Here is a 144,179-nt window from a genome sequence, read left to right as displayed (position 1 = left end):
TAAATCTATGACAGGAGAGTACTGCAAATAATTCCTATTCTGGACACCTCCAATGGAAGCATCAGAAAAAAAGGCCCCCAAACTAGGTATGGGGACCTGCATGGGTTCTAATACCCTCTGCTCCCAGTAAGTTTGGGGGAATCATTTTATATCTCTTCACCACAATGTTGAATTTGAAAAAGGCTGCTGGTTGAACAGGGTAACAGCTAAGATCTTTTCCTAGCTCCAATGAGCTGTTAACTACCTACTTTTAACCAAGGGTGTTTTCCTGAAAGTTCACGCTCTCCTAGAAGGCAAACCCAGTAACTCTCTAATGGGTTTTTTAAGAGATCAAAATTAATGGGTTAATTTATATTTTTCTGTCCAGAAACATTTTTTGCACTCCAACTAGAAGCCAGGTACCATCTTAGGTAATGGAAACACACCGTTGCCAATCCTGGCCCCCAAGGAGCTCACAGCCTGGTGGAGGAAGCAGCCAATGCAAGTCCCTAATTGAATTACGCAAGGTTTACCATGAGACCGCCAAAAAGGGAACAGATTCTAAAACAGGCTTGGATAATTAAGAAGAGCATCTCCTACAAAGTATCAAGTGAGCTGGAACTTGGTTGATTTTGTAGTTTTTGCCAAGATGAAAAGGGCATTCCAAGCAGAGGAGAGAACTTTCCAAAGGCAGGGAGGCAAGAAAGAATAGGCTGGATTCCGAAGACAGCAAGAACATATGTATGGCTGGAGTGTAAGCCTGCCAAGGCTAGTGCAGTGGGAAAAGACTCCCGATAAACAGGAAAAGGCTAGACCGGGAAGGAGTTTATATAGATCTTACCAGGAATTTTGGAGTTCATTCTGAAGGACAAAGAGTCATGGAAGGTTTTAAGTAAATGAATTCTCGAGTCAGGTTTGAGTTCCATCGCACGTACTTGACAAAAACAGGAGGGGTGGACAGGTGAGTAGGACTGGAAAAGGGGAGATGGGTTAAGTGAGTCAAGACGATGTGAGAAAGCCAAAAATCACAGAAAGGAAGGCAAGACCAGTAGCAGGTCTTGTTGGGGGTCGGGGTGGGGGAAGTTCAAGGAAACAGAGTCAGATGTGTGGTTGGAGGTTCTTGAGTTTGACATGGACACGCAGGGTGAGAAGTCCACCAAGCAGCTGAGAAAAGAGATTTGGGTTTCAGGGTATGGCATGATGCAGAGATGTAGGAATTGTTGGCACACCTCTGGAAAGAAGTTAAAAGTGAAAACTTTCTAATACTACTAACAAAAATACAACAAAACAAGTAAGAAAATAATGGTAGGGAAGGGACAAATAATGTCTACAGTTTTCCTTAGACTTATTTCTTATATCTTCACAGATAAACATTTCTTCTTTATAGCCAATTCCAACATTATATAATAACAGGTAAGAAAAGTATAGGTTCTAGAATTTTTAAATATATATACATATGCATGCAAATGTGTGTTTTGCATTTGTGTGTGTGTGTCCTTCCTCATTCTGGGAAAAGATGGTACATCAGCTTCAAGCCAGGTGAGTTGCCCAAGAATAGCTAGGAAAAAGTTATATTCGCTTCTTTATATTTTAGTTTGTTGTCCAATGTATGCAAGACTTTCCCCTCCATCATTGAAAGAATGTGTTTGGCCCTGAGGACTTGGTATCAGGCAGACAACATATTTCTTACTTTAGAAGTGGCACTGTTAGAATAAAGAGCCTGAGAACCGGAACTGTTGCCAGAAATAGCCGGGTCAATTCACCCACTTCCAAGAAGGTCACCCCTTCAGAACAGGGTGCAGGCAGACTGAAGCAGAGTCTTGGCATTGCCACTGCTGCATCAGTCGGTTGCAAAACTTATGGCTCTTAGTTCCCTTGATTGAGAGCACTGGTGTTGACCGGGTATTTCCTGTTCCTCTTATACGGTTTTTCCAGCTGTGTCAAAATAATCACTGTTATCAGGTGACCCTCCCTAAGAAGTCAGTCTCCCTTCTGTTTTAACAGCTACCTGTTGAGAATCTTATTTTTAATGAACAATTATAACCCAAGAGCTGTCATCTGTCAGGTTTTAAATGTTTGTTAAAAATAGGAGTCCCAGACGTGTAGTCATTAGACAACAGAAAACCATAAACAATAGGAAAAGCCAGTGACAGCAAGAGATGTTAATTATCTGAATTCATTACTACACCTCAGTTGGGGAAGAGAGGGCCACAGTCAGAGGCAAATCATAAGGAAAGGGAGAGTTATGGCCCTTAACAGAAGCAGTTCTCCTGGCCCACAAGAAACTACATCCCTGTCACAAGAAACTACAACCCTGTGTACATCCTGTTCATATTAATAACTATAGCTATGCATTGGGGGAGAGGGGTCTGTCTTAGAGTAGGAATTGGAAAAATAAGGTAATAGCTCAGGAACAATGCATAACTTGGGAAAATGCTTTGAAATGATAGCTAATTTTTTTTTTAGTGTTTCTTATTTTACTTAGCACTACACTAAATGCTCTTATGGATTACATCGCTCAATCTGAGAGAACACTGTGAGACAAGTCCTGTATCAGCACATTTTCCTGATGAAGAAACTGAGGCTTGGTGGGGCGAATGACCTGCTTAAGATTCCAGAGCTGGGAAGTGGCTATCAGAGCTCTGGGGACCCAAGCACTTTTCTCCAGAGCCCACCTTCTCTTCCTCACATGACTGTTCTACCTAGGACACCAAAATGCCCTTTTATGGATACTGAAATGGGCACTCCGCCTCCCCAGGCCCCTCCCACTGGGCTCTCTGATTCACGCCATGATTTGTCTGGTGGGTGGCAGCTTGGGTTTCAGGGAAGAGAGCGACTCTCCAAACCCCAGCTTGAGTTGGGGAGCCAAGGTTGGGGTTTATTCCATGGCCTCCTTCTCCCTAACTCCACATGGTACCACGATGTCCTGGGTAATCGCAGGTACTCAAGACGTCCAAAGGTGCAAGATCCAAGGACACATCTGCATTTGTGGATTAAAGATCACGTTTTTTAATATTAGTAGCTTCTTTTGTTTCACCCCCATTTCCTTTTTCAGGCCATGACTTTTTTCTGTTCTCGTGAATGATGGAATATGTGCTTTTCTTTCTGAGCGTACCCTACCGAACTCACGTTCATGGTCTTACCCCCTGCAGTATTTTCCCACCATTTCCCCTGATTTATGAAAATTCAAACTTCCACATCCACAGAATCCTAGGATGGAGTAGACTATTGAATTCAATTGAGGAGAAGACCTTTAAATAGCAGTCCCTAGTACATTACATTACACATCATTAACAACCACTGCGGGGGCAGGGCGGGTTATGGAGGGCAGTAAAGTCCTGGCTAATTGACAATCACTTAGAAATTAATACAAAGCATCTCGGAAATGCAAATTGTTAAATGTTTACTGAAGCCTATCTATATGCCTGGGCTGAATACTAACAACCAAAACCTTTCCAAAGAACTTACCTTCTGATTGCACTCAGAAGAATAATTAGAGGAAAATGTGATGAGTCATCAAGTGTTAAAGTGTGCAGAAGGTGATTCAATTGATCAAAGTCTATTGTATAATCACATTTCAGATACACATCTACAATATAAAACGATCTACCATTTTCTTGGTTAAAACTCAAACAAAAGTCCACAATTTTCTATTGGAAGCTATGACATCAGGCTAAAGACATCAGTCAGCATTTTCTTCCTGGCATTTAGGTTTTCCTCTTATTTGAACCTCATTTTAATATCCTTGAATTATTCAATAAGAAATGCAGTCACTATAGCCACAACAGGGCTTTTTGTTGCAAATCAAAATTATTTTCTCATTACCTACTTGCCCCTTAGATGTAATTTTGAAAATGTATTCTCTAGGACAATACTTTTCTTACAATTTTACTTTTGGAATCCAAATAACGATGACCCCCTCCCCCTCCATCCCCTGAAATTCATCTGCTGGGAACCCTGATGCCACAGAAAGGATTCTCAAGCTCTGCTAGAGAAAATACTTGATAAACTTTACAGCCAACATCAGACTTTGAAGAAGAGAAGACAAGCACGGCTGGGAGAGGACCATACACAGAGGCCTTCTAAATTCCTTTTTCAGTTTGTAGTGCTGCAGATAAATTTTTCCATGAAGCAGTCCAACCCCTGTTGCTGCAAGACCTGTTTTTTTTTTTTTTTTTAAATAAGTCGGTAAACTAACTGGAACTTCTGTCAAGTCTGGTCACTCTGTATAAATGGGTGCAAATATAACTTGACATGTTAATTTCTTTCTAGAAAACAATTTATGTTCATAGAATCGTGGGATCCCAGAGTTGAAAGGACCTTAACAGTCATCCAGTCTAAACACCAATCTCATGCTGGAATTGTTCACCTCTAAAGTCTGTTTTCCAGAGCAGCTGAGCTGAAGTCCCAGAGTCAGACGTTTTTCACGTCCCTGTCCCATAAGGGCAGTGGAATATGAACATCGTCTCACTGGTGATTATTTCCCTGGGTGGTGTGGATAGATTCTAAGGAATAGGCTTAAAATGGATTGCTAATAGGTTGAACTAGAAATCGATTTTTTTGCTCACCCCTATGGCTAAGGTATTCCTCTGTATTTCTATTTTTCTTTTCTCTATAGTAATGTCTAAAATTCTGAAAATTCCAGCATATTTGCCGTTTTTTTATAAATCTCCCCTAAATATATGCAGGTTTGAAAAATCCTTCTACCAGTCACCCATGAAACAGGATGAGGAGTTTCCAAACTGAAGGCCTAGAAAACCGACCAGAACAGAATAAATACATGACCTGGCAGAGGTACAACAGGATGAAAAGCCAATGGCAGTAGCTGAGAGAGTGTCCTAGCGGACACATGCTCAGAAAACAAGGGCAGCTAAATCAAGTGGACTGTGGGGAGTAGGAGACCAGAGTGCCTGATAACCGTTTGGTATAGGGTCTTGCCAGACAGGAAGCTCTCACCTGCCCAGTGACCAAGAGAATTAAGAGAGTCCTGGCTTCAGCTATAGACAGGAGCAGGAGAAAGAAATCTGATGTTAGAATAAAGGCCTGATTAGCAAGTTCAACTGAATAAAGATAAATTGGCTAAATGGGGTAGAATCTTACTTATAATTACCTTGATGTGTTTCGCCTATATTCCCAAACCTTATATGGTAGTGCAGTAAAAAAATTTTTTTACTACGAACTGTTATGTTGATTATGCCAACAAACACATGGGTAGGGGATTCCAGGAAGGAGAAAGGAGTACAAGAGCAATGAAAGGGAAAACTGGGTCCATGGAGGTGCAAACAACAGAAAGTGCTGATACTGACAGCAGCCCTGGAGGGTTCTTTTTGGGGGAGTCAGACTCATTCTCATCCAAGAATGAAACAGAAGGACCTTATACAAAGGGTCAGATTTGATTTTTCTATCATTGGAGTTTATGTTTGCTTCCCTCCCCAAAACAGTTGCTTCATTTATGGTTGGCAAATCCATAATAGAGTTTGACTGAACTCAACTGGGCTTTTTCCATTGCCTTAAAATTTAACGTTTTATTAAACAAGAGGATAAAGAAAATGGAAAAGTAAAGATAATTGGCAACAGATATCTATTTGGCACTAGCTACTAGAATTTATTAATATTAACACTGGGCCGTGTTTCAAGAGCTTTTAAAAAAAATAAATAAATAAAATAAAGTTGAAGCCCCTTGATTTTCAGCCCAGCACCATTTCCCCCTCTCCCTCCCCAGAGGCAACTTCTATCATGAATTTAATACGCATCTTTTCCCAAGATATTGTGCCTATACCATGCATAGATACATCATAGAATATTGTCTTGTTACTTTTTAAATGTTATAGGCATTATATTATTGGTATTAATCTACAACCTGCTATTTCCAGCCAATCTGTTTTGAGATCCAGCATTCTACATCTTACAGAGTCCCAGTGACCCCTAGTTTAGAGAACTATTTTTTTTAAAAAAAGAAAAGAAAAAAGAATGATTCCCATATGCAAATGTTCCTATTAGATAATGAAAGATTAAAGTGATGATTATTATGGACAAAAGACATTAAAAGCACTTAATTGACCTTCAAGTGTATCATGAGGGTCTCTGATCTATCAAATTAAAAAGCACAACATTTTGAAAAATTACTAGTGCTAATCAAACTAGATACTTTTTAAATTTCATGGAGCTATTTTATTCAAATGAAAGTGCTTTGAAGATGAAAAGTGCATGTTTTTCCTCCCAGAATTAAATCATTTCATCCCTTGTTCCACAAATTTTATTAAAATGGGAAAAAGTAAATACGTTCTTCCCTTTTTATGAAGTTTCAGTTTACTTATGTTAGGGCTTGCTTCCATTTTCTATCCTTATTTCTTGTCACAGTTTGTAATTTCCCTACACTGATAGATATTCTTTATCTACCCCTTAAATTATGCAGGGTAGTGGTCTGGAGGGAGGGCTCATGAACCTTATTTTTCTTGTGGTTTTCTCTCATTATTTCATTGCAAGGCAATATTTTTTAAAAGACTTCATGCTAGCGAATGGCAATTGACATACAGAGCATAACAACTTTTTGGAGTCTGAAGGTCTGTGATGTAAATACCCAAGTTTGTTTTTAAAAGGTTTTCATAATCCATTGTATAAATACTTACATAATTTCCAAAACATGTTCTTTGAAGCCACAATCCTTCCAGCATTATTATCTGTTAGTAACTAGTAAATGTGGGATCTGCAAGCTTGAATTCCAGTGTGTCACTTTATCATTTTCAAATTTCATGGGAGTTGGAACTCAGAGGACAGACTTACCCCTTCTTGCTTCAAGAAAACATCTCCAGCGTGTCATCCACTTTGGAGGGAAGAAGACTCCTGAGTTTTGATAAACTTGACCTCTGTGGAATTATACCAGAGGGAACTGAAATAGAATAAATATTTGTAGGCATTTAAACTCATCCTTCTAGGTAACATTCTGCAATTCCTTCTATGATCCACTTTTTATTTTGCCCACAAACTTCTGACCAAGGCCATGGGGGTTTCAGTGGAAGTCAGCAAAGACAACACCCTGCCTGTTGGAAATCCAAAGGGTTATGTCCTGTGTATAAGAGGTTTCACGTGGGCTTAATCTACCCTGGCTTGGGGTAGAGCCTCTTAGAGAGGGAGAGGTCTGATCACAGTTTCAGTTGAATTTTGCTGATCTTTGGCTTTCTGGGGAAAACACCTTGCTGGGCTATAGAGCACAGGCCTACAAGACTTGTAGTTGCCCAGCCATGAGACCAAAGAAAGAACCCACAGAAAGTGACAGAGATCAATCATTTATTGGACAGGGGATCTTACACAAAGCGTCCTGGAGCGACACCCCACCATGCGCAGCAGACAACGGGCAGGACAATGGCAGCAGTCTTTACTACAGTGAGGGGGTGGGGGGAGAAGGAGGCTCCCATTTATAGGGGAATTGATGTCAGGTGGGCTCATCAGTTACCGGGACTAATTAAGCCCTATAATTAAGAGCATTGGATAGTCATGTGAGTGAAGCAGGGACTGGTCGAGCAGGGGACGGACAGAGAGCAAGAGAACAGCCATCTTGAGTGGCCTGACCATACACACCTGAACACAACCTTGTGGGTGTTTCCAGCCTCAGATGCCCACCTGTGGCTGAAACCAAAGAACAAGGATAGCCAGAGACCCTTTGGACCAAGCCCTCTGCTAGGCCTTGACTGGACCTTTTACCTGGTGCTCTATAAGTTTCACCCAAGAAGAATCCTTTTGGATTTTTTGCTTCAACAACCTAGGTCACTGGTTTGTATCTTCTAGACTTTCCAGTACGACAGAAGTCTTGACCTTTGTGGACTTTCATTTTTTACTGTATTGAAATTATTTTTTAGTACATTATCTTTTATTATAACTTCTCTTATTGCAGTTTGTTTTACTGATATTTTCTTTGCATTTTCATCTTTAACAAAATAAATGGAGAACAGTAAGGATAAGGGGAAGAGTTTCCAACATGGGGGGGCCAGACGCCAATTACCCCCAGTGAGCTCTGCCTCACTCAGCCCTTCCCTGCCTGTCAGTACATCTCTCATTTCAGCTCCAGATGGTCCCCTTGACCTTGAAGACAGCTTTCTGGGAGAACTTTTTAGTCTTACACCTAAAATCATTATTCTTGGCAGCTCAGTGTGGGTACAGGCGAAAATATTCTCTCTGGGGAACTGTAACCCCAGCCCTAAAGCTGGCTTAGCGGGGCTGGAAACACACACTCTTATCTCAAGATGAGTACATTTACCAATTAAAATTCTTGATTTCTCATCTGCATAACTTTCTCTCACCGAGGTGATTAAGAGGAATGCTAGATATTCTCCTTCTGTCCCTCTAGATCCACTTTGCACTGCATCTCCCAGCCAAATCTGGCCTTTTATAAAACCCCAATGTAAGCAAAAGTATATCCTTAAACTGGAAAAGAATCAGGCCGTCCATTGCTTTGATACCATCATCATCATCATCATCATCATCGTCATCGTGAAACACTTATTAGACACTTGCTCAGGACCCCCTCTAACAACATGTGAATACAGGACATGTATATATTTGCACAGAATGGAAAAATAAATAGGTTTAAGGAAAATGATACGGGAAGTGTCTGCTCAACCATGCAGGCAATAAATACTGCAGGAGTTCAGGAAAGGGAGAGAAGATACAGCCTATGATATTTTAAAAAATGATCTCGGGCTTCCCTGGAGGCGCAGTGGTTGAGAATCTGCCTGCCAATGCAGGGGACACGGGTTCGAGCCCTGGTCTGGGAGGATCCCACATGCCGTGGAGCGACTGGGCCCGTGAGCCACAATTGCTGAGCCTGCGCGTCTGGAGCCTGTGCTCCGCAACAAGAGAGGCCGCGATAGTGAGAGGCCCGCGCACCGCGATGAAGAGTGGCCCCTGCTTGCCACAACTAGAGAAAGCCCTCGCACAGAAACGAAGACCCAACACAGCCATAAATAAATAAATTTTTAAAAAAAATACATTCTATCATGAAGACTGTGATGTGAATTCTATTAAAAAAAAAAAAAAAGTAACCAAAGTGCATCTTAGTATCTGCTTTCCGGAGTACACTGGTAAGATACTTCAAAAAAAAAAAAAATGATCTCAGTAAAGAGGTGGGACTTGGGAAATACAGTATTGAGATTATGAGAGAGAAGGGCATTCTTTCTTCCAAGGAGAAATGTGTGAACAGAGACATAAAACAAAAACAGAAAGGAGCCAGACCTGCCTGAGGCCAGTTAATGGGCCAGAGCTTGGTACGGTAGGTTTGTTTTACCTGTAGGACAGGGACTGCCTCTTTCCTATGTGTGCCACGTACTGTCCAGGCCATTTGGTGTACCTGGGGAATGTTACAGCACAATGTCTGGGCCTTTGCTATGGAAACAACATTTTGCTGTTTGTGTTCTACTTAGTTTACTAAGAATAGTATGAGTTTTCAGCTTAGAAAAGATTGAGAACTGTATTTGTTTTAGCTTACTTAATTCTCTTAACCCTGGCACATTTTTTCATGCTTTAAAATTAATACATAGAGTAGAATGTATGAATTACATGGAGGAAATTGATAGTCCTCCATGTAATTTTTAGTAGATAGTCCTGCGAGTTTTGACAAACACATGCAGCCAGGTAACCACAACAACAATCAAGATATCAAAGAGTTCCATCACCCAAAAAAATTTCCCTGGGTCCTTTGTAGGCAACCCTCTCGCTCACCTCCAGCTTCTGGTGACCACAATCTATTTTCTGTCCCTACAATTTTGCCTTTCCCAGGATGTCTATAAATGGAATCACACATTCTGTTGCTTCTTTCATTTAACATAATGTATTTGTGATTCACCCATGTTGTTGTATATATCAGTAGTTCGTTATTTTTGTTGCTGAGTAGTATTCCGCTGTATAGATGTTCCAGAGTGTTTATCCATACAGAAGTTGAAGGACATTCAAGTTGTTTGGCAATTACAAATAAAGCTGCTATCAACATTTACATACAGGTTTTTGTGTGAATGTAAGTTTTCACTTTACTTGCATAAATACTTCAGAGTGGGACCTCTGGCTCACATAATAAGTATATGTTTAGGTTTTTTTGTTGTCATTAAGCAAAGCCTCATAGGAACATTGAGTGTGTAGGTAAAAAAATCTGAAAAGTACAGGTTCACAAACTTATTTTCCCTTAACCTTTTCACATATATTTTTATATAATTTAAAATTGTTTGGTGGGGACGGGGGGCAGAAATAGCTAAAGAGCTCTTTTGCTCTCACCAGTAAAGTTACACAATAAGTGATAACAAAAGCTCAGCATTTACTTCTCAATGTTTCTCTTTAGTTCTTCTCTAGTTTTTTTTTTTTTTTAGTTTTATTAGTTTTTAGTATATTTAGTTTTATAAGAAATGGTCAGGGGCTTCCCTGGTGTCGCAGCGGTTGAGAATCTGCCTGCCAATGCAGGAGACACAGGTTCGAGCCCTGGTCTGGGAGGATCCCACATGCCGCGGAGCAACTAGGCCCGTGAGCCACAACTACTGAGCCTGCGTGTCTGGAGCCTATGCTCCGCAACAAGAGAGGCCGCGATAGTGAGAGGCCCGCGCACCGCGATGAAGAGTGGCCCCCGCTTGCCGCAACTAGAGAAAGCCCTCGCACAGAAACGAAGACCCAACACAGCCAAAAATAAATAAATAAATAAATAAATTTTTTAAAAAAAGAAACCGTCAAACTGTTTTCCAAAGTGGTTGCACTATTTTGCATTCCCACCGGCTGTGTATAAGACTTCCAGTTTTCCTGCACCCTTGCCAGCACTTGGTATTGTCTTTTTTTTTAAACACAGCCATTCTGATAGGTGTGGGGTGATACCTCACTGTAGCTTTAGTTTGCATTTCCCTAATGACTAATGATGCTGAGCAACAACACACTGGAAAGGTTTTAGTTCTACCACAGCTATAAGTAACCACACCACTAGGCAGTGGTTCTCAACTGGGGGCAATTTTGTCACCCAGGGGACATTTGGCAACGTCTGGAGACGTTTTCAGTTGTCCCAACGGGGGAGTGCTAGTAGCATTTACTGGGTAGAGGCCAGGGATGCTGCTAAACATCCTTCAATGCACAAGACAGTACCCACAACAAAGAGTCACCCATCCCCAAATGTCAATGGTGCCAAGGTGGAGAAACTCTGCACTAGCGTGTTGTCCAAACATGGGCCACCCTGAAGATTAGGGGAGCTCTTCATGCTATATTACATTTACACTAATAAAAATGGACTTAGGAAACAATTTCCAGTAGATCTTAAACCCTTTTTCTTCAGTCTGCCCTAGGGTTCATAACTTCATGCTCTCAGCTTGATACTTCCCATGATAAGTTCTCTCTCAAGTTTAGACGCACACTCTTGCTAACTTACGTATTTGGCCTTCTTCTGACCTAAACAAATGTCAAATCATTGAGGTTTTCCTTTGCGTCTGAGTTCCTTTTCATGGTGAGACTCTGTATTATCAAACTCTAACTCAGAGTAAGTTATGTTTGCATCATAAATCCTTGAAAATTGTTACAATTTATTGCCAAAAGGCAAGCCACTTACTCTCTCTGCATCTCAGTTCCTCTGCTGTGAAATAAGAGAATCAGAGGGGCAGCTGACTGCCAAGGCCTCTTTAAAGCTCTCCTGTGCTTTGATTCCTATCGAGACTGTTGGGTGCTCCTGCCATTCAGCAGCACAATGAAATCATTCATGTACCATTTCTTGGCACCAAAGGTGTACATATCTATTTAGGAACCCTTGCCTCCAGTCACCCCCTAAAATTTTTTAAAATAATTAACAGGTAAACAAGACTATATGATCTGCCTAGCAAGAGTTTAACTTCCTTTGACGACTCGTTATAGATTCCAGTCATTTTTAGATTTGGGTTTTTATTTCAGGTCAGCAGTAGAGCCATTTCCAGTCCATGTTTGTGTGCCCTGAAGTTTATCTCAGAATGGGTGTAGGAAGAACAGGGAGGTGAGAATTCCCTGGCGGTCCAGTGGTTAGGACTGAGCGCTCTTGCTGCCTGGGCCCTGGGTTCGATCCCTGGTCAGGGAACGAAGATCGTGCAAGCCGCACAAGGTGCACAGAGCAGCCAAAAAAAATTTTTTAAATAAAAGAAAAAAAAGAAAGAGCAGGGAGGCAGAAAGGCAAGAGATCACCTACCTTCTGTAGCCAAATACTGCTCTGAAATTTTTATCTCATTTTCTTCCCACTAATGCAGAGCAATAACTTCATTCAACAAGTACATATGTGTGTCTACTCTGTTCTCAGCACTGTGCCAGAGACTTAGGTAGACACCAAAGAAGATCAAGATGTGGCACATTTCCTTCCAGAATGTACCTTGACACAGGGAAGGACTAGACCATCACCCTCAAGTCATTAGCCAGCCATACAAAGCCAGGACTGTGAACTACTTGGGGGTTTGTGCCCCTAGAACTGACATCTGCATGTAATAGGCCCTAAGGAAACATTTTACTGATGAAGTAATAGAGCATCAAGCAGTGCTTCTCACATTATCTGCGGTAGAGGACCTTTTTCAAAATTTCCAATCCATTGGTGGCCAATGCATTGGTAGAACACAATAAAAGTGTGCGTAGATGTCATAGCAATGCCAAATTGTTGTATACATTTCTAGAAGCACTATCCTAATTTCTGTGGTTATCTCATTGTAGAGTAGTAAAATAACAAACACAAAACGAAAACACCCACAGATCAGCACTGGTCCATGGACCACACTTCGTCAATAAGAGAAAAATAAAAAAGAGGCTACTTTGTGCCTAAAGTGATAAGGGTGCATGAACCCACAATTCACTCTGATTTCACCCACCAAGTCTGGGGCTTGATGCAAGTAAGAAATTGAAACAATCAGAAAGACCTCAAACCCCACCCGGACTTGACTTTGTTTCCCAAACCCTCCTTCTCCCAAATCTGTTTTCCGTTCAAGCATTGGATGGGGGAAGAAACCAAGAAGGAAAAGGAAGAAAGGCAGATGTGAGACTGGGTTGGCTCATCCAGAGTGATTGACAGAGGGTGTTCCCAGCGACCCTCCCAGGCTCTCCTCTTCAGCTCATTAGGTCACCTTGGGCTTCCCACACCTCCCTGGTGAGTCCCTGGGCGGCACCCATCACATAACATCATGGTCAGGCCCCGCTCTGAAGACATTCCAGCCACTGACCTACAACCTAATGGTTCTCTCATTAGTGTTTCTAGCTCACTGAAGCGCCCAGTCACGGCAATCAAAGACTCTTCTCCTCCCCTTCCATCCCACCCACGCCCCCTGCTAGCCACAGGTCACTGTAAGGTGGCCGTGACTTTCCTTCCCTCTCAGTCTGTCCAACTGCAAGCCAGCGACCCTGAGAGGAGTCTCCGTCTCCAGGGAGCAGCCCCAGGCATTCAGCTCCCTGTGGAAAGCATTTTATTTTAAGAACCAGAGCAAAGTGTCATGACCATAACTCTTCAATAACTCAGGATGAAACTTCACCCCCAAACAAAGTGCCTGCTGGAAAAAGGACAGGGAGAAGAATTCAGTATTCTTAGCTTGATGGCCAGCCAGGTTTGGATTAGACCATCTCTGCTGAACTGCTGAGAAAAAATGACATGCTAAAATTCCTCTGTCTGCCTCAATACTTTTGTGGATGGTGCTGAATATTTTGCAGGATGTGGTAACAGAGAAACACTCTGCTAAGTGAGCCATTGTTGAAACCGTGCTCTTGAAAGAATAGGAAAAAGAGATACTCGCAGAATTTTCAGGTCTCTGATGCCGTGTTTAGGGTCATCGTACCAGCACTGCATTTTTTTTAATTACTCAGGATGACAGGAAATTAATTTGACCCAGAAACCAAGTTGTCAGGTCGTATAGAGGAACCAAACTTCGTGCTTCCTGGCACTTTGACATAAAACTGAGTAAACAATATTAAAGTTGAATGATATTATTTTGAGAAACAGTGACTGGAATTGCCTCTCAGCTGTTCTTTCCACCTCAGTCTCTTCCACCTTCAATCTCCCCTGCATATTACATTAATCTTCCTAAAATACTCCTCTCACATCCCTCCTTTAGTCATGAATCTACAATGGCAGCCAGTAATGTATCTCAGAGTCACTACCTTGTACAGCAGAAGGAATCTCAGCCATTTCATCTGGACTCCTTATTTGCAAAGTGATGAAGTGAGGGTCCAGAAAAGGTGACTGACTCATGGTTGCTCAGCTAGTAATTGACAGAAATAAGAAGCTAGAGCTCCAAATCCAAGGCATGGTTGTATTTTTTCTTTTTCTTTTTTTTTTTTTTTTTTTTGCCTTAATTCCTCTGATAAACTTTCAAAGCACAACTCGACCCCACATTCCAAGAGAACATCATTTCTTGGCCCCGAGTCCCCAGCTCCACCTCACCACTGTGCACAGCCCTTCCCCTTTGTTTCTGCCAGACCTTCAGCCAGAAGGTCCCATCCCTCCTTCCCTGTACTCATTCCACCAAATTTCTCCATGACACCCAGCCCAAGGACCCTACTGCTCCTTTCCTGGTTCCTCTCCTACTCATTGGCTATACATCGTGTTTGAGCATTCAGTCACATACTGTCTTGTTCATTCAGTGTTTCTTGGGTTTCTTCTTCATTAGCATCATAGAGTCATAGGAAATTAGAGGTGGAAGGTATCTAGAAGTCATCCAGTTTGATCCCGACCTGTACCCCATTGCTGTCTCGCTCTCCCAAACCACTGCCAAGAGGGGGAAAATTAATACCTGACCTAACCTGCCCATTCCTAGTTAGATAGCCCTATTTTTCAGAAAGTCCTTCCTTTTGCCAAGACAAAAATCTCCCTCCCACCAATCTCCACCAAAATTGACCTTCTAGCTGTTCCCCGGGATGACCCAAAATAAATTGAATCCCTCTGCCATATAGCTTCTTTTCAGATATTTAAAGACAATTTTTGTGCATCTTCCCTTTCCTTGGCCCCTTCCCTTCCCCAGGAGTCTCACTTCCAGTCCAAACAATGTATTCATCCTATTCTCCCCGTGACATGGCTCTGACCATGCTGTTCACAGTGCTCTTAAATTATGATTAAAAAATACTTGAAAAAAAAATACTTGAACACAACACCAAAAAACCCAACATTAGAAAATAGTCTGCTAATGGCCCAATCACCTCTCTTGTTCTAAAGCTACACCTCTGCCATTGTGTCCTGCAACCTCACTAGCTTTCTGAATGCTGTATCACACTGTGGACCCACGATGAGCTTATTAAAAACAAGATTTATCATCAGGGCACATCTTCCCTCTCTAGTCCAAGTGCAGTTAGATTTTCAGATCTTTGCAAAACGTTGCATTTATTCTCCTTAAAATCATTCCTTTCTTCTTTCATTGAGTAAGTCATTATTGAATTCCTTGGCACCTGTGAGAAACAAAAAAGAATCAGACATTGGTCCTTCATCAAAAAGTGCTTATAGTAGGTAAGATTATACACCCACAAATAATTTATTCTAAGGTAGACATGAATGTGCTTTTTCATGAATTTCAGTTATGGAATTTCAGTTATGGAACCATGGAAGTTCAGAGAAGAAGAAATCGCTCCCATCCAGGGAGAAAGAAGAGAGAAGACATGGTGGAGAAGAGGAATGGTTTGAATACATTGCAGTGATAGGAAAGAAGTTCCCTGTGATGGGAATGGGATCGACCCAGATACAGAGGCAAGAGATCAAAGACTCAAAACAAGCTCAGAAGTGAAGAGTAGAAATCATGAGTTTCACTGGCACCTGATTCCAGACCAGTCTCATAGGATGCTTCCTTGCTTTCCTCCATTTGATACTTGCACATCCCTTCCTCCACAGTAAGGACTCCGGATCCCCCAATATTGGCACATTTACTCATTTGCTCAATTCTATGACACTTGTTGCCACACCCATGTCACTTCACAAAACAAACCTACTGAAAAGAGTTCAAGATCTATTGGCAGGTTTTGTTCCTCCCAGACTGAGGGTACACAGTCACTATGTTCAAAATCACCCGGATTTGTTCTCCCCTCTCCCACGCCTATTCAGCACGGTTGTGTTATTCCTTTGCAATACAGTGGGGCTCATTTGTTTCTATTTGCATTCAGTTTGGGTTTTTTTCCTCTTACCTTTCTTGATTCGACTTTATTTTTCTAATATGTAGAACACTCGTGTGCTTGACCAGAAACTTTACTTTTCTTTGGTAGCTTACTACACCTAGCAAACTGGATCATTCAAAATGGGCAGTTGTTTATTGATTGACTCATTACTGAATAAGTAAAAAGTTGGAAACTGTGTGTAATGATCAGAGATACCCATTATTAAGGAGGTTTTCAGCTGAACATCCAAAGGTCCTATAAGCTCAAGTCTTTGATGTCCAATCATAGCGAAGTCTGATGTGCCCAAAGTCTCAAGCTAACCAAGGACATAAACCCAGATGGCAGCCCTAGGATGCCCCAAAGGAAAGTACTCCATCTGGGATGCCATTCAATGGTAACTTGGGCAAAACCTGTCCTGGGGTTTGTCCCTGATGTCGTAGTGGCTATTGAAAGATTTTTAGAAGTAGCACCTGCACAGTAAACTTCCTCAAGTGACTGCTGCTTCTTCCGCTGTGGGCAAGGCTACAGGAAAGAAGAAAAGGTTAACCTTCCTCAGAGGTTAAGACAGATCTGTGCATGCATTGCATTTCTTTGGGTGCAAATAGGGCAACCATATTTGAGAAACCTGAATTGCAGCTGGGTTGGCCTCTCCATAGAGAAGAGATAAGAAAGATATGATTCATTAAATAAATCACTCTGAGAAAAAGGGCTCTAGTTAACATAGAGTCTGCTTGTTTCATTTTTCAATTATACTTATAAATCATTATAAACATAATCATTAACAAATTATTTACATAATTGGTCATGCAAACACGGGGCCAAAAGACAAACTACTTGTCTGGGAGTACCAAAGACTCTACTTTGCAATTGCAAAGCCATGTTTTTCCTCATGAAATTCAGTTGCAGTGCCATGCATTAAGCATGATTTTCCTCCTTTCCTCTCCTTGGGAAGGGAGGAAAGCACTGCAAGTTCGTTGGTGGCATCTAGGCATGTGCTCTGCGCAATGCCTCATACCAGCACTGCCTGCTGGGTTCCCAAGGAGGGACTCAGCCCAGTAGCCTGGGGGATCCTGTGACATGAACCCTTTACCCAGGCTTCTCCCCAAAGCCCTCAGACCATCTTATTGAAGGGGAGAATGCAGGTAGGGAACAGGTAAACTTCTCTCCTTTGATTGTTGAAAACACATTTCTGACCTCCTAATACAATTAGAGGAAAAACAGAACTCATCAACATCATCTATTTTTACCTAAACCTAGTGATATAAGACAAGATCTCCAATCTAGAGATAACTGGAGTCACCAGGAGATGAGAGGTCCAACTCTCACTATTCCATATTATTTTTCATTCTCTCATTCTGTACCCCCTTAAATAAAAGCCGTAGGAGGATTCATTTATTGATCATATAGTATGTGTAGAGCAAGGTACTAGGTGCAAACGTAAGGAGACATTTGACAGGTGTATCAGTTAAATACTAACACATAACAAACGACCCACAATTTAGAGGCTTAAAACAACAACCGTTCTATTTATTCTGTGGGTCAGCAGTTTGGGCTGGTCTTAGCTAGTGGTTCTTATGCTGGTCTTGCCTAGAGTCCCTTGTGCAGTTGAAGTCGTCTATCTGGCAGCTCACCTGGGGCTGGGTGGTCTAATATGGCCTCACACACATGTCTGGAGGTTGGTGTTGGCTGTCAACTGGGTCACGTGTCTCTAACAGGCAGGCAAAATTCTGATAAGGCAAACCTCAGTACAAACTTTTCAAGCATCCCATACCATGTTTGCAGATATCCCATTGGCCAAAGCAAGTCATTTGGGCAAAGCCAGAGTCACTGTGGGAGGAGTATCCCAAGGGTGTGGAGGTGGAATTCACTAAGGACAACTGCCATGATAATCTACCACACTCGGTCTTGTAAGGACATGGGCTGTACGCGTTGACATCAAAACCACAGTCAAGGCTTCTTGGGCTTCTCAAGGCTCCAGGCTAGCTCCTACTTCCTGGTTAATGTACCATTCATGTCAGGCTTTGGTGGACTCAGGAACCTACATGACTTAGAGACCTCGTCTCCTAGGCTTTGAGCCTGCCACCACTTCCATCCTGGCCAGCAATTCCTTTTTGTTTTATTTTGTTTTGTCTTAACTAGCTTAAATATATAGTAAAATAAAATATGTACCCGGTAAAATAACTAAATAGTACATAAGAATAAAAATGAAAAGTAGGAGTCCTTCGACCCTATCTCCATAATCTATTCTTCTCGATTGTTCTTCTGAAGGCATTCCAGCACTGTCTGACTCCCAAGTCCATTTCATTTCCCACTCATGACTTCAAAGCCACAGGAATTTTCTGGGTCTGCCAAAGTGGGCAGGAATTGAGTGGGTTTTCCAGCCTCCGCAGAGGATCTGCAATCTCCTGGTCAATTTCTCCCAATTGGCTGTTAGGTTCACCTTTGTTAACTTCAGAGCTGTTGAGCTAGGGGTCACCTCCACTACCCTGGAGCTTCTTCTCCAGGGGCTGGTGACAAACCTTGGGTGCTGGTACAGCACTGAGAGATGCTTCTGTGCCCAGATGAGAGCAGGCATGAGTTACTTGGTGGGAAACCCTGAGCAGCAGCCTGGAGCGTGTTTTAAGCTGTTACATGGGGCGTGTCACGGAGTCCAGCTCTCTGTGGGTACATCTTCACCTCACATTCCAATTACGAATTGATTTTACCCATCAAATAAAGCAGTTAACCCCTTCCACTGGCATAGCGTACGCACACTCTAAAGAGCTAAACGTTGCACCTTATAGCAGGCAGACACGGGACAGAGCACCGAGATCACACACGGGCGAGAGGCAGCAAGCACAGGCAGGCAGACTCAGCACCAGCCTTGGTGAGAAGACTGCACTTAAAAAACAGAAAAAAATTGTGAACAAAAGCATCGGCAAAACGAGACTCATAATGACCACCCTGGTTGTCAGACCAGCATGGGACCTGCAGAAGAGGAGTAACAGTGCCTGCCAGGCAGAAGAGGAAGCCAGACCAGAGAAAAATAAGCACTGTTTTCTCAGCCACCCTAATCCCAGGTTTTCTACCAAACCCCCCACACCCAGGGAATTAATACACTAATCATCTACGTCAGAAGAGCAGGTTACATATGTCCATGAAATGCTTACGTACAATATAAATTATTCTTCAGTTAATTGCAGTAAACTGCAATTCTCATTTAATAACAGTGGTTTCTAGTTATTCTTATCAGATCTTTTTTATTGTCTACCTAAAGCTCCAGATTAGAGAAATCTTGGAGGTTAGAGGAGAATGTGTGGGCTGTGCAGACACTGTCTAAATATTGCCGTCAAGAGGCTGGTGGCCAGAGTGGGCAGGGCCCAGACAAGTCTCGCTCTTCACTGGATCTTGCTTTTATAAGGCTTACCTCTGCCTGTTCTCGGGATGCGTCGCACTTTCTCGTAAGATCTGTGTTCGCTCTAAGATCTCCATCCTCTCTGGTCCCCTCTTCTCAGAGTGTCCTTCCCCCCCTTTTGCTTCCATTCCACCTTCTTCTCTTTCCCAATCATTTTTTGAAATAATATTTTTTTTTTTTTTTTTAAAGGATTTTCTTATTTATTTATTTATTTATTTATTTTTGGCTGTGTTGGGTCTTCGGTTCGTGCGAGGGCTTTCTCCAGTTGCGGCAAGCGGGGGCCACTCCTCATCGCGGTGCGGGGACCGCTCTTCATCGCGGTGCGCGGGCCTTTCTCTATCGCGGCCCCTCCCGTCGCGGGGCACAGGCTCCAGACGCGCAGGCTCAGCAATTGTGGCTCACGGGCCCAGCCGCTCCGTGGCATGTGGGATCTTCCCAGACCAGGGCTCGAACCCGTGTCCCCTGCATTAGCAGGCAGACTCTCAACCACTGCGCCACCAGGGAAGCCCTGAAATAATATTTATTGCTCTTAAACTTGCCCCATAATCTCTTTTTTATTTTTCCTCTGGGTTCTGGGAGACTTTCCTAACCTTATATTCTCCTGCCCTGGTTTACATTTCTATGGTACCCAGTGCCTCCACTGGGGTTTGTAATATGGCAAAATCACAGTTTTCATCTCCAGGCTGCCTCTTCTGCTCTCAGATATCTCCTCCTCGAATTTGCTTTGAATGTTTTCCCAGCAGCCATGTCCTCTTGGATCTTACTGAGAACACAAATTAGCTTTTCTTTTTTTTTTGCACTGAGTTGATTTCATAGTTTATTTTGCATATTTGCTTGATTCCTGGGATGGGTTCCCTTCTTTAGAAGTGCGGAGTCCCACTGTGTTTCATGCATTCTGTCTGAGTTGAGCCTTCCAGAGAGAGAGGAGGGCTGGGAGCTGAGGTGCAATCATTCAAAACGATGGGGTCACCTGTTTGAATTCTTTACGCAAGTAAAGAGATTGAGTCTAGTTTCACTTTGCTAGGTCAAAGGTCCAGCAGCTTCGTCAGAGAGCATGGAGGGGGCTGGGAGAAAAGAAGGAAGAAAGGCAGCTCCATCAGTCCTTGGGCAGTGGGTTTCACCTACATGCCAGAGACCCCTGCTCGTGTTCACAGCGACATACACGCTCTGCCTGATGCAGCTGAGCTCTGAGCCAGCAGCACCGCGTTCCCTGACTCTGCCTGAGACCGCTGTTCATTCCAAGAGCTGGAGCTGGACATGACTGCTCCCCAAAGATTCTAAAGGGCCGGCTGAAGCTTGGTGTTTCTCTCCCTCCCTTCCCTGCCCCCGCTGTCCCACACACACTCTCCAGCCCTCACCCTCAAATTTGGCAGATATTGGTGAGGGTCTAAGCCTCTTCCACTTCCCAGGTAAGTAGTCCCTTTACATGTGTATTTAATAAGATAGTAGAATCGTATTTACCAGAATTCCTCTTAAGGAGAGTGTGGTATTTGGAAGAAATAACTTGACCAGCTGTTTGGTAGAGGGGATGAGACTCCAAAGGCATAGTTTTACTACTAAAGATGATTGCTGAATTGCAGACCATGAGACAGGGAGAGGAATTTGTTTTGCTCCTGAGAAGCAACAGAGAGAGAGAGAGAGAAAGAGAGAGGAAGAGACAGGAAAAGGAGAAAGGGAAGTCATAGAGATGGCAGAAACCCATGCACTGCGCGAGGCCACCAGCCCCATGACCTTCACACCTTCAGTTAAGGTAGAGTTTCTCAATGTCACCATTATTGACATCGGGGGCTTGAGAATTCTTTGTCATGGGGGCTTTCCTATGCACTGCAGCATCCCTGGCCTCTACCCAGTAGATGCCACTAGCACACCTCCTCCAGAGGTGACAGCCAGAGATGTCTCTGGACACTACCAAATGTCACCCGGGGGGGGGGCAAAATTGCCCCCAGTGGAGAACAACTGAGTTAAGACAACTAAAGTCATGAAGTGCCTGGGCTGAGTGAATTCTTAGTGGAAAGTGTTGAAGGGTTTGAGTTCCTGGCCAGGCTGATAGAGGGCCAAGCAGGGGCTGCATGAGGTACAGAGGGGCCAGAGGCAGAAGGGATCATGAGAATATAAGCCCCAGGAATTCACAGATATGGTGGGTCGGGCTTTGAAGTTTTACGAGCTGTGGTCTCTGGGGGCAGGGAGTTTGTCTGATGTCTGCATTACGGAGTCAGTCCCAGATTAGATCACACCTTCCTTGAATCAGGTCGGGTCTAAGCTGTAGATGACAGAAATCCCTCCCTGTTCCTGTCACATGTCAGCCAGTCACCCTTAGTTTCCAGCTCTAAGACAGGCTGTTCCCCTTTCTTTAGTGGGAATCTGGGAGCCAGATAGAGGTCATCCCACCCAGAAGCGTCCTGTTAACCGAGTCTCCGCTCCAGTTTTAAGTCTCCTGCATCACGCAGAAACACCAGTGGGCAAGTTTATCTTGACACAAATGATGAATGTCTCTCACAGGAAGACATGTATCTATGACAGGTACATCCTAAAACCTCAGGACAGTTTTTTTCAAGCTCAAGTGGAGCAATATTTTTGGTGACTTCCTTCAGGATAGATATGTCCTGAAAACTGGTGTGGCCAATTGCTTGCTTTTTTTTTTTTTTAATTTTTTGTCTAGGCTGATCGACACTTCACCATTTCCCATGAGCCCCTGCTTCCTTCTTCCATGTGAGCGCTTGGACTAGTTTATTCTGTATGGTGCCCACCGGCTTTTCTTCAGCAAACACCAAGATCCTTAGAAGTTTCCAAAATGCTTTCCTTCTCTCTACCAGATTTCTATTCTCTACCAGATTCCTAAACACGGAATGGTGGTTTACCTGTTAATCCAAATCAAATCAGCAAACACATGTTGAGGAGTTGGAATAGAATGATCTCATGGAAACATGGAAACCATGACACTACCATTTATTGAGCAATTATTATTTGCCCTCTGATACTTTAGGGAATTAATCTAACAGCAAAATCCCATTTCAAAGATTAAGAAACTGAGGTTCTACTGCATAGCACAGGAAACTCTGCTCAGTACTCTGTAATAACCTAAATGGGAGAAGAATTTGAAAAAGAATAGATACATGTATATGTATAACTTATCACTCTGCTGTACACCTGAAATTAACACAACATTGTTAATCAACTATACTCCAATATAAAATAAAAAATTTTTTAATTAAAATTAAGAAATTAAAATTAAAAAAATTTTTTTTAATTTAAAAAAAGAAACTGAGGTTCACAGAGGTTAAGTAACTTGCCTGTTGTCACAGTACTAGCAACTCAACAAGCTGACTGCAAACCCTTTCTCTTTACAATATTGTAAAATGACATAAAAGAGACTAATCAGATATAATTTTGTGGGTTTTGGCCACAGTTAGCATAAATTTATGGAAGGAGAGTTTGCTTTTTTAAAAATGGGGTTATTTCTACTATACTTGATGAGTTAAAAATTTTCCAAAGGGATTACCTTGTGCTTCCTTTCCATAGCAAATATAATATTTAATGTGATAATATTGAAAAGCTATTTCATAAATAACATAGCTAATTAGTAATGTCCAGCTACTTAAAGTTATAAATCAAAGTGTTAACCTATTAACTAAAATATATTATAGCTTTCTATCTTGACAAATAGGACTTAATAAAACAAATAAAATATACATGTGAAGTTACATTATTAATATGACTAAAAATATTAAAATTTAAAAAATAAAATAATTAAGTTAAAAAACGGGACTGTTATTTTCAAAATTCAAGTTTTCAGACAGATTCCTAAAGGTGGAATTTAGGGTCAAAGGTAATACACATATTCTCGAGGCTCATGGTACCTATTGCCTAAGTTCCTTATTTTAAAATCTTTGCTATTTCGATCGGTGAAAATATGCTATCTTTTAATTTTATTGGGCATTCTTTCTTTATCTCTAAGATTCAACATTCTTTCATGTTTATTGGGTGTCTGCACTTCTGTTCATATCCTTTGGTGCAGTCTTTTTCTTAATATTTTGTAAGGTTTGCTTGTAAAATAAGGATATTAACCCTTTATCACAGTGTTAAAATATTTTTGCCAGTTTGTCATTTGTGTTTTTGGGTGCGTATCGTTTCTTTAGACACTTAAGAACTTCTTTTATTTTGTTGGAAAATCTCATTCTTTTTCATAATAATTAATTGTATTGATGTGGCCCTTAGAAAGTGCTCAATTTTGATATTTTCCTCTGATTTTAAAAGGCTTCAAGTTTGACTTTTATGCTAATCCACTGTAATGTATTTTAATCTATCAGATGAGGCTGTAGTTTTCATCTTTTACAAATAACTAAATTTCCCATCATTTTTTGAATAATCCAAATCTTTCTCCGTTGGTTCCTTTATGATCTACTAAGTATTTAAATGTTTGGGGTCTCTCTTAGGTTGACTGTTCTGTTCTGTCTAGCCACTTATCAATTCTTACACCCAGAGCATAGTGTTTCAAAGTAGCTTTCAGATCTCCTTTAATATTTAAGGCTCCTCCTCTCCTCATTATGCTTTCCCAAAACTTTCTTAACTCTGTTGGTATCTTTATTTTTCCAAACAAAGTTTAATCACCATGTCATTATTTTTTTAATATATTTATTTATTTATTTATTTTTGTCTGCGTTGGGTCTTCGTTGCTGCGTGAGAGCTTTCTCTAGTTTCAGTGAGCGGGGGTTACTCTTGGTTGTGGTGCGTTGGCTTCTCATTGTGGTGGCTTTTCTTGTTGTGGAGCATGGGCTCTAGGCACGCGGGCTTCAGTAGTTGTGGCACAGGGGCTCAGTAGTTGTGGCTCGCGGGCTTAGTTGCTCCGTGGCATGTGGGATCTTCCCGGACCAGGGCTCGAACCCGTGTCCCCTGCATTGGCAGGAGGATTCTTAACCACTGCGCCACCAGGGAAGCCCACCGTGTCATTTTTTTAAAGAGCAGCAACATATTGTTGTTTCCATGGAGGTTGGCTGGGTTAGTTACGGGCAGCTCTCGCAGCCTTGCTCTGTCTTTGCCGAGAACCCCTTCCCCACCCGCCACCCCACCTCGTCACCTGGGTAACTCTGGCCACTGGTTTAACTGCCCAGTTGTTCATCTGTCTGTCTCACGTCACCCTCCCCCTGTCTCCACCCCCACTAAACTGTGAGCCGCTTAGGAGCAGAGGCAGAATCTTGCTCTCTTCCTCTGCCCAGCAGTCCAGCTTCCGGCAAAAGGTGTTAAATAAAAGGAAAGCTCGAAATAAGAGCCAGGTAGAGGTGAATGTGTGAGGTAAGCTTCAGCCTCGATCTTGAGGAGGCCTCAGGATGCTCAGCTGGGTCTTCCTGATCTTAGAACCCCCTCCAGGCCCCTTCCTGATCTCCAGTCTCTTCAAAAGACTTCTCTGAAATCTATGCCTCACTACAACTTTCTGCAGAACTGCTGTCACACAGCCCACGTCGGAGGGATATTATGAGATGATTTCTGCTCAGGACCCAAGTCAGAGACTTACGGAGCTGAATTTTAATGTTGGCAGCACAAAGTGTGAATAAACATTACCATGCTTTATTGCTCTAAATCTGTTGCTAAATTCCTTGCTTCTCTACGAGTCAGAAGCCCAATAAACAACTTCTGCAATGTTCCAATAACTACTTTGACTGTTGTTTCGGATATTCGAAATGATTCATAGAGTCTTCCTGCTGATTCCAACCACAGAAGTACTTTCTGTCTAAAGCATTAAACCTGAAAATCCATAACTCTCAGGGTCATCGGAACAGTTGGGAAAACAAGAGGTGCTGAAAGTGATACCTGGAGCTGAAAGTGGCCACCACAAGACTTTGAAAGCAGCATCTTTCTACTTGATGAACGGGAACACAGGTGAGGGTTGTATACCTGTTTTCATCCTTATGTAGCTTCCAATTTCAAAGATGTAGGGAAGGTCTTGCTTTGGAAATGGAATGACTGTCTCATTGGGAACAATTTGGGCTAGAAATAGAAGGGGAGCCATATTCCTCTCTAATTACATCCTCAACCAAAGATACTTCATTTGTCCTGGGTAAACAATCATCACCCCTTCTAAATCTGCACTCACACCCTGTGTCAGAAAATAAGTGGAAGGATAGTCCCTGATATGTATGTAGGCGTGTTAAGTTTTCAAATCTGTACTAAGATTTTATGAACAGGAAACTCCATGCTCTGGCCCTATATATAGGCAGAGGAGCAGGGTACTGCCTGAGTGGTAGGATTGAGAACGCTGCTTACAGTTATCGCCCAAGCCCACACGCCCCCACCCAACTGTCACAGAGCCTGAAATGTCTACCGTTAGAGTTGCTACTTTTGGTTGAGGCAGAGGGCTTCAAGAAAACCCTTGTTCAAATATAAATATACCAGGAATTGTTCCACAGCACTCAGCTACAAGGAGCATCTCATTTCTTATTTTTCTATTGCAAATAGAACAGGGTAGGATGGCTTATAAAGAATAGGAATAGGGAATTGGAAATAGTGACTTAACAGCAGCGAAACCTTGCAGATACCTCCTTCACCAAGTGACGAGGGCCGACCTGATCAGTGATGTCATGTGGGTGTCATGCACGTACCCTCTGATGTGACGTGATGTGATGAGAAGGGCAAGTCCCCAGGTCCCATAGCTCCAGTCTAATATGAGAAAAATATCTGACAAACCCAATCTGGGAGACATTCTGCAGGATAACTGGCCAGCCCTCCTTAAGACTGTCAAGGTCATGAAAAACAGGAGAAGACTGAGAAACTGTCACAGATCAGAGGAGGCTGAGGAGACATGGTGATTAAATACAACATGGTACCCTGGATTAGACCCTAGAACAGAAAGAGGACATTAGTGGAAAAACTAGTTACATCAAAATAAAGTTGGGGTTTAGTTAATATAGTGTACCAATGATGGTTTCTGAGTTTTGACAACGTACCATGGAAAAGTAACTTGTTCCCAATGTCTACCCCTCACTGAATTTGCCTCCGTTTGGGGCAAATTGAGGGAGCAGTAGACATGAACTCTCTGTACTGTCTCTGTAACATTTCTGTAAATTTAAATTTTTCCAAAATAGGGTTTCTTAAGGGTCAGGGAGAAGTCCAGTATCCATTTTATTCTTTGGGGCTCCCACCTCCAGTCTTGGGCTGTAAGGAACCCTGGGAACTTAGTAGGGCCATAGTAGGGCCCCTCTAAGCGTGGGGTCAGTGCTCAGCTGGTTCACCTTACATCCCCTTACGGATGCAGTCCAAGGCCACCTGTTCGGTGCTGTGGATCCATCGGATGCCAGCCTCACTAGCTCCGTGAGCCCAGGCCAGCCTGGTCCAGGTGCTGGCAGACAGTTAATGGTGAGTGCTCCCCTCCTCACCTGCCAGGCTGGGTACAGGGGACACTTGCCTTGGCTGTTAGAGCCTCAGGGATCAGTACCTGATCCTTCACTGGCCTGCAGGTAACCAGCCCTTGTCCAAGGTGTCCCCTTTCACAAGGTATTGCCTGCAAGCTAAGGTGGGTCTTCACCATTTCAGAACCTCACTCCTTGCATCTGGCCAGCCTTGGGGCTCCACCCCTTGCACCCTCCCCTTCAACCCACAGAGCCCTTGTCCTTCCAGTGGGTTAAGTCCTATCTCCTGCAGGAACCTAGACTGTTGAAAACACAGGCATCTAAAGCTCGCCTGAGACAGGAGAAGTCCAGACACCCAGGACACAGAACCTGGCTCCTCTTTTGGAAGAAGGAAAAAATACCTCTCATTCTTTCCTGATGAGCTTACAGCTAAGAAAAAAAATAGGCATAGTTAATTCTCAAGCTGGTTATTTCACCACGTTAAATGTTCAACATATGGCCTCGTACCACCAACCTGTAGAGGGTGACACATGACCCAGTCATGGGAAGAAGTAGCACCAGGCCCTGTACCACCCTCCACCCCCCAGAGGGAGACGGAGAAGAACAAAAGGATGGAAGAGTCCTTTCCATAAATGGTCAGCCAGGAGCATTTGTGGAGAGTGTCAACAGGAGTAGCCACTAGAGGGTAGTATGGGGGTCCTTTACTATCTGGTGGGCCTCCAAGGTGACCACTCTGCATAAAAAATAAATCTGGCTGTCCCTGCAGGAAAAGAGCCTTGCAGTGTATGTGAGAATTTTCTTTCCTGATATGAGTCTAGATTACACTGCCCCTTGAGGCTTCATACTTGTCCCTCCTTCAGACATGCATGAGCCTGCTCTAACAGACCAAGTACTCAAAGAATCAGGAGTGCCTACCATGCCCACAGCAGAACAAGGGGACCCAGCCTAGAGGGCTCAGTTACCAAGGGGTCTGGACCACCTCTTCAAACATCACTGACCATCAAGCTGAAGACCCCAGTGTCACTCCAGACAGAACGACTCCAACCTGAGCAAAAGCATTGGGGGTACAGCAAGGGGGAGGCATAATTCCAGAGCATGAGCCCCCTTCCATTGGCTCAGGTTGGGTTTCCCAAAAGAGGTAGGGGGAGAGCCTCATAAAGATCATTGGAGAGGGAGGACCAGGAGGACCTTGGTTAGGATTCGGGGGTGTGCTGGGATGGTGGCCACTACAGCCAGTTTATAGAGGACCCAGAGTTTGTTCAATGTGAGACGTGGTCCAGGACAAGCTGTAGTCTCTTGCTCCAAGCAAAGGCAGTGGAGTGTCACTTAGGACAGCCTCAGAATTGATGTCAGGGATTGTGGCTGATTATACAGCCTCCAAGCTTTATTCTCCACCCTCCTGGGTTCTAGGACAGCATCTAATACACTTAAATAAATGCTTTTTCTGCTTCAAGGGGCCAGACTTGGTCTCTGTTATTTGCCATTAAAACCTGGGTTGACACATGTTAACGCCTCTTATCCCAAATTAACGTAGATAAATGTCACGTGGAGATGATTCCCTTGAACCTGGAAACAGTAAATTAAATGGACATAATGGACTCTTTCAGCAAACAAGACTAAAAATGCATTTTTGTTTCCTCCTCCCATAACACATATTAAATAACCCCATCTCACATTACTTCTGCACCTCAGAGACTCAAAAACCGCTAGGAAGCACAGGAGGACCTGTGAGTTAATTATAATAGCCTTTGCAGGGTTCAGCTTGTGGTTTTCCTCTTACAATGAAATGTGAAGCATGGGGGAGGTGAGCTCTGCCATGTGTTGCTGCTAGTGTTTTTTTTACCAAGGATCTAAGGCTGTTTGATATTTTTGGCTTTGTCATTCCCATTTCCAGTCCCGTTTTGGAAATAAAGCAATACTGAAGTCCAAAGGAGTTTCAGAACTACAAAATGGTCTGTTGGCCCAAGGTAAAAAGTTAAATTCCTGAGGTCCCTCTTCTTCCCGTTTTTTCGAGGTTGCTTTTGTCATGTAGCAAGTGGACTTTCCAATACTCTTTAGTCCCTTCCTCCTTAGTACTTACTGCAGGCTCGTTTCTGCCTCCGTTTATCGCAGAATCTATTTCGGGGCTGTGGACTTCTTATCTCTTCTTGGGACTCCTCCTGGACAGTGACACTTCAGACTCAGAACTGGGCACCAGAAAGAAATCAAGGTGTCACCACTTTGCCCTTGGATTCCCAAGGACAGTGTGGCTAAATTTCCCATCTCGCCCACACCCTGTCATGTGACTAGAACCCAACAGAGAAGGAGTTCCCATAGCTGACATCAGAGCTTGGATTTTATGCTCCTCATTCAGCTTTGAAGTTCCAAAATTTGAGAGAGAGATCGAGGGTGCATGATGATGTCGTTTTACCCTCTGTGAACTTGGGGCACACTTCAGCACAGCTTGGGACTCCCTAACAGTTAAAAATACCAGTGCTACGTACTTTACTCAAGGACAAGTGCAAACTCTTCTGGCCTCTGTACACTCCTCCGTGTGTGTGTGTGTGTGTGTGTGTGTGTGTGTGTGTGTGTGTAACTGACCCTTGTTTTTCATAGAACCCAGCTTTGCCTCACTATATCAGATATTCAGTCTCTAAGAGTGACAGAATCTGAATTTTTCCACCCTGAATTTAACCTTTGTGGTTCCAGCCCCCAACCCAGGGTGACCTCCAAGTTCTTCTGAATCTCCAGATCCTGAGTAGCCTCCTGTGACTGAGGAAGGAAGAGTCAGGGGAAGTTGTTGAAGGCAAGAGATATTTTCTGTGAAGCTCCCCATAAGCTGCACAGGAAGACAAATTAGAAGTCTTCTCCTGCTTAATGAAGTTTCCTACAAAATTCATCCAGCCAGCTCGCCATTCTGCATCATCTGTAGATAATGGATTACACTGACCCAGTGCCCAGCAGAGTAGGTCTGAAATCAATGGTGATGAATAAGTAAATGAAAACATCATTTGCATTTAAGCTCAAATAGCTAAGAAAGCGTGATACTTAGTAGCACCTTTGCAAATTCATCTTTTCATGGCAAACTTGGCCTCCAAACCTTGGGTGTATACTGAGGATGCAACTTCCACATTGGCCCCTAAGACACATTGTCCTCAGCTGCCCATCCCACCCCTATCTCATTTGAGCCTAAACATAAGAAAGGATAGGAAGTTTTATTCCAGTTTTCCCAGTGAGGAAACTGGGGCTGTGTTATGGGCTGAACTGCATCCCCCCAAACTCATGTGTGGAAGCCTTACCCCCCAGGTCCTCAGAATGTGACTCTGTTGCAGATAGTGTCATTAAAGAGGTAATTAGGCTAAAATGGGGTCATTAGGGTGGCCCTAATCCAACGTGATTGGTGTCCTTACAAGGAAAGGATATTAGGACACAGAGAGGACATCGGAACATCATCTGTGGGAGCACAGAGCGACGACCAAGGGAGAACACAGCAAGGAAGCAGCCCTCTGCAAGCCAAGGAGAGAGGCCTCCGGAAAAAAGCAAAACAAAACAAAACAAAAGCCCTACCAACACCTTGATCTCTGACTTCTAGCCTCCAGAACTGTGAGAAAATCAATGTCTGTTGTTTAAGCCACCCAGTCTGTGGTCTTTTGCTATGGTGGCCCTGCCTAACAGCCTAGCACAGGCTCAAAGACATTGACACCCTGTAAGAAATAGAGTGAACTTTAGTCCACATGCCCCAATTTGAAACTTCTTTATCAAATAAAACAATTGACTTAGGGGAAAACCGCCTGCTTTGTGGCTGTTAACTTGTAATGGATCTCTGATTTACTTATTGCTTCCTCACTGTTTAATTGCCTGAGGGCTTATACACACACAAACACAAATTCCAACGTTCCTTTCATTTCAGGTGACTTCTAGTTCAATTAGTCTTTAGAGCAAAATGTTCATTTGATCCTAGGCAGGGCAGCACTGGAAAATAATTCAGGGTCCACACCCCCTGTTCCCCCAAAGGAATGCTAAAACAGCCCTTCTTATCTGCCCGTATTTGTCTAATATTCACATTTCTTATTTAAGCAACACGCAGAGAATGACAAAGATCCTGAGAAAAATTAGACTTCTTCAGGTAGACATAATTCCAATTAAAACAGCCCTTGGATCCTGACTTGTCTCCTTTGGGGAAACCTGAAGTGCACTCCTCCCCTGCTCAGGCCAAAAGTGACCAGGCCCTGCGAAGGGGTCAACGTTTTACTTCTAAGTCTAGGCTTTCCCTGCCAGTTTACTGTCTGGGAGGTGGCGGCAGAGCTCATTTGCATTCCGAGGCCGAACTGAAACTTGGGGGCGTGAGCAATGATTTGCATTATGAGCCCATTTCCCCTTTTCCTCTCTGCTTCCCCAGGGACGCTCACCAAGTCCCAAGTGGGCCTGACGCCTGGGGTCTGCCTTCTTGAAGCAGAGAGAAGGCCCCTCAGTCCCAAAGACACCTCTGGAACAGGTGGCCCAGGAGCCAAGCTGTATTCTGCGCTGAGCACACCCCTGCTGAAAGGGCTAGAAATGCCTTCGTTACCACTGGGGTGGGAGGGAGGCTGGAGGAGGGACACAGCTGACTTTCCCAGCAGGCAGAGATCAGGCACTGACCTGGTTAAAATAGTAACTGCTGAAAGTGACAGCGACATAAGCCATGCGTGCAGCAGTCACAATCGGGGTTCTCCAGCCACGCTCTGGCTGAAGACCAACCTGGGTGATTTTGTACCCTGCCCAGCTCCAGCACCAAAACCTAAGTGTTTTGGGAATTTGCATTCCTGTCCACTAATGTAAGGACTGTACTTTAACTGGATTCCTTAAAAATATGCCTCTGTGTCTTCATTATCATCATCTTTGCAGTTTTCAGGATGCCCATTAGATTCTTATCAATATATGCACAACTGGCAAAGATTCCAATCATGCCAATAAAGAACAATCTCAAAATCTCTGATCTTCATGCGGAGTGGGGAAGTTGTCATCCCACCCAGACTGTGACATGGGGGGTGATACGGGTGCTTGGGAGATGTGTGAATCTTAGACATGCTAAGCTCTAAGTTATGCAGCTCTTCCCTCTCTTCCAGTGGCCTTTGAAGTAAAGGCAAATTTAAGCCTGCTGATCCCCAAGCATCATAAAATGAGGTGTAAGGACCCCGGGGCAGTGGCTGATTGCCCATCTAAACAGCCACCCCAGAGGATGCACTACTGGTGCATTCCCAATGCAGCACAAGTCCTTTATTAAAGATTTTATTAAGGAAAACCATATTTTTTCACTCCCCACTAAAGCAAGTTTGCAAATTTCTAGATACACCTCAGTTTTACTATCAAAGCTCCAGCAACATACCCAGCTACTAAAGCAAATATTATCCTACATTAAAAGGAAACGGCTCCCTGAGAAAAATTCCCTACATGTCAAGCCAGGGTTAAACCGTGTAGAATGAGAAAGACAGAAATGAGTGAGGTTTTCCTTTCTAGAGAGAAAACCACTTAGAGGAGACAAGGTTCCCGGCAGGGAAGCCTGATCAGTGTCTCCGTGGGCTGCGAGGGGCCCTGGGCCAAAGGAGGAGATGAGGCAGGGCTCTACACCCAGGGAGGCGGGGGACGGCAGGGGCGCAGATGGAGGTGAGGTTGTGGCTCTAGAAGGAAAAGAAGGGCAGAGCCGTGGTTCAAGCCGTGGGAAATCCTCAAGTGATGATTTGGGAAGTGAAAGGGGACTCACAGCCGCGGGTCGAGTAAAGTGGCTGGAAGCTCCTACGGGGAGCTGCTCCCAGCTCGCTCTCCACTCCCAGGGCACCTTTCAAAGCCCTGCCTGGACACCTGGACAAAGAGATGAGACGGGGCTCAGAAAGGCGGTTCGGCTCCTCGTCTGCCTTCGCTCTCCAAAGCCTTCCTGACCACCTCCGCGCCGCCCCCCACCGTGGGCAGGCGGGCCGCTCGCAGGCTTCCTTTGATTCACAGATGGCTGCGTTTCCAACAACCCTATAGGAAGCAGGAGGAGCTGAACCTCCAGCCCGGGCTTGCGTGGGCCTAGGGTTCCTTCAAAGAAGGAAATGATTGTGTTGAATTAATTTGGAAGCCCCGAATTTCACGTGCCCTTAATTTGAAAGCTGGATTTTCTCTCCCACTTTCTTCCTAACCTGAGAAACAGATCCTTTGCTGGAAAGCTCCAGCCCCAGAGGGAGCATATGGCCACTGTCACTTGCAGAAGGGAGGGCTGGATGGACAGAAAAATGGTCTGGCAACATCTCAGTTGACACCAGAGGCTAGTAGCTCATCAGTAAGAGAGCACTGCCTATGCCGGAGATGGAGGCCCTGAACAGATCCCAGACACACTGAGGCTTTAACTGACAGTGCCTTAGGGCACTGGTAGGAGAGAGGGGGCTGCACCAGAGGACACACTCTCAGCTGCCTGCTCTGAACCCAGCTTCCTGTCACCTCGATAAGGTGTCTTTTCAGACTGTAAGGTCCTCATCCTTTTTATATGAATTGCATGCCCTGCTGTCATCTCAGCCAGCCCTGTTCCAATCCTCAGTCACATCTGTCATGTGGAAATAGAAGAGGAGGACTTGATTCTTAAACCAAGGGCCTCAGTTAGCTACCTTTAGTTTTTCTCCAGAAATTGGAACAATTAATAGGATGGTTATAAATGATAGGAGAAAGTTTTGTTATTTTTAGCAATCTATATTGAATGTAATAAAATTCAGAGTCATAAAGCAGAGCCTGCTGGATTTCTTCTTCATGTGGTGGTGATATGACATTAAAGCAGCTCTTTTTCCAGGAGGGCATTTCCTCTCTGCTTACAATGCTGCTTGATCAATCCCATCCTGAACCCTCTCCAGATAGGATATAGCTGAACCAGAGCTCAGAAATAAAAATAGTGCTTTCTAGCTCAGACTCAGAACCTTACCTTGAAAGAAAGAAAGAAAGAAGGAAAGAAAGAAAGAAAGAAGGGAGGGAAGAAAGAAAGAAAGAAAAAAAAAGAAAAGTAAGACCCATTGATTAAGTCACTCAAGTTTAATACAAATTAGCCTCCCAAACTTTGGAGTGTTAGAAACTATGCTCAATATCCAAAAAGAATGATTTCTGAGATTAAGAAGTTAAAGATTTAGATAGCAGTAGTGTTGTTGGCCCCTCCTGGGAGTGGGCAGTTTGAGAAGTGGATCCGCCAGCCGGAAACAAGATGGTTCGGCAGAGCATTGGGCTCATTCTAACAAACATCTGCAAAGTGCTGCAGGAATGTTGCCTTTCTTCCAAATGTCCAGCTCTAGGAGACCTGAAAGTTCTTCAAAGGTTGGAAAGCTTTTGATATTTTCTGTTTAGGGGTTCGGGCAACAGTAGAATCACACACTAGGTTATGCTAGTACCAGCCATCCAGGGTCACAGACTTCTCTGGGGGCTGAGTATATGCAAAGACAGGGACTAAAAGCCCAAGTTACAGGAAAGATCTCTCAGAATCCTGCAGACTGGGCTCCCGCCAGGTGATGAGAAAGAAAGGGAGATGCATGCTTCCTAGTGTGTGACGATTGGCTGGTTTCATAACTTTCCTCTGCCACCTAGTGGCAGTTAGAGCCTACACGTAAGTCCCACAGAACCTTCTAGGAGTTCCTATGTCAGGGAGGATTATCTACAAGACTTTTATGAATTAACTTTATGTTTTACACAAACGCTTTTCAAAACATCCCTCCTGAGGCTCACCAGAGAGATCAATGAAAACTGGCTTCGGGTCTATGCTGGTGTGTGGGGTGATGACCACTTTACCAGGGACACTTTGCCTAAGAACTTGTAGCAGGTAACAGCTTTTTCCTTCATAACAATGTGATCCACAGCACAAAAACTACCCACACACACACATACACACACACACACACACACACACACACAATCCTTGCTCTCTTTATCACTAGACACAAGGAGTACCACCATAACTCCCTGACTGGCCTCTACTGTATGTACTGCTTTGGGGATTCTTTTATAAGGATAAGGCCAGTCTTTAATGACTTCATGCCAATTTGCATGACCACAGTCTTTTGCCTGGTATCTATGACCTTGCACTGTTCTTCCTTGCCTGGAAGAGCCATGTTCAGTGCTGGTGTTCTGAACTCTCTACCACGACAACAGTTTGTTTTTATTCAGTGCTCACACTGCATGAAAGAGTAGATGGTATAGGCTTGTTATCTCATTTGAATCTCAAGACAATACTACGAGCAAGGTACCTACTCTCACCATCATTGTACCTACGAAGAAACTGAAGCACAAAAAGGTTTGATCAAGTGACCAGACCCAGGTGGTCAGATTCCAAAATGTATACTCTTTAGCTATTTTGCCACAGCTTCCTTCAAGTTCATATCATATCCCCACTGTTGGACTTTTTGATGGTATGAAACTTACCGAATTTTTCAAGCTGATCAAATTGCTTGATTAATAGTCCAAGCTCATCACTACGCACAAATACAAGGTCTCTCAGCATAAAAAACCTCAGCCTTATTCCAGGAGGTGGGTGTCATATTGGTGTTGCATGTCACATTACGTCGAGGACTTCTTAGCACAGAAGCAGAGGCCTGGAAGTGAATTACACATGTGAAAGATTTGTAGCATATTTCAGACTAGCAAATCTCAGTGAATATTTCCCAGAACCATTCCAAAGGAAGAACTTATAGATGGCGTGAAGGAGTGAAATGAGCCCAGATCCAAAGTCAGGCACCTGAGCCCCTCGTATGCAGTCACATGAATTGGGAAACTAATTTTATTAATCGCTAAAAATCATTCTTTCAACAAAGCTAAAAAGTAAAATAAACATTGAAATTTAAAATCTTAAGCAAAATGTGACAGCATAAAAAAATACTCCAATTTACACATTTTCAGGCAAACATAACATGGTCTTTTAGTGCTTCGACATGAATAAAATCATTCAGTTTTGTGCCTTTCAATTTTTAAAGCCACTGGAGGTTTTTTTTTTTTTTTTTTTAATTAATTTTATTTATTTATTTATGGCTGTGTTGGGTCTTCGTTTCTGTGCGAGGGCTTCCCCTAGCTGCAGCAAGCGGGGGCCACTCCTCATCGCGTGCGCGGGCCTCTCACCCTCGCGGCCTCCCCTGCTGTGGAGCACAGGCTCCAGACGCGCAGGCTCAGTAACTATGGCTCACAGGCCCAGCCGCTCCGCGGCACGTGAGATCTTCCCAGACCAGGGCCCGAACCCGCGTCCCCCGCATTGGCAGGCAGACTCCCAACCACTGCGCCACCAGGGAAGCCCCCACCACTGGAGGTTTTAAGGCCGAGTGTTGCTAACTCTGTCAGATGTTCTTGTCACCTCAGCGTGCTCCTAAATCATTTAAAACTAGTTTTCATTCAGAGAAAGGACATTCTGCTGAGGCTAGAGTAATGAGAATGGTCAAAATTCATAATATTAAAGGGGGCATACTCCACAAAAACTTATGCTCATGTCATTTGAGGTTGCTTAAAGTTTTTTTTTTTCAATTTTCCTTTTTAATAATGATGCATAAGATAGTAATTGATTGCACCCATATGATTAATTCTATAGATCTCTACTTGAATATTTCTATCTTCTCCACATCTTTTACAACAGACGTTTGATTCATGTCGATTAATTAGATCAGAATAAGAAATGTCAATAAGCCAGTGACTGGCAAACTAACTGTACTTGGCCTTGAAATCTTGGGTCTATCTGGGCCATATCTTTATTTTACAATAAGTGATGGAATTTTACATGTTGTAATCCTTTCCCATCCAATAAACGTTGAAGCTCAAAGAGCTTTTACCTTGGCTGTTGGCAAATCAATCAACCAAAGTAGTTAATGCAAAAAATTTTTAATATATTGTTGGATTGTTAGCAAAATGTCTGCCAAAGGAGCTTTTCAGTACAGAAAACAAATATTTTTAAAATATAAAAATATATTTGTAAATAGAAGATATGTTTTAAAATATAATTTGAAGCGGTCCTAATACAATATTGTTTTCCATTACACATTAAAATGCAATGACAGGGGGCTTCCCTGGTGGCGCAGTGGTTGAGAATCTGCCTGCTAATGCAGGGGACACGGGTTCGAGCCCTGGTCTGGGAAGATCCCACATGCCACGGAGCAGCTGGGCCCGTGAGCCACAATTGCTGAGCCTGCGCGTCTGGAGCCTGTGCCCCGCGACGGGAGGGGCCGCGATAGAGAAAGGCCCGCGCACCGCGATGAAGAGCGGTCCCCGCACCGCGATGAAGAGTGGCCCCCGCTTGCCGCAACTGGAGAAAGCCCTCGCACGAACCGAAGACCCAGCACAGCCAAAAAAAATAAAAAATAAATAAATAAATAAATAAATAAGAAAAAAAATCCTTTAAAAAATAAAAAAAATAAAAAAAAAAAAATGCAATGACAGGGACTTCCCTGGTGGCACAGTGGAGAAGACTCCGTGCTCCCAAAGCAGGGGGCCCAGGTTCGATACCTGGTCAGGGAACCAAATCCCACATGCATGCCACAACTAAGAGTTCGCATGCCACAACTAAGGAGCCGGTGAGCCACAAATAAAGAGCCCGCCTGCTGCAACTAAGACCCTGTGCAACCAAATAAATAAATATTAAAAAAAAATGTAGTTAAAAAAAAATGCAATGACAAAGCTCTGTTTCCTTTCAACTAAAATGTGTCCAGATACCAAAGGGCAGTCCACTGCCTGGACAGCGATTTGTCTCTGTTGAAGTCAATGTCTTCTCCCATATCCTGCTACAGAAAAAACCGGCAAAAAGCAAGAATCTTTCCTAGAGACTCTACCATTTCTCTAGCAAGAAATACATGCCATTTTTGTGTACTGTAATAATCCAGGAATGGCATATTCTTTTTCAATGACCTGCAGAGCAAATTGTACCTTGGGCTGAACAAATGAATCTGAATTACCCAGGGAAAATGTGACCGGTACAGAGATCTATTGTGATATTGCTTATATGCCTGTGTTAATTTTTCCTTGGCATTGTATAATTTGGTCTTGCAACTGCTTAGGTAAATAGTAGTTAAGAGAACACTGAATAATTTAGAATTCATTCACTTATTTGATAAGTGGTGATTGTGCATTCTCTAGGTGCTGGACTATGCTAGAGCTGAGGGTTCTGGTGACTAGGAATTTGGTGTCCTTGCTGAGAGCCAAAGCTCTGCAATCAGCTGGACTGGGTGCAGATTCTGACCCAGCTACTTACTAGCCGGGTGACCTCAAGCATGCTGCTTAAACTTACTTAGCTTATTCATCTCTAAAATTGATATTTTTGCAAGAATCAAACGAGTTAACAAAACAGTACCTGGTTTAGAGTAGGCATCTGCCATTTTCATTAATACAGCAATGGATTAGCACAGGCAGAGAGGAGGCATTCCAGAAAAGTTAGGTGTGAAGTCGCTCCCAGTCCTTGTCAGGGAGGCATTTGTTTGCTAGTTTTATCAGATTTATTGATTTTATTAAAATTTACCTGCTCAAGGCCACAATCAATACCACTGAAACTCTGATCTCTTACAATAGTCCATGTGCCCTGGTGTGATGCATCCATTGAATCGACCATTGTTTGCTCTGCCTGATATAATAGGTGTCTTCTCAAAATGCCATGAAGGACCACCACTTCCCTGGTGGTCCAGTGGTTAAGACTCCATGCTGCCAATGCAGGGGGCCCAGGTTCGATCCCTGGTCAGGGAACTAGATCCCGCATGCCACAACTAAAGAGCCCGCATGCTGCAACGAAGATCCCACATGTCGCCGCAACTAAGACCCGGCGCAGCCAAATAAATAAATGAATGAATAAATATTCAAATCCTCTCCCACAAAGACAAAGCAGAACAATTAAAGCTCTTGTGTTCCCAAAATTCTAAAAAAAAAAAAAAAAAAAAAAGCCATGAAATGCTCCTTGTCCTATCTTACCCCCACTCCTTGCAGTGTCTTTGAGACACAGCAATTGCTCACCGCCATAATCTCTCAAAACAGTTCTCCAATTAACTTGCTTGCTTCCTGGAATTACCTGAATTCTCATCATTGGCTCTCATGGTTTTGAGAAAACTATGAGGCCAAATGATGCTCAGAGAGATTGCCAGAAGAGTTTGGATGTGCTAACCAGGCCCTGGCGAGTCTCTTACTGCTCTGTAGGTCCCTGGAGCACAGGCTGGAGCCAATTTGTTGTCATCTTGTTTGCTGGTTTATTTATATTCTGTCCTCGTTTTTCCTCATCCCCACTTCCAACTATGTGCCACTTAAATTGTAGAAAAGCACTGAGTATTTACAGCTCACAGTTTCTTGGTACCGCCATTAGCAACTGAAAGCAGCTCAAGGAAGCACTCCACTTGACATAGGATGACAACTAGTTTGCCAACTAAATTTAAAAGAAAAAAGCTCCTCTCTTCGGGGCAAAATATTTTGAAATAATTTCTCAAACTATTTTGAAGTTACCCTTAATCTGAAGTTACTTGCTTTTTGCTAATATTTTAATCTTTACTAAAATGTTTACTGCTGGTATTCTCAGCACCTAAAACAGCACTGGACATGTGCTTTGTAAATTTTGCTGAGTGAGTTGAAGTACAATGGGCATGATTATCAATATAAGATTGTTCGGAAAATTATATGATGGGTCTCGTGATATGAAGAGGATTCAGTGAACTATATCCAGAGTAGAATTTATTCATTTAATAAATATACATGGTACTTAGTATTTGCCAGGCACTATTATAAGTGATTTATACACAGTAACTAATTTAGCTAATATTTCCTCTCTATAGGGCTGAATAATCAGATCCTAGAAATAAAGTCTGAACAAAAAGAGGTGCATAGATTTCTATGGATATTTTACAAGAAATGTGTAACATTTTTTCATAGTAATAACACCTTATTACTCATTCTAAAAGGCCCATGTTATATGCTTTATAAAATAAACCCCTTTCATCCTCACAACAAATGTATGTTGTAAGTGTTCTTACAGGTATAAAAACTGAGGCTCAGAGAGAGCAGATATAGATAGATATAGGTCCAAAACCCAAAGTCACAATGTTAAGAATTTGAACCCAGCTCTGAATTCAAAATGTTTCCATATTTGGAAATCATCTTGTTCCCTTATTTACTTTCTGCCCTCTTTCTTCCTCACTCCTACTCCCAAGTAGTTTGTAAGCTCTACGCATCGGCAGACAAAACCTGCTCTTTCATTGTAGTACCCCTGTGTCTAGATCGGGCCAGGCATTTATGCGCACTGGAGAAATATTTCTTTGATGGGTGAATAAATGGACTCCAGAGTCCTTGCAGAGGTGCTACACTGCCTTCTGAATACCACCAGTTTCCACTAAAGTAATTTATAACGATTTCCAGACTTATTTTTCCAACTGAAATGTTTATTAGCTAAAGCATATATAGTGTGTTAGGTACCTCCTCCAGACTTTTAGGAACCAGGTGTGCTGAAAGAACATGGGCTTTGAGAAGCCATGCAAAAGGCCAATGGGTACATGAAAAGGTGCTCAACATCACTGATCATCAAGGAAATGCAAATCAAAACCACAATGAGCTATCAACCCACACTTGTTAGAATGGCTTTTATTAAAAGGACAAAAGGGACTTCCCTGGTGGTCCAGTGGTAACGAATCCACTTTACAATGCAGGAGACTGGGTTCGATCCCTGGTCAGGGAACTAAGATCCCATGCTGTGGGGCAACTAAGCCCTCGCGCCGCAACTACTGAGCTCACATGCCTCAATAGAGAGCCTGTGTGCAGCAAACTACAGAGCCCATGTGCTCTGGAGCCCGCGAGCCACAACTAGAGAGAGAAAACCCACACACCACAACTAGAGAGAAGCCCTTGCACCACAACAAAGAGCCCGCACGCCGCAACAAAAAGATCCCGCATGACTCAACGAAGATCCTGGGTGCCACAACAAGACCCGATGCAGCCAAAAATAAAAAATAAAATAAAATAATAAATAAATCTTTTTAAAAATTTAAAAAAAATAAAAGGACAAAAGATAAGTATTAGCAAGGATGTGGATGAAAGGGAACACCTGTGCACTGTTGGTGGGAATGTAAGTTGGTGCAGATACTATGGAAAACAGTATGGAGGTTCCTCAAAAAATTAAAAATAGACCTACCATAGAATCCAGCAATCCCATTTCCGAGTATATATCCAAAGGAAATGAAATCGGCATCCCATGTTCATTGCAGCATTATTCACAAAGCCAAGATATGGAAATAACCCAAATATCCATCAACAGAAGAATGGATAAAGAAAATGTAGTATATATATTCAACGGGATATTATTCAGCCTTAAAAAAGAAGGAAATCCTTTTCAGAAGGTCATACAACGTATTTCACTCTCACTTTCAGTAGCAGTCTGGGTCCGGTCAGGACACAGAAACAATACAGTACGCTAAACAAAAGCTTAATACAAAGAATTACTGTGATAAAAGAGTTATTATAAGATATAAGGAAATTCTATATGATACCTTTGGCTGAGGAAGAGAACCCAAGGAAGCACAAACTTGGAAGGGGTTCAGACCGCGCTGGAGAAGGTGTGGTTCAGCCCATTGGGTAGCAGAGGTGTTAGCTGGTTTGGCCAGGATGGAGCTGGTCTGGAGCTGCTTGGCAAACAATAGGTAGGAGTGCCAGAAGGGGAGCAGGTGGTCAGCAAACAGTGGTGCGGACGTGCACGGGCTATTTTGTGTGTGACTCTCTGGACCACATGTAACTTTGTGTAGCCGTGCAGGGGCTTTGGTTTCCATATCGAGAAGGCCATGCAAAGGTTATCATAAAGTGCTGCAAAGTTGCAGAGGGATGCCTGGGGCAGGCTCCACTGGATGTCCTCTCATGCACAAGGCTGACACCCAGCCCCTGCCAGCAACTTCCAGAAACTTCTTCCTCCTGTAATTGCTCTCTGCCGAGGAAGGTTAACACCATGCTTACTTTAAAGGAGAGATGGTTAAAGGAATTCTCTTGTTGATCACGGGGCAGATATTTCGGAGTGTATTTGGACCTGAGAGGCAATAAGTCAATAACCCACACAACTTCCATCTTCAGAGCTTCCTTAACTCATTTGGTTCCAAGGACCTGTAGAACCATAAGGTATTGGTATTAACTGATTTGGGCACTATCAGGGTCATCAGTGCCTCTGGAGCAAAGAAAAGCCTGATGAGGTGTGACCTCAGGCAGATCACTTCCTCCCATGAGCCTTTTCCCTCATCTTATAATGAGTGACTGAAGTGAATCATTGGTTTTCAAATACCAGGCTCCACTGAAGGAAGAAAACAAATAGAGCGTTTTGCAGAACTAAACTCATGCAGTTGAAAAGTGGAATCTTTCAGCCTTTTTTGAAAAGTGTTAAAACATCCTGTCTTTCATGAAATTATGGTGATAAATTGCAGTTCTTTTTGATTCTCACTTAGCAAAATAAAAGTCTGCAAGCTCAGAATTTTGTTTTTGAAATTTTACTAGCCTGTAGGACCTGAAAGTCTGGTCACTCGGGCCTGGATGCTCTCTCTCAAGCCTTCCTTCATCTCTCAGACCTGCGGTTCCACAGAGCCCTGCGGTCTTTGCTTCTCATCATCCAACCCTAAAACAGGCAGAAGAAAATCTAGAAAAGGTGCTTGCTTCAGCAGCACGTGTTGTAAATTTGCATCCATCACAGAGATTCACATGGCCCCTGCACAGTGATGACTCACCAATAAGTGAAGCATTTCATATTTTTAAGATATTTTGTAAACCCCAGGGTAACCACCAAGACATTTTTTAAAAAAGGGTTAACTCTTAAGCCAGTACTGGAGATATAATTGAATCATACAAACGAATTAATCCAAAAGCAGGCAGAAATTCTAGAAAAGGATGGACAATTTATTTTACATGTGTATCTTGCTTAGCGTAATGACTGAGTCTTAGTGGCAGCAAACAGAGCTTGAGTTCTATCAAAACACACATTGAGTCAGGAGCAGTGCTTGAGTTATCTATATTGCTTTGAAAGCACCACAGAACCTAAACGAAATATTGACAATGGAGCTTTCTTAAACTAAGAGAATGAGTGCCAACCACGTGGCAGGGGTAGCACGTGGTTAGATGCCAGCTAACCGTCTGCCTTCCTATCTTCAACAGCCCACCAGTGCTTGTGTGTTAGCTAGGGGGTGGCTGGAATCGGAACCCGGGTTAGACCTCCTGACCTCCAGGGGCTACAGGAGGCAAGTCATGTGAACACCTCCCTTTGGCTGGTATTAGTAAAATTCTAAGCCCCACAGTGCTTTTTTTCACTTTCCTTCCTCCTTCCTACAAAAGGGTGAAACACCCACAGTATGTTCACAGTAGAACCAGGCCCTCGGGACAAAGTCTATGTGACAATGTCAAACAAGTATTAATTTTAAAGCTCCAGCCGTCTAAACACTCCCCCTGCTGACACCTCAGTGGCTGTGCACAAGAGGATGGGGTTGGCTCGAAAATGAGTAACTTGCATTCTTCTCGTTACTTATTTTCATCATGCGGCCGCCGAACCCGCCATCCCACCTTCAGAAATGGCATCAGGCTGCAGGTGTCTGTAGGTTGCACAAAGGTCTGAAGCAAGAATTGAATTACAGATCTTCTCAGGGAATGCTGCTCAAATGAACATTGGCAATATATCACCTTCTCCTACCTCTTTCCAAACTCAATCTTTTGCAAAAGAAAATTGAACAATAGGATCTTTCCAGATAGTAACTATGTGTGTGTGTGTGTGTATAATCTCCACCCCTCCCCCCTCCGTTTCTCTTACTATGCACTCCTATGGTACCAGCATGTGATATGATTCTTAGAATACAATTTTAAAAGTCAACTATAGCAAAAAAGAGTACATACTCATTGAAAAATATTTTGGAAACAAGAATTTAAAGTGAAATATGAAAGTATATCAATCACTCCTCAGGGGAAGCCACTGTTGAGTCTATGTATCCAATCAGAACTTCTCCTTTACATATACACATAGTTGTATATATAACAGTATTTTTTCACTTTGTTGTAAAGGTTATTCTATTAAAGCAACAATTTTTATAATCCACATATATATGCATCCTTCAACAATTTGAATAATAGTTTTTTTTAAAAAAACAGGAATTACCCCTTTATTTTTAAAGACTTAGCTTATACGTCCACATCTCAGAGCTCTGCAGTTTACAAAGTTCTTCCGCATTCAGTATCCTATTTAGTCCTCAGAAAAATGTTTTATCATCCCCATTTTACAGGTGAGAAAACTGAAGCTCAAAGTGGTAAAGTGACGTGTTTAAGGTTTCACAATCAGTGGCGGGGCAGGGTTGTCCAAGTCCATGTCCAGATCATTTTACAGCCCTCAGCGTTCTCTGGTTCCTTAGATGGAGATGGGGCAGGGAAGGGAGGCTCTGTTACAGTCACCAGCAGGGCAGCATGAAAAGGTATACCCGTAGGTAATTCAGAAGCTTAAGGAACACCTATTCATTGCCCAGACTGTCAAGAAAATTATAATATCATCTATCAACTGTGAGTCCCCTGCAAATCTTTACTGAGTTTAAAAGGGAACAAAATGACTGATTTTATTTCTGTTCTTCTCTGATTGCAGTTAGAGGAAGAGCTTAGTCAAAAGACAATCAGAAAGAGGAAGAAAAGAGGGGCACCAGGTCTCCAACTAAGAGTTTGCTAAATCACACAAACTTGCACATCCATCTTCTTTAATAGATTATTGGTCTTTTGTTTAAACCATATTAGTGCAAAGAAAAAGAATCTAAATATGCCTTCAACCCACTCACTGAAGTATCAGTACTTTTGACTTTTGGGAGGCAGCAGAGGATACTGAAAGGCACCCCAAAACCGGGTTCAAATTCCAGCTCAACAAATCCCTAGCAAGAAGATCCTCAGAACTACTGTGCACCTGTTTCCTACTTCATACGGTTGTCAGAGCCTCCCTCAAAACAGTTAATTAGTATTTGTTCCCTGCCCCTGCCTTGATATGTTTGTCCTTTAACTGTGTTCCTTATCATTTCAAAGGGAAAACAAACGTTCTCAAAATGCAAAAGCAATACAGTACATTGTATTTGATTTATTTCTGACCAGAGAGACTAGGTTCTAAATGCTACTGTGTTAAGTAAATACAGCATTGGGTAAACTCCTAAAACACATTAGAGCACCTCACAGGACAAACCATGTTCATTTATGTAGCTACTTTTCTTATACTGACAAGTGTCCAGAACCAATCAGAGGGCCTTTTAACTTCATTGGGGGATGGATCATGTAGCCAGCTGTATCAGACCATGAGCTCCATGGCCCTCAGGCCATCACTGCAGACCTCACCTTCACTTGAATTTGGTCCTTATCCCAACTCTACCCATCCCCCCAAACCTGGTAAGGTCTCTGCTTCTCATCTCCACAGCCTGCAATACAATATGACACCTATTTACCTGTTAATGAGCATTTAAGACAGAGGTTAATCTAGAAAAACATTTCAGTATACTCTGTTTCCTAGGATTGACTGGCGTTTTTTCTTTTTTTGGAAGCTTTAATAGACGTCAACTTTAAATTACATAATACATGAATAAATTCTTTTAAAAACTGAAACAGTCCTTTAACCCTGCACCCCTACTCCATGCCCCCAACACACAATCACACAAAGTTAATTTCCACTAGGACTTCAGTGTTTAACTCTCGGGAACCCCCTCGTTCAACAAAAAAAATACATACACATACGTTAAGCTGGTACATGTCTAGTTCGACTTATAATTACAAAAAGGTAGAGGGTAAGATCAGGAATCACCATGGAACATCCTCTCTAAACAGCCACGTTACGTGGGTCTTGCCTCCTGCAGTACATCATCCACAGCACAGGCAAGCCCGTCTGTGACATGGAGCACTTCCACCAGCGAAACAGTAATTTGACAAGGAACTGAACGTGACAAGGAATGTCGCTGCACTTTCTCTTTTCCCTTTAATCTCTTCCTCACTTGGCTGACTGGGTAAATAAAAGCCCATCCAAGCAGGATGCTGAAGGCATCGATGAAGGCTGGAAACTCAGAGACAGCCGAACCAGCTCTGCACAGGTAGAGTTCTGGTTATTGTTTTGGGTGTGTATAAGTTGTGTGTTGGGGGAGGCAGCGGGTGTGGGCAAAGACAAAAGGAAAGGTCCTCTTCCGCTTTATCCCAAAGCTGTTACTGAAATGGAGCGACGTCATGCCTGCAGGTAGAGTGCGATCTTTAAAAACCATCAGCAACATTTGTGCTTCAGAGTATGCACTTTGCAAACAGGTTACTCAGATAGACTGCTTAAACTTCAGAACACCTTTGTGAGACTGTGATGTTGGATCACGCAATTTCTCAGAAGGCACCTGGGGCTTGAGCATGTGGAGCACCGTTCTGCCATGAAGTTATGCTTCCAAGCCTCTGCTTTAACTTTTTTTGAAAGTTGGTGCCTTGGAGCTTGGAAGGCATTTAACCACATTAAAAAAAAGGTAATAAATGTTACAGGCAAGCACACAAAGCCTTTTTACTCATAAATTTTGATAAGACTTAGTCAGTCACTGTTTCAAAATACGATTTCTATAAGAAAGTGGGTTCTGAATTTCAATTAGGAAAGCCAGGAACAGACTCTTCTTGGCCTGCAAGTCCCAGCAGGGTCTCCCTCCAACCCCTCCAGGCTTGCCCCAAATTAACCCAAAAACAAAACACAAAATCCAGGAAGAAGCCAGTTGAGAGCCCAAAGCAACAGCCTCCGTTAGCATGGACTCCTAGGGACCTGTTTTTTGGGGGAGATGGGATCTATGGGGGCTCTGGTGGGAATAGAGCTGAAAGTGTTTCATGTGGGCGGGCAGACTAGATCAAGGGCATCAGAGGCAGTGGGCATTTGGGGGTATCTTCCCTGGTCAGACTTCATAAAGAAGAAACTGCCAAAGAAACAATAGCTACTGTGGCAGGTTTAACTGCTATTTCTTGGGACAAGTGAAGCATAAGGATGCTGGAAACACATACACACAATTTCCTGCCCTTGGGCCTTTAATTAGTTATTCAAAGCAAAAACTACACAGTGAAATGGATGACGTGGAAAGCCATTCTAGTATTTAATATAGTTCCCAAGTAAATGTAACTAGAAGTTGACTATCAACAAGCTAAGTTTTATTTCAGTGAATCCTAAACTTTCAATAGAACTCTTTTTGCACTGGGTTAAATGGTAGAGATTTTCCTCTCAGGTCTAACATCCTATCCTTTTTTTTGAAGTACAATTAGGGGGCAGACTGTCAAGTCTGACTGGCAAGAAGCATGGCCTTTGGACAATTTAAAGGCTGAAAATTCCTCAGAAATAGAAAACTACTTAAGTGGATGCTTCTTTTAAAAAATAAGAATCAAGTCTCAAATGTAACTTAGGAATTAATGGTGCATCTCTGCAGGGGCAGGGACATCAAGTCTGGTCACACTGTTCTCAGAATCATTAAAACAGCATTAGCACTGGTCAGCCGGAGGCATCCTCCCAAGTTGCTGGTCCTGAAGAAGTGCGCGTTCATTCTACACTCATTGATTGAAGCAGACTTTATTAAGAAAAAACAGACTTGGATTTAAGTTTGTTGGAACGGTCTTTTACGACTGCGGGTCACACTGAAGTTAAGAACCGTAAGCCAATACTCTTCCAATAACTCACCCTCTTCTTTTATATATTCCTTTCTCTTGCAAACAAATCTACAAGCCGCCGAATGCAGACTATTAAGGATGTCAGGAAAGCTTCCTCTATTCTATTAATTTTACCTTTATTCCAAGGATCCTGATTTCAGGGGATTCTTTCCAATAGTAAACTCTTTAAGGAATGTTGCATAATCTGTGTACTTGAACTGTTAAGAGAAATGGAAAACAACACATTGTGATGTGAAATATCCATCATACACGTTACCTTCATGAAATTAATGCCATTTCAATATCTTTTTATTGAATGTATTAGATCTTTATTGTTAAAGCTGGATAATTTGGGCAAGTAAGTTCCATAATTTTGTGGAAAATCTGAATTTATTACTGGCTTGTCAAGTTCAATGAGAAATTTTCACATAGGCATGTATAAAAGGCCTTTTATAAAAGGCCAAATTTTGCTATCAATAATTTAAACAGAAATTTAAAATACAACGTGGCATTCAATTTGCTTACTATTGTTCACTGACTTTTAATGGTAATCAGTAAAGACAAAAATGGAAAGCAAAAATTCTTAATCTGGTTTAAAAAAGAAAATTCAAGCAATCTGAATCAGGTTTTGCCAAGTCTGGAGAATCAGTCTGTTAGCAAGTGGTGTGCGTAAATAAATAATCAAAGATGCCAGTAAAATATAACTTGGTAAATAGGCATTACCTATTTAATAAGTACAATATATACATAAAATTCTCTTGAAAAGATTCATTTTATACAGAAACATATTTACAAAATGAACAGTATAATCAAACTAAAGATTATCTGTACAATGCACACATATATATATATGAACTTTGGAAGGTAAACAAGTTTCATCATAGTCAAAATGGACAGCCATATGCATTTTAAAAAAGAATTTCATTCCAGAAGAAAAATACATCTTTAATATACAATTATATTTTTCATTTATTTTCCTGAAAATTCTTTGTTTGGATTCTCTTTTGATTATCTTCTCTTGTTCAGCCTTGAAAATTTTCAGGTTTCTAGTGCCACCAACTGGTGTTAAAAATTAACAATCTAGTGTCAAAAAAGAATTGTTTTGTTTTAAAAAGGTTACTGGAAGATAGACCACTGGACTCAGCATCCATAAGGCAAATTAATGATATGGAATAACATGATTGATAAAAATATTTTCACCATGGTAGCATATGTAACATTTACAATATTAATGGTTTCTAGTGCTTTTTTCCTTCTACTGGTAAATCTTGGCCTAAAATTATATGTAAAAGTCTTTAGAGTATACTGTAAAACAAAGTTTGGAAATATGCATGACAATGTGATTAGATTCATCTTTATGAGCATCAAGGAGACATTAATAATTTACTAAAATGGCAAAAATCAAATACCATTTTATAGTCTTTGGATTTTTTTTTCCTTCTTCTTAAAGAATAATTAAACATCAAGCTGTGAAAAAAAGTTAGGAATGTGCAGAATCACCACGAAAACAGCAATCTGCTCTCAGTGTACCTCAGCAAGGATTCATTTCCCAAAGCTTCACGCCAGAGTGAGACTTCTGGGTCACCTACTTGCACAAGTGAATTAACCCTCTTCCAACAGGGGCTGGTTGTGAGCTGTAGAGGCTTAAAGAGCTGTTCCTACTGCCTCCCAGCTGTTTTCACTAGACCATAAGCTCCGTAAAGACAGGAATTGCCCTGTCTGGTCTATCAGTATAATGATGATACCCTGTATGGTGCCTGGCAATAAGAGGTTTCTAATAACTGTGTTTATTACATGAATAAATAACATGTTGGTAGCCTGACAAAATTTAATTTCAAGATAATCTGCTTTAAATGGTTATGGATAGAAAGTTTAAAAAAAAAAAAAAAACCACTAAAGTTTAAACTCATTCTTCTGCCCAAACCCACCATTTTCAATTCTTTAAACTTATCAGGCTAACGTTTGAAGTGGTATGGGAAAAAGGGAGTCACAGCAAGTATTCACTTTAAAATTAAAACCTAGTGAAGTGTATACATATATATACACACACACAAAAAAAATCACTTCCTGCTCAAAGAAACCAAAATAGTGCTAACAAAAACAGCATTTGATGTGTTCAATTAATAAAACAAAATTTCTTCTAGATCTCAAGTTTATCCAGACTATTTTCCTTTTCTAGACACCCCATTCTTCTCTCCATATATTCAGTACAGTAAGGGTAGAAGGCCCTCTAAATGCTTACATCAGAATCTGTTTGTGAATCAGTTTAGAGAGAGGGAGCTGATAAATGCACATTTTTGTACACACTTTGCTCAGTCCTGATCCATATACAAAAGGATATAGTAGAAACTAAAGAGCAAAAGGAAAATAAAGCATTTTCTTCAAGTTTTCCACAGTTCCATACATTTATGGGTGCGAAAAGTAATAATAAGTCAAAATATGGTTTATAATTACATTCTTCTAAAATTGTTTAACCATTAAACTTCTCTAAATGAATGCTGGCACAAATGTTAATATTGGAATGTTTCATTTTCATATGTAATATATGTATGCAAAAAAAGTATATATATTTTTAAGGTGTATAGACATAGAATACTATAGTTCTGACCACTATTTGGTCTCCATTAATAAATTTGTGTCTTGGGAGGAAAAAAACAAATATTGTAGTGTATGAATCTATATCACATAAGAAGCTGTAAAAATTTAGTTATGTTGACTACTCTAAATAGTCTTTGGGAGTATCAATAGTATTGTCAAAAACAACTAGGAAAATAATTCAGATGTGATTGCACTTACCCTCATTTCTTTATTTTGATAAATTATCACTGGTAAAAAGAACAAGATACATTATGGTAAGGCTAAAACTTTTATAGCTATTTTAAATATAAAATGTTTCTGGACTTGTATTTCCATTCTGAAGTGAAAAGATTTTGTTTTTGGATGACAACATATAACTCAATATACAGAAAAAATGCTGCATTGAATTATCTAATCCTTAGTAACTGATCTTTTAAAGCAATGTTGATTTTAAAAAAAAGTTAAAACACATTAAAGGGAAATTGCCACCATAAGCCCCGCCCAACTTTTAAAGCCACACAATTCTTTAAAGGCTTTTAATCCATCACCGCAAAGCTTACTTCTCTTAAGGGGAGAAAGAAGGTTGCGAAAATCCAAAACGAAAATGAGGCTTGCTGCAACATCTGTGTATGTGCCAAGGTATCTACTACAGAAATTATCTGAATATAATGAAATGTGAAAAACCACACACAGAAATTAAAATAAGTGAGAAATTACAAGAGGTGAGAAAAAAATTCAATGACAGAAATACTGATACTATGACTGTCAACATTTAAGTGTACATCATAAATATTGTAAAAATCCAACAGGATACATAAATTTGGTTCTAAAACTCCTTTGGTTACGGAGATGTAATTATTTTGTATTTTAAATAAATATACCAAACACATCATATCTGGGGACTGTAAGATCACCTCACTATAATATATAATTATACCAACAGTAAAGAATGGTGCACAGATAAAATGGTTAACAGTGCCATATGCTGGATTCTCTTGGGAACTGGTTCTTTATAAATATCTTAAATTTATCTTTATACTTGATGTCAGTAAAACTAAAGTATTTCAGTTTCAAAGAATTCATTATTCATCTCTCTGTTCTAATGAGACTAATCCATTTCACATTTTAAAAAATAACTGAAGTCCACAGGAATTCTCTAAATGAGCAGGTTATTTAAAATCATATTTTATGTAACTGGAGATTTAAAAAACTCAACTATTAACTCAATTCGAATCTGAAAAAAATGTACCTAGCACAAATAAGGAAACCTGACAGGGGCATACAATGCCTGATCATTGCTAGTTACCAAAAGCTAGCTTTCCTATTAGCTTCCATTAAAATCAAATGGTTTAAGAACTCACTGGCATCCCTAACACACAAGCAAATGTTATATTAGAATGTCAAAACAAGTTTTTATCACTTCTTTAGTTTTCTTCATGTTGGAGAAATAGCATATTACTGAATGATTAACACCTGTCCTTTCATGCATAATTTTAAAAAGTGAAATCATTTTTGACATTATATATTTTAAAGGGAAGAAATATGGAGAAGGGGTTTTCAAAAGCCCTTGTCATAATGTTCAGCACTTCATATGACTATCAGCAAATTAAATAAGTTGTTCTGATTCAATGACAGGCTGTCACCACACAAAAACAAGTTTCATCAAAGCTTACATTCTTACAGTATACACAGCAATGCATTTGTATTGTAAAAAGGTACTTTTTTATACAGATGAAGCAAAACAAATTTTTTACTGGCTGACACACAAAGCAGGGAAAAGTTTCCAACAATACTGGGCAATGGCACCTGCTCCTTGTGTAGCTTTTGTCTGTTTACTGAGGAAGAACTTTGTGTTAGGTTTTCTTCGTCCTCTGTTCTAGCTCATGCTGGTGTTTAATAAGACGTTCTATTTCTGTTCCAAGTGTTTGCAGATTTTCCTTTAACAATTGGAAAAAGAGGGGAAAAAAAACAGAACTACTAAGTATAATAAGTAAAAAGATTCAGTTTGAACTATTTTTGCCTAAATTCTGAACTGAAACGGTGACAGTCTTAAATGCCATGTGAGATAAACTAGGCACACGGCTGTTTTCAGTAAAGTAATCCTGTACACTTCAGAGTCAGACACTCTTTTTACTGACGCTATAGCAAATTTTAGTGCCTAAAAATATTACCAGATTAAAAAAATTATTTTTTAAATCCATTACTAACCATCAAGGCCCAAACAGCACAGATAGAATAACTGGGTCAGATAATAGCTGCAAAAAATAAAATAAAGCTGGAATACATTAGAAAATAAATGCCTCAATCTTAAAGTCTCAGTAATCAATTATAACTAATTGTAATATATGTCAAAGGCCACCCATTGCAAAGTAAATGACTCAGTAAATGATTCATCTTAGCATCTATCCAACAGCTAAACTGATTTTCTTGCTGTTTCTTTCTTTCCTGCTAATTTTAAAAATTGTACTTTTCAAAAAGAGAAAAACACAAAATTTTATCTATGGAAAAAATGGCTACCCCGCATTACAGAAATAGTCCATCCATGTGTTGGATCGAACTATGAAAGAGGCACCATTTTTGCCATGTTTATTGGTTGGTAAGTGAATGAGAAATACAAATACCTTCAAAGTAATATTTTTCAATAACGTATCCTCCAAAACAGCCTGTAGTTTTCGGTTGATCTCCAAAGAGAGTTCCAATGTTAATCCACTATCAGCTGGATGGGATGTGTACAAAGATGCCATGATGCCACCCCGTCTACTTAAATGGACTTTGTTAAAATCAGATGCCTCTGAAGAAAGTGTGCCTGATTCTTCTCGTAAAATGTAACTCTGAATTATTCTGCAAAATAAAACGACACTATCAGTTATGGCCTTGCAGAATTACAAACACTGTAACTTGCAAGAGTCGACTAATCATAAGCTTAAAGATGATTAGCATAAAGTAATTATCTATTAGTTAATAACAGAACTATATTAGAAAATAAAGGGGTTTTCCTTATTCAGATGGTTTCTTAATCCCATTTTTGTTCTAACATGGTATTTAGATTAAAGATACATAAACATTGCTTTTCTATTTTTTCCTTATTACTTTAAATCAAAATATGTGAGCAATTTATTGTTCCAGTTTCAGTTAATATTTTCTATTTTCCTGTCATTAAACTTAAAACTGTGTCTTACTCTTTTTCGTTTAAAAGTCATGGGCAAATTTTTCTCTAAGTCTAAAATTATTTCAAAATAAAAATTTTTAAGTCATGGGTAAAGACCCACAATATTACTTAAATGAATATGGTATCTGTGAGAGGAATTTGGCCCAGCACAGGCTCTGGAGTCAGTCAGAGCTGGGTTTGGATTTCCAACTCTTGGTCTGTCACTTACAGGATGAGTGGTGAGTCTGGAACATTTAGTAATTTGACCTGAGCCCCAGTTAATTAACCTGTCAAATTAGACACAGTGGTCCCCAACCTTTTTGGCACCAGGGACCAGTTTCGTGCCAGACAATTCTTCCACGGCCTGGGGTGGGGTGGGGTGGGCTGGTTCAGGCAGTAATGCGAGTGATGGGGAGCTTGCATTACCGGGTGTTGGGGACCCCTGAACTAGAGGACTCATTCTCTCCCTGGGTAGTTTTAAGAAATCAATGAGATATTAAGTCACAGGCACAGTGCCTTATATTTATATTTCTCTACTATATTTAGTAGATGCCCAATAATATCTCACTATGTCCTGCCCAACAGGAATGATAATCCACAACCCCATTATCTCTTAAAACCACCGTCTTGAAAATAAAAAGCTAAGTAGAGCACTGTTTTTAAGTCCAAAGGTATTTTAGTATCTTAAAAAATCAGTGTCTACTGAACTCTGTATCACCTTAAAGGAAAGACCTGTGTTTTCTTTCATGTCTGTAGTCCCAAAACCTAGAACATAAATAAGTGATCAACAAAAGATTGGGAACTGAATGACTTTAGTTTTAAGAACTATTTTTGGAAAGAAAGGCTCTTGATATGATTAATTTTGAACACAATAACTTTACCATGTGAATAATGGTATTTTGAACACAGATTACAGTACCATAATAATACATACTTTGTTTTTTTCCTAATTTCTTCCACCAATTGTTTGATGTGATCCTCCATAAATTCTATCTTTTCATTTTTCCGAGCATGTGCCTTTTGCAGCCTTACTATCCTCTCAATCAGCATGGCCTTGTCTACTTCTGGAAAGTTATCCACAGCTACTGACGACCCAGTATTTTCTGGAGATCGATCTTCTGCACTGCTTCGAGCATTGAGGGACCCTGAAGACAAACAAAATCCACTTATTGTACTTAGTCTGGAGTCAACTCTAATCTCATATATTATTTCTTCTATTATCATTTTCATATATTCAATTTAACAGAGTTGGATACAGAACACAAGTCATACCTGACCTGAGTTCTTGTTTCTGAATACATTGATGATAGAAAAAAGGATCTAGGGCTTCCCTGGTGGCGCAGTGGTTAAGAATCTGCCTGCCAACGCAGGGGACATGGGTTCAAGCCCTGGTCCGGGAAGATCCCACATGCCGCAGAGCAACTAAGCCTGTGCGCCAAAACTACTGAAGCCCGCGCGCCTAGAGCCTGTGCTCTGCAACAAGAGAAGCCACCACAATGAGAAGCCAGTGCACCGCAACAATGAGCAGCCCCTACTCACCGCAACTAGAGAAAGTCTGTGCGCAAAAATGAAGACCCAACGCAGCCATAAATAAGGAAGGGAGGAAGGGAGGGAGGAGAGGGAGGAAGGGAGGAAGGAAGGAAAGGAAGAAGGGTCTAGTATGTCTCTCAGGAATAGAATGAGTAAGTGCAATAGAGAAACGAGAAACTCCAGAAAAGTCAGAAAAACAAGTCTGAAGTGACACCAAAATTAAACGGAGACAGACACAGATAAAGACAGAAGACAGAATATAGCCAGTGGGTTAAGCTCTGGAGCCAGTCTGCCTAGGTTCAAATCTTACTTCTCCACTTTCTAGCTGTGTGACTTTGGACAAGTTAACTCTCTGTATCAAGGTCACTTCATCTCAAAATGTGAATCATAATATGATTTGCCTCATAGGACTGTTATCCTCATTTAAATTAGTTAACATGTCTGAAGTGCATGAACAGCATATATAGTATGCACTAAGTAAATGTTAGCTATTATTTTTACCAATATCATTTGAGAAGAATTTCTAATCCTTTTTAACCTACAAAGACACATTTTTTTCCCAACCCTACTGTGCAGATTTAAGACAAGTAATATATCTTATCCAAGGTCATGCACAAATAAATGGTAGAGCTGGGATCTAAATACCCATGTGTAACCTCAAACCCATGTTCTTTCTACTACACAATTTTCCCACTATTGTAACAGTTGATGATGTTTTTTCCCCTAATGTGCAACTCCTGGGAGGCAGTGTAATGTAGTGGCGTGCCGACTCAAGAGCCTGAGAGTTCTGTTACTGTGGATTTTGGAAAAGTCATGCAAACACTATGAATCTTAAGTTTCCCCATCTGTAAAATGGGAATACAACACTTATTTCACATGGCTGTTCTGTGAGTAAATGATATGTTTAAAACATTTAGCACAGTTCCTGGCATTCCAAAAATGGTAAATATGCTGATATTTTGCCAATTATCATTTTCACAGTGCTATCAATCATAATTTTATAGACTTAAGTTTTGCTTTAGACTATAGGTATATTTACCATGAGAAAAGCAGAAAGATTTAAAAATACACACACACACACACACACACACACATATATATATATAAAATCTGATATATATTGATGACCATTTCATTAGCTCTCAGGTGTTAAAAGTAATATAAAATTAAAAGAAAAAGAAAGAGCATACTATACCAAATCTCTCTATAGATGGATACAAATCTGAATTTTAAAATGGAAGAGTAAACTGTTGCACAGAATAAAGAAGCAGGAAAGGAAAAGGAGGTAGGGAGACAGATGGTATAGAACCCCATGACAAACTTGAAACCCTGTCTAATGATTAAACTTAAACATTTAACTGGAAATATTTTTTACAACATAATTATGTACAACTACTACTTTTTATAATTCAAAATTAAAGAAAAGCATATCGATACTTTTTAAAACAAAAAATCCTATTTCTTTTCCTTTTTTTTTTGGCTGTGCTGCGGCTTGTGGGATCTTAGTTCCCTGACCAGGGATTGAACCCGCACCCTCAGTAGTGAAAGCACAGAGCCCTAACCACTGGACCACCAGGGAATTCCCGAAAAATGCTATTTCTTTTTATAATCAATCACTAAAAAACAACTGTAAAACCATTAGTTTTTCACCTGATGAACTAGAACGACTTCCCATGCTGCTGACTTCTTTATCATAGCTTCCATTCTCAACCTGATCTAACTTTCTTCGTGCTGCAGGAAAAAGAAATGGATTACTTGTGACAATTGTCATGACCATTGGCCCCCACTATCTCTGATTTTAATCGCTAAAATCACTTAGGCCAAAATGGCGTAAACAACAAGAGAAATTTCTTGAATATGTACTTTCGAAAGGAGGGCTGTAGGGTCATTCATATAAAATGACATCTAGAAATGTACAGGTCATATACAAAACATATGGAAACAACATTATGATAACAACTGATACTGGCATCACTTAGGTACACAGAACCTAACTTTTGGAGTCCTGAAAGATTTCGAAGAGCTCTACAGTACCAAAAATTTCCCCCAAATTTCCCTTCAATCACATCTATGAAAACAAACTAAATTCTTACGGCAAATATCTGAATATATTTATATTAAGTAAATGCCAAGTCTCTTTTACCATATTACTATATTTCACCCTATTTTAATACAAATACAGCAGTGGGGAATAGTAGAGAATAGGATGTCAGAATACATTTCTTATTCATCTTTGTATCCAATCACATAGCACAGACTCCCAATTTGTATGAATTTTTAAATGTAAGAAATCTGGGTTCCAGTTCTAGATGTTAATTGTTGTGTTCAGGTAATTTATAACCTTTCTGGATCTGTTTCCCCTAAGATTAAGGGTGAGGGTTCAATGATTTCTAAGTGAGAGGTCTACAAGGTGGGGGCAGGTACCCTAGATGCTGCACAAAACAACTCACAGACACGGGTAGGGAGAAAATATCAGAACTCTATTTATACTTATATTTAATCTAATCTTTTTAAATTTGTATTTTTCATGTTTTTCTAATGTGCATAAACTAGAGTAATACATGTTTAAAATTTACAAATAACTAGTTACAAATTGGAGAACAAATACTTAAATACTTTTTTATTGACAGCAGTATGTGATCAACAAAGTCTAGACACTACTGCCCTGGTAAGGTACTTTCCCAATTATTACATTTCATGGTTCTGTGAATAAATGTCTTTTAACATAGAACATGCTACAAACTATTCATGGAACTACAAGAAGGTCAGCCATGTGGTTTATTAACATTAATACATTAAAAAGAACATACAGCTCTAATCAATGTGGGAGAAACTGAAGTAAAATATATTTTTTCTGTAAATCCTTAACAATGAGAAGAAACAAAAACATTCAAGGTCTAAGTGTAGAAGAATTTTATACCTTGCTGAAGTTGTTTGGTAAGATCCTTGACACTAGAGGCATGTTTACGTCTTTGAGTTACTAACTCATCTTTTAATTCTTCAACCTGGGTACTCAATGCTTTAACTTCGGTTTGTCTACAAGTGAGTTCAGCTTGCAGAGTCTGGACTTCCTCTTTTCGCAGTTCTTCTTCTTTTAACAATCTACTTTCCTAAATATTAAATACGATAAAAAATACCAACTTTAATATGTTTCAATTACTGCTCACAGTTTAAAACCTTAAAAATACAAGGTCTTTCACAGTAAATTCTTCTGTCATCACTCCTTATCAGGTTTTGTTTACTGAGCTCCTCAATTTCTTTATACAGTAACGCAGGGGGATATATTAATGCATCTGCCATTCTATACATGTAAAACAACATGTGATACAGGTCTCTGTATTTTTTTTTTTCAGGTCTCTATGTCTGGACTAAAGTCTCAAATAATTTTTATGAGTAACCTGAAGATACTCTCACTACTTGGAAATATTAAACCATTTTTAAGCTACAAAAATATAGAAATTTAAAGCCCTTTTAAGAAATATATAGTAAATCCAGTTAGGAATGACAAAAACCCTGGTTTTCTTACTTTCAGAAGTGAAGTATTTCTTCCTAACCATGTTAGGGAAACATTTTTATTATAAACTGCATAAGTTGAAAGGAAAAACTGACATTTCTCATAGCATTTGAAATTATCAGAAAGTCAGTGCCAAAAAAAAAGAGTTTAATCAACTACCATTAAGTTTATGCTTTTAGGGAAATTTAATTTGTGCTTCTTGCTATGTTGCTTTAAAAGTTAAATGTACACTTATACTTACCAAATTAATATTTGTCTGTTTCATGTGTTCACATTGGCTTTGTAACTGACTTTCACTACAGGAAAGTTTATCAAACTGTGACTGCAAAGAATTGGATTCAGATTGAAGTTGTGCATTCTTACTAGTGAGCTTTTCTGTAAACAGTAGTAGCTCAGATTCTCTTTTCCTACTGCCTTCGATGTCTTTTTGTAGGTCATTAATCAAAGAATTAAGACTCTCCACTTCTTCCTTCAAATTTTCAATTTCTTGTTTACCTCTAAAAAACAAAGTTTATATTTAAGAAAAAAATTAAACTATTAAAAGACATTAATGGTTTGAGAATTTTCATTGAATGAAATGCTTTATGAAGGTACTTTTATTCATTCATCCAAATATTTATTTGGATTACTATGCATGCCTAATATATGCTAGGAACTAAGAGCTGGGAATATACATAAGCAAGACTGACATGGCCCCTGCTTTCAAAGAGCTTTTAGGCAAGTAGTGTGAAAAACCATTTTTGATGATGAAAGCACAGAGTGGGTCACCTAAGCTAGTGTAAGTGATGAGTAAACTAATATTTAAAGGGTTAGCAAACTTTTCCTATAAAAGGCCCACACAGTAAACAATGTAGGCTTCTGGAGCATATGGCCTTTGTTGCAACTGTTTAACTCTGCCACTGTAGTGTGAAAGCAGCCACACATAATACATAAAGGAATGAGAGTGGCTATGTTCCCAAAAAAAAGTTTATTGACAAACAGAGGCAGTGAGCTGGATTTGGCTTCTGGGCCATAGTTAGCTAATTCCTGGGCTAAAGGAAAAGTAACAGTGAGTAGGAAAACAAAATATGTTCCAGGTAGAGGAAAGAGTATGTGCAAAGCTGGGAAGGGAACAAGAGAATGACTTCTTGTTGGTACTAACAAACAGATGTTCAATACTGATGAGGATAAGGACAGTACTATATCCTAGCACTTAACACAGGGCTCGGCACCTAGGAGACAATTAATTAACATTTGTTAACCAACTATTGCTGAAATACAGAATAAAGAAGGAGAAGGCACAGAGGGAGAAGCAAGGTTACTAATGATCTTCCAAGCCATGTTAAGCCATCTGAACTCACTAGGCAATCCTTGAGGCAATGGGAAATCATTGAGAGGTTTGAGATTTCCTTTTTAAAAAAGATTATGCTAACCACAGTGTAGGAAACAGACTAAAAGGGAAGTAAGCAAAAAAACAAAACAAAACGGTTTGGAAGCCGTGGCAGTTTGCCAGATGAGAGCTGATAAATGGCTTGGACAATGGTAGTAGCAGTGGGGATGTAAACAGTAAATGGACTTGAAAGATATGAAAGAGTTGGCAGCAAAAATATTTTGTGACTGGTTACATGTGTGAGGGAAAGGAAAGAAGAGCCAAGGGTAACCCCCAGGTTCCTGGGTTGGAAAATCATGTGGATGTCACACTCATCATTCATCTCAGGAACATCAGAGAAGCATATTTGTGGACAAGATATATGAATCAGTATCGGACATATTATAAGTTTGAGGTGTCTTTGATACTTGTGTATCTGGAGCTCAGCAAAAAGGGCTGACGATAATTAACTTGAAGGTCCTGCAGCACACTACTGGAAGAGTTAGGATCACCCAGGGTTATAATAAAATAAGAACAAAAAACAGCTTTATGACATAAAGAGAAGGCTGCCAAGGAGACAGAAAAGATTGGCCAGAAAGTGGGGAGGAACACCAGGAAAGCACAAGGAAATGAAGCCAAAAGAACGGAGCATGTCAAGAAAGGTAATGGGCTTAGTGTGTCCATACTGAAAATTCAAGCAAGGCTTAACCTGGGAAGTATCTACTATATTTAAGGATGCATTAGCAGTTTGTAATGGAATGCTGGGGAATAAGAATAAATGGAGAGGAACAGAAGAACAAAGCATGTGAAGAAATGGAGAACGAGCATAGATGATTCTATAAAGACATTTCTGGTTGTGAAGAAAGGGAGAAAGGAGATCATAGGAGTTTTGATGTCTTTAAGATATAATATTTAAACATAGAAAGAAGAAAAGTCAGTAAAAAGAGGGAGGTAAGAGATAAAGGATAAAGAAGGAATAATAAGGAAAGTCCCTGAGAAGGCAGAAGAGCATGGGATCCACAGTAGGAGTAGAGACCACAATTTGATTCAGAAAGAATAGGAACATTTCTTCCATAATAAGAGAAGGGAAAGAAAAATGACTGCAGATGCAGGCAAGTTCATAGGACTGATAGCAAGAGGTTGAGAGAAGTGTCACCTGACAGCTCCCTTTTCTTCTGTGAAGTAAGAGGTAATCGCCTGACAAGAGTAAAGAGCAGGGTGAGAGGGAAGATCAGAAGTGTGAAGAAAGCAGTAAGGTTTGGAATAATGCTAAGAAGATGGGGAGAAGGCTCTGACTAAGGACATACGGTAGGACTGGAGGTGCATTAGCATTCCCAGTTGAGGTTGCTAACCATGAATTTATAGCAGCACCAATCTGGATGACGTTGAGATTTCTTCAGCAACACTCAGCAGCCTGGGTGTTGGTAGGGTATGAAAAAGAAGGTATTTGGATCCAGCCTGAATCCAGGCTCTCTCAGGTAATGTCGTAAGTAGAATTTAGCTAAATGGTTTTATAAGAAGCCAAGGAATAGGACTTCCCTGGTGGTGCAGTGGTTAAGAATCCGCCTGCCAATGCAGGGGACACAGGTTCGAGCCCTGCTCTGGGAAGATCCCATATGCCGCGGAGCAACTAAGCCTGTGCGCCACAACTACTGAGCCTGAACTCTAGAGCCCAGGAGCCACAACCACTGAGTCCATGCGCCACAACTACTGAAGTCCGCATGCCTAGAGCCCGTGCTCTGCAACAAGAGAAGCCACCACAATGAGAAGCACGCGCACCGCAACAAAGAGTAGCTCCTGCTCACCGCAACTAGAGAAAGCCCATGCGTAGCAACAAAGACCCAAAGCAGCCCCCCCAAAAATAAATAAATTTATTAAAAAAAAAGAAAAGAAGCCAAGGAATAATGTTACCTCCTGACCTTGAGCTACATACATGCAAAGATATAGACACAGATACATATCTACCTTTTAGAAGAAAAACTACTGTGTATAAGTAATAGAATTTGAAAGCTAAGGAACGGATAAAAAACTACAATCCATTCTGTCTTATAAATAACTACTGCCAATGTTTAGGGAATACAAACTTTGAGTTTTAGAAGCCGTGATGGGAACTCCAAAGATAACCCAAAATAAGTTCAAATGAAGACAGGAATTAAAAATTTTTTATCTAGTAAAATATAAAATTATTCTTATTTAGTGCACCAATTGCATTTAAAAACAGAAATGAGATAGAATCAAAAAGCCGGTTGATTAGCATAAACAGAAGTTGCTCATTTTATACCTTTGATGCTGCTCCTGTATCTGATCTGCAATTTTCACTTTGTCCAATAAATTCTGAATTTCAGCTTTTTGGCGATTAATAATTTCTTTATATTTTGATAATTCATCTTCTGTTCTCAATCGTTCATCTTCTAGACATTTTACCTATCAAATAATCATAATCTAGTTAAACTACAAACAATATTTTCTTGTTCTTTATTAGCTATTTCAGACAGTGGTTATATATTAATAATCTAAGCTAAATTCTGAAGCAATAATAATTAACATGAAGAAAATATAATAGGAAGTTAACAGTCTTGGGTTTCAGTTTCAGATTTCTCATGATTTAGTCATGGGAGTTTTAGCATGCCACTTCATTTTTGCTGAATCTCCACTTTCTCATCTGAAAAGAGGATGTACCTTCCCTATCTACCTCAAAGTACTGGCATGAAGAACAAATAGAAAGGTACATGAAAGACACTTTAAAAATTATTAAGTGATCGCAAATTCAAGGTGGTTACCTAAAAGCCTATTTCTAAATAAATGAAAGATATATAATGATAACATACTTCACACTTAATTAAAAGGGAAAATATTATTACAATGAGAACCATAACATTGGAAAATATTTAAGAGGTTGTTAGAAATTAAAACTGTATACAAGGGACTTCCTTGGTGGTCCAGTGGTTAAGAATCCGCCTTCCAATGCAGGGGATGTGGGTTCGATCCCTGGTCGGGGAACTAAGATCCCCCATGCCGCAGGGCACCTAAGCCCCTGCACCACAACTACTTAGCCTGCGTGCTCTAGAGCTCATGTGCCACAACTAAGAGAGCCCGCGTGCTGCAACTACTGAGCCCACATGCCACAAGTAGAGAGAAGCCTTCGTGCCGCAACGAAGAGCCCACGTGCCACAACAGAAGATCCTGCATGATGCAACGAAGATCCTGTGTGCTGCAACTAAGACCCAACGCAGTCAAATAAATAAATAAATAAATAAATAAGCAAACATTAAAAAAAAAAACTGTATACAAGACTATTAAATATACCTAGGAGAAACGTAAAGGCTTTCTATTATTTTCTTTCTTCTTTTCTTTTTTCATTAATTAATTAATCAATTAATTAATTTTTGGCTGCATTGGGTCTTCATTGCTGCGTGCAGGCTTTCTCTACTTTCTCTAGTTGCAGCAAGCGGGGCTACTCTTCGTTGCGGTGCGCGGGCTTCTCATTGTGGTGGCTTCTCTTTGTTGCGGAGCACAGGCTCTAGGCACGCAGGCTCAGTAGTTGTGGCACTCAGGCTCAGTAGTTGTGGCTCACGGGCTCTAGAGCACAGGCTCAGCAGCTGTGGCGCACGGGCTTAGTTGCTCTGCGGCATGTGGGATCTTCCCAGTCCAGGGCTCGAATCTGTGTCCCCTGCATTGGCAGGCGGATTCTTAACCACTGCGCCACCAGGGCAGTCCCTATTATTTTCTGACACAGCTCTAAAGCCCATGTAACAGAGGACCAAGGATAACTTACAGATAAAGCAAATGTGCTGTGAAACAGGAACGTTTGGCAAACACTTTAAAGGGACTGAAATGGAAGACACTTTTATTTCTCTAAGAGTCAATTTTGTTGCTAGGGAATTGACATGCTACTCTTTGATTCTGGAATATTTCTATATAAATATCCTTTCCCCAAGATTAAAAAATCAGAATGAGTACAAAATTAAAGATATTTACCCTTCCTCTGGAGTCATGACTAAAGACTGAATTACCTTTGTTCTCAGTGTTCGTAGCTCATCCATGCCCTCCTTAAATGTCCTCTTCAGATCTTCTAGTTCCTTTATTTTGGCATGATGCATCTTTAAAAAAGTTTAAAAGAAACCACAAATCATTATATGCTAAACCAGATCTAAAATTTATTACTTGCTCCTTCCAGAAGGCCTTAAAAGTAGCTGGCAATAAGTACTTGTTGTTTCTCTCCTCTATATTATACCATCCAAGGTATACAAAGAACAAAGCTACTCACTTCTAGCTGGTCAGATTTTTCTTGCATTTGTTTTTCAAGTTCTCCCTTTGTGACTCTAAGCTTGGCATCAAGTTCATTTGATTTAATTTCTTCTGATTCCTAATGGGAAAGAAATGACAAAAGTATGACAATTTTTAAAGTTTTATGTTTTGAAATGTGAAGAAGGCTTTTGCAATTAAGTTTCCTCATCGTGACATACATAGCTCATGTATGTAAAATTGACGACTGTATTCAAAGATTTTAAATATGTCAATTTTGCACCAACTAGAAGAGCATACTTAACATATATAACACCATAGAGTGGGCTTTTTTTTTAAGTTATACCTTTTCTTGTACTCTTCATTCTTCTAACGTTTTCTAGTGTTTTTATTTGGTTAAAAACTTCTCTAGTAAGATCTCGATTTAAGCTGCAAGTACTTTAACATAGGAAATAGCCCGTATTTAATTTAGCTGCCCTACCAAATCTATTCCACACTTCGAATATTGTAGATACAAAAATTTATGAAACAAGAGTACTGATATCTGGCATAATTTGTTACTAATCTATTCAAAAATTTAAGCATACCTGATATGTTTTTATCATATCCTGACAATTTTTCCGAATTTGATCTGCTTCTTCCTTTGCTTGAGTTAATTTTGTTGTTGTTTCTTTGAGTTTATCTTTGGTTTCCTGCATTGACAAAAAGACAATGTGAGATGACAGAAAATATATATTGGTCTCTGTCCCCAGTTCCTGGCACAGAGCTCCTAAAACCCTTGTAATTTTTTAAGTGATAAAAACATTAGGAGCATCTCTTGTTCTAATACTGGTCTTTAACCTCTGTTCCTGTCACAGAGCTCCTGAAATCCTCATAATTTCCCAAGTGATAGGAGTGTCTTTTGTTCTAATGAGGTGACTCTGACTGGACTCCTGGATGGCTTCTGGATGACAGCTGGTCCCCAGAAAGACCAAGCCATGGTTAGAAGCTTGGAATTTTCAACCCTGTCCCCCATTCCCTTGAGAAGGCAGAAGGGTAAAAATGGAGTTAATGATCAATCTCAAGCCTATGTGATGAAGCCTCTGCAAAAAAACAAAAGTATGAGGCTTGGGGAGCTTCCAGATGGTGCACACATCCAATATCGGGAAGGTGACACACCCTAACTCCAGAGGGACAGAAGCTCCTGCACTTGTGACCTTCCCAGACCTCACCTTATGTATCTCTTTATCTGACTGTTCATCTGACCCTTTTTAATGTCCTTTAATAAACTGGTAAAGGTATGTAACTGTACTCATTCCCCAAGTTCTGTGTGGTACTGTAGCAAATTTTTGAACCCAAGGCGGGGGGGTTGTTAGAACCTCCAATCTATAGCCAGTTGATCAGACACACAGGTGATAACCTGGGCTTGGGACTGGTGCCTGAAGTGGGAGGTGGGGGAAGTCTTGTAGAATTGAGCCTTTAACCTGTGGGATCTGACACTATCTCCGGATCGATAGTGTCAAAACTGAGTTAAGTTGTAGGCCACTCAGCTGGTATCACAGAGAATTGCTTGTTGTGGGGAAAAGCCTTCACACATTGGTAACCAGAAGTGACAGAAGTGAAGTGTTCTGTGTAAAAGTAAAACAGACACAAAGGGAAGAAACCCACAGTAGGGAGAACTGGATTTTTCCCTACACTGAAGGAAAACTGGGTTTCTCCTTTACAGACAGCAACAAGGTTGGCATAGTGATGTGATGAATGGTGAGAATAATGACCAGACAGTAGAGAAAGTTCTTGTCTTAGCACTGCCACTGGAGTCAGATACTATTCTAGTAATAACATTTTATGCTTCTGACAAAAAACTAAATGTGGCCTGAACAGTTAATTGATAGTCATTAAATAAAGTTAAATTTGATAGAGTTTTCATCAAATCACTAGAAGTTACTAACCTGAAAAGACAAAAAAGAGCAAAGTGTTTAAGCAGTTCTTTGTAGACCCACATAAAAGACAATTCTTTGGTTTATGGCCAAGGTATCTATTCAAAACTTTTTTACAGATTCATGCTGCAATTTGGTTTCTGTTCCCAACTACTCTCCTAAAATAACAATTCTGAAGGTCTGCAGGGACTACTTTCTCATCAAATCCAATTGCTTTTTCTCATTTCTTATTCTTGACTTACCTGTTCCAGTTCTGATCACTCCTGACTCTCTGAATAGCCTTCCTATGTTTACAAGACAACATACTCCTGTTTTTGCCCACTTCATCATTGCCTTCGCTGTCTCCTTGACTAGCCAGACTTCCTGTGGTGACTGTCCAAGTACAGCCCTAACCTGTAGCTCCAACGTTCTCCTTCAGAGTACCCATCCAGTCCCATAATTTGGGCTATCATGTGGATTTCAAATGAGAGTTTAGGTATCATCTCCTCCTAGTAGCTTCCCTTCAGAAAGGGGCAGAAGCTGCTATTCTGCCTTCCCATAGATAGAATCCAGGGAATTCCTAGATTGTAACACCTGATACATTGTCCAGCAGCTTACATGCTTCCCCCATTGAGGATACAGCTTCTGGATAACACCTAGCTCAGCAGTTGCCACATATTAATTGTTCACGTAATAAATGTTGAATTAACGAAGGAATACCTAACATAAACCTTGTGTCTAGTTAGGCTGGTTTTCCCAAACACCAAATATTCATCTCCCTTTTCTCTCTTATCTTGTTGTTCCTCCACTTGGAATGCCTTTCCTGTCATCTCTTAATGTAAACTGCATCTATCCTTCACACATCGCTTCTTATACGTCATTTTGTTTTTGGATAAACCTACCACACACTTAAGTGCCTACTTACATACTTTCAGTTGCAGGTCTTTTAAAAATAATTTGACTTACATTAAAACTGTGTTATTTTTAAAATATAAACATTTGAAGGCTTTTTCAAACATTGTTTTTTTTTCAAATATTGTTTTTTAAAATATGAGAATATTAGCTCAACAAGAAGGAGGAAAGAGAGAGAGAGAACAGAACTTTATCTGTTTTCTCCCCCACTTCTATATCATCAATAACTAAAACAGAGCCTGATACATAGTAGGTACTCACTTCATTTATTCAAAACATAGCAATTAAGAGATTCCTGTGTCAAATACAATTTTAAATGGTTTGTAGCCCTGTGTGAGCCCTAAGGATTGTTACCCCTACTCCTTCTGGCAGTTCTTTCTCTGCCCATATAGTTTCCTAACACTCATTTGCTGATCAGCGATTAGGTCAGAAACCTACCATTCTCTAACCTATCTTTGACCACTGTCAACACAGACACCTCTCCCTACAGTTTTCTCTGATATTATAATGTACAAATATCCAAAGGTTAACAGTTCTACCAACTTAGGATTATTTAAAGAGATGCCAATGATAATTTAAACAATATCATTAAACCTATTTTTGAAAATGTGGTAACTGTTATAAATAACATGGCTTTGTTTAAATAATATTTCAAAGTTTTTTTTTTTTACTTCACATTCTGTCATCTTCAGATTTTTATTACTGCTTATACCAGTTCAGTTAGTGCTTAAAATTATGGCATCAGGTACCAGCCTTTATCACCACTTTTTATTATATTGTTTAATAATATGATATTCATTATACACAATACCAACAGAATTATATTCATAATAAACAGATAAGGAAACTTTTCTTTATTATGTTTATATTTAAATAAAAATTCATATTTCTTGATTATAAGAATTGTATCACTAATAATTTTTTAAGAATTTCCAGAGTTTACTTTCAATTTTGATAACCTACATATTCTCCTCTTCCCCCTGAACCTGACAATGTTTAATATAAAATACAGCACACTAAAAATGCTTAAAGAACAAAGTCATTGGGGGGTTAAAAACAATGAATGATAAAACAACATTCTATCCAATTTAATATGTAAATCATGCAAGGAAATATCTTTTCACTATCACCAAATATTCAGGCCCAAGCTATCCTACAGGAGTCACTAAGCTTTATGCCTCATTCATAACTATTACTGCACGTGCTCTTAAAACTGATTCTAATAATTTTTCCACTGTATTACAGTACTCACCTTGTGTGAATCCATTTCTGCTTTTAATTTGTTTTGTGCCCATTTTACTTTAATGATGTGAGAGTTGATATCTTCCTTTAATTTGTCTATTTCTCTGACGAGTCTAGTAGTTTCACCTTCCTAAAATAATATCACTAGGTCATATTTTTCATTTAAACAACCAACCAATCATTTGTGTATCTTTTATATCTCAAGCTAATCAATGCAATAACACTATAATTCAGGGCTAGCACATTATGGCCTATAAACTGACTTAAAGTTCAAATCATAAGAGGACAGTAAAAGCCTAAAACCAATTAATAGACATAAGATGATTAACATTTATATTTTAACCAACTAGTACGCTGTGAGTATAAGCATACCTTTCTGATTCTTCTCAACTGGCTGACTTTAAGATGAAATATGAATTAAATTGGTTTTGCCAGAATTCTTGAGAACAATGACAACATTCCTGAACTAAAAGTTAATTAATAAAAAATAACATTGATTACCAAGAAATGATAACCTACTGGACACAAGACCACGCCATGAGGATGCTAGTTAATAGCAAGGACTCTGAATAGCACAGTAATTAAATCTCCTTGGACAGCATGTAAGAACATGTTTTTCTACAAGTAAAATGTAAATTCTATTCTATGATGTGTAAGTGTTACATTAAGATTCTGGTCAAAGTATACTTCTGGCTCAAAAACTACTCACATTTTGACACACCATCTATATCTTTTACTAAAATAAAATCTTCCTTTGAAGCACAAAGTCATTTCTTCAACATGCAGATTTTAAAAGAAAGCTTTTAAAAAGATCTGTCTAATAAACAACGTGTCAGTTTCTCATCTTTTCATAGGAAAAACTTTCTGCAGCTAAGTAACAAGATATTGGAATTATTAAAGCATTCACATTCTTTGAAGGTAAACTAAGAAAAACAACTTTATGTTTAACAGTGGTTTAACCATGTTAAGTTATGATTATCTGATTAAATAAGGAAAAGCAAAGAGAATAAGCTTCAAATAAGATACAATATCAAAAGTTATACCTTTGTTTCATACAGCTGGTGCAACCGTCCTTTCTCCTGAGAAAGTTGCTTAATTTTGTTAGTGTTTTTCTCATATTCTTTGTTTGCATCTCTAAGTTTTTTTTCAAGTATCTCTTTTTCCTTTCGAAGGTCTAAAGATTCCTTCTCACCTCTTACATACTTCATTACCATTGCTTCTTTTTCCTGGCGTGCCTCCTCACATTTCTTGTTGGCCTTTGAAAAAAATATCTAGCATTAATAAAACATATTTTTCAAATAAAAATTAATTAAAACAAATAACATTTTCCTATAATATCACCAATGTATTTTTTGGTCTTTTACACAAGATTTTCAGGACCTGTGTCATGAAATTTTAAAAAAGAGAAATGATACAATGAACAAATTAATATCACTAATATTTGCTTCTTCCCTTTCCTAGTCCTCTTCCTTTAGCTAATATGGTTGCTGTTTTCTGTTTACTCCTTCAGATCACTTTTCCACTCTTTCCCAGCCCACCCTGTGCTCTGGGAAAGTGACCATCAGGGACCATATCAACAAGTTTCTTTGCCCTCATACTTCCAGTTGGGTTTGGCCAACAGGAGGCACTAAGCAGAAGATTAGGAGGGTAGGCAGAGAATGAGATCTGGCTCCTCCAGAATCACACACTGTTCCTGTCAGATGACCTCTCTATGCAACTACCTTCTCTGGGTTGTACTACCTGCACCGTTTCCTTATTCCTTTAGCCCAAAGAGTGATAATGGCTCCTCCAGCAGCCCCAAGATCCTGCATTTTCCCAGGCTGGACTCCCTAAATCTCACCCATACCTTTGTAAAGAGTCCTTTTATGAAATTCTCCCCAAATCACCAGCTTCTGTTTTCTGTCAGGATCCTGACTCTATGGCTGACAATTTCTAAAATCTATAATCTTAGCTCCCTCACAAAAAAGTAAGTAATATGCTAATTAGTGATCGCTGAGTTCCTCTGTATGAAAAGTATTTGGCATTTTAATAAGAAATACCTAATTGGATTAGGTGTGACATCTATCTATACACTAACTTAAAATTCTCTGTAACTATAAGCTGGTACTCCATACTGTGAAATTTCATACAATGAAAACTTCTACAGATAGCCCTTCATTTAAGTAAATTCATAGTTTGCAAATATGATGAAGCACATACTTATTTTACAGAAGACGGATCCTTAAACTTTAAGGATCTTCAATGGCATCTAGTGGTAAACTCCAACTAATACTATAACTGAATTGAAGTAGGTTTAGCATTAGGATAATGTGGGAAAACCTCCTATGCTCTGATGAAAAGTGACTGACAAAAAATGTTTCATGAAGTTCTGCTACAGCTGATAAGCACATCTAGTAACCACTCAAAATACTATACATATAAGCACTTTGAAAAATCATCCAATTGGGATTTTTCCCCCTATTGAAATAGCCTACTAATTTTCAAGAGAAATTAAAGAAAACACTGGAATAGGGATGGCAGAGATCCCTGAGGATTTGATGACATGCTTGTGGACAAATGATTGACAAAACCGTGATGGAACTGGCTGACAGAATTAGCTAGATTTTTAGATAATTGAATAACTGTACTTAGAAAAAGTCAACTAATGGTAATGTCAACTTTAAAAGAAGTCCAGTTCCATGATAACTTAATGCTTAGATAATGGATTAGCTTTTGGGAACACAATGAAGAATAAGCCATCGTAAGTCCTGGAAGAGCTCACTACCTAGTAAGAACAACACATAAAGATTATAAAACAAATAATTTCTAGTGGATGAATGTACAAAGTTCTTTGAAAATACAAAAATACTAACAGTCCCTGGGAAGGGTTGGCATGAAGGGTGAAAGATGCTATTTGTACTTGAACTAGGTGCTATACTTGAGCTAGACATTGAAGGATTCAGTAAAGGGATCAGTCAAGGAAAGGAATTCAAGGTAGAGTGGTTATCATGCACAAATGCCTAAAAGTATAAAATAGCATGATACATTTAGAGGACATTAAATTATTCTGTAGTGCTTAAACTTGGTGTGTTGATTGCAGTGGAGAGGAAGTAGTTACAAAACAGAAAAGAAGGTAGAGATCAGATCTTGAAAGGAAGAAGGACTTCTCTTGTCATGCTAATGATTTGAGATTTTATCCTAAAGGCAAGGAGAAGCCAAAGAAGGATTTAATAAAAGGTGTTTTAAATTTTATTAAATTAAATTATGTTTTAAAAAGATACCTGGTAGCAACATGGAAACTTCATTGAAGTTAAGAGATAAGAAGCAGAAAAAAGATAATTATAATATATGAGATAACATATTATAAGGTTCTTAACTACAGCAGGGAATGTGCACCAGAATGTCCTGTTACTCAGAGTCATCCCTGAAACAGCTGCAAAAGAACAACCTGGGGTGGGACTTCCCTGGTGATCCAGTGGAAAAGAATCTGCCTTCCACTGCAGGTGACACAGGTTCAATCCCTGGTCGGGGAACTAAGATCCCACATGCTGCAGGACAACTAAGCCCGTGCGCCACAACTACTGAGCCCGCGTGCCGCAAACTTCACAGCCCACGCGCCGTGGAGCCCTCGCACCACTAGAGGAGCCCGCGCACCGCAATGAAGAGCCCACGTGTCGCAACTAAAACACGACACAGCCAAAAATAAATAAATAAATTAAATTTTAAATAAATAAATAAATAAAACAAATGGATTTATTTAAAAAAAAAAAAAAAAGAATAACCTGGGGTGCTAAAAGTTCACATTTTCTATATCCCACCCCAGATAATGGCAGCACCTACTTCATAGATTGTTGGGAGTATTAAATGAGATAATTAAGTGACTACTCTTTAAGCTTCTATTGAAAGTCCATTATGGCACAGATAGAGGAAGAGGAGTCAGTAAAAGTCTTCAGATATGACTAGTTTAAGATGTTTATCATTGACTTGGATGAAGATATGAGTAACATAATTGATAGGATTCAATAGTCAGCTAAAATTAAGATAAACTGTAGAAGTAGTTCTGCTTCTCCAAGTATGGCAGATGAACCCTCCCCATTCAAAACACCAAAACTTTTAGATGAAATACAACAAATGTTTTTTTAATGCACAGTTGAGCTGACAAGAAAGTATGGGAAATTTCAGGGCCAAAAAATCTAAGAAGCAGCAGGAATCCAGAATGCTTCGTTAGGGCTGAATACTTACCAATACAAGGTCATGTGGGGCTGAGGGAGACATGCTATAAAGTCCCTAAGAATTTATAACTAACTCTACCCTCCTGTAAATTTGAGGTTCAGATACATTCTACATATCTGTTCTGAGAAATGGAGAAACCTCAAACTGGAAAATTAAACTGGGGAGTGTACACATGTGTGTGCAGGAACATGTGCACACTCATGCTAGGAAGCTATTTCTAAATAAAACTCACCAGGTTTGGTGACTCTAGGTGAAGGGTAAACAAGTGTTCATTTTACTATTCTTTTACCTTTTCTAAAGGCTTAAAAATTCTCAAATCAAAAAGTTGAGAGGAAAAGTTAGGGGAGAAAAGGAATGAAGCCAATCTAGAAACAACTGAATGGAACAATCTCCAAAATCTACATAATAATACCCACCTCTTAGGGTTATCCTGAATATTAAATAAGTGAATACTTGTAAACCATTTTCAGCTACTATTATTAACCTCACCTACACTCATCATTAGAGAGGAAACAGATACAGAGTAGTGAGCGTAGTATGTTGCCATTTGTTTAAAAACAGGGGGGAGGATGGGAGGAAGAAAGGAAATATATACATGCTTGTCCATGCAACACGTATTCTGAGAAGGATATACAGGAAACTGGCATCAATGGTTGCGTCTGGGAAGGGCGTGGAGTGGGAGAAAAAGTTTGGAAGAAGACATGTTTTACTGTTTGAATTGTTATTGTGCACATTTTACTATCATTTTGTTTTTATTTTAAAATATAATTCCAAAGAATATATATAAGTATATTTTTATTTATTTATTTATTTATTTATTTATTTATTTATTTATGGCTGCGTTTGGTCTTTGTTGTTGCGTGCGGACTTTAGACGCGGCGAGCAGGGGCTACTCTTCGTTGCGGTGTGCAGGCTTCTCATTGCAGTGGCTTCTCTTGTTGCGGAGCACAGGCTCTAGGTGCGCAGGCTTCAATAGTTGTGGCACATGGGCTAAGAGTTGTGGCTCATGGGCTCTAGAGCGCAGGCTCAGTAGTTGTGGAGCATGGGCTTAGTTGCTCCGTGGCATGTGGGATCTTCCCGGACCAGGGCTCGAAGCCATGTCCCCTGCATTGGCAGGTGGATTCTTAACCACTGCGCCACCAGGGAAGTCCCCAAGAATACACACACACACACACACACATTTTTTCTCTTATGAATTTATTTATTTTTGGCTGCGTTGGGTCTTCGTTGCTGTGTGCGAGCTTTTCTCTAGTTGCGGAGAGAGGGGGCTACTCTTTGTTGCGGTACTTGGGTTTCTCATTGTGGTGGCTTCTCTTGTTGCAGAGCACGGGCTCTAGGTGCACAGGCTTCAGTAGTTGTGGCTCGGAGGCTCTAGAGCGCAGGCTCTGTAGTTGTGGTGCATGGGCTTATTTGCTCTGCAGCATGTGGGATCTTCCCTGCCCAGGGATTGAACCCGTGTCCCCTGTGTTGGCAGGCGGATTCTTAACCATTGCGCCACCAGGCAAGTCCCCAAGAATATATATATTTTTAAAGCTCACTAGGTTATTCTAATGAAGCTATGTTTGGGTCCACTATAACCAACAACTTCCTAATGTCTTATCTTCTACATTTTTCTTTAATTAGTATAAAAGGTTTGAGAACTGATAGTGTAAGTTTTAAATATATAACATTTCTAATGCTCAGGGTCAGCATATTGTAAAGAATCACAGGAATAAAGGTTGAAGTTTTTTGTAGTTAGCATGCATTTATGTATTGCTTTAGCGTTTTTTAAATCCTAATCCTAATACACACTAATGTCCAAAATTGTCTAAAAGGGTTACTTAATAAACAAAAAATCATCAGAAAGTTAATAGTAATAATGACTTGAAAAATACCTGTTCCATCCGATGGGCCATCTCTTTGTGTAACTGCTGAACTGCATTTTTAGTTGCAGTGTCTTGAGCTAGTACTTTATCTTTGGAAGCTTGAACTTCTTTATTAAGTTCCTCTATTCTTGATTCTAACTGTAAAGAAAATTATTTCCAGATTATTTTTATAGTTATAACAAACAGACCACCAATATTTCAAATAAATATAAACAATGTAAACAAGCATAAAGATGGCAATGAATATACTTCAGCCATAGAAATCAAAAGTAAATGTTAGCAATGTTCTGATATATCAATAGAATTAAGTCAGGATAAATCTGAAGCAGATTCTGATAAGATGGATGATAAGCTCTAGAGTAATTACCAATGAAATAACTCAGAAAATATCATGAAAAAAATTTTAATGTTACATATTTACTTAATGCAAAATAAAGCAGTAAATGAGGCACAGGGAAACAAAACAGAAACATACAGAAAGACATATAGAAAATATAGACATATAGAAAATTTTTAAATGGTAGACAAAAATCCAACTGTCAACAGTCACGTTAAATGAGAGTAAATAATCATATCAAAAGGCAGAGATCTTCAGACTGGAATAGAAAACAAGATCCAGACTGGAATAAAAAACAAAATGTTGTTTACAAAGGTACTTTAGGGAATTCCCTGGCAGTCCAGTGGTTAGGACTCTGTGCTTTCACTGCCGAGGGCGCAGGTTCAGTCCCTGGTTGGAGAACTAAGATCCCACAAGCCACGCGGCACAGCCAAAAAAAAAAAAAAAAAAAAAAGGTACTTTAGATTCATCTCATAATGATAAAAGGGTCAATCCAGCAGAAAGGTATGACAATTATAAATATACATGCACCTAATAATATAGCACCAAAATACATGAATCAATAACTGACAGAAATGAAGAAGGAAGTGGACAATTCAATAATAATAGTTGGAGACTTCAATACCTAACTTTTAGTAATGAAAAGCACTAGAAAGAAGATTAACAAGGAAATAGGAGACTTGAACACAACTATGTAACAACTAAATCTAACACATCTATACAACATTCCATTCAGCAACAGCAGAATACACCTTCTCCTCAAGTGCATATGAAATATTCTTCAGGACAGAACCGATGCTAGGTCTTAAAACAAATCTCAATAAATTTAAAACACTGAAATCGTACAAAGTATCTTCCTTCGACAACCATAATGGAATGAAATTAGAACTCAGTAACACAGAGAGAAACTTGACAATTCATAAATATGTAAAAATTAAACATCTAAATAACCAAGGGAGGAATCAAAGAGAAATTAGAAAATAAGGTGACAAAAATAAAGATACAACATATTTATGGGATGCATCTAAAGCAGTGTTTAGAGGGAAATTTGTAGTTATAAACATCAATATTGAAAAACAAGAAAGGTCTCAAATCAAAACTAAACTTTCATCTTAAGACACTGGGGAAAAAAAAAAGAGCAAACTAAATCTAAAGCCGGTAAGAAAAAGGAAACGATGAACATTAGAGAGGAAAGTAATGAAATAGAGAATAGGAAAATGGAGAAAAATCAACAAAACAAAAAATGCTTCTTTGAAACGATCAACAAAACTGACAAACCTTTAGCTAGACTGATCCCAAGAATCAAAATGAAAGAGGGACATACTGACCTTACAGAAATAAAAAGAATTATGAATAAATATTATGAACAATTTAACTTAGATTAAATGCACAATTCCTAGAAAGACACAAACTACCAAAACTGGCTCAAGAAGAAATAGAAAATCTATATAGACCTACACAGGCATATCTCAAGAGATATCGCAGGTTCAGTCCAGACCACTGTAATAAAGCAAGTATCGCAATAAAGCAAGTCACACAAACTTTTTGGTTTCCCAGTGCATATTAAAGTTATGTATACACTATATTGTAGTCTATTAAGTGTGCAATAGCATTATGTCTAAAAAAAACTGTACATACCTTAATTAAAAAATACTTTATTGCTAAAAAATGCTAATCACCATCTGACAACACAGGTTGCCACAAATCTTCAATTTGTAAAAACCACAATATCTTATGAAGTGCAATAAAGTGAAGTGCAATTTAAAAAAAGGCATGCCTGTAATAAGAGATTAAATTAGTAACAAAAAAAATTTAAAACTACCCACAAAGAAAAATTCAGGTCCAGGTGACTACATAGGTATAGTCTACCAAACATTTAAATAATTAATACTAATTCTTCACAAATTGTCCCCCCCAAAAAGAAGGAACACTTCCCAGCTCAATCTATGAGGTGAGTACTACGCTGCACCAAAACCAAACAAAGACATCACAAGAAAAGAAAGCTACAAGAGCAATAGCTCTTATGAATATAGGCAGAAAAATTCTCAACAAAATACTAGCAAAACAATTCTGCAATATATAAGAAGCATTATACTCCATGACCAAAAGGGATTTATCACAGTAAAGCTAGGTTGGTTTAATATCCAAAAATCAATTAATGTAATACACCATATCAACAGAACAAAAAACACATATATCATCTCAACAGATATAGAAAAAGCATTTGGTAAAATTCAACACTCTTTCATGATAAAAATACTCAACAAACTAGGAATAAAAAGGAACTTCTTCAACCTGATAGCATGTATGAAAAGCCGACAGCTAACACCGTACTTAGTGGTGAAAGACAATGCTTCAGAAATAAGAGAAGGATATCCACTCCTGCCACTTCTACTCAACATTGTATTGGAGGGTCCAGCCAGGGCAATCAGGCAGGAGATGAAATAAAAAGCACTCAGATGAGAAAGGAAGAAGTAAAACTCTCTACATGCAAGATGACATGATTTTATATATGGAAAATCCTAAGAAATTCGCCAAAAAATTTTAGAACTAATAAACAAGTGCAGCCAAGTTACAGAATATAACAAAATTGTTGTGACTTCCATGGTGGTGCAGTGGTTAAGAATCCACCTGTCAATGCAGGGGACATGGGTTCAAGCTCTGGTCCGGGAAGATCCCACATGCCGCGGAACAACTAAGCCCATGCGCCACAACTTCTGAGCCTGTGCTCTAGAGCCCACGACCCACAACTACTGAAGCCTGCGCACCTAGAGCCCATGCTCCACAACAAGAGAAGCCACCGCAATGAGAAGCCCGCGCACCACAACGAAGAGTAGCCCCTGCTTGCCACAACTAGAGAAAGCCCATGTGCAGCAACGAAGAGTCAATGCAGCAAAAAAAAAAAAAAAAGGTTTCTATACACTTGTAATTAACAATCTGAAAATGAATTAAGGAAACAACTCCATTTACAATAGCATCAAAAAGAATAAACTACCTAGGAATAATTTTAATGAAGGCTGCAAAACTTACTCCGAAAACTACAGAACACTTTAGAAAGAAATTAAAGATCTAAATAAATGGGAGGATATCCCTTGTTTGTGAATTGAAAAACATACTACTGTTAAGATGGCAATATTCTCCGAATGAAGTCTACAGATTCAATGCAATCCCTAACAAACCCAGTTGGCTTCACTGTAGAATGACAAGTTGATAGTAAGATTCATATGGAAATACAAGAAACTGAGAATAGACTACCTTGGAAAAGAAGAACAAAATTTGAGAACTCACACTTCCCAATGTCAAAACTTACTGCAAAACAACAGAAATCAAGATAGTGTGGTATTAGCATAATGAAAGACAAATAGATCAATGAAACAGAACTGAGAGTCTAGAAATAAGTTGATGTATCAATTGGTTTTCAACAGGGATGCTAAGACCATTCAATAGAGGAAGAATAGTCTTTTTAATAAATGGTTCTGGGACAAATGGATAGCCATATACAAAAGAATGAAGTTGTATATCATACAACATAAAAAAAAATTAATTCAAAAAGAATCAAGATCTAAATATAAAAGCCTAATTATAAAACTCTTAGAGGAAAACATAGCAGTAAATCTTCATGATTGTGGATTTGGCAATGAAGTCTTACATACGACACCAACTGCACAAGCAATAAAAGAAAAAATAGGTAAAATTGGACATCATCAAAATTTAAAACTTTTGTCCTTCTAAGTACACTATCAAGAAAGTGAAGACAAATCCACAGAATGGGAGGAAATATTTGCAAATCATATATCTGATAAAGGTTTATAATCCAGAATATAAAAAGAACTATCACTACTCAACAATAAAAAAGTTTAAAAATGGGTAGAGAAAATACTTCCCTAGAAGTATCTATTTAAGATATACAAATGGCCAAGAAGCACAGGAAAAGATGTGTAATTTCACTGGTGATTAAGGAAATGCATATCAAAATCACGAGATACCATTTCACAACCATTAGGATGGCTATAATAAAGAAGTCCAATAATAACAAGCATTGGCAAGGATGTGAAGAAATTGAAACCCTCATACACTGCTGGTAGGAATATAAAATGGTGCAGCCACTTTGGAAAACAGTCTGCCAGCTCCTCAGTAAGTTAAACATAGAGTTATCATTTGACCCAACAATTCCACTCCTAGGTAGACACCCAAAAGAAAAGAAAGCATATGTCCACACAAAAACTTCTATATCGCAGCATTATTAATAATAGCCAGAAAGTGTAAACAACCCAAATATCCATCAGATGATGAAAGGATAAATAAAATGTTGTATACCTACACAACAGAATATCACTTGGCCATTAATTTAAGTACTGATACAAGCTACAATTTGATTGAAACCTTGAAAACATTACACTAAGTGAAAGAAGCCAGATATTATATGATTCCATTTATATGAAGGAAAAGGACACATATTATAGGATTCCATTTATATGAAATGTTCAGAATTGGCAAATATAGAGAGAGACAGAAAGTAGATTAGTTGTTCCCTAGGGCTGGGGGGAGATAGCTGCAAGGGGTTGGAGGGAAATGAGGAGTGACTACTAATGGGTTCAGAGTTTTTTGTATGATATAATATTCTAAAATTGTGGCAAACCCTGCACAACTAAAAACCACTGAACTGTATACTGAAATGAGTGAATTATATGGTATGTGAATTATATCTCAATAAAGCTGTTATAAAAAATCCTAAATATTAGTTTACATATAGTACATGTGTACTAATTTTCCTTATGACAAAATTATTTAGAGCAACACTGTCTAATAGAAATATAAGCCACAATTTTTTAGTAGCCACATTTTAAAAAGCCAAAAGAAACAGGTGAAATAAATGTTTTATTAAACCCTATAAATATCATTTCAACATGTAATCAACATGAAAAACTGAGCCATTTTATCTTTTTTTGTACTAAGTCTTCGAAATTAAGTGTGTATTTCACACTTACATCACCTCTTAATTTGGACTAGCCACCTTTTAGTGCTCAATAGCACTATGGCTAGTGGCTGCCATATTAACTGGTGCAGATTCAGAGATAAGATTAGGAAAGAAAACTCTGCTACACTGGCTAGCAAAAGAATGGTGAATCGAATTTTCTCTTGTAAAAAGGTACAACCACTAACAAGCTCGTGAAAAGAACAGCTCTGGTTCACCTCCATCTATTTAGCCTGAAGTTTCTGGTCATCAGCAGTGACCTGCCTAGCAAAATACAGATTCAGCCTACTATTAAGGCACCCTCACACTTTAAAATTCTAAGTTTGGTCTGCATGCAGTAGCCCTTTCCACACAAAAATCAGGATTAAATATGTAAAATTTTACAAATATGGTCACCTTCCAACTATGTAAAGGTTCATTAAGTATACCAAGGCATAGATAAGTGAAACTTGGTTTTTTATTATATTACTACCAGCTGTTTACTTTTATTTTCATTATATAGCTTTCTGTGAAAGATGAGGCAAAAAGAAAGACTTTTAAGGCTACAATGTTTCTAATCCTTCCCACAGAAGAAAGAGCAGCTCAGAAAGATAAAGAGCAGCTGAACTTTACTACCAGTCTTCAATATGAACTTTGTCAATCCAAGCATCACAGTACATTTTAAAAAAAAGAAAAAAAAAAAAAAGAAAAAAAAAGAAACAAAGAAAGAAAAGGAAAGGCTGGGGAAGCTAGCTCACCAGATAAAATCTGAAGAGAACCAGTCTTCAGTACAGTATAGTTCACAAAATACTGAGAATGGAAACATATTAAACTATAAGCTTGAAAACATTCTAATGCCAGATATAAACTTTTAGGTATATACTGCTTCTTCTGAAACAATCTATTTGACTGCCAAACAAACAGTCTTTCCCGCTCAGATTTCTATTATATATAGAATACAGTCACACATATCACATAGAAATATTAATTTATATAAAACAAAAAGATCAGACTATGATTCCCAGTTCATAAAAGAGAATGCTTCACATACCAAGCAATCTTCTGCATTTAAAGTATGATTTAACTTACAGAACTTCAATTTACACACAAATATTCAGGAACGTATTTATTTTATATATTGAAGAACAGACTTTAAAGATTTTTGTCTTTTTACCTGTTTAATTGTGTTCATATGCTGCTTCTCTGTTTCTGTTCTTTTTTTTAGTTCTTCTCTTAAATTGTCTTTTTCTGAACAAATGTCTAAGATAAGTTCCTGATGCTTCTTATTTTCTTTAATTAACCTAAATATAAAAAGGGCAGTATCAGTAAAACATAATTAAAAATGACAATGTGTAATATAATCTGTTTGCAGACTGGGGTGTACATACCTATGAGTAAGAAATGAAAATTCCCAAGTAATCCTTTTGTAATGATATATTATACTTTACAAAACATTCTCTGGCCAGTCAGGCTATTAACTTTTTCCTAGAAATTTGTATATTTCAAATTAAGAGAAATATAATCAGATAAAGAAAACCACACTCTTTTAAGTTTATGTCTACAGGCATATGAATTACGTAGTTCATCCCTTCAGCACTGGAATCCCTTCAGGTCAGTCAGTGGCAACCAGGGGCAACTTTTCCCCTCCAGGCATCTGTCTGGAGAAATTGTTTGGTAGCCGCTCCAGCGGTGAGGGTTGCTACTGGCTTCTTGTGCATAGAGGCAGGGATGCTGCTAAACACCCTACAATGCACAGGACAGCCCCGGCACCAACAAAAAATGATCTGCCCCCATGTGTCAATAGTGCTGTGGTTAAGAAATCTTGCTTTAGGTTTTTAGACTATTTTAATGATATTCTTATAGTTACAAAAGTAGTCAATGTAAAATAATAAAGTTTAAGCAGAAATTTCATTTTGAGTTCCCTAGAAAAATATAAATAAAACCTTAAAAATTACCCGTAAAAGTACTCAGAACTATGAAGTAACATACCTAAGAGGGTTAACAGCTAATATTTTAGGATTACTAGCAACAGCTATTATTTGACATTTATTGCACAATTACTATTTACTAAGTTTAGCTTTAAATGCATTACTTAACACTCAGGTCTATAAATTAATAAGTCTACAAAATTATTATTATTATGCTTTATGAATTTGAAAACAAACCAAAACTGAAGCCTAGAACTTATTCCAGGTTATATAGCTAGTAAGTGGTTGAACTGAGATTTGGACCCAGGTCTAATTCCTTGCCATCTTCTCCTTTGAAGATGCCTCATTTACTCAACAAATGCTCACTGGGTACCTACTATGTACCTATATTAGTCTATATGTTGGGGGTACATCAGCAAACTGTCCCTGCCCTCATGATGCTTACATTCTAACAGAGAAATTAAACAATAAATAGATATATAATGAAATACCAAGTTGTGCTTAAGGTCTATTAAGAAAACTAAAGGAGGGCAAGAGGACAGAGAGAGTGACTTGAGCTGTGATTGTACATAAGGTAATCAGGATAGACCTCTCTGAGGACAGGAATGCAGTGAGGAGGAAAGTCATGAAAATGCTTGGGAAAAGAGAAAAATGTGTAGCATGCAAGTTTCTTCAAGCCTTTTATGGTATAGGGGTTTAACTTTGATTATGTACATGATTAAGGTGTACACTCAATTTGTTGCAAAAAACAACCTGAAACACAAGAATCCTGACTATACCTCAAAAGTAAACAATTTAGGGAGGGAGAAGTGAAGAACAGCAAGCCCTGAAATTGTTATTCTTACATGCCAAATGCACATCCTATACACAAATAACTGTTCTTAATTAAGAATTCTCGTTGGGACCTTGGACAATAATATTGGTGTTAGAAAACAGAGGAATGGATGTATAAACAAAGCCATTTGGAAATAGATGCATTCATGAAAATTTAAGCCAAAGGAACTGAAAGGTAGTTTTCTTTACAGAAAATTAAATGAAGGCAAAAGAAAAAAAATGAGTTGTTTTAGAGCTAACCTTAATCACAAAGCATTTTATTTGAAATTTAAAATATTACATGTATAACAAAAAATTAACTTAGATTTAAAATAATATCTGACATTTTTATAATGCTTTAATGTCCTCAAAACAATCCCATCAGGTAAGTACTGTCCCCCTCATAAAGATGAAAAACTCTGTCTTGGAGAGGTTGATTTAACTAAGGAAACAGAGCTTGCAAGTGGCAGTGGGAATCTTCCAACTCTGGGCTTCTGACCAGAACTGTGCTTATCCCAGTCTACCATGTGGCCACTGTTCTGACATGATGGAGCAAAAAAAGAGGAATTAATTTTCTACTGTATTCCTAATGTTTTTAGATAAATTTAATAACATGTATCTTGTTCATTTCAGATAACCACATTAAAAAATCCACTGAAGCCAGACTAATTGGGTTCAGATTTTAACTTTGCCATTTAGTAGCATGTGACCTGAAGCAAGTTACTTAACCTCTCTGTGCTTCAAGTACCTCATCTGTAAAATGGGAATAATAATAGTTCATACCACATAGGGTTGTTGTGAGGACTCCGTGAGTTAATACATGTAAAGTGCCAGGCACATAATTAACAGCATTTAAGTGTTCCTGCTATTATTATTAAATCTGTAACATCTTACAATTTACAAGAGAAGCTTGAAAGTGGTTAAGACTCCAAATCTAAGGAAAGTAGAAAGAGGCATCAAGGACGATCTCAAAGGGAAGGTCTAAGAGATAAGTACAGATAGCAGGAAAATGAGGAAGTTACCCAAAAAGCAAGAATGGCAGAAACACTGATGGTTCAAGTATAAAATCACAGTTTTTTCAATAACAGCAGCATTCCAGTAAAGTTATGAGCAGGAGTAGCTGACATTGGTTTTTGGATAGTATTAAGAAAGGCATTGGATTCACAAGAGATATTTGTACACTCATGTTAACAGCAGCATTATTCATACCAGCCAAAAGGTAGAAGCAACCCAAATGTCCACTGATGGATGAACAGATAAACAAAATGTGGTATGTATACATACAATGGAATATTATTCAACCCTAAAAAGGAAGGAAGCTCTGACACAGGCTACCATATGGATGAACCTTGAGGACATCTGCTAAGTGAAATAAGCCAGTCACAAAATGGCAAATAGTATCAAAAGCAGTTAAACTCTTAGAAACAAAGTAGAATGGTGGTTACCAGGGGCTGGGGCAGGGGGAAACAGGGAGTTGTTGTTTAATAGGTATAGAATTTCGGATTTGTAAGATGAAAAAGCTATGGAGATAGGTTGTACAACAATGTGAATATACTTAACACTACCAAACTGCACATATTTTAAAAAGGTTAAGATGGTAAATTTTATGTTATGTGTATTTTATCACAATTGAAAAATAAAAAAACAGAAAAAAGAAGGGCTCTGGATGCTGAGATTAAAATTCATTGGGTAAACCAATGAAGGGTGAGCTGGCATGGGGAAGACTGATCTACTGGAAGACTGATCTGGAAGAGTAAATACTAGAAGCAAGGAGATCATTAAAAGCCAATTGCATATCAAACAATATTTGGATTATGGTATATTTTCCTTTGTCATCCTCCTCTAGTGTGTAGATTTCCTCCTCCCCTTTCTCTATACACACCCCCATTCCAAAAATTTTTTTAAAAAGAGAATCCGTCTGTATTTTAGTGAAGGCTAGCAAGTTTTATTTTCCTTTATTAAAGGTTATAGGAGTACCTAAACATATGCATCACTTACATATATAAATTTAAAACAAAAGGTGATATAATATTATTAGGAAAAGATAAAATGAAATTAAACTGTTGTTAAAATAGAAATTAACTCCACAAATCCAAGAGAAGTCTAAAAATAACTATGTTCTTATTTACTGAATGACACTAAACCAATTCTTCTGTTCTCCTAATTTTAATTTTTTAAACCAATGAATTTACAGTGGGAATTTTAAGAAAATTTTTTGAATTTTATAACTTGTCATTCCTTTTGAATTTATCTTAGTTCTGACATTATGCTTTACATTCTTTCAAAACTGAAAAATTTGAAAGAATATAAATTTATTTGTCTTTACAAATCTTTCTAGAGCTTTAATAAACTTATACTTTAATAAAACATTTATTCTTTTAAACTTATACACTAAGACATATGTAAAACAAATTTTGAATCATATTCAAAACAGTGCCTTTATACATAGACACATATATGTTGCTATATATGCTAACGTATTTGACATAGGTATATTATGTATAACTCTCATAAAAACACTGTTTACCTATTATTTCTAAAATAATGAAAATAAAATACCACATTCTAAAAAAAAGTTATATATCAAATAACTAGGCAAACTTGACATCTGCTCAACTACCACGTACATGGCTGTATTGTGGAAATAAAAGTAGATAAAATGATACCTTCCTTTAAAGAATTCAATCTTTAATCCCTGTGAAAAAAATAACCTGAAAGAATAAAACACTTACTTCTTTATGGTATGCTCCTGCTGCAAATGCTTATCTTGCACACACTTTTCAAACATAACTAATGCATTTTCTCCCTTATTCATTCCATTTGGTAGTCGGTGTTCTTTTGCAAACTCAGTAGATAAGAGCTCAGATTCTATTTCTTCCAACAAATCCTCTGATGTTGAAACATTCTTCATTTTTGAAATAAGTTTCTTGGTGCAGTCTGTATCATAAGGACTTTCTGAATAAGTCTTTTGATTAGCTGCTTCTGAAAATGTAGATGACCTTAATTCCGCCAATATTTGTGTTACTGTTTGTTCTGCTTCATTTGTTTTCAAAACTTGCTTTGTAAAATCTCCACCAGGAAAATTAGCTATTTGTTCAGAATTTTCTGGGCATATGTCTGTTTTAGCACAGGAATCCTCACCTCCACCATGATTTGGAATATAATTTTCCTGTGTTTCAATTTGATTATTGTGTTCATTAGGCTGACATAAAGTTTTATCAAAGTTTAATGACAACAGTTTGGACTCATTTTCTAAGCTGCTGTTTTCATCACCAGAAAACGAATTGCATGAGTCTTCCTTTATTTCAGATGTTTTCTCAATATTTTGATCAGAGGAAATGGAGGCTATGTGCTCTGTTTCTGACATGCTGACTGGCACCGATTCACTTTGCACCTCTTCAAAGCTGTTCCTGATCTTTGTTTTACATCTGAGAAAGTCAAAACATAAACTTTTTTTAAAAAAAAGTTTTTTTTAAACCAAGACCCCATATATATTTGCACACATTCCATGATGTGGAAAAACTAAGGCCGCACATTTTACCACTAATAATTCTTTAAAAATTCTTTCCTTGGCGGGGGCTGGGGGTGTGGGGTGGGGAAGAATGTAACAGCTGACCCACGTGAGCCACAACCAGTCAGGTGCTACAAAGGCTCATTCTCTTTTCTCCTTCAGTCCAGTCCTACAACTTCACTTCAGTTGCAGTTTGGCATTCCCCAATCACCCCCATAAGATGCTGGGTATGGAATGATACTAATAACAGGAAGATTAGTGCCCAAGAATTGTTTAGAATTCCTTCAGCTCCACAAAGGGAAAAAGACTATCTAAAGAATTTGTAAGAAACTATTGGGGAAATAAGATAGCAATGAAAACACTAGGCAAGAAATTACAAATCAAGATAATAAAACAATGTACATTAACAATGATGAATATTTACTGCAAAAGGAAAACTAAACAATAACAAAACACAGCTACCTATAGCCCAGACACCTAGAGCTGAGCTGAAAGAAGTCAGGGTGTAAAGGAGCCCTGACAGGAATTCATTTTTCACCCAGGGATGCAGGAAGTATCATGGCGATTTCCAAACATTCTCATCAAGAACACAAAATGTTCAGTACAACTGAGATGGACCTCATATGCATTGCTTAGGTCATAAAAGAAACATTTACAAAACTAATTCAACAATGTTAAAATATATTTTATGCTGTTTATGATGGTTACTAATCTAGCTATTTTCTGAAAATTAGTCAACTTTAAAAATTACCCTGAGACAGAAAAATATAAAACATTCCAGCAATCTTGATGAAGAAGAATTGTCAACTTTTGTCAGATATCAACCAAGCATGTACTGGAGTCATGTGAGGTTGGATAAAAAAGTGGGCATATCATAGTTTTGAAAGAAACTAGGGAAGAAACACTTCCAGGTGTAAGGTGTAAATGGAAAACAGAAAGATTAATATTTGAATAAAAGAAAGATACATGTTTACGTTGTTGGTCTGTGGTGGAGGTGGTGGTCAGAGGATAGTGAAAAAGGGTAAGAGAAGATGGTCAGATAGAATCCTCAGAATGATATGCAGGAGTGAAGGTTGTTAAGAAGGACGATAAATCATGACAGACCTGTATACTTGATTATACTATAGAATTTCTAGCACATACTAGGTTTTCAAATATTTGTGGAATTAAAGCAAAGAAGTAATATGAGAAAAGCAGTATTTGAGGACTAGGAACGCAGAAAATGGGAAGAATAATTCTAAGAAAGGAAAAGAAGACCAGCTTGTTTGTTAAATACTCTGGCATCGACTAATACAGACGTTGGCCTTAATACTATAAATTATCTACCTGTATAACATATTTCCAAACAATCAAACAAATTATCATTATTATCTTGCTGCATATATTGCATATTAAGACAAAGTCCACACTAGCAGTAAAGGTTTGGTTTAAGCAATACAAATAAATGCAGTAACAAAAAGCCTTGTGAGTATGCTGTATTCCAAATCTAGAACAAAGTAAAATAATTCTCAAACAGGGACATTAGCCGCCTACATTACCTTCCTCAAAGTAACTAATTTTAAGATACAACTTGTGAATGTGTTGCTGCTGAATTTGAAATCTTAATTTAGAAACATCATAACTAGTCAATGTTATGTGATATCTACTGAAGTCAAATTCAGAGCTGACCAAATGTAATGGAAAGCAGATAAAGAATCTATTTAAAAGAGAATGAGTCTATGAAGGCATTGTGACTCTCCAGCATAGATAGCAAGTGAAAAAAAACTCTCATTTGAGAACTCCTAAGGCTCTTGCCTGTGTACCATGCTTTGCCAACAGAAAAGCATTATGCAAACAATCGTTATCTTCTCATCCAGCTTTCATATTCCCCAGGGTTCAGTCCTCAACTTTATTTTCCTTCCCAGAATTCATCCACTTTGATAACTTAAACCAAAAACTCATAGTTGATGCCCACTTTAATTATTTTCATTCCTGTGCTCTTGAGTTACAGATAATGAATTATCTCTTTGCCTTCACTCTATCTCTACATAAAATAAAATCTCGAATGAATACAGGCATTTCCAATGGCTCAACTCAAAAATGGCTAATTCCAAAATCATAACAATAGCTCCTAAAATTGAGTACCCCCAGATAATCTTTTTTTTATTTCTGTCAATGGTATCATTTTTCTTAGTCATGCCTCCTTCCTTTCCTTTAGCCTCAAATTCTTTTACTAATTTCATGTCTCCTGCAATTATACCCTCCTTTCTACTGTCACTGTCCCCAACCTGCAACCCAACCCAGGCCTGATAACTTCCTACCTGGAACACTTGAATTGTTGGTTTCTCAGTCTCACTCCATTCCTCCCTCCTGTGTCACCCAATCCAGAGAAGGGGTTGAAGAGTATACTACATTGGCTCTGCCAAAGGGGAACAGGAGCTGCCCTATGAAGCGAGTCCTCAATGGCACAAGGGTCCAGGGAGCTACAAACACTGCCCCCCAAAAATCCACACATACCGCCTCCAGAGACCACCATCAAATACAACCAGATGGACAAGAGTAAGGCCAGAGCCATCTCTTCCCTCTTTAAAGTTACAGAGAGTGAGAACTCTGCCTCCACTGGCTGGTTTTCTTCCCCCAACTCCAAAAGGGCTAGTTAGAGAAAGGAGAGGGAACATATTTTAGAGCCAAATTACACCTCTTCTTCTTTAATCCAAGCAGCTGGGAACTAACAGCTTCAACATTTCTTTAGGGAGATGATAGAGTTTATGATTAACATTTTTTGTTGCTTTTGTTTTGTAAGCGATTGAAACCTGTCTTAATTTCTGGAATAAGTTTTTTCCGGTTATCAAAAGTGGCAGCAGAAGAGTTACGATATCAAACCAAGACATTATTGAAGGATTGCACCTCAGAGGGAACTGGAGGGGATGCGAGCATTTCATGTTTATACCTCAGAGTTGCAATTCCTCAATAAACCAGTTGTAGTATTTTTCCAATCTTATCTCTCAACACATTCCTAAAATCCTAGTACTTCACTATAGTATTATACTTTGCCAGTCCCTGACCAGTCTATTCAAGATTCCTCCAAACAATGTGCACATTAACATTTCCATGGCTTTGCTCTAATCTAGAACGTTCTTCCCTTCAGTCTATCCAGAGCCTAATTATATTTAAAGGACATATTCTAAGGCCACATCTTCCTTCAAATTTTCCCTCATGGGAAGTACAAAAATAATCTCTCATGTAAATGAAAACATACTTCACTTATACTCATCAGGTACATCGTGGCAGCCTTCCTTGTGACATTTCTTTTTTTTGTTTTTTTGTTTTGTTTTGTTTTTGTTTTTCCTTGTGACATTTCTGAACAGCCTTTTAAATGATCTCTTGCAAAGAAGAGGAACCACACTCTGAACTGAATCAAACTTCTTAAATCTCAAGCAATAGAATAGTAATAATAAATAGATAAATAAATCTAACAAAGATATTCTCTACTACCTTTACAGTCATTCTTGCAAAGGTTGTTCAGTGGTTCTCAGTGAGGGTGGGATTGGGTTTACACAATGAGCTGGGGGCGATTGAAGGGCATTTAGAGGGTGGGAACCAGGTTGTAAGAAGACTTGTCATGTGTAAGACAGTACAGAACAACAAAAAGGTCTCATTCTGCTGGATATTCATCTAGGTAAAAAAAAAAAACGGTTTTCATAATTACCTCATCTTAGACTGTTTTACGTATTAATCCTCCTGTAAATTAAAGAAGGCTTAGTTCAACCTCAGAAGACAAGCACTTTCTATACTGTTGCTCAGTAATATGCCCATGACCTTTGAAAAAATTCTTCAGATGAACTGGCATCTGAGAATCACTTAACTTGCAAACATAGTTTTCTGATGCTCAAATGAATACTGATTGGAGGCAAAAGGAAAAGGAGAGAAGTTAAAGAAGATTTATGTGTATATATGTAAAAAGCCATCACTAAAGAGTAAATAACTGTACAAGAATGGCGTGGGGAGGGGAGCCATGATGAGCTTGATTGTCCACGATTAACCAGGGGAAAAGAGAGTCAGCTGAGTCCTCTTGTGGGCCTCCAGTTGACAATGCTGATGTAGGCCAATTTGGCTGCTGTCCAAGTTTTTTCTTGGGGGTGGGGGTAAAGGGGGTAGTTATCATTAAAGCTACTGAGGATGGAATAGCCTAGAAGTAGATTAAAGGGGTAGGACATAAAACTAGACATTTGTTTACAAGATTGTTTTAATTAAGAAGTGCTTGTATAAATCAAATTCACACTCATGTATATAGATACAGCGACTACAATTATAGATTACAATATCTGGTGCTTTTTTGAGGTAAGGAGTAACACAGGTTATTTGACTTTTTAGCAACTCTTACTCATTAGGGGAAATTACTGTATTTAAATTTAGCAGTCACAAAATTCCTCTTAATTCAAGTACTTTTTTCCTCCCGAGAGTTGTTTCTGTTTCTGACACAGTACTACAGGACCAATTCACACTTCAAAATTGTCTCAGTGGAGTGAGAAGTGGTTTCGCTCTTACTGGAGCTCATCAGCTGTAGGCAACTGGTCAAGAAACATTTACTTGCCTTAAAGCCAACCATTATCCAACTTGGATTTTATTTCTTAATCAAAGAACTAGCAATTCTACAAAATTATTTCCATACAAAAGTCTTATAAACGAAAACACTGTCTTTAACAGCTTTTAGTACTATTTCTTGTTTCTCAGTAATTAGCAGTATAAACAACAACAAAAGAACTTAAGCTTATTCAATAAATGCAAATACAAATGAATCCAATCCACAGATATTTGGTAATAGATTATCAAACATAACAAGCCTCATACAAAAGTACCAAGCCAGAAATACATTTCTAAACTAGATATTAAGTCATTCATTCACCAAATATGTATTGAGCATGTATTATGTTCAGGCACTGTTCTATGTGTTGGGAACACAGCAGTGAACAAAACAGATATCTCTTCTGGAGTTTACACTCTGGTGTAGTGGACCAGCATATAAAATCTATGTTAAATCTTTTGCTCTTTGTGTTTACAGTATTTTAATTTGAAGGTCTGTCAGCGTTCCATCAGAAGCTATATAAGATATGCATGAGTGTTTAAGTCCAACAGAAACATGTGACTCAGTTCAGCATAAATGTTACTTACAACAAACTACAAATTTTAAACTTACAAACTGTACCGAGTCTCAAATAATACCAGCTATAGCTTCTCAAATAATGTCCATTAAGATAAGCAAGTTGAGCCTGTGAGGGCACTCCTGTTCTTCAATATAATGGTTTACTGTCCTTTGAAGGAAAAGTAAGTACATCCAAAGGTCTTTTACACACTCCCCGAATACACTCTGAAAGCAGCATGAACAAAATAATGACCTATCTTCCTGACCAGTTCTAACAAGGTTCTAAAATGGCTATTAAAATCAGAAGCAATTAAAAACTGAGCTGGTTATTTCAAAGAACTCTAGTTTTATCAAAAGGAAGATATACTTGTAAAGTAGTCACATTGTAACTAAGCTTTTGGGTAAAATTTAATATACCGAGTTTCCTTTATGTGAAACAGTATCACTTGCTCTTAAAAGTTGTCTTTAGTCCACTAGGTTAAAAAGTATATTATATGAGGCCAAGGTCAATTATCCCTGTAGGGATTTGTTTAGTTTTGCAACCAAGGGTTAGGGCATTATGAATTTTACAGTGTGTACACTATATCACCAAAAAAAAAAAAAAAAAAGATGTTGAAAAGACTCAGGGCAATAGATGCAGCAGGATACCCCACCCCCACCCCAAACAGTACCAAATCCTGCGACACGAAAACAGAAGACGCTACAGTCTATCAAGATTCCAGGAAAAGAAGATAGGTAGCCACATCATATATCACATTATCAGTTTGGTATCTTAGATCCAAGCAATTTTATATATCTCTAATAGTAAGTTTTGAAACAGAAAAAATTTTAATACAGAAATCTCAGTTTGCTGCTACTTGTACAGAGCTCACCAAATGAACTTTAAAAAGTCTAAGAAAACATGAAAAGTATTTTCAGCTAATTTCCCCCCCAAATCTGAAAGCTAAAAAAAAAAGGCGGGGGGGGGGATTGACCTAGAGCTCCCTTTTCAAAAAGGAAGGCTAATAACTTAAAAAAAAAAAATTAAGTTTTAAGTCTGCCTTATATTATATTAAGAAGTTCTGGTTAATGTTTAAATTTTGAAGCCACCTTTGGCCTGGGCTTGGTTAATTTGGTACAATGTAGTTTACCAAAAAATTAAATTATTCATTAGCTACTACATAATCACCCCTGAAGTAGACTAACGGTTCATGTGCCTTAATGACTGACAACTATACTCACAATCCAATCAGTACTTTGCTGGGTTTTATTTCCACTTTGTGTCTATTGCCCCTTCATGCCAATACTTTTTCTTTTGTTTACTTCTTAGCCCAAATAGATTTTTTAAATCTCAGTAGCTGAGAAATAAAGTTCAAAGGTGACATTTGCAATAATATAATATTACAGGGTTAATTTGCAAATTTCAATTATCTGTGCTCCCAAGGTTGCCCTGAAACGACACTGAGCATAACATTCCCAACACTGCAAGCTGTGTGACATGTTTATGAGAAATTCAAGAATCAGCTTTAATTATTAAAAGCTAGAGATAAGGGATAAAAGACCGACCTAAATTTTACTAAAAGAAAAGAAACAGAACTTCAGGTTAAGGAGTCTTACTTTAACATGAAACTGTCAAATGAATTTGAAAAACTAGCACAAATTAGGGAAAGATGATTCCCTTCAAAGGGAAAGATGATTTTTCTAAATCTCTAAATAAAGGCTGCTTCAACCTATTATCTCTTCCTAAAGAGTGAGTATACTTCACTGTTTTACCTTCATTCCAGGATGTCAGCATGTAACTGTAAACAGATGGTTTTAAACTGAATATAATAAGTAATCATTATCAGCTATGCTGTCACTGTACAGCATCAAAGAACAACTCTTTAGTTTATGGTTGAAGGAACTAAAAGGTTAAAGAGTGGTTACTGTGCTACACCACTCCTTTCCTGTTAGCAACAAACAAGACTCTGAAATACCAATGAAACTCTAAGGAATCTCCACTGTTTAAAGGAACCTCTGAGTTTATATCCAGGTATTATGAATTAGACAAGGTCTTAAAAAGAATAAAACCAATATAAACACAATTCAGGCATTTCCAGGTAGAATCTTCAGTAATTATACATGCTTGCCTATTACAATGTAATAAGGAGTTTTAATTCTTTATACTGCAAGATTTGTTAATCACTCAATACTGTCACTGAATTTAAAATAACAGGAAAAGATCAAAAAGGAAGAAAAAAAAAAAAGAACGAGGCCAATCATCACTGTTTTCTATTTGTGTAATGATGGATAAAGAATTGGAAAGTAGCTGTACAGAGACCAGCAGACTTTATACACAAGCAGATAGTTCAGTTTTACTATCAATATCTCTTGAACCTTAACGTTTCCCACACACTGCAAATATGATGGTGCAGTTAGTAGTTGGGAAGGCTACACCCAAAACTACCATACCTAAACACTTAATAGATTTTTCTTTTTGAGTGACTATCAGCACACCTCTTGAAACACTTCCACTGATTTGCCACACATTTTCCTTAGAAAAACTCCCAACCTATCATTTCGGAAAAAATAACAAAGCTAGGAAGCAAAGGTACCTTACACACGCATACACAGAGAAAACTGCCAAACGCCTGGGGCTGCATGGCCTTCTAAACAACGCTCCTAGGTAACAAGATTATCATGTCAAAGGTAATCCAAATGTTCCAAATCCAGGCCTCTTTCCTCTAAACAATATCAAAATGTAAATATTAGCTCAAGTTATTAAACTGTTAACAGCCAAGCAATAATTACACCTGTTCCCCAAGACTGCTACTAGGGAACATGTAGAAGGGGTTTTACCATTTTACAAGTTTGATAGAGGCTCAAATTTGAAACATGATCCTTACCAACCAAGGTTTATCAAATGCCTTGATGTCCTTGGAAAAAAGGCAACATAAACCCCAAGAACGATTTCTCTCATATCCGCAATCCCAAAGAATCGTCTTTAAATTACTTAAAATCACAGTAATGGAAGTGTTTGGAAGAGAGTTTAAAAAGTCGCTAACAGTCAACATAAAACACGAACACAGTGAACTTGGAGACGAAAGGAGAAATAGGCGACTGAGTCTATGGGGGATGGCCGAGCAGGTAGGGCTTAGCTACAGTTCGCATTAGGAGACGGGGCAAGCGGCCCAAGTTCCGCCGCCCTCTAGGCACCGCTCTGGAGGCGCGGCACTCACGGCCCCCGGCGACCCCTCGGCCGCCTCCTGTCCCGGCGCCCGGGACTGAGGGAGGGAGGCAGGGAGAGGAGGGGATTCCGAACTCCTTCCCCCAGCGCTCGCCTCGCTCCCTCGAGAAGCCAGGCAGGGAACCGCCCCGGGACCTGCAGGACGGCGCGGAAGGTGGGCAGCCCGCCGCGCCGCGCCGCCACCGCGACTCCCCGGCCCGCCCCGGGCATCCCTCAGGCACTTACCCCACTTCTTCGAGCCTTAGGCCACACCCCTAAAGAGGCCATTGGAATTCCCGCTTAGGGGCCAACTTCTCCATAACGGGGTCCAGCAGACCAGGAAGTGCGGGGGAGGGGGGGGCAGCGGTGAGGAACAGGGCCGACACCACGCTCCCTCCGCCGCGGCTTCCCCAAGCCCCCGCGGAGCTGACACATCAACAAAGATGGCGGCGACGCTGAAGCCGGCCCCGCTACAGCTGAGGGGGCGGGGCTCCCTGGAGGAGCCAATCATCGCGGCGCGGGCCGCGTGACGCGACGCCCCTTGGTGCCTGGGTAACCTGTCTGCAGTGGGCGGGGCCGGCGCAGCGCTGTCTCCTACCTCCGGAGCGCCCGGCACGACAGTTCGACTTTCTGGGCACCCACTCCCCGCCCCCCCGCCATCCCCGGCAGACCCGACGAACCGGCTCTCCCGCCTGTAGTCCCGTCCTACCTCTCACGCCCCTCCCCGGCCCAAGCAGGTTATTGCTTCCTGCAGGACGCACTCCTTGGAGATGATCCCTCTGAACTCTTTGGCCCTTACTCATCATAGTCAAGGACATAAAGTTATAAAAATGAGAATTCAAAATTGTGACTTAACAAGCTTTGATGCGTAAGTCTTGCACCTGACGTGGGCGGTGTCAGCAGGAGCAGCCTACCTGCCCGTCAGACAGTTCATCTCTGGGAGAGGTTCTGGGGGTTTCCAGAACACCGCGTTCGAGTCCACCGCGTGGCCCCTACTGCCATTGTTTAATAATAAACTGTGGGTGTGTTCGTCTCCTGTACTGCACTGTGAGCCTTGAGCGTTGGAAGTGTCCTCATCCCAGCGCGCAGCGTGGGGGTTGACATGCTGGAGCTGCTCAATAATTAGAAAAAAACTTTAAAAAGCGTACTGGGGTGGGGGGTGGGGGGGTAGGTGGAGGATGTGTATTCAATATAGTTGCCTAATCGCGTCCTGAGAAGGTGAAAAGTTTCAGTCTGGAGAGTTTGCAAACCTACTCTGTCCAGTTAAGTGCTGTTCTTTAAGATTTCTTACATACAACTCCTGAGTGAATATACTTGATTCTGACAAGTCAATTCAAGAGTTTATAAAGCAAAACTTCTTTTTCGGTTAAACTTCTTTGATACTAACTGCTGGCAAAAACAAAAAACAAAAAAAACAAAAAACCCCACCAAAAACAAAAAGAAAAACCCAAAAAACAAAACCAAAAACAAACCCCACTTTAAAAAATTCAACATTTTGTAACTCTGTTCCTCTTTCCTTTTAACAGGAAACGGCACCTCCCTCCTTAAATGAAGATACTGATTAAAGCACATGCTGCAGTGAAAGTGTGACAGTAAAGAAATTATTTGGCTTTTTTTGTTGTTGTTGGCTGTGTTGGGTCTTCGTTGCTGCGCTCGGGCTTTCTCTAGTTGCAGCGAGTAGGGGCTACTCTTCCTTGCCGCGCGTGGACTTCTCATTGCGGTGGCTTCTCTTGTGGTGGAGCACAGTCTCTAGACGCACAGGCTTCAGTAGTTGTGGCACGTGGGCTCAGTAGTTGTGGCTCGCGGGCTCTAGAGCACAGGCTCAGTGGTTGCAGCACATGGGCTTTGTGGGATCTTCCTGGAGCAGGGCTCGAACCGGTGTCCCCTGCATTGGCAGGGGGATTCTTAACCACTGCGCCACCAGGGAAGTCCCAAGAAATGATTTGACTTTTAAACAATAAATTGACCAAATATTCCTACTGAGATGTTATTCCAAGGGGAAAAATAAAAAAAGAAACTTTAAGCTTTTTCAGTGTGCATATTGTCAGTAATAACATTCATACTGTTATTTCTGAAATATATTAGTATAAAGCGTATATGTAATCCTTGGGAACCAAGATTTTCAGTATTGGAGAAAGGAAATACACATATAAAAATCAAAGAAATTAAGTAAAAACACTACAATCCTAAATTTGAATTTAGAAATATCAGTATGAACTCATGGCACATTTCATTTCCATTAAAAAAAAAGGCTGTCCACTGGAAAGGCCTAGAACAATGATCAACCCAATGCACACCCCTATTCTCCTATCATCTCTAAATATAATTTCCCACTAAAAGTCACCTGGGATCTTCGGCGCTCAAGGGCTAAATCTACATCTGGGGCAAGAAATGTACAAGAAAGCCTAGGACATTTTGGTTGTATCAGAAAGCAAAGAAGAAAGCAAAGATCATAGGAGTTGTGTCAAAAAGATTCAGGAGCCAATTCAAAGGTGTTCCCACTGGTCAAAGATAGGACAATTTTAGCATTCAAAAATAACAGCAATTGAGATACATCTACCAGGTTAAAAATCAATGAGCGTTGATTTTTTTAAATGTCATTGGTCACCTTTGGAGGATGCCAAGGAATCATCACATTCTGAAAACTGATAAAAGAATAAAGCATCCTACCTTTTCTGTTACAAACTGAATCTCAGTCAAGTAGTTGATGTGAGAAATTTCTTTATAGAATTTCAGGTAATAAATGCAGAGGAAAAGATAGACTAGCACCATTTTGGAAACCCTAGTGAAATAATGTATCCAGGTAATGATCATCAGTGAATCCAGAATCATTAGATGAAAAGCTGACTGGAAACTTTACAGTGCATGGATAGGTCTGACAACATTAGAACCTGCTAAGTTAATTTTAATATCCCCCAAAGAGAAAGGACTAGATATTAAGTGTCTTCTGATGTGGAGCAGTAGAGGAACACAACACCACCTGTGAAGTATTCTTGCTAGAGAGGATGTAATCAACAAAATTGTGAGAAAAACTGCAGTTACTACAATACATAAGCTGCAAGAAATCTTTTTAAAATACATCACTGAATGCAAATGTAGGATCTGATTTGACCATACCAACTGTTAAAAATCATTTGAGACTATCTGGAAATTTTCAATACTAATTTGATGACATTAGGAAATTATTTTTAAAGGTGGGATAAATTTTGGTGATGTTTTTTAACAGTCATAATCTTTTAAAAATACATCCTTAAATATATATGGATGTAAAGATACAATATCCCAGAAAGTAAGAACGTGCTCAAAAAAATAAAAACAACCCCATATTGATGGGAGTATGTCAAAGGAGAACAAAAAAGAACTGAAGGGACTTCCCTGGTGGCGCAGTGGTTAAGAATCCACCTGCCAACGCAGTGGACACAGGTTAGATCCCTGGTCCAGGAAGATCCCACATGCCACGGAGCAACTAAGCCCATGGGCCACAACTCCTGAGCCTGCTCTCTAGAGCCCACGAGCCACAACTACTGAGCCTGCGTACCACAACTACTGAGGCCCGAGCACCTAGAGCCGAGGCTCCGCAACAAGAGAAGCCACCGCAATGAGAAGCCTGCGCACCACAACAAAGAGTAGCCCCCGCTCGCCGCAACTAGAGAAAGCCCGCGCACAGCAATGCAGACCCAATACAGCCAAAAATAAATAAATTTATATTAAAAAAATTCTAAATCATTTCTGTAAGTACTCTGCCCTTAAGGAAGTGAAGCATAACCCCCTTTCCTTAGGTGTAGACGGCACATAATGACTTCTTCCAAAGTGTATAGTATGTAAAGTGAGGGGAAAAAAGTAACTTTATAGTAGAGAAACCTGACAAGTACTAGCCAGGTGATCATGGAAAATATTAACTGTCATAAATCATGCTCATAGAATGTACCCTGCATATGATGCTATAGGAATGACACTTTACCTCAGTAGTCTTCCTTCTAATAACCCATAACTACTCTCTTAACATGAGAAAAACATCAGACAAATTCCATCAATGGGGCATCGTACAAAAATGCCTCACCATTACTCCTGGAAGACGAGAAGACCATCAAAACACGGATAGTCTGAAAAACTGCCACAGCCAAGAGCCTAGGAGACATGACAACTAAATAAGTGTGTTATCCTGAATGCGATCCTGGCTCAGAAGGACAATAGGTAAACACTACGAAAATCTAAATAAAATATGGACTTTAGTAATAATGTAGCAATATTGGTTCCTTAATTGTAACAAACATATCCTACTAATATAATGTTACTAATAAGGGAAACTGGGTGTGGCTTATGTGGGAATTCTCCATACTGTCTTCTCAATCTATTTGTATTTCTAAAACTGTTCTAAAAATAAAATCTAAAAAAAAAAAAAAAAAAATCTATTAAAAAGAAAACAATATACAAGTCGGAATTTGCCTCAAAACAATGGATGGAGAGTATGTGGGGTACAGATGCAGACAAGATTGACCATAAATTGATAATATTGAACTGGGTGATGGTTACATAAGGGTACCCTTTTTCTTCTGAATATTTTTAAAGGTCATAGTTCAAAAAATAGTTAAAGGGCTTCCCTGGTGGCGCAGTGGTTGAGAATCTGCCTGCCAATGCAGGGGACACGGGTTCGAGCCCTGGTCTGGGAGGATCCCACATGCCGCGGAGCAACTAGGCCCGTGAGCCACAGCTGCTGAGCCTGCGTGTCTGGAGCCTGTGCTCCGCAACGGGAGAGGCCGCGATAGTGAGAGGCCAGCGCACTGCGATGAAGAGTGGCCCCCACTTGCCGCAGCTGGAGGAAGCCCTAGCACAGAAACGAAGACCCAACACAGCCAAAAATAAATATAAAAAATAAATTAATTAATTAAAAAAAAAAATAGTTAAAAAGTTTTTTTCTTTGAGCAACATCAACCTATAATTACGTGCTCTAAGGGCAAACAGTGTGATCACGTGTACCTAGTTTCCGCATGCAGGCAGAAGCAGTTGATTGATTTGAGAAAACTTTTTAAGACTTTAAGTGATTAATATAACTCAAGTGACCCTTGCGGAGACAAGGTCTGCATTTTTGCCCTTGGAGTTTCCAGGGACTCCTTTCTAGAAGAAACAAGAACAAAGACTATCTTAAGTTTCCGCAGTGGACCTCCCTCTGACCCTGCAGCTTTTGTACCGACGCTAGAGCACAAAGATGGCGCCCCCGGGCCCAGAGCGCAGCTCCCAACGCGCAGCGGCAGCGCGTGGGCGCAGCGGCAGCACGTGGGTGCAGACTGCGCAGGCGCGCGCTGGCGAGCGGCCTGGGCGTCCAGAGCGAGGAAAGCGCAGCGAGCGCCCCTGGCTGCCGGGCTCGCGGACACGGGCGGGTGCCACCACCGCCAGGCTTCAGAGACTGGTCGGGGTCAGCGGCCCTTTTGCCTCTTTCCAGGTCAGGATTCCCAGGCGCATGGGGAAGCGAAAGGGACTGCGTGAGGGTTACGGAGCTTCAGTCGTTGGGGGTCGGACGTTGGGCTCTGGACGTTGAGGTCGAGCGTTGAGGTTGTGCGTTGAGCGGGTACCAGGGGACTGGAAGTGGGGAGAGTACGGAAGGTTGGAGAAGCCCTGGGAGCTTTGGCTGGGAAGGCAGGTCTGGGGTAGGAGGTTTTGGTGGGGAGGATCCTGTATTGGGAGGAGGGGCGAGAGACGTGGGAGTTGAGCTTTGGGCAAATGGGGGCCTTGCAGCAGATTTGGAAAATAGTTAACACTAACAAGCATGACTCTCCTAAGTGTGAACATCCACTTGCATCCCATTGGAGGACCTCTTTCCCCTTCACTCTAAAACAATTTGGTTTGTGGATTCAATGTCTTCATTTAACTCAAAGCTACAGTGCAAACAATACTTTTTAGACTTTCTCTCCTACTTCTTATCTACTGTAGAAAGGAAGATACATCGCAGCATTCGCTTACATATAGGTGAGGCAGCACTGGTTCATTTAACACGTATTTATAGCATGTTTGCTATGTACTAGTCGCTTTTCTTGGCACTCAGGCCCTGCTATAAATATGCTTGCCCTGTTGCCCTCTGGTTCCCTTATCGAGCCGTCCGGGTATTGAATGCACAATTGCACTGCCTAGGAATGTGACCTGAATTTTCACGTTAACTGTGTAAGGGCGCTGGTCCTCGTGGGTTTGGTGAGTTACTAAACCTTCTCAGGTCTCCCTTCCTTGTCTGTAGGAATAAAGAAATAGGAATACTTTAATCCTCAAATTATTTTCGTCTTCAGTGTGCAAACTAATTCCACCTGAGTGGAAGAAATTCTTTGTGTGTGGGAGCGGTATAGAAGTAAAGTAAAAATAACGGCTGCCTTTTAAGGATTGAGTAAGGACCTGCCACTGTGCTGGGTAGTTTACATACAGTGTCACATTTAATCCTCATGATTAGGTGTTCTGAGGAAGTTACTACTGCTGGCCACACTTCACAGCCACTGAATCCTAGGAAGGTGAAGTGATTTGCCTGAGGCAGCATAGCTAAATGAGGAAGGTGAGACTGCTCAGACTTGGGTCTGACCGACTTTAAAGCTCATGTTCTGTGGAACCATTGAGTTTCATAGCTTTAAAACTGTTTCCTTTGAATAGCCATTCTCTCTGAATGCAGGGGGTTACCAGGAGGACAAAAGCAAACAGAAGAAAAAGTATTAGTTAAGTATCTGCTGCATGCACTTTTGGTATTAAAGGAATTAACTCACTGTGGGTTTACTCTGGCCTCTAGGTTGTGGTCTCTTGGAAAGACAGGAGAGGCCTTATGTCACTGTTTACAGTGTATCCTGGGATGCTGCGGGCTTCATAGGGGAAGGGTAGCTGGATTCCAAGGGAGTAAAAGAAAGGTTTTGCCCCTTGGGGAGCATCAAGTCTTACTGAGATCAATTCATGAAGTACAGAACAAAAGGACAACACGAAACCAAGGCCTTATTTTTGCCTGTAGAACTGCAGAAGTTAGTTATTTTCATTCCACTGCTCTTTTATTACATCAGTGATTCCTTAAAGAAATTTGCGAACCCTTCTAATTAATCTCTAGTGTTGACTAAGGAAACACGAAACTAATTACTGTAGATTTGAGGATGATCATAAATATATTTTATTCATCACTAGTAGCGTGTAAAAAATAGTGGATTGTGTATGGGGGAACTGCTTATTTTAAAACTGTGTGAGGTTAGCCTGTCCTCAAGGTATGACCCCCAAAGCAATATCTGTCACACCTCTGTACCTGTATATTCCAGAAGTTTGCAACCCAAGGTTGGGAAACACAGAACTATGGTATAAGGCCTGCCCTCTCCAGATTCAGATATGCCCCAGTGATTGACATACGATGAAGCACATTCTTAGTTTTTTTTAATGTTAAAATTCAGCTTTAAAAGTGTATTTTGTATCCCAATTGTGGTGGTTACATAAATCTATATATGTGTTAAAATTCACAGAACTATAAATCAAAAGAAAAAAGACAATTGCATGGTATGATAATTACACATTTAAAAAAAATTAAATTCCAAAGGATTTTAGATGACTGCAAGTTTTACGGGTACTCACAGTAGTCCAGGCTTCCCTCCAAAAGCTAGTGCACAGGCGGAAGTAACTTTGAGAGTCAGGGATAGTGTGATTCTCCTGTTGACCCTTTGTCGGCCCACATCTAGAATCCTGTGCTGTTAGGAGAGTCCTGTCTATATGAGGGTTTCGGATGAACTAGAGAAAGTGCTGAATTGTGAGAAGTCTAGAAGGTTAAGGACCTGGAGGAAAGTGGACATGGTGGCCATTTCAGATGTTGGAACGGTTGGGGCCGCGGGGCAGCAACAGGAGTCACTTGGGAAGAGAACCATTTTATGAAGAAGCATGCAGTACGGTTGGCCGTCCAAAATGAAAGGACGTCAGAAGCTTCTAGTTATAGGACAGGGCTAGATGTCTGTTTGCCCTGGGCGTTGTAATGAAAGTTCCTAAATTGGGTGAGGCAAGTGAGATAACCTAAATTCTAACCTGAGTAGTCCACCATAGGTGGAGCTTCTTTTAAGCTTAAATCCTTTTTGTTTGCTGCTCACACTTTACATTGGGTCTAAAACTGATTCTGTTATCCTTCCTAAAGTCAAATAACTTTATTAATTTTTGGACTTTGGAAGAGTTGAGGTAAGACATAAAGTATTGCTATTAAATTTCAGTAAACCTCATAGCATGGTGTAATTCTCCCTTTAAGATTGCTAGATGAAATTTCAGACAGTGAATTTTAACTTTCCCTGTCCAGGTTGTCAGGAAAACAGTGCAATAGTGCATTTTAGATAGTTTTATCATACGAGTATCTTTTGAGTGCCGCATTGTACCAGACGCCGTGGTAGGCACTGTGGGAAATCAGAGGGTTTTTTGTTAATTGTTTTAGTAAGACATGGTTCCTGCACTCAGGCAACTTAAAATAATTGTCTATAGGTAACTCTACAGGGTAGTAAGGAGTTACGGATTGACTGTCAGCCTTACTTATTAATAAGGACAAAGTTAGGAAAGCTATTTCAGGATTTAAAGGCTGTGTATTGAGGATCCCAATGGTGTCTTGAGACAGTGTCTGTACCCTGGTTTTGTGGTTTAAATATTACTGTGATCTTTTACTTGGTTTAAAATTAACCACAGTTTACGAAAAAAAGTTTGATTGAACATGCAGTGATATTTTAATCTTTAACATGATTTTTTATATGAGTAATTCATCCTTAAATATAATTTGGAAAATGAAAAAGACAGTGAAAAAGATTTCCTCAACTTACCTACCCCAGAACACTGTTATTTAAAATTTAATGTATCTCAGTCATCTTTTTTACATAGAGTTTTGTTCTTTTTTATTTTGCAGTTATTATACTGAATATACAGTGTTTTTCTGATCTTTCACTTGCCATTCTAATAGACGTTTTACAATGTTTTTGAAAACTGTGATTCTAAATGGTAGTGTAATATTCTGTGTAGTAGAAGCATCACTGTTAACTTTCTTTTTTCCTTTTTTTTCTATTTTAAATGGATATTTATACATGCCGTATTTTTTGATATTTAAGATTATTTCAGTGGGATGATTTCTAGAATAGACTTGTCAGGTGAGTGGCTATGGATATTTTTAAGAATATATATTATATGTTATTATATATGTATAATATGCACATATATATTATATAACTATATTATGTATAATACACATGTACATATATAAATCTCCAACTTATTTCTCAGACAGAACATATTAATTTATATTCCCTCCAGTAATGAGTGTTTTAATTGCACCTATGCTGTATAGAAAATAATATATAGTTATTTCAACTTGAATTTTTTTGTTACAGATGAGGTTGAATGTTTTCCCCCTTATGTTTATCAATGAATCTTCATCCTCTATGTATCCTTTCATGCCTTTTGCTCATTTATTTTATTGGTATCTGTGTCCATTGGGCTGCAAATAACAGAAAACCCAAAGGTGTATTTTTCTGATGCCACAGCAAGTCTGTGCCTAGGCAGATCAGGGCTGGAGTCAGGGCTTCTGCCAGGGACACCATACTCTGCCTTCTCCTCTCCACTGTCCTGAGGGTGTGCTGCTTTCTCATGCTTATTGCTTTCTCATTGCATTGTGGGTGATACATCTTCAGGCCTCAGGTCCGTGTTGCAGGAAGAAAGAAGTGAAAGACCCTGCTAGCCAAATCTGTCCCTGTTCATCAGGAAAGGACAGAGCTTTCTGAGAAGCTCCACTCAGAACTCTGATTGTGGCCAGTATTGTCTCTAACTCAAGCTGGCAAATCAGAAGTAGAAGGTGGTGTTTGGGTCAGTTACCCACAGTGTCTGCTACAGTTTCTGGATGTTTTTACTATTTATCCCACTTTTTAAAAGGTATCAAATTTGTCATCTTTGTGTTAGTACTTATTTTCTGACCTCTTTGCTATTTTTTGTAAGTTTTTAATTGTTCATTTAATCATGTTTGCTATCATTTTGTTTATGGTATTTTACCACTTTAAAAAAGGGACTTCCTTCGTCATCCAGTGGTTAAGGCTGGGAGATTGCAATGCAAGGGGCACGGGTTTGATCCCTGGTCGCGGAACTAAGATCCCCCAAAATAAAAAAATAAATAAAACCCAAACTCCTCATCCAGTGTGGGTGTTGCACACTGATTCTCTGGGAAGCAAAATCTGAGATGGAGGTTTGTGTAGTGTGATGAGTGAACATGGCCTGTTTGGTACTAGTTTCTTTTGGAGTTAGTTGAAGTGAACTTCGTAGTCCATTATGTCTCAGTGTTGGAAAAATGAATGTTCTTGGTTGTATTGGTTCCTATTAGATCAAGTTTACTGTGTTAGTAAAATATATATCACTGCTTGTTTTCTATCTGTTGACTAGTATGTGTCTAAAGCAGGTGTGTCCTTATTGTGACTGAATTTCTCCTCTAATCAGTTTTTACTTTATACATCTCAAGGCGATGTCATTGTGAGTCAGCGATTTCTGGCCGCTCTGTCTCCTGGGAGGGTTTCTTTTACCAATGTAAAATACCTCTCTTTATCCCAATATTTTCTACCTTGAGTTCTATTTTATCTGCTATTAATGCTATTAATATTAGCAGCCCAACTTTATTTTGGTTATCTGCATAGCACATATTTTAGTTCTTTTATTTTCAAGCTTACCATGTATTTTGTTTTAATGTGTGCCTTTTGTGCACAGTACATATCTGGATATTTTTCTCCCTGGGTCTATCTCTCATTTTCTATTTTGAGACTGAATCATTGATATTTAGATTACTTGGGCTTGGGTCTGTCATCTTATTTGATGTTTTCTGTTTACCATACTTGAATTTTTTTTCCCCTGTTGGATTGTGATTTTAAAGTTATGCTTTGTTTTTGTCCTTGCAGTAGTTGCCCTAATAATTTTTTAAAAATTTTATGTATGTATGTATTTATTTATTTATGGCTGCGTTGGGTCCTCATTGCTGCGCGTGGCCTTTCCCTAGTTGCGATGAGCGGGGGCCACTCTTTATTGCGGTGCATGGGCCTCTCACTGCAGTGGCCTCTCTTGTTGCAGAGCATGGGCTCTAGGCGTGCGGGCTTCAGCAGTTGGGGCACGTGGGCTCTAGAGCACAGGCTCAGTGGATGTGGCACACGGGCTTAGTTGCTCCACGGCATGTGGGATCCTCCCGGACCAGGGATCGAACCCGTGTCCCCTGCACTGGCAGGCGGATTCTCAACCACTGTACCACCAGGGAAGCCTACCCTAATAATTTAAATGCATGTTCTTTATATTTCTTGTACAGAGTCTAGCGTTACTCAGTATTCACATCCCCACCCAGCATCCCCTGGAAGTTATTTTCCTTTTGTAATTTCACAGTATTTCTGTCTTACTGCATCCATCATAGTAGTTCTCAATCTGATCCTTCAGTTTAGGTATACCTGAACATACCTGCCACAGGTATGCTTTCCCTGACAGCTGCAGTATCTCCCGCCACAGCTGCCCATCTGCCGGCCTTCTAGTAGAGATCTTCCCAGGATCTGGTCCCCTGAGAGTTCCCCACCTGTAGGTCTGCTTGTGTATTTCTTTTCTTTCTTTCTTTTTTTAAATTTCATTATCTTTTCTGTACTGTCATTGAATTAGGCTGGGCCTGATTTAGAGCAGAGATAGAAGTTTTAGGACACCACGAGGGAGGATTTTTCTGCTCTTTCTTTATCTTCTATTTAAAATAAGGTCAAATAACATTTAGCTATTACTCATACCAGTTTCAGCTATCTGTTGCCTTTTTTTTCCTGAGCAGTTTTGGGAAGATAGGCAGAAGTTTTATCTTCAGGCTAAAGACAAAGCTATAGGTCACTACTTAAAAATAAGAGTTGTTTGTCCACTTATATTACTTCTCCTGCGCAAACACTTAGTATTTTCAAGGAGTAATAGGAAAACAACAAGCCCACATGATGTCTGATTAGAGGTTTCTCAGAGGCGCTTTGCAACAGTATGTGTACCTTATTTTCAGTGAAGGGCACACACAGATAAGTCCTTAAAAGCAGTAGATACAAGTTACAATTTATGGAAGCCCCAGCTGGAGATTATGAAACAGGACTTGGGAAAAACAGACCAAACCGGAATCAGCTGAGGCAAATTGTGAAGGATGACTAGGAAGGAAAGGGTTGACCAGGTGGATGAGAGAGCGAGGGCGTTCTGGGGACCGGGTTCAGCATAGTCAAAGACATAGCAGAGCAACAAGTAGGGGAGGGTAGAGGGATTCTGAGAGGCTAGACAGGTAGGGGATGACCTGATCTAAACACTACCCTCTATTGTATTTCACCATTAAGTTGTAGGCTTTAGGTCGGAAATACTTTGTTTAAAACTTGATGGTCCTTTTCTATTCATGTTGTTTCCAGAAGCTTTTTAAAGTAAGGAATGGTGTCGAATCCAGAGATAACTCTTTTGATGTCTCTTGATTTGCCCATTGTCGAATTCTGTTAAACTTGGAGTTTGTACTTAAAGAATCGTTCTTTTCTTGTGCCTGTAGAACGGGCTTTGATATCATGGTTGCAGTTACATCTGCTTTGGAATCATTGATGAGAAAGAGCTGTTACATAAAAAGAAATCACCTGGCCCTGCAGTGCTTCTACTTTTGGAATTAAAAGTTGCCTTTTAAATACATTTCTTCCCTTAGACTTCTGTGAATGTTAATTTGCCGCTTAATATGATGTCAAGAAATAATTTGGAGGCATCTAGCTGTAAAATGACAGAGCCATTTAATTTTGAGAAAAATGAAAGCAAGCTTCCACCGCATGAGTCTTTGAGAAGTCCCGGAGGACATCCTAACCATCCTAATTTCAGGTTGAAAAGCCCAGAGAATGGAAATAAAAACAAAAATTTTTTGCTTTGTGAGCAAACCAAACTGTATCTGGCTAGTCAGGAAGACAATTCAGTATCTTCAAACTCAAACGGCATTAGTGGAGAAGTGGCTGGATCCAAAGGAGACAGGAAGATGCTGCCAGCAGGTGAGTAAAACCTGTAGGCTTAATACTACTTGATTCTGATGGTTTCTTCGACTTACCGAAAGTATGTGTAACTATACACCAGTGCGCTCTTAACAGAACAGCCAAATGGCTAACTTACAGGATTTGCATATACATATTAATTTAGAAGGAAAAACCAGATGCCAAGTAGCTACCTTTGGCTACATTAATCACAGAAGGATCCCTGAGGAGAAAGTGTCTTCAGACAAGCCTCCCTCCTCCCCACCCGCCCCAATCCAGAGATATACTGGGAATGTAGAAAGGAAACACTCTGATTTTTTATGGGTGTTCTAAAGATTGGCCATATTCTAAAAATACTATGCAGATTTTATGCATGTAATAGCTCACAAAGATATACCTAAGACATTAACTTGTTTCATTTGATTTTTTAAAAAATCATTCCTTTAGTCTTAATTCTAAAAATCTGCTTTTTAGGGAGACTGGGGCCTGGTGGAATTTAGTCTCTGTGAATGTGTATGAGATATGATCTTTTAATATTATGGTGATGTAGTTTTCAGAGTATGGCCCTTGGGCCTCTGGAGTCACAACTTTTTTCCTAATAATATTAAAACATTATTTGCTCTTTTTCACTGTGCTGACTTTATGCTGGTGGTGCAAAAGCAAAGGTGAGTAGACTCTGGCACCTTGTTAACTTGCCTTTAGCAGGGGTACCAGCCTGGGCTAGTGGTCATTGTTTTTCATTTTCATTCCCTTGCAGTTAAGACAAAACAAGCCAGAAGTGTCAGTTTTACTTAAGAATGCCCTTGATAAAGCAGTACAAATTTATTAATAAGTCTTGAGCCTTGTGTACAGGTATTTTTAGTATTTTGTTTAACAAAATGGGAATTACTCCTAACTTTTGCTGCTTACTGAAGTATGAAAAGCATGTGTGTGATTGAGTTGTGAGCTGAATGGAAACTTTTTTTCTTGGAACATCATTTTTAATTGAAAAGAATGACACACTGTGGTCATTTGGGCTTAGATATCTGGCAGTCATTTTCTCAGAAATGGACAAAGTGAGCCTGTCACTTCAAAGAAAACAGCTGACAGTATTTTGTTGCTAATGATAAAGTGCAAGCTTTCAAGCAAAAATGAGAATTTCAGGAAATGTGTATCTGCCACTCTGAGCTTGACAGCTTCCCAATACTTAAAAGACTTTCCTGGTGAGATGCATGGTTGATATTAACACATAAAGTTTTTTGGTACTGTCTTATGAAATGTGTCAACATTTGGAAGATCTGCATAACTCAAGAGTTTCTCAGTCTTTTCCTGAAGACCAATGCATGATGCTCTGTAGTCCTGCATGGGTAAGAATCCATTTAAAGTGCAAGATAAATCAATGGATTCTAACATAACAGTATGAAAAGTTTATTGATAACGGTTTTAGATTCCACATTGCAACTAACCCTTAAACTACCACTTGAGTTTTGGTGTGAATTAAAGGAGAATATCTACAGTTACCTGAGAAGGCCATAAAATACTACTCCTATTTGCAACCACGTATGTGTGTGAGGCCAGATTTACTTCACAATTAAAGCAACATATCATTAACAAATTGGATTCAAAAGCAGATATGAGAATCCAACTATCATTGGTTAAGCCAAACATTAAAGAGATGTGCAAAAATGTAAAACAGTGCCACTCTCCACACAATTTTTTTTTTTTTTGCTTTGGAAAATAGCTTTTAAAAAACCATGTCAACATGTAATGCATTTATTATTTTTAAGTAAATATATTTAAATGTTTAGTTTTAATTTCAAATACTAATATTTGAAATTTCTAATACTTAGTTTTAATTTCTAATAATGCTAAATATTGATAGTTACAAGCCATGTAAACAAAAGCTCTTTGACGTCCTCAGTAATTTCTAAGGGTGTAGATGAGTCTGGAGTTCAAAAAGCTTTGAACTGTAACTGTTGCCTTCGTGAATGGAGAAAAGTTCACAGTGAGGTATATAGTACTCAAGGAAATTTCAAACAAATCCTTTTTTTTCATTAGGAGAAGTAGGATGTTACTTATTTATAGTGTAGCTTTAAGGTTATTATGGTATAGCTTTATTATCTGAATGTTACCTAATTATGTTATTGTACATTTTCAGGAATAAAGTAATATTTGACTTTTATTAGGCATTATGTTTTACATCCCAGGTAACTCTGTGTCACCATTAAATGCTGGAAATAATTCACCACCCAAAGAAGTAAATAGTGTAAGTTATTTATTTTTTTTCTATTTTATGTTTTTGGATAAAAGATTCTAAACATGTTTTTATATTGTGTTAATAAAGAATTACTCAATTTGCAGGTATTGTTCAAGGTCAGACTGTCTTATCTCTAGCCTAGTATCTTTTTAAAAATAAAATTCAACTTTTTCTATTTAGGTAATTATAGATTGACATACAGTTGGAAGAAATAATAGAGATTCTTTGTAGCCTTTACCCAGTTTCCTGTGGTAACAAGCTGAAGAGCTATAGTATAATATTACAATCAGGCTATTGACATAATACAGGCAAGATACAGAATATTTCCATCACTCGAAGGATCCCTTCTGCACCTTTTTATGGTCACATCCACTTCCCTCCTGCTCCTACCCCCTTCTTAACCCCTGGCAACCATTAATCTAATCCATATTTCCAAAATGTTGTCATTTCAAGGATGTTATATAAATGAAATCATAGAGTATGTACCTTTTGGGATTGGATTTTTTTCATTTAGCGTAATTCTCTGGAGATTCACCTAGATTGCTGTATGTATCAATAGTTCAGTGCTTTTTATTGCTGAGTAGTATTCTGTGGCTTATTTAAACATTCTCCCATTGAAATACATCTGGATTGTTCCCAGTTTCTGGCTATTATAACTAAAACTGCTGTAAACATTCATGTGTAAGGTTTTATGTGAACATGAGTTTTTTGTTTTTGTTTTTGCTCTAGGATAAGTGCCCAGGAGTGCATTTTTGGGTCATACAGTAGTTGCATATTTAGTTTTTTAAGAAGCTGCCAAAGTGTTTTCCAGAGTGGCTGTACCATTTTACATTCCCATCGAGAATGTATGAGTGATCCAGATTCTCTGCACCCAGCATCCTCACCAGCATTTGGTGGTGTTAGTATTTTTAGTTTCCCTATTGTCACATTTGTGTAGTGATAGCTCATTGTGGTTTTGTTTGCCTAATGGCTAATGATAAACAGCTTTTCATGTGCTTATTTGCCATCTGTGTATCCTTTTTGGTGAAATGTTCTCCATGTCTTTGTCCATTTTCTAATTCGGATTGTTTATTTTTTTACTGCCAGGCTTTGAAAGTTCTTTATATATTACAGATTCTAGTGCTTTGTCAAATATGTGATTTACAAATATTTTCTCCCAGTTTCCAGCTTGTCTTTTTATTCTCTTAACAGGGTGTTTAGCAGAGCAAAAGTTTTTAGCTAGGTCCTGGTCAATTTTTCCTTTTATGGATTATACTTTTGGTGTCAAGTCTAAGAACATTTTGCTGCTTTAGATGCAGAAAGTTTTGGGGGTTTTTTCCCCAAAAGTTTGTAGTTTTATATTTAAATTTGTGGTCCATTTTGAGTTAATTATAACTTGTGAGACTTAGGTTGAGGTTAATATTTTTTTGGCTAGGGATGTCCAATTGCTCCAGCACCATTTGTTGAAAATGTTATCTTTCCTCCACTGAATTGCTTTTGCACTTTTGTCAGAAATTAGCTGGGCTAATTTGTGTGGGTCTATTCTGGATTCTCTTTTCTTTTCCACTGATCTATGGGTCTTTCCCTCCACCAATACCACACAGTACTGGAGCTATGATGGTCAGTCTTGAAGTTGGGTACAGTGATTCCTCCCACTTTCCGTTTCTTTTTTCACAATCTAAATTTCCTTCTTTTCCAGTATACATTTTAGAACAATCTTGTTTGTATCTACAAAAAAATCTTGCTGGAATTTTGATAGTAATGTATTAAGCCTGTATATCAATTTGAAAATTGTTGACATCTTTGCTGTGGTGAATCTTCCAATTAACACAATCTGTCTCCCAATTTATTTAGATATTCTTTTATTTCTTTCACTTTGTGGTTTGCAGCTTACCAGCTGTGCACGTTTTGTTAGATTTACACCTAAGTATTGTTTTTTGAGTGATTGTAAATGCGGTTATATATTTTATTTCCATGTGTCCTCACGTTCATTGCTAATATATAAAAATATGGTTGATTTCACATGTTTATCTTGTATCCTGTGACCTTCCAGGAGTCACTTATTCTAGGAATTTTTTTGTAGACTGCTTGCAATTTTCTACATAGACAATTATATCATCTGCCAATAAAAGACAGTTTTATTTCTTCCTTTTTAAAATATATGGTTTTAATTTCCCTTTCTTGCTTTATTGCACTGACTAGAACTTCTAGCATTATGTTAAGAGTGGTGACAGTGGATATATTTGTTTATAAACCTAGGGGGAAAGCACTGAGTCTTTTCACTGTTGAGTAAAATGTTAGCTATAGAATTTTTGCAGACGATCTTTATCAAGTTGATGAAGTTTTCTCTAGTCCTACTTTTCTGAGTTTATATCATGAATAGGTATTGAAATTTTTTTTTTTTTTTTTTTTTTTTTTTTATAAATGCCAGTCTAACTTTTATAGCTACTTTATTTATTTATTTATTTATTTATTTATTTTTTTGGCTCTGTTGGGTCTTCGGTTCGTGCGAGGGCTTTCTCTGGTTACGGCAAGTGGGGGCCACTCTTCATCGCGGTGCGGGGACCGCTCTTCATCGCGGTGCGCGGGCCTTTCACTATCGCGGCCCCTCCCGTTGCGGGGCACAGGCTCCAGACGCGCAGGCTCAGTAGTTGTGGCTCACGGGCCCAGCTGCTCCGTGGCATGTGGGATCTTCCCAGACCAGGGCTCGAACCCGTGTCCCCTGCATTAGCAGGCAGATTCTCAACCACTGCGCCACCAGGGAAGCCCGGTATTGAAATTTTTAAGATGCTTTTTCTTCATCCATTGATATTGTGATTTTTTTCCTCCTTTAGCCTGTTAGTTTGGTGGATTGCATTGATATATTTTTTTAATTTAACCAGTCTTGCATCTCTGGAATAAACCCCACTTGGTCATGGTGTATAATTATTTTTGATATGTTGCTGAATTATATCTGGTATTGTTTCGGTGAGGATTTTTTACATCCATTTTCATGAGAGAGCTTGGTCTGTGATTTTCTCTTTTTTATTGTCTTTGTATAGTTTGGGTATCAAGGTAATATTAGTTTTCTGGAATAGAGATTGTATAGAGTTGGTATTAAATAATTCTTCTTTTAACATTTGGTAGTATTCTCCGGTAGTAAAAACCATATGGGCTTGAGGATTTATTTTTTGGGAGTTTTAAAATTATGATTCAGTTTCCTTAATATTTATAAGGCTATTCAAATTATCTATTTCATATTGTGATAATTTGTGATTTTTCAGGAATTGGTCCATTTTGCTTACATTGTGAAGTCTACATAGAGTTGTTCGAAGTATTCCATTACCATTTTTATATCTTCATGGTCTGTAGTAATATATCCCTTATTTCATTCCTGATATCGGTAATTTCTGCCTCCTCTGATTTCTTCATTGTTAGTCTTGCTAGAGATTTATCAGTTTTGTTCATCTTTTCAAAGGACCAGGTCTTGTTTCACTGATTTTTTTTCCTCCAAGTTTTTATTTTTAATTTCATTGATTTCTGCTTTTATCTTTATCGTTTCCTTCCTCTGCTTGCTTTGGGCATGTTTTGTCCTTATTGTTTAGGTTCCTGAGATGAGAACTTACATTATTAATTTGAGACTTTTCCTCTTTTCTAGTATGTGACTTTAGAGTTATAAATTTCTGTCTTGGCGATACTTTGTGTCCCACAAATTTGATATGTTGTATTTTTATTTTCTTTTAGTTCAGTGTATTTTTTAAAAATTTCCCTGAGACATCCTCTTTGACTCATGTGTTATTTAGAAGTATATTGTCTAGTTTCCAAATGTTTGGAGATTATCTGTTCTCATTCTGTTACTGATTTCTAGTGTAAGTCCATTGTGGTTGAATAACACCGTCTGTATGATTTAAATTCTTTTAAATTGGTTGAAGTTTGTTCTGTGGCCCAGGATGTTCTTGGCTGGACAAGGGTGGGAGTTCAGCTTCCCAGCATCCTTACTGCTCCCCCCCCCCCCCCCGCATATCCTCTCTACTTAACACGAGGTGGAGGGAGGATTGGAGGTGGTGGAAGGGTTAGGAGACACTCCACTCATTACTATTGAATGGTGGTGGAAAATCCTGACTGTCCACTAGGTTTCCTCTTAACACCACCCCAGTGGTGCTGGTAGTTGGGGGGCATGAGGGGCACTCTTTACTGCCAGGCAGAAGTCCATGCTCCCCATGCAGTCTCCACAGGGAGACCCCACAAGGATGAAGTGCTGGCTCCTACTCTGTTGGCCTTCTCTGATACCACCCGAGTGGGAGAGAGGGGCACCTCACTGTAGCCTGGTGAAGGTGGAGGTCTCGGCTCCCCAGTCTACCTTTGCTGGTGGGATGGGACCACAGTTTTTTTCTGTGGCGACTGTCTGGAGTAGAGCCGTTACTGACAAAGTTTTTCTGTCTTGCTGGGCCATCCCTTTCCTGGTCTTATGGCTAGAGAGAGCAAGCGAGCAGGCTTTTTGTTGGGGCTTTTATTGTCTGTGTCTTTGGGTGTTTCTGACTTCTTCAGCACCGCATCTGGGATACATGAGGCAGAATAAAAACTCTGGGGACTCACTGCCATGTCCTTCTCTGGGTGCCAAGTTCCTAGCCTGTCTGCTGCCTTCCTTCAGTGTCACTGTATGTTTATTTTATATAGAAGTCCAAGGTTTTTCGTTGTACTTAATGGTAGGAGTAAGGGAAAGTATATCTACCTTGTCTTCTCGGCAGAGCAAATCCCAAATCTAATATTTAACAAACAAAACATTATTACCAAGTTTTAATATTGCTATTCTCTTTTCTTAATAGAAGACTAGCAATAATGTGTCTCCTGCAAAATCAAAAAAAGTACACAAGTTGGTTGAGAGTTCCTTGTCCATAAATAATCCAGCACTCTTCCGCTCATTAGGACCTCCTCTTCGGTCGACGACTTGCCATTGCTGCGGTCTGTTTGGTAAGCATATTGCCCTCAGATGCCTGTTGGATTATTCCTTTACACATCTGAAAAATATTTTTATTATGTAAAACATTAACTATAAACAGAAGAGTATATATAAATCATATACCCATTTCCCAGCTTCAACAGCTGCCAACATCCTACCATTCTTGTTCATCCGTGCTTCTTTACTTGATTATTTTTTACACTTTTTTTGAGATAAAACATACTTGCATTGAAAGGCACAAACTCATAGCCCAATCAAGATGAAGAATACTTCCATCTTCTCAGAAAGTTCCCTCATGTCCTTTCCCAGTCACTCAACCCCCCAGAGGCAACCACTGTTGTTGTTTCACCATAAATTAATTTTACCAGTTACAGAATTTCTTGTAAATGGAATCATACAATATAGACTCTGTGTGAAGCTTTTCCTGTTCAGAAAATATTTCTGAGTTTAATCCATGTTTTTGCATATACATTATTTTTTTTGTTCGTTGCTGAGTAGCATTTCATTGCATGATATCACAGTGTGTATATCTGTTCTGTTGAACATTTCGCTTGTGTCCAGCTTTTGGCTATTATGAATAGAGCTCTCTACACATTTTTGCGTAAGTCTTTGTGTGGACATATGTTCTCATTTCTTCTGGGTACAAACCTAGGGGTAGGATTGCTGAGTCAAAAGGTAAGTGTATGCTTAACTTTATAAGAAAAAGCCAAACCGTTTTCCAAAGTAGTTGTCCCATTTTGTATTCCCACTGGGAGTGAGTTCTGGTTGCTCCACATCTTTGTCAATATTTGGTGTTTTCAGTACTTTTAATTTTAGCCCTTCTCATGGATGTGTAGTGGTATCTCCCTGTGGTTTTAATTTGCATGTCCCTCATGATCAATGATCTTGAGCAGTTTTCCTGTGCTCACTGGCTATTTGGGTATTTCGCTTCTTTTTTCCAATTTCTTTTAGAGTGGAGGCATTCAAGGCCAGCCTGATTTCGTTGTTTCTTTATGTGTTTTTTGTTTTGTTTTTCAGATAACTTGTTTTCCTCTGCCTGGAAACTGATAGGATTTTTTTTAAACTTCATTTCAAAAACTTCCTGGGTTTTTCTAGGTGTGATTCTCCTTGTTGGTTTTTGTCTTGTTCTTTTTAAATGGCACGAGGTGAACCTCATCAGACTCTGCTTGCAGACGTCTGTTTTCACCACCGCGGATTTTCTGTTCCCTTTGATTGTTCCTTTTATATCATGTGTTCTGGGTTCTGCTTTAGGAAAATCAGTTGTGTTTCCAGTCTGTCTGATAACAACCAGGGTTCTTGGCCTTCCCTAATCAATAAAAATTGATCAGAGGCCAGACAAGAAATTCAGGCAAGGCTTTATTGGGGCCCCTGCTGCAGCAGGGGGGAGTGGGAACAAACGGCAGGTTCTCTTGCTTGCTCCCTCCCTGAGTGGGGGTGAGCTTGTTGCTTATATGGGTGAGGGTAGGAGTGTGTCCAGGAGTCAGGCCGGCGGGGTGACTTTAGGTGGTTTGCCCACCTAAGATGGTATGGTGTGCAGGGGGCATGCACAGTACCCTGCTTTTCCTCCCGACCTCCTGGTTTTGCTCCTGGCTTGTCAAAAGTGGCAGTTGGGTTTTTCTGGCCTCTTGGTATCTTTTGTCCAGAATTTGCCCCAACTTCACATGCACGCAGTTATCTTTAGTCCCATACAGTTTCTTTGTATTTTGTGGCTCGGGGAGAGGTGTGTCCAGGTGCAAGCACTGCGGCAAAGGGGCCCAGGTCCCAGCCTGTCTCATGTCCTCCTTCTCTTTTTCATCTTGGCACTCCCCTTTCTCTGCAGTTCAAGGGAGCTTTATAAATTCAGTTTTAACACCTAATCATAAACAGCATAATTCTCTTCACATATTCTCCTTGATATGATTAATAGAATGACGTCTTTGAGACGGTCGTGTTCTTGCCAACAAATATTTGCAGTAAAACACTGGTGTTGTCGTGGGCTGTGTTCTGTAGGGTCGCTGAGGTGCTCACAGTGTAAGCAGACGTACTACTGCTCTGCCGCGTGCCAGAGAAGGGACTGGGCAGCCCACAGCATCGTGTGCAGACCCGTTCAGCAGAAGTAAGTGATTTTTTCTTTACATTCATTAGAGAATATTTTAAAGTACGGGGGTTTTTTTTGTTTTGGTCGTATAAGGATCAAATCAGGTAAGCAGGCCATAACTGTAAAAGTTGCTGCTTTTTACTTTTTTATTTAAGTATAACATAAAGTGTACAAATCTGAAGTGAACAGCTCTACAATTTTTGATCCCCAAAACTCTGTTTTAAGTAATGTAGGTATTATCTCCATTTTGCAGATAGGGAAACTGAGGCTTGGAGATTGTGGCTATCTCCCTTTCATTAGGTGGCTTTTGGAAGAAGCACACCTGTGCACAGGGCAGACCCTTGCATAGCCAGCATGGGGTTGTTTTACTGTGTTACTACTGTGATTCTTTCTGGAAGAAGCTGTTTTGCTCTTTCTGGATTTTGTTGAGAATTTAACATTATTGTGGCCCTTACTCTTAATTGGTTCTGTGCTGTAAGTATTATAATTGGTTGCTTTATTTCAGTTTCCACAAACTTGAAGATAATAAATCACCTTTTGAAACAAAGAACATGGAAGTGAAAAAAGAGGTATGATATACTTACTTTCTCTTTGTCTTTAGAGCAAATTTTTAATGACTCCCTTTATTTTGAAATAAGATGACTTAAGCGAAATGAAATATTTATGACTTATTTCTCCGTTTCACCAGTGTTTGTTTATTCCTGTTGAATAAATCTGTACACCCTAGTGATCGATTTGGTGAGCGTTGGGGGTCTATGAGAACTGTTTATGCCCAGCTTTTTTCCAAGAAGGACTTGAGGTGGCCGTGTCTCGCTGTAGGTGGACTACTGAGAAAGTCCTCTCTTTGTAGTCCCTGCGTGCACATGCTCTCTAGCTTTGTGTACTGGATTCTGATAGGACCCTGTTATCTAAGGAGCACTTTTTCCTGTTAGTACCTTTCTTCCATTTAGATAGCTGCATGGGGTAAATCATTTGCAACCTGGAAAATATCAGTGATGTCCAACTCATATTTTATAGATAAAGTTTAGCTTTCTCTAGCTGGTCCTAGCTTCTACTTTCAAAAAAAAAAAATCCATTCCTATAAAAATGTTAACAAGTGAAAACTTAAAACACTACCCTCCCCACCCCCTTTTTTAAAAAATAAACTCAACATTGCCATCACCGTCATGGCCTGATTCTTGGGTGATCCCAGTGCTATGCACACTGCCTATGGACGGTACGGTTTAGTGACTCTCGAAGACGTATGTTATTTCTACACCCTTATTCAAACCTGGGAGTCAGGCTGTTTTGACCTCGGTTCTAGCAAATAGTGGCCATGGTATCATTTATTTTATTTTATTTTATTTTTAATTATTTTTTTTAAATTTATTTATTTTTGACTGCATTGGCTTTTCGTTGCTACACGTGGGCTTTCTCTAGTTGCGGCGATTGTGGGCTACTCTTGGTTGCGGTGCGTGGGCTTCTCATTGCAGTGGCTTCTCTTGTTGCAGAGAGTGGGCTCTAGATGCACGGGCTCAGTAGTTGTGGCTCACAGGCTCTAGAGCGCAGTCTCAGTAGTTGTGGCCCACGGGCTTAGTTGCTCTGCAGCAGGTGGGATCTTCCCGGACCAGGGATCAAGCCTGTGTCCCCTGCATTGGCAGGCGGATTCTTAAGCACTGCGCGACCAGGGAAGTCCGGCCATGGTATCATTTAAACATGTGCTTGTGGGCTTCCCTGGTGGCGCAGTGGTTGAGAATCTGCCTGCCAATGCAGGGGACATGGGTTCAAGCCCTGGTCTGGGAAGATCCCACATGCCGCGGAGCAACTAAGCCCGTGAGCCACAATTGCTGAGCCTGCGCGTCTGGAGCCTGTGCTCCGCAACGAGAGGCCGCGATAGTGAGAGGCCCGCGCACAGCGATGAAGAGTGGCCCCCGCTTGCCACAACTAGAGAAAGCCCTCGCACAGAAACGAAGACCCAACACAGCCATAAATAAATAAATAAAAAATTAAACAAACAAACCACCAAAAAAAAATGTGCTTGTAAGTAACTCACTTAATGTGTTTTTTCAAACCAGAGTGACTGTCCTCTTGGAGTTATTAAAGAAATAGCCATTTGTGCTGATAAAATAATGTTTTCTGATTTGAGAAACCTACAACTCAGGAACACCATGGAAATAAAGGTATTTGTTGTTTAATTTCCATAGACAGAGATCCAGAGAACTATAGATTTTTATTTCCTTGTTTCCTGTGTTTGAGTTTATAAGACAGCTCCAAAATACAACTGAAATTGATAAAGATTGCAAAAACTTGTCTACAGTACTTTTTGTATCTTGTTATAAAGCTTTACAAAATTAACATTTGCTCTGTTCTCAGTGAATTATTACACCTTTTTTGTCTTTGAAAGGGTACAGTTACTGAATTCAAACACCCAGGTGACTTTTATGTGCAGTTACATTCTTCAGAAGTTTTAGAATACGTGAACCAACTCTCTGTGAGCTTAAAGGAAACATATGCAAATAAGGCACATGAAGAAGATTATATTCCTGTAAAGGGGGAAGTTTGTGTTGCCAAGTACACTGTTGATCAGGTAACCCCTAATGAAATATTTAACAAGACATTTTAATTTACTTTGGTCCTATCGGCTTGACACCAGAGCTTTTAATGATGCATTAGATGGCTTGAGGTGAGACTCTGGTCACACTGCCGTTTCTCTTCTTCAGTCAGGAGTCCACGTGTGTTTGCTTACTTCCTCCCTGCCTGAGGCCTCTCCAGCTCTGCATGTAGGCTCCTCACTTGCTGGGTACAGAGTGATTGCTGGTCCTAGAGCTTGTGTTTATTTGTGTAGCTGAGGCATTAGTGTGTCACAGAGTCCGCTGGGCTAGAATAGCCTGGGAATTGTGGTGTATATTAAAGCATCTAAAATGGACAAATTTGGGGATTTCTGAGCCAGATTCTTAGGAAATTAAGGTAACCTGTTAATAGAGTATCTCAGAACAGAACAGTAACTTTTCCTTTGCATGTTCTGTAGATTGAGAGTTTTTAAGCCTAAGATTGTGAAATGCTGTTTTGAAGCAGAATACTGTTATATTTCACTTGCAGACCTGGAACAGAGTAATAATACAAGACGTTGATGTGCTGCAGAAGGAGGCACACGTCTTATATATTGATTATGGAAATGAAGAAGTTATTCCAGTAAACAGAATTCACCAACTAAACAGAAAAATTGACTTGTTTCCTCCTTGTGTAAGTCTCTTTTACTTTCTGAATTCCTAATAGCGTCCCAAAGGAGCTGTTTTTAATGTTTTGATGGACACAGTATTTGCGTGTTTGTTGCCATGGTTATTATGAGAAAGGACCTATTGGTGTATCTTTTACTGTGTAGAGAAACAATCATGGACTTTCTTGGCTCCATTTTATTAGGCATTACTTAGTTAAGTACTGCTTCAGGTAAGAAACTTAGCATTTTTAGGGACATCTTATCAATCTGCTCTTTAAAAACAATCATTTCTACATTTATTACATTATTAGGAAGCGACTTGAATTTATGTGTAATTGAGGGATAATAACCATCCTTTGATGAATTTCTCAAGCTTCAAGTCCCAAAAGGAAAAGCATTGTGGATAGAATATCAAGAGAGACAAATAATTATTCATAAAATTGTTGATCGGATTAGTACGTGAAGATTTTTGATGAATATTCAGCATGAAATACATTGTCTTTAAAAAAATCTTTGCATAATTAATTAGAAAAAAGTCACTTTCAAATACTAATTCTTAGTAACTTGTGTAAAATCTTTCAGGCCATAAAATGCTTTGTGGCCAATGTTATGCCAGCAGAGGGGAATTGGAGCGATGATTGTATCAAAACTATTAAATCACTGTTAATGGAGCAGTACTGCTCTGTAAAGATTGTGGACATCTTGAAAGAGGAAGTGGTTTCCTTTGCTGTGGATGTTATGCTGCCAAGTTCAGGTAAGATCTGAATCTTCCTTTTTAAATGGAGCACTTAATATGCTATTTAGTGCCCACCTGTTACTCAGAGAAGAAATAGAAACATGAAGTGAGACCAAGTAAGCCCCACTCTGCAGTCATTCAGATTGTGACGGGAAATACGGCCTTGGCTCTGCTCTTGCAGTTGGCAGTTTATCAAAGACAAGGCACAAGTTTATAGAATTGGGTACATTAAAAGGCTAGATCTAGACTTAGTATGGGAAAACTCTATTATCTTTTTAATACAGCCATTATAATATCCCTGATTTCTACTCATTTACTGGGAAAACTCAGGAATTTTTCTGTGAATTTGTCCATCCTCACCATCAGTGCTTTTTCTTTGAACAACCTTCACAGAACTGCATTTGGTTAGCATTAAGCCCATAAGCACATAGTATTTAAGTTGTGGAAATGGAAGCAGTTTGGAATCCTGTTCTTCCTTTATGGCTTTGTACATATTTAAGAAGTGACTTCTGACAGTGTGCTTATAATTGCCTCTTGGTTTCCAAGGTATTATTACTCTTCTACTGCTTGAGACCCATCATTGGTTGGTTACTTGGTAGAAAATTCAGTTAATCCTGTTGTGAAATTAAGTATAAAATCTCTGTTTTGTCTCTTTGCTATGTATGTTCCATGTTATGACTTGAGCTTTTGGATACTGTTTGAGAGAACTTGAAGTTTATGTGGCTGCTGGTTGACACTTGTTTCAGCCATACTTTATGTCTGAGATGAAGTAGTCTTATGTCTTAAATTTATTTTTTCTTATAAATGGTGGTCATTCTAAACATGCCAGTGAGGTGGTAACTAAATCTTCCATGTTATTCATAATTTTTAAGTGAAATATTTTTATTACATTTTTTGTTAAGTGATGTTGGGGATTTTGACTCAATTTTTTGCTAATAAATTTATTTTTATTTATTTTTGGCTGCATTGGGTCTTTGTTACTGCAGGTGGGCTTTCTGTAGTTGCAGCGAGCGGGGGCTACTCTTCGTTGTGGTGCATGGGCTTCTCATTGCGGTGGCTTCTCATTGCAGAGCACAGGCTCTAGGTGCGTGGGCTTCAGTAGTTGTGGCACACGGGCTCAGTAGTTGTGGCTCATGGGATCTAGAGCGCAGGCTCAGTAGTTGTGGTGCACGGGCTTAGTTGCTCCGCGGCATGTGGGATCTTCCTGGACCAGGGCACGAACCCGTGTCCCCTGCATTGGCAGGCAGATTCTTAACCACTGCACCACCGGGGAAGCCCCTTGACTCAATTTTTAAAGCTGAAAATTAATAAACTATATTTTGCACATAGAAACTGAACTAGTAAGAAATATGCCAGTGTGCCAATAGCTATAATCTTTAAATCATGTGAATGATTCATTTCTTTTGTATTCTTTTCCTTTAATACTTAGTATAATATCTCAGTGGAAATATGTTCTCTTAATCACTTTTAGGAAAATTCTTAGACCATGTGCTCATAGAAATGGGATATGGCTTGAAACCCAAGGGACAAAATTCTAAGAAGCAAAGTGCAGATTCAAGTGAGTATACAGATTAATATTGAACGGTGTAGTGATTTTAGTTATTGAAGAAATTATTGTCTCTTGTCTGTATTCCTAGAGTACTGCCTATATGAAATCCCTGAAACATCAATCTTGGGTGAGACAGCTCAGCTGAACAGTTCTCAGTAGTTTTTTTTGCCATCTGGAGGAGAAAACTCAATACTTACTGGTCTAAAAGTTATCACGGTTGAAATTGTAAATGATGGTGGTGTCCTAGTGAGATTGTAAAGTGAGAGAAGTGAACTTGAGCTTACAATACCAAGGGAGAAGCTGTGATGGGAGAGGTGGAAAGAGAACAGGGAAAATGTTGCCAGAATAACAGAAGAGCAAATGTTCTGGGAAGGAGTCATCAGCAATAATAAATGCTGCAAAGGGGTCAAGTGGAAGGAACAAAATCCCCCCAGCAGTATCTGCTTCACTAAGGCACTGTGGAGGTGCCTTCAGGGAGCGTATTCTGTGGGCAGTATACGCCCACATAGAGAAGAGATTATAAAACAGTTGGTGGCAGAATCGCAGAGTGCAGTGGGGGCCCTGGGAAAGGCACCTGACCCAGATTGGGAGGAAAGCCTTTCACAGTGACATCATACTGAGCAGGAAATACTCAAGTTGCTGGGAGATTTGGGAGTATGTTCTGGGAAAAAAGACCAGCATGTATTAAGGCCTAGAGGTGTGAAAGAGCACAGTTAGGCCTGAAAAACTGGAAAATTGGATTAATGAAACCAAAAAGGCTTATATTTCTGCTTTTTGATAAGGTGATCTTGAAGATGTCAGGAAAATCATAGCTGAAAACAAAATTGTTGTAGACAGAAGGGACCTAATCCCCAAAGTGTTGACTTTGAATGTAGGTGATGAGTTTCGTGGTGTGGTCGCCCACATTCACACTCCAGAAGACTTCTTTTGTCAACAGCTACAAAGTGGGCGTAAGTAAATCTTGATTTGTGCTATCAATATAACATACATCAAGAGACTCAGCGTGCGGATATGCAGATAATGTGTAAACTTGTATTTCTTTAGTTTAAGATGTGACCTGTATCCACAGATAAGCTCGCTGAACTTCAGGCGTCACTTAGCGAGTACTGCAGTCAGGTGTCCCCACGCTCTGATTTTTATCCAACCATTGGTGATATCTGCTGTGCGCAGTTCTCTGGTAAGGAAAAGAGAGTATTATTGAATTTTTTACTTACAATTAAGTACCAGGAAATGAAACAATCTTCGTTTTGCATTGGATGGCTGCATTTGAAGTTTGAGTAGTGTACCAATTATGTTTTTAAGTATATCCAATTAAACTGAATCAAAGTGCGTAAAGGAGGAGGAGGACCTATAAATGCTTGGGGGGGGGCGGGTGGTGATGGAGGTTTTTATTTTATCAGCCCTTTAGTTCTGGAGACTGATACAGACGTTTGTTTATATCAGCGTGGGAACGTGGAACCTCCCAGGGTCACGTCTTGGCCAGTTTTCTTTGGAACAGCAAGAGTGTCTGGAGGCACATAGCTGTCATGGCCCGGCCTCTGTAGCTGCACAGATGATGACCCTGTGATGACCGGGTTCAGTTCTCTGCTGAAGGGAGGGCCAGTGGCCTCACAGGAGGGGAGAGACAGGTAGGCCTCCGGTAAATCTGTGGCTTGGTTAGTGGAGTCTGGTTGACTCATACTGCCAGGTATTCTAAAATTGATCAAGACCTAATGGATTCACTCACATGACCAGGACATGTTCCCTGTCCTAATGAGTTAACTGTCTACTAGAGGGACTAAGCATGTAAATAAATAATGACAGCATACAACATGAGTTACCTAGAAAGGGATGAATAAAGGTGACATTTCAGGAGTTGAAAGTTTCTGATAAGGAAAAGTAGGAATGGTGGATAAGCATACATAGTTCAGTAAAGCTTGATGTTACATGAAAAGAGAATCTACAAATGACCATCTAAATTGAGGAGGAAAAATTTTTGTTTATATCTACATTGGAAAATCATTTCAGATTGAGTCTCTCCTATTTTTAGAGGATGACCAGTGGTACCGTGCCTCTGTTTTGGCTTATGCTTCTGAGGATTTTGTACTGGTCGGATATGTAGACTATGGAAACTTTGAAATCCTTAGTTTGACAAGACTTTGCCCCATAACTCCGAAGTTGTTGGAATTGCCAATCCAAGCTATTAAGTGTGTGCTGGCAGGTATGTAATTTTTATAGTTCCCGTATTCTTAAAATGTTGAAACCGAAAGTTAAGAGCATTAGAATTGAAATTAAACTAGTGAGTAGATCAGGGAGTGTGTTTAGCTATAACTTACCTCAGTACAAAAACAATCCTTAATGGAACATTTAGGAAATACAGATGACTATTTTGCTATCTGTAATAAAATGAAATTGAGTGTACCTGTGTTTATGAAATTGAGTATTCTTTTTTGTTATTTATAGATCCTGCATTATCAATACATATCACAGAAGCCTGTCAATTGCATGAATTAGGGGGAAACTGCTTTTAAAAACAAGAACATTAACGATCATATGCTTAGAAATTACTGTATATGTGATGTGTTCCACTAGGAGCAGGAGCTTCTTTCCAGCGTAAAAGATGAGCTTCTACAACTTTTCATTCAAATGTACCATAATTTAACTAGTATCCAGTTATCAGAAGGACATTTCCAAGTTTTTGCTACTAGCAGTGTTCTTTTAACTACATTTTTCAGCCTATCCAAGATCATTTCCTTAGGAAGAGGTACAAACTACTATGTATAAAATAAGTAAGCTATAGGGATGTATAGTACAGCACAGGGAATATAACCAATATTTTATAATAACTTTAAGTGGAGCATAATCTATAAAAATACTGAATCACTGCGTTGTACACCTGAAACTAATACAGTATTGTAAATCAAATATACTTCAATTAAAAATTAATGATCTTTTTTAAAAAACTAATTTTTAAGAAAAAGATCATTTCCTTGGGATAGGTTGCAAAACGTACTTATATTTGCAAAATACCGCCTTAGGTGGAATGGAGGTGTCAGTGGGTATGCTTTTCATGTTTGTGATACATATTATGATTGTTCCCTAGGAAAGGTAGAACTCGTTTACACACCTACCAGAAACGTAGCAGGGAGTCAATTCCTTGACACATTGGCGTACCAAATATCGGGTGGGCCAAAGGTTCGGTTTTTTCCGTAAGATGGCTCTAGTAGCACTTAGTTGTCTTTAACTTCACTTGAAACAATTTTGTTAGATTGTATGTGACAGCTGTCATATCAGCGTGCATTTAAAAAAAGACTTATCAAAATTGGTGAATTTTTGTGTAGCCATTTTAATATTGAAGGTGGAAGAAAAAAAGCAACATTTTTGGCATATTCTTTATTCTTTCAAGAAAGGTAAAAATGCAACTGAAGTGCACAAAAAGATTTGTCGAGAAGGTGCTGTGACTGATTAAACGTGTCAAAAGTGGTTAGTGAAGTTTCGTGCTGGAGATTTCTCTCTGGACGATGCTCCACGGTTGGGTAGACCAGTTGAAGTTGATAGCGGTCAAATCAAAACAGTAATTGAGAACAATCAACGTTATACCACGCGGGAGAGAGCTGACATACTCAAAATATCCAAATTGAGCGCTGAAAATCATTTGCACCAGCTTGGTTATGTGAATCGCTTTGATGTTTGGGTTCCACATAAGTTAAGCGAAAAAAAACCTTCTTGACCATATTTCCACATGTGATTCTTTTTTTTTTTTTAAACATCTTTATTGGAGTATAATTGCTTCACAATGGTGTGTTAGTTTCTGCTTTATAACAAAGCGCATGGGATTCTTTACTGAAACGTAATGAAAACATTCCGTTTTTAAAACAAATTGTGACGGGAGATGAAAAGTGGATACTGTACAATAATATGGAATGGAAGAGATCATGGGGCAAGCGAAATGAACCACCACTAACCACACCAAAGGCCAGTCTTCATCCAAAGAAGGTGATGTTGTGTATGTGGTGGGATTGGAAGGGAGTCCTCTATCAGGACCTCCTTCCGGAAAACCAAAGGATTAATTCCAATAAGTACTGCTGCCAGTTAGACCAACTGAAAGCAGCACTCGACGAAAAGCGTCCAGAATTAGTCAATGGAAAACGCATAATCTTCCATCAGGATAACGCAAGACCACGTTTCTTTGATGACCAGGCAAAAACTGTTACAGCTTGCCTGGGAAGTTCTGATTCATCTGCTGTATTCACCAGATATTGCACCTTCAGATTTCCATTTATTTCGGTCTTTACAAAATTCTCTTAATGGAAAAAATTTCAATTCTCTGGAAGACTGTAAAAGGTACCTTTTACCTTCTTTGCTCAAAAAGATAAAAAGTTTTGGGAAGATGGAATTATGAAGTTGCCTGAAAAATGACAGAAAGTGTGGAACAAAAGGGTGAATATGTTGTTCGATAAAAGTCTTAGTGAAAATGAAAAATGTCTTTTACTTTTATTTAAAAAACGGAAGGTACTTTTGTCCTGCCCAATAGATATTTCTGTATTATTTCATCTTGGCCAATTTTGATAAGCTAAAAACTAAATCGTTTTAATTTGCTTCATTACCAGTGAGACCGGATGTTTTTTCATAAGTTACTTGGCTCTTAATTTTCTGAAATGACTTGGCATAACTTTGGGGTTGTTGATTTTTGTAAGTGCCCTTTCAGTAAATGCTACAGACGTTTCAGACGTCAGTATTAGTGACCAGTGTTTCTTCTGGATTGTTTTATACTTTTGTTTGTGATTTTCTTAACAACCTTATTGCCATATAATTTATATACCATAAAAAACACTGTTTTAGGGAATTCTCTGGCAGTCCAGTGGTTAAGACTCCGCCCTTTCACTGCCAAGGGCGTGGGTTTGATCCCTGGTCGGGGAACTAAGATCCTGCAAGCCGCGCGGCACAGCCAAAAAAAAAAAAAAAAAAAAAATCAGTGTTTTAGGTATACAATTCAGTGATTATTAGTAATTTACCAAGTTGTACAGCCATCACCATAATCCAGTTTTGGAACATTTCCATCACCCCACTGAGATCTCTTGTGCGCATTTATATATAGTTAATCCTAGCTTCCTAGGCAACCATTAATCTACTTTCGGTCTTCTAGATTTGCTTCTTTGGACATTTTGTATCAATGGATTTATGATGGTTTGTTTACATAGAAATATAGAAGCTTTTTACAGACTTTTTCTTTATAATTTTGCCTTCATTTTCGTGTTTAGAAAATCCTTCTCAGATGGGACTTTCTGGTTCCAGTGTTTGTCATAGAGTCCTTAAGTTTGTGGAAATGAGGAGCTAAATTTGTAAAGGCTTGCAGTAAGAAATATTTTAACATTCTTTTAAAAAATTCTTTGTTAGGAGTAAAGCCATCATCAGGAATTTGGACTTCAGAAGCTCTTTGTCTGATGAGAAAAACTGTACAGAACAAAATGATCACGGTGATAGTGGTGGACAAGCTGAAAAACAGTTCCCTGGTGGAACTTATGGATAGGTCTGTGATGCCCCACGTCAGTGTCACCAAAGTGCTCATCGATGCAGGCTTTGCCGTGGGGGACAAGGGGGTAGTGACAGATAAGCCCAGTGACATGAAAGGAGCCAGTGGTAAGTAAATTGTCCACCAGATAATGTCCGTGCTGGAATTCAGGTGGCTTTGTGAACGTATGGGTTCTCATACTTTAAACAAGAATTGATGTTGAGTACCTTTTGTCCTTTTAAATCAAGCATTCATCTAAAGAGTGTGTTTGGGTCACTGCAGCTGAAGATCTGTCAGAAATGTGAATTTGAAATTCGGAATTCAGTGAGGTAGTAATGGTTAATTCTCATACTAATTAACTTTCCTGCAAAGTCACTAAGAAAGTCATTGGACATTCAGTTCTTCAAAAGCAGACTCTAGCAGCCCTGCCTCCAACTCCCCGCTCTGGCCATTTGTTTTGCAAAACGTCCATTTATTTTCACAGTTCCCTCGGGTGTAGAAGCAGAAGTCAGTCTGTTGGAGTGGACATGGGTTGAACTTGCTGTTGATCAGACAGTAGATGTTGTGGTCTGTATGATGTATAGTCCTGGAGAATTTTACTGCCATGTGCTTAAAGAGGATGGTAAGTTGACTCTTATTTATTTCTTTTTACAGTACACTGGCATAGATAATAGGTCAAGATAAGTTTGTTATTGGGTGGTGAAACTGTTCTCTTTCCAGTAAAGGCCAAGTGGGTATTTGTACTTTCAAGAAAGATTTGGTTTTACTTGGTTGCCTTTTATTCCATTGTAAGACATTATTTCTGTTTTCAGTAGTCTCTGTTTAAACCAGCTTAGATTTCACAGAATGTCTCCTAAATTCATTTTTGAAAAATTTTAATTGTTGATCTCATTGACGTACAACACACATACAGGTAAGTGCACAAATACAAGTGCAGCATAACAAATTATCACAAAGTCAAAACCTTGTATAACCAATATCTGGTTACCAGTAACCCGGAAGTTTCCTTCAAGTCTCCTGACAATCAACTGCCACTTCTTTCTTTCAGAAGTAAATATGATCTTGCCTTCTAATAATAGCATAGATTAGTTTTTCCCATTTATGAACTTTATATAAATGGAATCATACAATATGTCCTCTTCTGTGCCTTGTTGCTTTTTTTTTTCACATTTGTGAGTTTGGACCATCATTTTCACGTGTGGCTGTAGCTCGTTTTTTGTTGCTGCATAGTGATCCGTTGTATGAATGTCTGCAATTTACTGTTCCTTTCTACTGTTGGACATTTGGGTTATTTCTAGTTCTGAGCTATAAAATGTTGGTAAGAATATTCTCATACAAATTTAGCGCACATGCATTTCCATTGAACATGTACCTAGGAATGAAATTACTGGCCAAATCTTAAAGGGTATGTGTATTTTCAGCTCTGATCAATGAATGCTAAAAAGTTTCCAAAGTGATCATGGCAGTTGTTGGTTTGAGAATTCTAGTTGCTCCACATCCTCGCAAACACTTTGTATTTTCCGTCTTTTTCCCTTGAGCCATTCTGGTGAGCATCATTGATTTTAACCTCTCTTAAGTTTTGGGTTTTCTCTCTGTCAAGTAAGGATGTTACCCTAGATAACTAAGTTCCTGCCTGGCTCCCAGTTTCTGAGATTTGTCATCCCTTCATACAGAATCATCTGGTAGATAGGCTACTATTTTAAAATATTTGCCACTTTCTTATTTTCATAAGTGATTGTACAAGCATATGGTACAAATTTTAAAGTTACAAAAGAGAATATAGTGAAAAGTAAGTTTCCCAGTTCTTCTTCTCAGATTTCTAAATATCCTTCCAGTTCCTTTTCTCAATGTTCTTAATATCTTTCCAAAAGTACTCTATACATATGCTTGTATGAATATATATACTCCTTTTTATGTAGGCATAAATGGTAAAATAAATAATATTTGCACTTTGCCTTTTTCTCCCACTCTGTCTTGGATATCAGTTCACATAGTGTTTCCTCCATCCTTTTTAAAATATACTTTTAATTTTGGAATAATTTTAGATTTACAGAAAAGTTGCCAAGATAGTACAGAGAGTTCCTGTATACCCCTAGTTTTCTCTATAGTACCACAATTATGTAAGATGTTAACATTTGTTACAACCTAAGAGACCCACATTGGTAAGTGTCTATGAACTAACCTCCAGACTTTATCTGGGTTTCGCTAGATGTCTTTTCCATTTCTGGTAATGTCCCTTTTCTGTCCCAGGGTACCGCATCACTGTACGTCCTCATTCCTTTTCATGGTTACATGGTATTCCCCTGTGTGGGTTTACCCTAATTTAGTTAACCTAGGTACGGATAGCTAAAGGATTCCTGGGTACAAGAATTTATTACTAAAAACAATTCTTGTAATCTGTGATTTTATTCTGAGACTATATCCTTGAGACAAATTCCTAAAATTGTACAATAGTTATTAAGTCAAAGGATATGTGTGCTTGTGCTCTTGAGAGAGTGCCCTCAAGAGGTCATCCAGGCTGATTTCCACCGTCAGTGTGTGAAAGTGCCCTCTCCCACACCATTTCCTGCAGTGTGTCCTTAAACTTTCTTATTTTGACTAATCTTGAAAGGTGACAATTCTAACTCGATACAACTTAATTTCCGTTTCTATGAATGGGTCTTTGCCACATATTTAAAAGATACTTTTCTTTTACTTATATAGTGTTCAGATCCCTTTACTTGGCATTTTAAAGCTCTCCATGGTCTGTATCTTTCCAAGCACATCTCTGGTGTTTTTCTTCAGTGATTCACCTTTCCATTCCTCTTCTCTGCCAGACTGCTCCCAGCAAGTGTTTTTTGGCTGCCTAATTTGGTACTTTGCCTCAGAGCCGTTTCTTTTTCTGGAATACCCTCTCCTTTTCTAGCAAACAAGTCATACTTCAGATTTCTCTATGAAGCCCTTAGTGCACAGAGCTCACCTCTCTGAAAGTCCTTAGCAGACACTATCTGTGCCAACCATTTAGTAATTACCTATACTCCTTCAGGACGGCTTATATGTAACTTCCTTTCTGTGCAGGCTTGTGCACTGTTTCCTGGTCCACGTGCAAAGCTCATGCTCTAGCATACTGACAACAATGCCATCATCATGGCTCTGTGCCCAGTAAATTGTTGGTATGGGGCTTACTGAGAGTATTAACTAAATAATGACTTATTTGCCCAATTTCTTTTTTTTTTTAAATAAATAATTTATTTATTTATTTATTTATAACTGTGTTGGGTCTTCGTTTCTGTGTGAGGACTTTCTCTAGTTGCGGCAAGCGGGGGCCATCTTCATCGCGGCGCGCGGGCCTCTCACTATCGCGGCCTCTCTTGTTGCGGAGCACAGGCTCCAGACGCGCAGGCTCAGTAGTTGTGGCTCACGGGCCCAGCTGCCCCGCGGCATGCGGGATCTTCCCAGACCAGGGCTCGAACCCGTGTCCCCTGCATTAGCAGGCAGATTCTCAACCACTGCGCCACCAGGGAAGCCCTGCCCAATTTCTTAATAAGGAAAGGGGAAAGGTATTTGGTGTACTTTACAGTTGCTTGGGGATGTGCCTGGGTTTTTATGATCATCAAAACACTTTCCAACTTTAAATGAAAATCTGTTACTCTGCTGCATGTTTTTTAAATATTAAACACTATGTGTATTGTGTTTTCAGCTCTAAAGAAACTCAGTGACTTGAACAAATTGGTAGCAGAATATTGCCAGCAGAAGTTGCCTAATAATTTTAAGGCAGAAGTAGGGCAACCTTGTTGTGCTTTTTTTGTAGGTAAGTTGCAGTTGGCACAATATTGACTATATTAGAATCTTTTATTTCTTGACATTCAAACCTCATTTTTAGTGTGTATTTTCTTCCTGATGTTTAAGCAGATATTTTTCATAATCAAAATTAAATGAATGCTTAAAATACCGTGTTTTTTTTCTTCTCTCTTTGTAACAAGGAGCCTCCAAATGATACATTCTTACCTAACTTTGTCAAATGCTTTTCTTTCCAGAATTTCTGATAATATTAAAAGCTAGAGAATGGGAAACCTGTTCACTGCAGATTCATTGTTTCTTCTGGTCACCCTGTGCATGTTTATTTTGAAAATATGTTTGATGAAACACCTTAAATTTCATTGCATGTTTTTCTGTTTATTTTTTCTATTATTTACCAAGTAACAAGTGAAACAATCTCATTAGCGGTGAGAATATTACAAGTCTTCCAGTTTGACAAATATGATCAAGTTTATTAAGTCTTTACTTCACTTAATATTCTGCTTATTGGTTAGGTTATGAATGAAATCTTTATAGTAGATGTAAAAGTGTGATGCTATAAAAACTTTGGTGATATTCTAAGAATGAATTTTGAGAATTCTCCTTCTAGGGATTTCTGAATTAAAAACTAAAGGTGTTGTCTGGGAAGAGAAATATATTAGCTGCTTTAGACAAAGAATGGTCTTTTTCAAGATAAAAGTTTCAAACCTTAATAGAAGGGAAATATTCCATGTTACAAATTTTGTGTTAAATCTAGGTGATGGTAATTGGTATCGTGCTTTAGTCAAGGAAATCTTACCAAATGGAAACATTAAAGTACAGTTTGTGGATTATGGAAACATTGAAGAAGTTACTGCAGATGAACTCCAAATGATCCCATCCAAATTTTTAAAACTTCCATTTCAGGGGATACAGTGCTGGCTAGTAGGTACGGTGCAGAGTAAGAAATTTTCTCAACTGTCTTCTAATACTTAGAGTACATAAATTTCTCAGTATTAATATATTTATAATTTTAATATTTTGTGTAAGCTATTTTCTGTTTCATATTATAAAATTTAGAAACATATATTTAAAGATACTGGCCAAAATGTTCAGTGTTGATGTCAAAGTAAGGAAGCAGCTGCTTTTCTATACTTATGATAGGAGTGAAAACCGACGCTTTCTTTTGAAGACATTTTGTAGGATTCCTTAAGAGCCTCAAATATTCTTACCTTTTGTCTTAGCAAGTTTACTTCTAATAATTCATCCTAAAGAAATAATCATATGATTTCACAAAGTTCACCTACATGGAAATTCATTACACTGCTGTTAATAATAGCAAAACAACCTGAATAGCCAATAGTAGAGGCTTGGGTAAATGAGGATCCGTATAATGGGTAGTGGTAGTACCTATTTCATAGGTTTGTTGTGAAGATTATTAAATGAATGTTTAGATCAGGGTCTGGCACTCAAAGTTCTATTAAGTGTTCGTTCTTATTACACAGTCATTAAAATGTGAAATATGTGTTGATGTGAAGACTAGTTCATGATTTAAGTGAAGGAAGCAAGTTACGAAAGAGATGCAGGATGGCATTGTGATTAAGAGGACAGATCAGAAGCAGCTCTGCCTACTAGCTGTGAGACCTTAGGTAAACTGTTCAAACTCTGTGCTTCCTTTTGCTCATCTGGAAAATAACGGTACCTTCCTCAAAAAGGCATTAAGAATAAAAGAGATACAAGGCATAAAGCACTGAATAGTGCCTAACATTATAACTATTTTTATTATTATAAAAATTTATTTATAAAAGAACTATGAGTATATATGTGCATGTGTGTATTTCCATATGCACATAAAGATTATGAAAGGTTGGATACCAAAATGTTAATAGTGGTCATGTCTAGAAGCATTAGATGCTTTTTATTTTTCCTTTTGCCTGTTTTCTTTCTACTTATTTTACACTAGGTATGTTTTGGATTATTGTTTTTAATCACCATGTTTTATGTCAGTGTTTCTTAAAATATAACCCCTCCACCCCACAGCCAGTAGTATCAACATGAGAACTTGTTAAAAATGCAGATTCTTAGTCCCCACCCAAGACCTACTACTAAATTGGAAACTCTAGGGTGTGGCCGCAAAATCTGTTTTCACAAGCCCTCTACGTAATTCAGATGCACACTCACATTTGAGAATCACTGTTATGAAAATAAGGGTATAAGCCAAAGTTATCCCAGAAAGATAATTTTTGGTTAAATAATTAAAAATGATATTTTGAAATTATCATTGGAAAACTATCCACAAAGGTGAAAGTGTATGTTTAACATCTTTTACCAGAATAGTTGATAACTCATCATTGTGTATGTAACCATAGTGGCTTCTAAAAGAAATAATAATTCCATTTTTGCCTATTGGGAAAAATGCCAGGTGAAGATACGTTAGTGAGGAAAGTAAAGACGGATCCTGAGCCTCCTAAAACAGTAGTATATTTGTAGATGGCATTATCTGCAACTCAGGCACTGAGGATGTAGATATATAATTGATTATTGAGAATAGATATTCAAAATCACTGACCTGAATGGTAAACTTGGGAAGGGTCCAGTCCTGGATATTATTGAGGCAAAAAATGCAGCTTTGGGGCACAGAATTCTTCTTTTTTTTTTTTAACATCTTTATTGGAGTGTAATTGCTTTACAATGGTGTGTTAGTTTCTGCTTTATAACAAAGTGAATCAGTTATACATATACATATGTTCCCATGTCTCTTCCCTCTTGCGTCTCCCTCCCTCCCACCCTCCCTATCCCACCCCTCTAGGTGGTCACAAACCACCGAGCTGATCTCCCTGTGCTATGCGGCTGCTTCCCACTAGCTAGCTATTTTACGTTTGGTAGTGTATATATGTCCATGCCACTCTCTCACTTTGTCCCAGCTTACCCTTCCCCTTCCCCATATCCTCAAGTCCATTCTCTACTAGGTCTGTGTCTTTATTCCCGTCTTACCCTTAGGTTCTTCTTGACCTTTTTTTTTTTTTTTCTTAGATTCCATATATATGTGTTAGCATATGGTATTTGTTTTTCTCTTTCTGACTTACTTCACTCTGTATGACAGACTCTAGGTCCATCCACCTCACTACAAATAACTCAGTTTCGTTTCTTTTTATGGCTGAGTAATATTCCATTGTATATATGTGCCACATCTTCTTTATCCATTCATCTGTTGATGGACACTTAGGTTGCTTCCATGTCCTGACTATTGTAAATAGAGCTGCAATGAACATTTTGGTACATGACTCTTTTTGAATTATGGTTGAAAACTTCCCTAATATGGGAAAGGAAATAGTTAATCAAGTCCAGGAAGCACAGAAAGTCCCATACAGGATAGATCCAAGGAGAAACACGCCAAGACACATATTAATCAAACTATCAAAAATTAAATACAAAGAAAACATATTAAGGGCAGAATTCTTCTTAATGCTGTTTTATTTGTTAGATATACAGCCTAGAAACAAACGCTGGACCAGAGAAGCCATAGCAAGATTTCAGACGTGTGTCACAGGGATAAAACTCCAAGCCCGAGTGGTTGAAATCACTGAAAATGGAGTGGGAATTGAACTCACCGATCTTTCCACTTCTTATCCCAGGATAATTACTGATGTTCTGATTGAGGAACATCTGGTTTTAAAAGCTAGTTCACCATGTAAAGACTTAGTGAAAAACAGTCCTATTAATAAATATGGTCTTCAGATTGATGCCCCATGGCTTCAAGGTAACATTTTTAAAATGCTATTTAAATTTATGTTATCCTTTGCTTTTATAGGCTATGAAAATTTTTCTATTCCAAGTGACATGATTTTCCTGTAGAAATATGCTTTGTGGAAATAGATTAGTAATAGGTAAAGTTAGTTTAATATTTATGGAAACATGGTTTTTTTATTAAACACTGTACTCATTTTTAATGTAATTATTTGTCAGGCAGATGTGTATCATACAGCTATGTATCCTTTAAAGTTTGAGTAAATTTTAAGAATTAAATATACTACAGAAATGGAAATATACTACTGAAATATACTATAGGAGCATAATAGTTTAAGGATTCTTATTATAGATTGAGCTTTTTTGTAATGCACACCAAAATCCCTCGAATTAAACAGATTGTTTTATGAAAATACAGATTTTCGTTTTGGGAATTTGGGAATGTTGGTATTCAGTAGAATACTAAATTTTATCTTTTTCATGAGAGACCTGTATTTCATATGTTTTCAGCCACCTCTTCAGCGGAGCAGTGGAGGACAATAGAATTGCCAGTTAATAAAGCTGTACAGGCAAACATATTAGAAATTGTAAACCCAAACTTGTTTTATGCTCTACCAAATGAAATGCCAGGTAAGAAACCAAACAAAGTTTGAGACATGTTTATGCTGGTCTTTTAAACTGTAGAATGAACTTACCTGAATTCCTTAGGAAGTGATGGGGAGAAGAAGGTGATGATTTCTGTTTCACTCAGTGTTTTAGTTGATCATAATAACACTTAAGGAAAATTTAATTATAAAAACACGAACGTGAACATGCCCTGCATTCAGCACCTACTCCACCTGGTCTTGATCATCTACAGCTTTTTATAACAAAGCAACGTCCTTAATTACTGTATAATTTCTTGTTTAAAAATAGGTACTGTCTGTATTGAATTGTACTTACTACGCTAACCTTCTACAAGCATTAAGAGAATTTGAACCAAAACAGTTTTAGATACGTTGGAAGAGTACTTCCTAATCAGTCTATAATCACAGTGTTACTGTATCTTAGAAACTTAGAGAAATGTTTTACACGGGCCCTAATCATGAAGAAAAGTAGCATATAAATGTTGACTTTCCTTTTCCTTTTTTATTTTGTGAAAGATTACAATTAAGGCATCTCTTCAGTGTATTTTAGTTTTTTTTTTTTAATTCATTTATTTTATTTACTTATTTTTGGCTGCGTTGGGTCTTCGTTGCTGCGCGCGGGCTTTCTCTAGTTGCAGTGAGCGGGGGCTACTCTTCGTTCCGGTGCGTGGGCTTCTCATTGCGGTGGCTTCTCTTGTTGCGGAGCACAGGCTCTAGACCCGCGGGCTTCAGTAGTTGTGGCTCGCGGGCTCTAGAGCGCAGGCTCAGTAGTTGTGGTGCATGGGCTTTGTTGCTCCGTGGCATGTGGGATCTTCCCGGACCAGGGCTCGAACCCATGTCCCCTGCATTGGCAGGCGGATTCTTAACCACTGCGCCACCAAGGAAGCCCCAGTGTATTTAAGTTTATTCTTGCAGTATCAGAGGCTGAGTTAGTGCAAGTTTGCTATTCAAAATAATTTGCAGGTATTTGAAAGCTGAAAAAAATGAAAAATTTTTTTTTTCAAATGGTCAAACCAAGAATTGTGATAACAATAACTGCTCTTAAATTTATTCTCCAGTATTAGGAATAATCAACTTTAAACTGAATAGTGGAAAGCAGGGTCTTAGGATTATTGCATCCGGATTATTGCATCCTGACCATAACATATGGTATGATGAATTGGAAGTACTTTGCTTCATTTAATTAACTGTAACACACTTAACTGAAAAGTATACTGAACAGTCGTAAAACTGCAACTTAATAGAACAAGTTTTTGTAGAAGGAACACACTAGAATAGCCACCCTGATCAAGAAATTAGCCCCCCAGTGGCTTCCTTCTTGCCCCCTCCCAGTCTTGCATCCCTTCCCCACAAGGTAACCAGTAGTGGTTTTATCTTTTTTTGGCTTTATCTATTTTAAAAATATAAATGTATATTTTAATATATATGGGGTCTTTTTTGAGTGATTAGATTTGACTTTCCTTTTTATATAAATACTTCTATAAATAGTAGCATTGAAAATTTCTTCACAAAACATTTTCTATATATATTTTAGAAGATCAGGAAAAACTGTGTGTATTGACAGCCGAATTGTTAGAATACTGCAGTGCTCAGAAAAGTCGATCGGCCTATAGACCAAAAATTGGAGATGCGTGCTGTGCCAGATACACAGGTAAGACTCTTTTCTATTCCCCAAACAGTGTTCACTTTAAAATTTAGATTTACAGTTTAAAAGTGTATTTAGTTTCCTTCTTCTTTTGTATGACAACTAGATCTACAATTTCCCTCTCTTTCTTCCCAGTAGGAATGTGTCATAATTTTTGTTTAGATAAGTATTCTGTATTACATTATTAGGTTTGCATAAACAGTATTCACAGCCTACCCATGTAGTTACTATAATTACATTTTTCTTTTGCAGCCTTTTTTGTTACTCGTGTTCTATATACTTTCACTAATGATCTCCAGTTCTCTGCATTGGTATAAATTCTCTCCATGAATACTGCCTGTACTTTATCAACTTTTATCATATTGTAGGCAGCTCCAGCCTTCTGACCCACTCTTATCCAGACTGCTTGTCCTCCAGACCTGAGCTGTCATCCTGAAATTTTCCTTTCACCATCATGCTGGAGATTGTTTCAGCACGAACCCCCTATGTTTCTTGGATTTCTCTCCCACCACACCTTGTTGGCTAGATTTCTCCCTCCCTCGTCTCAACTTGTTTTCTGGGTCCTTTACTTTTGATTTACTCTTAATATTTTGGTATATCTATCTCATCTTCTAGAAGCTGAGAAAAGGTACATGTAAGATAAATATTGTTATCTTTCATGTTTGAAAAAGTCTTTATTCTACCCTAATAGTTACTTGATAGCTTACCTGTAGATAGAATTCTAGGTTGGAAATCATCTTTCTCTTAAAATTTTGAAGGCATTGTGGGTGTTGCTGGTGGAGAGGTGGATGTCATTCAGGTTCTCCAAACTTTGTACGTATTTTTTTCCTCCTTTCTGGAACTTTTGGTAATCTCTTCATCCCAAGTTTTGAATTTTATGATGTGACTCAGCACTGGTTTTGTTTTCACCATTGTACTGAGCTCCCAGTGGGTGGGCCCTTTAGAAATTCATGAGCTTCAGTTTTGAAAATTTTTCCTGAATTTTTTTATTCCTTTCTTTTATTTCCTGCTCCTTTATGAACTCCAAGTATTCTCATGTTGGACTTAAACTCTTCTGCTGAATTTCCTTTGCTGTTTTTTTTTTTTTAAGAGATTTCCTCAGTTTTCTCTTCCAGCCTTTCGTATTTCATTTTTAATATCACATTTTTGGTTTCAGTAGCTTTTTTTGTTTCTCAAGTGTGTGGTTTTTAATAACTGTCTTGTACTTGCTTCAAGGATGGAAGGTCATTTCTCCGAGGCTGTTAATATCATTCTTTTAATTTTCATGGTCTTCTCCGTCTTTGGGTCTCTGTTTCCTTGAGTTTGTGTTTGTTTTGGTCTTCTCTTTCATGTCAGAGACTTTCTTCTACTATCTGGTCATCCTTCGCTGTTCGTTTATGTAAGGTGAAGCACTAAGAAGCTAATTGGAAGTTCCTTTGTGCGCAGGCAGAGCTTGTCTGCTTAGTGGACTTTCCTGTAGGGTGACCTGGCTCTGCCGTTTCACTGGGAACTCCTGATGCCTGTGTCTTGAAGTGCTTTTGCTTGAGATGGTCGTCTCCTGCCTGGAGTGCATAGCTTGCCTGACAGGGTTCTTGTAAACTCCCTCCTCTGCTCTGCCTCACGTTCCCCAGTCCATAGTCTTTCTGGTTCGTCCTCTCTGGAGAGGAAACTAGTCTTCTGCCCATGGGTAGGAGCAGTTACCTGAAAAGGGGGAATTTTCTAAGCGTTATTAAAACACATAAACATAAAACTGATCTTTTCTCTTTAGCAACTTTAAAAATAGATATTACGTGTAAATGTGTTTATAAACTAAAGTTTATTCACATGCCTTGGGAAAGCAACTCTGCTTCCGTTATCCAATCCCCGTTTCATCTCCGTCTTTGCTCCAACTTTTGAATGAGTAGCGTCAATTATTGAGCCTTGATTGCTTGGGGATTTGAGATGCAAACTGAGATGCTTCTTGGCTTCTTTACACCCAGCTTTAGTTGAGCTCTGCTAAATCATTTCCACTGATGTGTTTGCTTTCCACCTTCCACTATTACATTGTCTTCCCTCTTGTTCTCTATCCTTGTGGTTTTAGGCCTTTTTCTATTTAGTCCTGTAACTGTCTTTTGAGTAGAATCTGCAAGAAGTAGATGTGATGCTCGTATTTAATCTAGACTCCTTGATGTGAAGTCAGAAGTCTTGGTGTGAATTTCTAAGTGATGTAAATGTAACTGTGAATAACCATCTTAAAGGAGGAGGGCATCATTGAACGTAACTTCTCACCTGAGATTCCTTTGTATTTTCAGGTGATGATTTCTGGTACCGTGCCATTGTTCTGGGGACATCAGCTGCTGATGTGAAAGTGCTCTATGCAGACTATGGAAACATTGAAACTCTGCCTCTTTGCAGAGTGCAGCCAATCGCTGCCAGCCACCTGGAGCTTCCTTTCCAAATTATTAAATGTTCCCTTGAAGGTAGACAATTAAGTCACTTTCCAATTTGGGTGTCTGTGGGATTTTTTTCTTTCTTTTATAGCACTAAGTCTGAAACAAATGGGTATTTTAGGACTTCCCTGGTAGCGCGGTGGTTAAGAATCCGCTTGCCAATGCAGGGGACACGGGTTCGAGTCCTGGTCCGGGAAGATCCCACATGCCGCGGAGCAGCTAAGCCTGTGCGCCACAACTAAGGAGCCTGTGCTCTAGAGCCCGCGAGCCACAACTACTGAACCCACGTGCCACAACTACTGAAGCCCACGCGCCTAGAGCCCCTGCTCCACAACAAGAGAAGCCACCGCAGTGAGAAGCCTGCGCACCGCAACGAAGAGTAGCCCCTGCTCACCGCAACTAGAGAAAGCCCGCACGCAGCAATGAAGACCCAACGCAGCCAAAAATAAAATTAAAAATTAAAAAAAAAGGGTATTTTAAGCAACGGCCCAGATTTCTAAATATCAAGCAGAGATTACAAAAAAATCTCATACCTTTTATTGTTCTTTCATTCTCACAAAAATTATGTTCATATGTTCCACCTTTGTTTTACAGATTAGTTTCAGAGAGTCAAGACTCAGAGATTCTGGTTTGCCTCGGGTTGCAAAGCTAGTTAAGTGGCAGGGCCAGGGTGAACTGGGGTCAGTCATCTGACCTCTCGCGTGGGGGTCTTTCTGCTTTGTCACAGAGGCGAGAGACACTCAAATGGCAGCATTTGGGGCTACCTTCCCATTCATACCGTGTCTGCGTATTTATTCAGCCCTTCAGTTGGAATTGGAATAAAAGGAACTAAAATGTGAAAGTAGCGTTTTATTCTTACTCCTGATTTCTTTACCCAGAGGTCCCAGTAGATAATAACGCACTGATTTCCTCACAGTCTGCTTTGGTTTTGACTCGGAGAGTTGGAAAATTATATTTATTATTGTTTGCTTCTACCATTAGAATGTAAGTCCACAAAGGCAGACATTTGTCTGTTTTGTGGCTTCTAGACCTAAATTAATGCTTGACATAGTAGGGATCGAGGAATATTTATTAAGTTTGATTTTTTTGAATGCAACAGCAGTAGTACATCAAAGCATACCTAAACCTAGCTAAAATCAGTGAGCCTTTTGCTTATTATCCTTAGATAATTTATCTAAATATCATCTTTCAGGAACTTGAAGATTAACTCTAGTAATCAATTTTTTTCCAGGACCAGTGGAATTGAATGGAAGCTGTTCTCAGTTAATAATAGAGCTACTGAAAAATTTCATGTTGCATCAGAATGTAATGCTTTCTGTGAAAGGATTTGTCAAGAATGTCCACACAGTGTCAGTTGAGAAGTGTTCTGAGAATGGTACTATCAATTTGGCTGATAAGCTGGTGATGTATGGTCTGGCGAAAAAGATCACATCTAAAAAGCAAAGTGCTTTAAATAAAGGTATTTTTTTCAAGTCTAATTAATAGCAGATGTAAGTGTAACCAAGAACAGACGTAATCAATTTAGTTGACCTGATCTTTCCTTATTCTCTGTGGCCACGCTCCCTCTGTCATCCTCCTCTACAAATCCAGCAGCAGGGTGCTGACTCACGTTGCCACCTCAGAGGAGCCACCTGGAAGGAAGCAGGCCTCCCAGTCCAGATTTTCCTTAGATCAGGCTCAGCGACACTGTTGATAGAATTGATGCTGAGAGCTTTAGAAATGTCAAGCATTCAGAGTAGCTTCCAACTTCCTTTTGATCCTGATCAAAGTGAGAAGAACTCAACATATTTGAGAATGGATCTTACTAGTTATTTCATAAGATGATGCTTTGGCAGGCCTGCCCTCAACCAAAAAGAGATACCCCGTGTATGATAGGCAAAAGACCTGAAACCTTGGAGGTAAGGGCACTCATTTGGTAAAACCCAGGACAGGAGGAGATAACATAAAGCCCAAATGAAAAATTAATTGCTCAGGTCCTTTGTAGTTGGAAAGGATCTGCCCTGAGGGGCAGATCTGTATATGTTCAGACTGCAGGTTTTGTTTTGTTTTGTTTTTCCTGTTACTTATAGTGCTAGTCGTCTAATGGCTTTTTGCATTTGCTTTTAGAAAAGGTGAACAGGATGAATTGCTGCTGCACAGAGCTACAGAAACAAGTGGGTAAAATTTCCTTTAAGTGAAATTATCCTCCCAACATTTTTAGGAATGAAGTAACACCATTTCTTCTCACCCTCAGGTTGAAAAACATGAACAGATTCTTCTCTTCCTCTTAAACAATCCAACCAATCAAAACAAATTTATTGAAATGAAAAAATTGTTTAAAAGTTAAGTAAGTTAAATTTGATGATTTTGCACTTGTGTAACCTGCAGCAGGACATCTCCAGTCATGTTGTCATGACAGAGCTAATGGGGTGACACCCGTTTTGAGGCTGTACTTTATTCTGCAGTCTGATGATCTGAGGTCTGGCTGTAGTGTTTCTGCTGTCTTCCTAGGTTTTGTTTGGTAAGCTCCCTTTGACACTGCTAGTGGGACTGAGTCCAGGGCTGTCCGGGTTGCAGCGTCCTTTCCTTACTGTGTTTGACATAGAGACAGCTCTTGATGATATTTGCAGGGACTTGTAAAAATTGTCATGAGGTCAAGCTTAGCCTGAAATTCTTTGTGTCTAGAGTGAAATTAACTCTCCCTTGTACGCACTTCTATAAAAACACGTAGCCCTTTTTGTGAAGCGGTTCTAAGAGGCCAAGAACAGAAAATGGGCTGCACTGATAGTATAGTTCATTTCAGAACAAAACATAGTCTTACTGTTCTGACTGCGGTGACTCTAGTGCTTAAAGACTACATTGGTGGATTTTGAATAGTGGTTCCCCTGCTTTTTTATATTGCCTTGGGATCCTTTGTTCTAAGGTGGCCCTCGGAAATTGTTTTGTGATCAGTAGCCAATTAGAACTTCTGATCAAAATGAAATTGTCCTTCTCACCACTTTGAATTGATAGAATTCTAGCTAAAAGCAAAGGATCTTTGACTTACTTAGTATGTGCACTCTTGCTGGCTAACATGCAGTTTATATCTGACCATTTGCAAGTAGCTCCCGAGGTCCTCCTGCTCTCGGGGGCTCTGTGGGTGTAGCAACTCTCAAGGAGGTACCTACTGGGGTCAAACCTATTCTCCACGTGATAATGGACAGTTGTTTTGTTTCTGTTTCTAAGAAAGTATGGCTAAGTTCTAAGCTAAATATCATTCATGCAAGATCAAGAGTTTTGATTCTCATGGTTTATTTTGAGATGATTTATTTTACTTCAAGTTTTGGGTTATTTTTAATAAATGCTGACTTGCAGTTACAACTTTCAGTCCTTTCTAATACATTAAGTTTTAATACTGACTGCTGTTTTGTGTACCATACTTGAGTTTAGAATCTTAAGTTTAATGATAATTTAAATTTCATAGATTGAGGAGCATGCAATGACATGAACTTCTGGAATTTAGTCCTAGTGCCAAATCATCATATTTCTAATCAAGTTGATTAACTGTATGTGCTTTAATCTTTATATGTGTGCAATAAGCTTTTTTCCGCATAAGAATATTGAGTGTGTTTGGGTACACAACTTCAGGTGAAACCTGTATTTTCCATTGTTTCTAAATAGATTGAAGACATTACCTTAAAAAAAAAAAAAAAAACCACTTGATTTAAAGCGTAGTGGTTGAACTGGCTTTACCCCTGCTGCAGGAATAAATACATAGTTTGTCTACCTTTGAATACAGTGTAATACCTTATATTTGGGTAGTGCATTATTTAATAGTCACATATTTAATCTTCACAGTGCCCAGAAGATTAAAAGAAGGTAGGGCTCATTTTATAGATGAGGAGGTGAAGGCTCAGGGAGGTTAAATGGCTGCCCAAAAACCACACACACAGACTGGAAAGTAGGTCTTACAATGCAAGCTGAATTCTCCGTACCGCCGTTTGCTGCTTACCTGTAGCTGTGCAACAATATCATTTTAGATTAGATCACTTCTGGAGGGCAAGAAACTAAGGGGTTATGTTACTAGAAAAAATTACACACATGGTTCCTTAAGCATACTTCCTTCATTGTGGTGAAAATATAGTTGGATAATTGTTTAAATTATTCTTCTTAGAGAAAGATAAAATGTGCTTAAAGTTTCAGTGTTTTCATCATCTCTGGAGAAACTTGTTTTAATTTGTTAGTAATTTTATTGTAAAATTGCTAAACTAGGCGTGATGTGATGATGAGAACATAAAACTCTCTGTAATCTATTATTCAAAAGCGGTAAGTATTTCAGCATACAAGTTAATAAAAATATTTTTTATATTTGGAGGAGAGCAAACAGCTGTATTTTATATCTGTGAAGGGGAGAACAGACAGCTGTACTGGACATAAAGCACTGTTACTGTGGCGGTGAATTTTTTTTAACCGGCAGATTTGACTTAATTTCAGTTAAAAGTGAATATTTGGTTTGCTTTTACTTAAGATAGAAATTAAGAACCATGGTGATTGAGTTTTTATATAAGGCATAATGATAGTTGATTTTTCTCTTGCAGAAACACTCTCTCTTGGAGATCAACACTTAACGAGAAAGGAAGTAGCGAAGGCTAGACTTAGGAGAGAAAGTACCGCATCTTGTGTCTTTGTTTCTTGGAAACTTTTTCTTTAATGACATTTTATGCCTGAATTTTGTTTGCTTACCACTCTTCTGTCTAGGTTGGGTAGTTTTATTAATCTATCATATAACTTTTTATTACTTAAAGATACTGAAGAAGATATGGCTCTGGGTTAATACTGGATCAATTTAGTTGATAGACACATGAGTTTTATTTTTTGGATTTTTCTGTATGTTTGATATAGTTCATAGTAAAATATGCCCTGCTCTCCCTGTCACAATCTGCCTCTTGCACATAATAAATGTTCTTTGGTTTGTTGTTGCTTGGGTCTCGGCCCTTCTTATCCTGTTCTCTCTGAGGTCATCAGCTTCTTTCTCTCCATCTTGATTCGGATGACGTTTCCCTCAGCCTTTGGGCACAGTCTGCCCTTGGGCTCTCACCCACTAGGTGGGCGGAAGGCAGTTCCTCTTTCTGCTCCTGCCATCCATAGGTACCTT

General features: G+C 39.1%; 2 protein-coding genes and 2 non-coding genes across 4 annotated transcripts; 3 read left to right on the top strand and 1 right to left on the bottom strand.

Annotated features, from left to right (window-relative positions):
• The first annotated feature begins 38,396 nt into the window (after nt 1–38,396).
• TRNAW-CCA (transfer RNA tryptophan (anticodon CCA)) lies at nt 38,397–38,469 on the top strand. The gene has a single exon. It is a non-coding gene; the product is annotated as a tRNA-Trp (tRNA).
• A 3,907-nt stretch (nt 38,470–42,376) lies between these two features.
• LOC114236608 (U6 spliceosomal RNA) lies at nt 42,377–42,481 on the top strand. Its single transcript, XR_003622521.2, has one exon. It is a non-coding gene; the product is annotated as a U6 spliceosomal RNA (small nuclear RNA).
• Nucleotides 42,482–48,071: 5,590 nt separating this feature from the next.
• Nucleotides 48,072–94,124, bottom strand: CCDC186 (coiled-coil domain containing 186). Its single transcript, XM_007173120.3, has 16 exons — nt 93,954–94,124; nt 84,623–85,318; nt 80,324–80,450; nt 73,868–73,996; nt 68,825–69,037; nt 67,792–67,911; nt 64,320–64,424; nt 63,755–63,853; nt 63,501–63,587; nt 61,769–61,911; nt 58,381–58,636; nt 57,546–57,735; nt 56,276–56,356; nt 54,030–54,240; nt 52,569–52,788; nt 48,072–51,884 (listed from the first exon to the last, which is right to left on the bottom strand). The coding sequence occupies exons 2-16, from the start codon at nt 85,255–85,257 to the stop codon at nt 51,801–51,803; spliced, it is 2,700 nt and encodes an 899-aa protein (XP_007173182.2). The 5' UTR covers nt 85,258–85,318; nt 93,954–94,124; the 3' UTR covers nt 48,072–51,800.
• A 12,301-nt stretch (nt 94,125–106,425) lies between these two features.
• TDRD1 (tudor domain containing 1) lies at nt 106,426–143,961 on the top strand. The gene is made up of 23 exons (XM_007173121.2): nt 106,426–106,702; nt 108,868–108,926; nt 113,702–113,846; nt 115,825–115,930; nt 116,418–116,481; nt 117,967–118,071; nt 118,296–118,478; nt 118,991–119,134; nt 119,691–119,862; nt 121,316–121,402; nt 122,176–122,343; nt 122,463–122,570; nt 126,770–127,012; nt 127,369–127,506; nt 130,564–130,674; nt 134,125–134,400; nt 134,898–135,017; nt 136,548–136,664; nt 138,929–139,096; nt 140,298–140,525; nt 141,173–141,219; nt 141,300–141,392; nt 143,623–143,961. The coding sequence occupies exons 1-22, from the start codon at nt 106,441–106,443 to the stop codon at nt 141,390–141,392; spliced, it is 3,144 nt and encodes a 1,047-aa protein (XP_007173183.1). The 5' UTR covers nt 106,426–106,440; the 3' UTR covers nt 143,623–143,961.
• The last annotated feature ends 218 nt before the right edge of the window (nt 143,962–144,179 follow it).

This window comes from Balaenoptera acutorostrata, chromosome 16 (genome assembly GCF_949987535.1).
Source record: "Balaenoptera acutorostrata chromosome 16, mBalAcu1.1, whole genome shotgun sequence".
In the NCBI taxonomy this organism is placed as follows: Eukaryota; Metazoa; Chordata; class Mammalia; order Artiodactyla; family Balaenopteridae; genus Balaenoptera; species Balaenoptera acutorostrata.
The sequence above is the reverse complement of the archived record's forward strand: the minus strand, read 5'-3'. Positions and strand labels throughout refer to the sequence as shown.

What these genes read in the sequence shown, in the direction of transcription:
- TDRD1 (XM_007173121.2), top strand. Translation starts at nt 106,441, where the DNA reads ATGACAGAGCCATTTAATTTTGAGAAAAATGAAAGCAAGCTTCCACCG. An exon ending in CCATTGCTGCGGTCTGTTTG is followed by an intron (nt 113,847 to 115,824) that starts GTAAGCATATTG and finishes TGTGTTCTGTAG; the next exon opens with GGTCGCTGAGGTGCTCACAG. An exon ending in TCTACCAAATGAAATGCCAG is followed by an intron (nt 135,018 to 136,547) that starts GTAAGAAACCAA and finishes TATATATTTTAG; the next exon opens with AAGATCAGGAAAAACTGTGT.
- CCDC186 (XM_007173120.3), bottom strand. Translation starts at nt 85,257, where the DNA reads ATGTCAGAAACAGAGCACATAGCCTCCATTTCCTCTGATCAAAATATT. An exon ending in AAAAATCTGACCAGCTAGAA is followed by an intron (nt 63,588 to 63,754) that starts GTGAGTAGCTTT and finishes ACTTTTTTAAAG; the next exon opens with ATGCATCATGCCAAAATAAA. An exon ending in TACCAAACAACTTCAGCAAG is followed by an intron (nt 56,357 to 57,545) that starts GTATAAAATTCT and finishes TTTTTCCTGCAG; the next exon opens with CACGAAGAAAGTTAGATCAG.